The 143158-nt window shown below is 43.2% G+C and overlaps 2 protein-coding genes across 3 annotated transcripts; one reads left to right on the top strand and one right to left on the bottom strand.

Annotated features, from left to right (window-relative positions):
• Positions 1-1749: 1749 nt before the first annotated feature.
• Positions 1750-20486, bottom strand: LANCL1 (LanC like glutathione S-transferase 1). 2 transcript variants are annotated; one of them, XM_055812267.1, is made up of 9 exons: positions 20333-20486; positions 19978-20095; positions 12244-12451; positions 8300-8435; positions 7820-7966; positions 5702-5884; positions 5096-5272; positions 4743-4815; positions 1750-3870 (listed from the first exon to the last, which is right to left on the bottom strand). In XM_055812267.1, the coding sequence occupies exons 1-9, from the start codon at positions 20414-20416 to the stop codon at positions 3794-3796; spliced, it is 1203 nt and encodes a 400-aa protein (XP_055668242.1). In that variant the 5' UTR covers positions 20417-20486; the 3' UTR covers positions 1750-3793. The 2 variants fall into 2 exon arrangements, with proteins under 2 accessions (XP_055668242.1, XP_055668243.1); XM_055812268.1 differs by lacking the exons at positions 19978-20095; positions 20333-20486 and adding an exon at positions 13180-16412.
• Positions 20487-41684: 21198 nt separating this feature from the next.
• Positions 41685-141694, top strand: CPS1 (carbamoyl-phosphate synthase 1). The gene is made up of 38 exons (XM_005244438.3): positions 41685-41923; positions 50335-50444; positions 54816-54960; positions 56067-56156; positions 56865-56921; positions 59352-59444; positions 63632-63721; positions 64789-64917; positions 65510-65616; positions 66011-66152; positions 68634-68711; positions 70232-70330; positions 71023-71118; positions 74685-74874; positions 75441-75598; positions 76369-76497; positions 79940-80084; positions 80464-80674; positions 81762-81960; positions 84139-84315; positions 88999-89117; positions 99412-99553; positions 101421-101486; positions 102056-102119; positions 105600-105781; positions 113883-114077; positions 114623-114690; positions 116881-116956; positions 120283-120360; positions 121395-121502; positions 122724-122813; positions 124240-124410; positions 127059-127133; positions 130125-130223; positions 135589-135648; positions 136633-136745; positions 138024-138153; positions 139425-141694. Exons 1-38 carry the CDS (start codon positions 41801-41803, stop codon positions 139521-139523), a joined length of 4503 nt encoding a protein of 1500 aa, XP_005244495.2. The 5' UTR covers positions 41685-41800; the 3' UTR covers positions 139524-141694.
• Positions 141695-143158: the final 1464 nt, after the last annotated feature.

The raw sequence follows: 143158 nt of genomic DNA, 5'->3' as shown, positions 1-143158 counted from the left end.
GAGCAGGACTTGGCAGTCCCACTGGGACCAAGCCACATTCCTTTGGGTGTTACCATAAGAAAACTCCACTCAAATTTGGCCAAGGTGGTGGAAAAACATGAACAAAGAGGGGAAGGGGCAAAGGTGAGATAACAGCGCAGAGAGATGGAAGTCAGATGAGATGCTGGAGAGAAGCAAGGTCTGGCTGGATAACTTGTGCAAATGAAGCCTTTTGCCAGCAGCTTTGCGCCCCACAGGGTTGCTTCTCTCACAGCTGCTTTTGAGTCATTGCATGTGGGACATGCAACCTGAATTCTCCACCTCACCCAGCTCCAAGCCTGTCAGATGGAGCAACATCCCTGTTAGGGGCAGGAGGCCGAGGTGGGGTTTGTGGAGGCTTTTTCCCTGTCAATACAAGGAGGGCAACTGCCAGGCCGCAGCCAGCAGCCTACTCTGAAGCGGCTTCAAAGTGAAACCCATGTGCATTAAATGATGGCAGTGGTAGTTCGTGAACTGATTTCTCAGATGAGCTGTGTGCCTCGCTGCTAATGCTGTTGGGGCTGAGAACCACTCATGAGGGGGACTTGTTTGGCAACATAGTATTAGCCATGGATTTAGCATTAGTGCTGATTGTAGTTTGTGGGCATTTGAAAAGTTATATGCAAGAATGGGAAATTAAATAAATTGGGCAGAGGCAGCAATAACATATCTGTCCTCTCACACTGTCCCTGTGTCACCTCATTCATAGCTGAGGCTGCTGTCAGTTCTTGAGAGCTGAAACCACAGCAGGCTCTCGGGGGAGATGCACACCTACAGCTGGCGTTTGGTTAACAGCGTGACATTTTTCATCTTACTCATCACACTGGTATACACAGGAGGTGAACAAAAACCGAGCCACATGGCAATCCATTCAAAACACATTTTTTACTTATTTCTTGGGAGTATAAGGCACTTGATTTTTTAAAAATGGAACACTGTCATGGACAAACATAAACATCACCAAGAACTGTTAAATGTCTACATGTCTGATGAAGTCCCTCTTGTGTAGCTTGTTGAAGCAGTAGTGTTTATTCAGGCTTTGTCTTGCTCCCACTCCCTGCACTTGGCATAAAGATGCATGAAAGTGGGCAGCACCACACCCCCATATGAAAAAGGAAGGGCAACCAGAGACACTCTGCACCATGCTGCTTTCCCATCCCAATTGCTGGACCCCCCTCCCTGACAAACTTTACCACAAACCTCAATAGAAATGGAAATTGTAGAAAACCAAGCTGTACGGGACTCAAGCAGCTTAATTTATGCTTGTGCTGGAGCACAGGATCACCTTTACTCATACCATTCCTGACACTCTGGTCTTAAACACTCTGGTGCTGAACAGTCCCAGCCTGACAGGCAGCCTGTTCCTCCTGCCACTGGGCCAGAGGGATGCTTTTTTGGGAGGATTCACATCTTCTTTCTGGTGGGCAGCAGCGCACACAGGCACATTTTGGTGCAGTTAAGACTAACTTGCAGGACTGTCGTCTCCAATGGAAGCCACAGTGGGGAGGACATGGACTTGGATGGAAACAGCGTTGCCAAAGGATGTCCTGGGAGAAAAGCACGGCCTGCGATGGATTGGAGATGGGGAAAAATGTGAAATACTCTTTTGACACCCAGGGTTGGTGAGAAGTCAGTGAGACCCCAGGAGCCACCGGAGCAGCTGTTGTGGCATCTTGTTCTCTTCAGACATGAATCCTGGTCACAAAGTAGGGGGTAGAAATAACCCAAAGCTTGTTCATTTCAGCATTTTTATTAAACAGTGCTCCACTCTGCAGTTGTACACCAGGCCCTGACAATCCCCTGGGGTGTACGAACCCTGGGGTGTGATGGTGCTGTGACATCAGGCTGCACAAACCATCTCCTTTACAGAAGCAGTGCCCAGGAGAAGCCCAGGCTCAGAGCAACGTCCCTACGCTGCCATCACACCAGCCAAGTGAGGAGGTAAATTACAGCAGGCCTCACGTACTACAGGATCCCACCCCCAAACTGTTTTGATTAGCCAAATCACGCTCTTGGGGCTGTGCTTTCTCCTTTCCAGTCACCTCCCTGTGTTGTTTAGGCCCCATGAACAACAGGGGATGACCACTGCTGAGTCTGCACGAGCTTCTGATGGGGATGCTGGGCCCAAAGTTACTCTGCAATTCAGGCTGTCTTTTGATGAACTTCCAGAAAACATGTGATGGCAACAGGAGGCTGGGCTTTGAGGATCAGGCAGCCTTCCAGGAATGGTTTCTATTCTTTGCTGGAGCAGCCCATCCAGCAGGTTCTTGGAGGTCTGCCTATGCCACTGCGGCGAGGCTGCCTTGCATTCAGGCACCTGTGAGCTAGCTGCATTAGTATGCCAGGTCTGGTTCTCCTGCTTCACCTATCGCTGGTGCAGGAGCATGCTGGCTTGGAGCCTGCCGATACTGCCCTGCAGCTGCTTGCCTGCTCTTAAGCGGCCTGAGGCACTCAGCAACTGAGCCCTTAAAAGATGAGAACTCATGTCCACTGTTGTGCAGGCAGAGGAGCTGCCCTCAATCAGCAAAGTGGTACAGCTGCATCAGTAACTATCACTCTGCTCAGAGTTTAGCTCATGCTTAGTGCTAAGGAAGTGTTTTACAGGGTCATGTCCCTAATTGCTGCAAATTAGTATAGCATCAGCTAAGGATGGAAAAGTAGATTACCCCTTGCAAGTATCTGGTCTGCTTGACAGGTCAAAGCTATTTAACCTAGGGCAGATTTTCCAGTTGGGTTGATGTGTGGTTGCATATCAAACTACAACAAGCAGTAACAAGGCAAACAAGTGGCTCAAATTATCAGGTTCAGGAAAGCTTATAAAACAAAGCATGTAAACATCTATATAGGTAATAGGTTAAACACTGAAAAACTCAGTGGAATACATTTCATTTCCCATGCTGCTGCTGGTGGGCCTAGCATCAACTAACACCTATAGTATTCATACACAATTTTAAATAATGACTGCAGAATCAACTTTCAAAGGTAAACAGAAGAGACCACACCAGCAAGCGCGCTTAGCTCACTTCTAGACTGGGGTTTTCCATTAAATCATCAATGGACTTCTGCAAGGTTTAGCATAAGATGGGCAAATAAGCACAAAAGCTAGTGGATTATTTGTCTGTCACTGGAAAAAAAGCACAGAAGAGCTATACATAGCCTTTGTCTTTAAAAAAGACAGGTGAAAATTCAGGGCAAGCTTTGGTATGTCAGTTCCAGCTGTGCCACTTGCAATCTTGACATTAAAAAAACATATATAAAGACTCCACAGTCCATCACATTTGCTTTGCGTGGAGCAGCGCAGCTACTGAACTGCCTAGTCCCTGGCTGCTCAGAAAGAAAACACTTAAAAGCAACTTGCAGGGCAAGAGTCTCAGTTTTTCATTTTCCAAAGGCAACTAAATTCCTGCAACTATTTGTCAGCACACAAAAAAAAAAAAAAAAATGGCCAAAGTTACATTAAATAGAAAATTTCTTGCCAGGAAATGGGACACAGAAAACAGCAGAACTCTATAGCCAACAAAATACTGTGCATTTTATCCATGCTCCCACCTTCAGCTCTGTGTTTTTAAGAGACAACAGCAAAATGTGTATTCTGTCTTTTAAATTGAAACAATGCAATGAGATGACTAGAAATATTAGAAAACTCAGCATGCCCTCAGAAGGATGGATTTACATTGTCAGGTGAACAATGATGAGTTTGGAAGAAGGAGAAAACAGCTTCGAACTGTTTTTCCCAGTGCGGAAGGATTCAGGCAGGAAACTGCCAAACTCAGATTTAGAGTTCAAATGCAGGGAATTTCGCCTTGGTTGGCACCAGCAGGTCAGCAAGAAAGTAAATCGTTCCAGCCATTCCTGAGGATAAGAAAAAACACAACGTGCTTCAGAGAGATTCCTTTTGGGCACCTATTTTATCAGTTATCTAGGGGGTGAATGAGTCATGAAGACATAAGCAAGGAAAACGTTTTTCAGAAGCACCTAAATTTCCAAGGTCTGAACCCAGGTTTCCCGAGCAACTTAGGTACTTCAGTGCGGAAAACATTTCAAAGTTGTTCAAATGTTGCAAATCACCTGGGAAAACATGATGGGTCTTCCCCTCCTGCAGCTCCCTCCCTTCTGCTTTACCTGTCCACAGGTTTAATAATCTGAACATTTTTGCAAAACTTTGGACCCAGTGACATGCTGCCTCAGGTCCTCACTGATCTAACTCCCCTTGTTCCTGAAGCAAAGCTAGGGAGATCTATGTTAGCTGATGAAACGGCTCTTTCAGTAATACCTGCTGATGGCAGATTTTGGGGGAGAGCTTAGGAGGAGCCACAAAGTGCCAGAGGAGCCAACAAGGCCTACAAAAGCAGCCATTTGTTCCTCAGTCAACTTTGGAATGGAACTGGTTTTAATCCTTAAAAATGCACAGAAAAGAGACTGAGAAGCCAGGCTACAAATTACCGTAAGGTAGACTTTGGCCTGTACCCATTAAGAATTCCCCTTGAGACCTGTGTGCAGAATCTGTGTGGGAGGCCCAAGAGGACAAGATGCTCCAGCTAAGACATTAGTCTGTGCTACAAAAAGACTACTTATGGAAAAGGGTAAAAAAAGTAGATACAATTTCCTTCCCATCCTCTACACTAAGTTTTGCAAAGACTTCAGTGAAGCATTTATTTTGTTTTCCTTGGTGCTAGATTGGCTCAGATCGAGGAGAAAAACACAAGCCTAGAGATAGAGGTTACCTTCAAAGAGAGAGAATGGTGTGTCTGGAGTCCTGCACCCATGTTGGCCATAGCTTAAACACCACTCTGCAAACTGAGAGGAAAAAAAATGTTTACATTTTGTTGAGGACAGATCTTAAATAAAATACCACCCTCATACTCACATTATCTCTTGCAGAGCTAAGCTTCTGCAGGGATATTCCTTCTGTACAGGCTGTCAGAAAATGACTGCACTGCTGAAGGACTAGTCTAGTGGAGCTAGTCAGATCTAGCTGCATCTCTGCCACAGTAGAAATTGGGTTTCAAAGGCAAAGCCAGTGACATAAAAGGCAGAAGTGAACAATCCCCTCTCTCTTCCTCACACAGGTACTTACCTTGCAAGCCCTGTACAGGTATTTCATATTCTGCGTGAGGTTGTACAGTGTGAGGAAGCCATAAGCGTTGCCAGCTGTCCCATGGCACAGCCCATAGCCTTTCTTCAGTAACCCATGCTGCCAGATCACTTCTGCACACTGCAAGGCATCATTTAGATACTGCTGCTCCCCAAAGACCTACAGAGACAAGAAATATTCCCCCTTGCTGAGGCAATTTCCTCCACACCAAGGGCATCCCTGTGTGATGGGGAGGCTTGGGTTAATTAGTTTCTCTCCTATGGAAGTCTTAATGCTGTGACTTTGTTGTCTACTTTAAAGGAGAATGTTTTTGATATGATGAATGGGACTGTAGGACCATTACTTCACAGACAACTAGTTGTCACCATCAGTCACCTGCTACAGGACACCCCACACAGCTGATGGGTATTTTCAGAAACAATTTTTAAAAAGACTAATTTCCATACCAGTCAGTGGTCACTGTGGGTGATTTCACTGTAACAAGCCATCCTATTCTCAGGGAGAGAGGGACTCTATTAATAGAGTCTTCTCCATGATGACGTTCCACCTTTAGGGGTCCCCAAAGGGTCTTTGCAAGATTTCTGGTACCTTGTAGGCCTGGACAAGCATGTAGATAACACCTGGTGCCCCATGGCACCAGTGGACGAGTAGGTCTCTGGTGTCATTGATGCATGGAGGGTAATTTCCAGATGTGAACTTTAGTTGGCAGACGTAGTCCACGCTGGGTTTGACTGTGTTGTGCAGTTTTACTTGGCTCACTCCAAGGCCAGGCTAAGAGAGAGAAAGTGTTAAACTGGGGAGAATTACCATTCTGTCTGTCCCTAAGAGGCCCAAGATCTGCCTGAAGGACAGAAACAAACCCAGCTATGACCATGTTCCCTCTTACTCCTTGTCAATAAAGTTATTTCTTTGCTCCAGGCTTTCACACATCACAAACACTCACTTGGCCCCAGGCAGCTCTGTCCTTCAGCAATGACTTATTTCCAGTTATACCCTGGCATCCCCAGAAACAAAGACTGCCCCCAGCATGTCACCTGGCCCTTTAGCAAGAGGGCTTGCTGCTTCTTTTCCTGATAAGTAGGAATAGTTTCAGGTACCCAGAGCTGGAGTGAAGAGATAAACTGTCTAAAATCAGTATTAAGGATGAATACAGGCAATGAGCACCTAGAGCATCTCAGCTCTGACCTGCTGGGCCAGCCATGCTGGTGGGCTGTGATACTGCTTTTTCACAGATGTTTCTGGGTAATTGCAAGGGGGTCACTTCACCGCTGACCTCAGATGGAAAACAAGGGAGTGACTTGAGTCCTCTTCCAATGACACTACCTCACATGAAATCTGTGCAGTTCTGATTTCCCATGCCAGACTGCAGCGAGCACTCTCACCTAAGGGTCACACTGTTCCCAGGTTGATAACTTGAAAATTAAAAAGCAATGCTTGTGCTGTAAAACCATTAGAGGTAAGAGTCCAATGTTGTCCTCTCCATATCTCCCTTGTTTGCTTCTCCCAAAGCCTTTTGTGCATCATGCCTGGCTGATCCAGGCTCCTTGTACTTCATACTGCAGAGAAGCATGAAGCCCATGCAGTATTTTATGGGATACAACCTCAGCGACTCGGTGCAAATTCAGGCTCACTGCACACTGCTGCCTTCTCTGCTCCCAACTAGCTGTTCTGTATTCCTGGGCAATAATCACCTCACATCCTCCTCTTGCCAAATCTCCTCCCACTTACAAGATACCAACCACCCCTTCCTCTCTGAGTCAAGTAAGAGGGTTATATTCACAGGAACTATGCTTATCTTGTATATGGGATTGAACTTTGAGGGCCCTGAAGGAAAGCTCAAATACTTGAAACCTGGTGGGTTCTTTTCCCCTTGCTGTGACAGCTGGGTCTAATAAAAGATATCACCTTCTTCTATGCTAAAATAATTTGCGTTGCTCAGTGGGTGCCCTTAATGCTTTGAAAAGGCAATGTCATTTATTGCTGCTATTTTTCAGAGCTTAAGCACTGTACATTTATGCACAAAGTGACCCACATAGGGAAATCACCACCCTCATTTGAGCTGGGGAAGGGAATATTGCCAGAGTTCCAGCAAGTTGTGCAAAGCTGTGAGAAAGACAGCATCAAAGCAAAGCGGCACTGCAGCTCTCAACTTCTCGTCTTGCCATGCCTTCTTCAGGCACTGCAGAACTCAGCTGCTTTATCAAAGTAAAAAGTCCCACCTCTTTCACCTTTAGATACAGGCCCTGATTTGGAAACAAAGCATTTCCCGCCTTCCTACTATGAACAAAATCTCTTTCACTATGATTTTCTTACAAAGATTCTCAATTTGTAATGGTCTGGGATTGCTCCAAGTAACCACCTCAAAAAATGCAGGCAGCCCGCAGACACCATCAAATGGGAGTACTTCACAAGCAATTAATACAAGAGGGGGAAGCTCAAACCCAGCTGTCCTACAGGTCTCCATTATGTGAAACTGCTGGTATAATGCAGGTCACACTTCTCTACAGATCTCCATGGAGGTGGGAATTTCAATCTCGCACACTTGGAGAAAACCTTTAGAAGTGGAGGTGCATGATCACCCACAGAAGTCAATCAGACAAGGGACCTTACCAGCCTGTCATCACCAAGAGCCAACTCAAATGCTCCTCCTTGTTCAAAGAAATGTGAAACAGCTGCTAAAGGTCCATCCCCTCCAGTGCCTCTTACCTGCATGAGATAGTAGTAAATCCCAGCCAAACCATGGGCTGCCCCTACATAGTACTCCTGGTACCACTCATACATCAGCGGGCTCTTTGCTGTGAAGTTCCTCCTTTTGGCCAAGCTCTCTCCTGAGGCTACAACTGCTTCACAGACCTATGGATGGGAACAGATGTGGGTGAAGGAAATGCTGCTGTATTGGACATAGCACAGTGAGTATCCTGACACAGATCAGAAGAGTTGTTTTTCTGCCCAAGCATAGAGAAGAGTGTGGGTGAGGGAGTGAAATGTATGCCAGGTCAGTACTGCCTATGGATTTGTATGTGTGGTGGGTGGGCATGTGGTGCTTTGTCCATTTGGAAGAAGAGCAGCAGGCATACCATGATGCATTTTCTCCCTTCCAGAGTTCTCTACATCTTGCATTGATTTTTACCTGCAGATGAGCTGCATGGGAAGAGACAGTTAACAAATCAACAGAAGCCACAGTACCTGCTGAATGTGACTTTGAGGGATCTTTTCCTCTCCAAAGTGCTTGTTCACAAATATTAGCGCATAGAGATAGCCTATGCGCCCGTACAGCAGTTCATCTGGAACTCGTGGGTCAAGCTTGTGTAGATGGAGCAAACTACAAAGAAAAATTCACATGGGGAAGATTAGAGGACACTCAAAGCCATCTAACCAAGTAGTGAGACTGGAGCTCAGAAACATGGTTGGTCCCTTCATGCTGCCTGTGCCCTGGGAGATGTCAGGCCAGTCTGGTTCTCAGCCTTCCAGCTACACCAAGTGCAGAATTCCTCCTTCCCCTCTGCTTTTTTTTTTTTTTTTTTTTGGCTTATTGCTTTAGTCTGCTCAGCTCTTTACAATGCAGTCATACTATGTGCTTGTTCTTTAAAACATCAGCTCCAGGAAAGCTACTTGCAGGGAAACGTGGACTATAGGAAATGGTCAGCATAAAGTTGTTCAAGCAATGCTAGAAAGTCAAACTAGGGCTGATGGTATGTGGAAGAATCTCACCCCTTGTGCTTGGAAGTCCTGATAGAAAAGCCCCTTTCTCTCCATGCCTGAGAGGGGCACTCTGTCAGTGGAAAAAGAGGGGCCTCTATGAACTAAAAATCTAGGTAAGAGGTGGGGATAAGCAGCTGAAAATATTGTTTAACATCAAGCCTCTGTGGCACATACAAGACATCTTTTCTAGGGTTGAGCAGTAGTGAGAACAGCTCAGCAGTGTGTGCTGTGGGCTGGCTGTGGTGCGACCCCACACTGAGGACAGCTTGGCTGGCACTAGGCTTTAGCCCGTATGTGCAGAGCGAGAGGTCTGCTGGACTCAGATACTTTGCCATTTTTCTATTATCATGTTGCAAAGTTGGTGATATTCCTGTAGCGCTAACAGAGACTGACAGCTCTTCACACTGGTGTTTTGTAGCCCAGCTCACTCTTAATATGATTTTTCCTTTGTTTTGCCTCTCACCACACTTCCAGCAAGGCTGGATGTCCTTCCCTGTCAGAGCAGCAGGCAGGGATGCGACTAGTTTTGGGTTTATTTTTCTGTTCACCCCTGAGATGACAATCGGAAAAATGCCATCACTTTTAAAATACTAGCATAAGTGTCTTCACGGCTGTTCCCTCAGCCATTTCCTGCTGTGGCTGCAACAGGGGTAGGGCCGAGAAACTACCAGGAGAGCTGTGTGTGTGCGCAGGGCTTCCCTGTCACAGCAGTGTGAGGAGCAGAAAATGTGTCTTGGCAGCCTCTGCTCCTAGGCAGAACAATGTGTTGCACAGGAAAGAACCAAATGTCCACAGTACCCTCAGAGCAGAGAAAGGATGCTGGGCTGTTGACTCCCTTTGGCACTGGACTCAAAGTGAGCAGGGTTATTGAAGTAGAAAGGAAAGAGCAGTGTCTCAAGGTGGACTGGCCCCAGGCCTCATGTACCACTCCAGATGCGCATTGCTCCATGGGGGAGACTTCTCACAGATTAAACCCAAGAGACAGACTTTACATCCAAGACTAGGCATAAGTGCAGGTCCCTCTCAGTTGTGTGAGCTGAAAGCAAAGCCCTGCTGTCTCCTCATGTCCCCTGTCCCCAAGTCCAAGGAAGGCAGATAGAGAGGAGGGTTTCCAAGGAAGAAAACAGTGTTTTGACAGATGGACTGGCCAGCAGCACGCTGGCCAGAAGAGATGCTGGCTGGTGATGTTGTTTGGCTCTGAGATGTCAGGGAAATGTCAGGTGCAATAGAAGGAATGGGTGGGTGGATAAATAGTAATACCCATAGCAGGGATTTTCTGAGGTCTGGATGTGAAACCTTCTTTTCATGGGGAAATCCAGAGCAGCTGGAGCTACTGTTCTTGCTCCTTACACATTGTTGTGTCTACCTCTAGCTGCTTTCCCAGCCAGGATAATCAGGGGAGGAAGCCTGCCAGCAGTTTCTATTGTTTCTGAAATGTGGGGCAGGGCTGCATGGCGTGCATGCAGCAAGACATGCCGGGGATACTGCTGGACTGATTGCATGCAGAATGCATTTCTTGGGTGTAAGGGGGTAAATACAGGTCCCTGAAAGGAAGAGCCACTCCTGCTCACATATCAGCCTATTACCTCAACTCTCAAAAATCAGTAGTTTCTGGACAGAAGGGAAGTGAGACAGCTGTAGAGCAAGATGCGAGTTTTGTATGCTACTGGCTCTAAAAGCAAATCTTTGACCTTCTGAATTGGTGGGAGATGGCGGTGAAAAGAGGACTCCTGGAACACAGCTCAGATTTTCACAGGCTCTTGGAAAATGGGACGCCCTGAAACATTAGTCTCTCCAGAGCATAAAAGCACATTTGTTGGTCATTAACTCATTTAGGCAAGAGCAAGGAGGTAAGAAAACACAAGGTTCTGTCTCTTCCACTGCAGGTAAAAACTGGCTGATGGATTCCCTCCTCGGGCTCAGTAAAGATGAGGTGCTTTAAAAGACTGAGAACAAAATGGAGAGGCCCTCCTTCTCCACAGCTGCAACAGAAGTGCACTCTCTATGCACTTGCACTGCATAAATAAGCAACTGGTCTGTAACTAAACAGCATATGCAAAACCCACTTAGGAGTTTTATTAAGGGAACTATTTCTTAAAGAAATACTCTCTTTTTAAAGGTAGCATGGTCAGGCTAACTGCTCTGGGAATTAGTGGCAAAGTAAGGATGTAACTGTTTCTTCGAGAAAGCCACATTTTTCTTTTTTCCTCCTCTCAGATGTATGAAGAAACCAATTTCCACGGCTCTGCCTTTATTATGCCATTAGATGGCAGTGCAGAATTAATAATGAGTTCCCATTCTGCCACAAAACTGTAGGCAGAACAGAAGGGATACGGGGAGGAGAGATCTACAGCAAGAAAACATTAATTAGGGTTTTTTCACAACTTGGGGCTTATGCATTGACCACAACTGGCCTGTAATGTTTGATAGATTAGTTCCCTTTTTGTTAGCAAATACATTACTCGTAGTGAGATTCACCACTCTGATACAGTATTAAGCAAAACCTAAACGACAGATTATTTAAAAAATAAAGAAGAGAGTTCTGTCCTCAGACTGACTTTATCCACATAAACCAGAAGCTATTCTTAGTTACAGGAGTGGGAACTTGCTGTCCAAACCATACAGGCACCTCTGATTCCCACCCGTGGCTTTTTAAATTGAAATTATGCATCACTTGCTCGGCTGCTTAAAGGCACTTAGTGTTGTTTTGAAATGTGAGGGGTTTTGTCTTGCTTTTGTGCTGACCGTACGTAAATGGAAACTCTTTACAGGACTTTCTCACCTTCTCAAAACTGATTTCCCTTAAGCAACAAAAGCTTGCAACTGCATCTCCTCCTTCCTCTGCCACATGCTGATCTGACTGTAGGACTGCTTGTCTGTGCTTTTCTGAAGTACCCAACAAAAATACATTTGGAAACAGTTGAGGAAAGGCAGGAAATGGAACTAAATGAATCATAACCAGCTGCATTCAGCAGTTGAAAGGGATGCTTTCCATCTTAGGTTTAAGTCAAGGTCAACTAATAAATAGCAAGTGAAAGCAAGTTACAAAATTAATCTAATAATCCTACCACATTTCTCCTTTTCATCAAAATGGCTGTAAAGCTAAATTTAAGGGTTCCGAAAAAATACCAAACCTCACCTGGTTTGTTTGTCTTTTTTTTTTTTCTTCTTTCTGTGCTTACTGGAATTTTTAAGATGGCAATACCAGCTGAACAATATCCTTGCTCTGCAGGCTGACAGGCAAGTGTGTTTGTCTTTGAGCTAGCTCTTTCACCAAGTTTGTGCTGGCTCACTAAGTTACTGGCTTCTCTCTCAGATAAGACTGCAACAAAATGTATTCAGGCTTGGTGGAGAGTGCCCGCTACAAGCCCAAACCACCTTTATGAGCAAGAGGAACTTCAAGTCACAGGCATAACCAAGCGTTTTACCGAGTGATGCAGTCTTCTGATTGCTTCTGGTTCTGCAGTTTGTGGTAGACAACAGCAGCCACTGCCAGGGGCCCAGCATCTCCACACAAGAAAGTGATGGATCGTTTTGTCAGACAGCTCAGGCTTTTCTTCACGTACTCGTGGGCCACCTGAAGGTAGGCTGGGTCTCCATACACATCATGCAAGTGCAAATACAGCAAAGCAATGCCTGCAAAAGGAACATAAAGGTTGCACCCACCAGAAAAGTTTACCCATTCCACTATGTGCCCTGGCTATTTTAACAAACTTAAAAGCCTGTCCTTCAGCCTCATCTAGAGCATAAGCCTTCTAGACAGACTTCTTGGTCACATCCAGGAGCATAACCCACAGCCTCTTTTCCTGCTTTGTGACCTTGTTGTACCTGATGCTGCTCATGAGTGGACTGCAGATCAAGACAAACAGCATTGTCTGATCCAGGAGGTCCTGGAGGACAGCAGAGCTTCTGATACACAGGTTACATACAGTTTTAGTAGCAAGGAGCAAAAGATGAAACATAGGCAAACCCACCTAAATCTATCAGCTGTACCTGGGACTGTTGCTAAACAGTGGAAGAAAAAAGAAATCATCTTTGAGCAAGATGGTACTTGCAGCAGAGCAGCACTGAGTTGTTGCCCTATCTCAATTATTTTTTCTCATGCCAGGAAGTAAAGGGCTGGATCACTTAGCTTGGATTGGATATCTTAGAAAGTGACACATGATCAGCACTGAGAAGCAGCAACCTTAAGACATTCTACTTGGCTTCCCCCCAACCCCACCCGTGCCCCCAGGGGAAGCACCAGCAAGGTTCTTACAGCTCCCTGGACACCAGTGCATCCTAGAAAAGAAAAGGGCTGTCTTACTCTCCTCTGCAGCACATCATTCATGATATGAGCCCTTGTCCAAAACAGAAAGAGCTACCTTGCATGCTGAAAAAGGCTGCATGGTCTTCCCTGGAGATTTTCAATTGGCTGGCCAGCTACAGAAGCAACTCCACTACTGAGAAGTCACATCAATTGCTGTCCTTTGCCTCTGCCCTGTCTTCATCCAGGTCTTGGAAGCTTTTAGTAGGTAACTGAAGAGTCCTCAGTAAGGCTGTGTCTGAAAGATCTGCCACATTTGAACTGTCCTTCTGATCTGGAAGGCATCCTCAAACATGCACTGAAGAAAGGTACTGGCCTATATCACTTTGAGAAAAGCTTATTTCTCCCCTTAACAGTAACCATTTCTAAGAGGACTGAGGTCCTGCTTTTAAGCCTAAATTAATTAAGCCAATCTCTGCAGGTTTTGATGTGGTAAGGTGAAGGGAGACAAGCATGCTGCAAAATCCCTTTCCATGATACTGAGGACAATTTTAAATTTAGATCATTTTCTCATTTTGCATGGGTAAGCTCCAAAGCTTCGCACTACAGACAATTCTATTCTGTGTGTCTATTACGGGCAAATTTCCATTTCCTGCTGAAGCTAATAACCTTGTCCTCTCTCTAAGCAGTTCAGCGTTAGTATTTCCAGAGAAAGCTCAGATGTACGGTGTCATTGCTCAAGTCTATGAGGATGTGGAGATGAAGCCCTTCTTTAAAGGGGAACCCTCCTCTTCCAGCTAGCAAATGTCAAGTGATTCTCCTTGATTTATTCAGCAACTAACACAGCTTCTAGCCTTTAATAGGCCTGATAGCTGTTTGAGCACAACTTGCACTCTTGACTTACCTGCTTTAATACATAACTTTTTGCTTTGTAAGTAGCTTCTATTCCCACTGCCATCATACCACCCTAATTATGTATGTAACTACCTTGCTGAGACCACTGCTATAATTGAATTCTTAGAAAGTAAATGTTTCAGCATCATTTTCCTCTGACTTCTTTGCCTCTCCTCTTTTAAAACATTTCTTGCCCCCTTTCCTCCCAGGCCCAAGCATCTTTGGAAAAGACTTCAAAAAACCACTGACCTACATACACTGAAGGATGGAAGGGATAAGCTGCTTCCCCAAGTCATTCATTTCTCCTTTAAAACCCAAAGGCCTTAAAAAATGAATCTAAAGCCAGTTTTCTCAACTCATTCCTCAAGGAATTCATACACCCAAGCCGATCAGAAGGGCACACTGCAGTGCTGCCTTTAGCCCACTGCTTGCTCCGTTGCTACCTGTGAGCCTAAAAGGAAGGAAGGCCAGCAAAGGAGGCCATATCCATGCATAAAGAGGCAATGTTTACAGATGTATGCAGAGGGATACAAAACACAGTCACCAGGGTGGGGAATAGCCTATACTGACCTGTGTGCCTAGATGTAGGCAGCATATTTCAGAGGCAGTGCAGTTGGGAGACAAGAGAGTTCCATCTGAAGAACCTGGCTCAGCTACGCAGTGTTGCTCTCCAGAAGCTATTCCACAGCTCTGCCTTGCTCCCTTTCCAATAATACCTTCCCCACCCCAACTGACGAGGTAGGGTTTGCCAGCTGACTGGTTGTTTGTTTGGCATGCTTCAAGTGCTATACAAACACAGCATCATCAGTTAAATGGGTCTAGGTAAGCAGTGGATCTGCTCCATTTCTGTGTGCCCTGGAGGTCCGTGTTCAGTGTCCCAGTTGGAATTGTGACCTTTTTTTTGTGACCTCGGAGACTCCTGATTGTTTCCAGCAGAACTGCCATGCAGCAGCTGCCTGTGGCCTGCTATTGCCAAAGATGTATGGGCTTTATTCTGTTTACTGATTGCTACTGGACTTTCTTTGTTGTGGTTTCTTCGATTTTTTTTGCTTCTTGCACTGTTGAGACCTACTGCATAGCCACATGTGATGGAGGATGCATCAGATGTCATTTGGTGCAGAACAACAGTGAACACGTGCTACTGACAGCGTATCTTTTAGCAGGGCTCTGATGACTGAAACTGTAACCTCTAGTGCGTAGGAAGCCAATACGCTGGAGTGTTAATGCCTGAGATGCTTGCTCACTGCAGGAAACCAGGAGGCAAAAATAAATTCTGCTTGTCTCTCACAAAGCCTGTTAATTTCACATCTTCAGCAGGACACTAAACACCACCTCTCTTCTTGCTGTCTTTTATGAGCAGTATTGTAGATGCAGAGGGGTACTGTGCATTAGAGATTTCTTTTGAGTGGGGCAGAGGAGACTTAAATGTACATAGTAGAAAATGGAATTGTTTGCACCAGCTGTACCAGTTGGCTAGTGCTGATGGCCCTGATTTTAGCAACCATTGCTTTCAACAGAGCAGACATCACTGGAGATACCAAAGAAGGTCCTGCTCAAGAGCTAAAGCACTGCAGCAGGCTGAGGGAATCTCTCATCCATATGACCATTCTGTTGATCAAAGAGAAGTAAAGCTGTGCCTCACCTACCCTGCAAGTTTAACCTTGCTCTTTTATGTTGGATTGCACTACCACTGCAAACAATTCTGCTGGTGGGAGAACAGCAGTAGTGAGACAAAGCTTCCCCTTCACACTGAATAGAGTGGATAACATTGAGAGGAAGCGTGGCTTGGTGTCAGCTCCCTGCAGTCCCCTCGCTGCCAGCAGCAGCACGGATGTCCATCAGATTGTTCTGAACACACCTCCTTGTCCACCAGGGGCTGAGCTGAAACGTGGTCCTTTCACACGGGACACTAGGTTGCCACATGAGGAGATTTCTTGACCTAATTTGGACCAGTTCCAAACCTACCATCTACAGTAATAAACAGCTCAGAGTTCTTGTGCTGACCCAGGGAAGTCAGCCAGCACCCTCAAAGCAGAATGTCAACACAGAAGAAAGAAGTGGAAACTGGTCTCTGCACATAGTTATGAAGCCTGATGGTTTCTGCTGAGAAAACTGATGTCACTCGTAATGAGTCAGGCATAGGGTAAAAGTTACAGAGGGGGTGGCATAGCTCTACTGCCCAGCTCAAAGGATATAAGCATCTTTTCTGGTGCAGATGCATGGATGTTATCTTGTGCTCAGAAGTCATGCCAAAGCCATGCTGAATGGGACAGCGAGACACCGCCTCTGGAGGGCTGTATCATGCCACGTTCAGAATTGTCTGGGCAGCTGCAGGTGCATTTTACTACAGCTTACTGCTTGCCTTCCTAGCGCATTGTGGGACACTGGGCATTTCTCAGGATGCCTCAGCTTTTTCAGCCTTAAAACCTGGGTAACAACACTTCTTTTGTAAAACTTTTTACAGAAGAAGATTCCCTTGCACCCCCCACCCCCCCAAAAAAACCCCAACCCACCACCAGTCCAGTCCAAACTAAACCAACCCATTACCTACCGCATCACAGAACTGTGCAACAGACTAGGTTAGAAGAGATCTGTGGAAGTGATCTGATCCAAACATCTGAAAGTAAGGCCAGCTTCAATTTTACATCCCATCGCTCTCTGAACCTTGTCCAGTCAAATAGTGACTATCTCCGAGAATGGAGATTTCACACTACTCACCAAGCACTTGGCAGGAATGTGGTTTATGCGTGTGATACAAGGCACTCTATTCTCTCATCAAACGCAGCCTCACTGCCTCTTATTCTGTAGGGATTATTTTGTTTTTCTGAACCAAACTCTTAAGAGGATGCAAGTTCTCTGGGTTCTGAGGTTAAAACTAAGATACTGCGCTAAAGTGAATGAAAGGTGTTTTTCTAGAAGCCTTCCTGAACTGGTACGGTCAGAATTTCTATCCATTATTAAATGACTTTTCTTTCCTCTGGTGTATCTTTTGAAGAGTCCTTTCAAAAGGCAACTCAGCCCAGCTCCTCATCTCCACTTGCCAACAGGCCAGCCAAAAGCCACAGGTGGGGCAGGCCAGCTGGACTCACTGGTCTGTTTCAGAGGCCCTGAAGCTCTGAAAGCCATGACTATGACATGGCTAAAGAAGGGAATGCTTGCATGGGAAGCAAATTCCAGAGGCACTGCTGTAACATAGAAGAAGGGGAATCTCTTCCGTTTCAGGTGGCAGATCACCTCATTGTCTGGGAAGGACACAACAGTCCAGCACGCACCAGACACGGGAGCTTCCTAGCCTCTGCAGTCAGCTAAGAGGTTACAGGAGTGACATCAGTCTCCTTCCATTGGAACCTTCCATCCCCTTTCCATCATCTGTGCTCCCAGTCGTGGCAGTCATTGGAGCAAGGCCTCCTACGCTAAGAAATACCACCACACCTGTATATACTCTTCAGCACCCTCATGAAAATCTATTTGAAAACAGATGAGGCAGTTGTACTTCTGCCAGGATTTGAACTGCTACTGACTCAGAATTAGCTTACGGCAGTTTACATTCCCTCAGTCAACACTCAGATACCAGCGAAACCGATTAAGACCACAAAAGCTCTTACTGCACTCTAGCTATAAAAGACAAAACAGAATACCACAGCCAAGCCTGGTTTATACCCAGGCATGCACCAGGTGTTGCCTACAGGGCCCTGATCTCTATGGGGAACTTAATGAAACTGTAACAAACTGATTGAAATGTGTTTTGAGGGCGTTCAGCCATTCACTGGGTAATCTTGATCCAAAGTGTGTTTTCACTGCCTCTGAGCTGAAAACAGAAGTCCTTCCCTCCCTCTGCTCCAACTTCAAGTGCCAAGAAGCCATGGCTTCGCTGGCACACATGCAGGCTGAGGGAACAGGGCTCTGTCAAGTGTGTTGGGAAGGCAACAGGCACCGAAGTAAAATGCCAGCATATGCTGTGTATTACTGGGTGTAATGTAGTACACTCTAATATGTTACATTTCACGCAGAGTTTGTGCTAAGAGAGCCGTATTTCAAATCTCTCTCATTAGTGGCCACAAGAGTGTGGGTTCATTTCAGACTGCTGGGCAATGATTTACATGAGAAGATACTCAACAAGCCTTTCCTACATAAGCAATTACAGGAAAAAGCTGCTGTCTTGGCCCAATTAATTTCATCTCTGGAAACCAGTACTGAATAAATTAATATAGCTAGGATTAGAAAAGAAGGGAGGGTGACAAAGATACAGCGTAGTATCTGCAAACTTTACTTCACAGGCTGTGACCTGTGGGAAATCTGTCCATGGTTTTTTTGCTAATCCCATTAGCCAAGGCAACAAAGTTGTGTGCCCAATAAGGAATGATCTGTGGGCAGAAAAAAAGAAGAATCCCTCTTAAGAAACTCCCTTCCAAATAAAACTGAGCTGAAATCCTACCAGAGCTCTCAACCATTGTTGCACAACTGCAGTCACTTTCCAACATGATGCTCCTCAAGGCCACCCTAAGGAAAGGAATATGGCCTCTGGGGAAAGGTGTTTACGTTCTCCCCGCAGAATTTCAGAGTATTCCCAATATCAGCTAATTTTTATCTCCTGAATTATTCTGGCCAGAGGTTGACTGCCATCATGCCAAGTAGCACCCTCATGACTGAAGACCATCTTTATGTATGGAGTGCTTTTCATCTGAGGGGACCTCAGCAGGGTCACACAGGCTGGAAGACTAAACCTGTCTCCCAAGGTGAAATCAGCCAGCACTGAACCAAAATGCATAAATTCACAGGCAGGAGCAGCAGAGTGCTGCCAGGCAGCAACTGATAAAATCAATGCTCTCCCACGCTGGAATTTAATACTGGCATCCTACCATTTCACAGGAACTGCTCTAGAGCACTCTCAGTGCCTGTCTATGCCTGTCTACGTTACTAAAATTTTTAAGCAGGCATTTTTGGCATTGCTGTCATCAAGCTGCAACGTTAGTTCAGCACCAGTGCAAATGAACACCATTTTCCCAAGCAAGTTCCACAGCATCCAAGTGCAAGCCAGCCACACCCAGATTATAATGTAGAAAATTGCCATTTAGGATTGCAGTGTACTGTCCCCCCTCCCAAAACCCCGCGGAGCAATGAAACATCTTGCAGCAACCATGAGGTTAATCACAACTACCCCAGGGTCCCTCCCTAGAGCCTGGCACAGCGCAGAAGGCAGAAAAGCTGACAAAGCATGCAGCAGTAGCCAAGGATGAAGTGGCAGAGAAAGGTGTGTCCTCCCTGGCTCCAGTGGGAAAAAATAGGAGGCAGAAGGTCGGGCACACTCTCAAGGAAGGAAAACCAGGTTGAAAATGCAGCACAAGAGAAAGACAAGCTCCTGGAAGCTTTGCACACAAGAGTTAGTGTGAGGAAGGTTTTCATCCTTCGTAATACTCACATTTGCATTTCTGCTCCTTCCAGCAGATACGGGAGCAGAACTAGCCCTGGCTAAGTGGAGGGGCACTACCTGGGGCACAGGAATGGCGCAACCTGCCAATCAGACAATGTCGTAAGATAAAACTCGGCCCAAACAGAAAAGACAGACATTATCTCAGGCCATAAGCTCACCGCTGCCATATGCAAGGTCTTTTTGCGGGTAAATGACCTATCTCAAGTATCTGCCTACTTCACAAAGCACTGGTTTACTTGTCGCCATCCCCACTACAGCCAGATTTGGAGCCAGTCCCTTCGAAGGCTCCCGTGTTTGCTCTCAAGCAGGTGACGGCTTGGCATAAGTCTGGGACTGTCAACCAAGAGAAGCCCCAGCTGTGCCCTGCAACACTAAAGTCTTCCCTCTGCAGCTCGAAACCTCCAAAACCACAGTCCTGAGAAAGACAGCCCTTTAATGGATTAAAACAGCCAGAAGAAGCACTGTTCTTGACACAAGTCTAACATGATCGTTCAAACACCGCAACAAACCAACAGTCTGCCTCGGCCTGACCTAGAAGTGGGCTCCAGAGAGCTCCTGCCCCATCTGACGCAGCCCAAGCAGGTGCCCTACCTGCCCAGCCGGTGTACGCGGTGCAGTCGTGCGGGTCGGCAGACTTGAGGCCCCTCTCCATCTGCTGCAGCAGCTCTCTGATTTTGTTATTCAGCCGCTGTGTGAATTCAGGGGTCAGCTGTGGAGAAAAAAACCCCCACCACTAAAAGTGAAGGCCACACCGGCAGGCGGATGGGGTTTTGGTAAGCTGGAGCTACCTGGAGGGCGCGTAACTAGGGCACCGGGTGGTTTTAAACCTGGCAGGTCCCCGCTGGAAACCCTCGGGTACCTCAGGGCCGGGCTGGGCCCCTGCTGCCCAGCTGGGGCCGGGAAGGGCCCGCTCCCGCCCCGGCTGCCTCACCCCGGCCCCGCTCACCCTCCCGGCGGTGTCGAAGTAGCCGGTGGCCAAGGACTTGTCATAGTCCGCGTAGGGGTTAGGAAGGGCCCGCTGCGCCATCATGGTGCCGCCGTGCCCGCTCCGCCGCGCTCCGCTCCGCTGGGCCGCGGCCCGGCCCGCCCCGCCCCGGAAGGGAGCGGGCGCTGCTGTCGGTCCCGCCGTTCCCGGCGCTGAGGCGGCGCCTCGCGGCTCCGTGGGGAGTGCGGAGCCTCTCGGGGTTAAGGACCCCTTGCAGCTGCCTCTGGCGGGCTCCCCGGGGGTTAGAGGCTCTGTTCGGCTGGCCCTGGGGGATTTGGGGGGCGCTTCAGCGTTTAGGGGCCCCTTGCAGCTGGCCTTGTGGGGTTTAGGGATTGGTTTGGGTTTTTTTGCTGACTCTGTGGGGCTTAGGGAGCCCTGAAGTGTTTGGGGTCCCCCTGGCTGCTGACCCTGTGGGGCTTAGAGAACGGTGTGGGGTTCAGGGAGCCCTGCAGAGTTTGGGGTCCCCCTGGCAGCTGGCCCTGTGGGGTTTAGAGGACCCTGTGGTGTTTGGGGGCCCATTGCAGCTGACCCTGTGGGGTTTAGGGGCCCCATGTAGCTGCTCTGTGGGGTTTAGGGAGCCCTGTGCCATTTAGGGGCCCCTTACAGCTGGCCCTGTGGTGTTTAGGGGCAGTTGGGCTTGGCTGGCTGTGTGGGACTTGAAGGCCGTTGGGGGGCTGGGGCCCCTTGCAGCCGGCCCTGGGGATTTTGAGGTCTTGTGGGGATGGGTACCATGTGGTTGTGGTGGCAGAGGGTCAGTCCAAGGAGCATATATTGAGTTCTGCTCCCCTCCAGCAGCTCAGTTTAGGGCTGGGCCTGGATGAGGGACGGGGTCTCTTCCTTGCTGTCCCTTGCTGAGCTGCTGCATCTCACCTGTGCTGGCTAAGCCAGGTCTTCCTTGTGAATGTAGGGTAGGTCCCTATGACTCATAGGCCTGAGCAGTGCTTTCCACAGCTGCATAGCATTTGGGATGTTGTACTGGTGTTGGGGGTCTCCCTGCAGTCATCTTGTAGCCGTGTACCCCACGCAGCCAGCCGTGTACAGTGTACCTTTGGCAACAGGATAGCATTCATTGGATTAAGTTGTCCTCGTGCTGTATGTCTGAATCCAGGCCTTGTTGCCTTTCTGCCTGCTATAACACTGTGCTCGGCTCCCCTTTTCCTGACCCTGTAGGCCTGAGAAGGATTGTGACATCCCTGCCTGGAGTCTGGCTCACTGAAGTCCATGACAGGCACAGCTTTGGGGCTCCCCAGCACTTCTAGCTCTGCAGGCTTGCCCGTGTGTCTCTCGGGGAACTGCAAATGAATGTGTCTGAGCTTGAAGCTCTTGGTGGCTTGTAGAGGTCTAAATGCAGTGGCACTGCCCCTTGCAGGAGCTGAATCCATCTGGGTGGGTTTAGGGGAAACAGCAGATCATAAGAATTTACCTTTCGGTGGTGATCGAAAACACCCATGGGAATACATTAGGTCACTGTATTCATGCTTGGGACAGTCGTGTTATCTAAGGGATTCTGGTTTTCTGTCCATGTGTCCATTCTTTATTACAATCTGTAAAATCAGAGCTCAAAGAAAAGAAAAAAAAAAGTTATTGCAGGAGATGGGGAGCAACAAGCAGAAAAGAGGGAATCCCAATTATGTTCACTTTCAGTTCCTTTTCCACTCAGCTGTTTCTTGTTTAGTGAATTTCAATCATGTCAGCATTGCCTTGCATTCAAGGCAGGGAGATGGACTGTGCAGCTTTAGTATTCAGAGAGGCAGCTCAGCAAAAATAATGTGGGGTCTTCTGCTTATAGCCCTGTATTACGGTCTTCCCTTCCACCTGCAGGTCAAAACAATATTCTATGCCCTCCTTCCCCCAGGCACAGTTCAGTATTAACTTCCAGCATAAGGCACACAATTTCAGCTTTGGAATCTTTCTTTCATCTTTGATTCCTTCCATATTCTTTTTTTCCTCCCCCCGGATCACTTAAAGACAGAGACGCTTCTCCCAGATCATTCTGCCAGTTCTCTTCATGCACCCTGCCAGGGAGTTGTGTTTCAGTATGTTATTTTCTCAATTGTTGTGGTCACTTAGGCTTCAATGGACCTGTTGCTGCCCAGGATAAATCCAGAGTGTCTCACTGTGGCTGTCCCCCTGAGCCTGGGTAAGTGACTCATGATTCATCCTTAGTAACCAGCCCATGCAGAATAGGGAATGAAAGGAGGAAATGAGCCTGAGAGAGAAGCTGTTCCTGTGTTCTCATTCCATCCCAGTCATTTTGGGGTGATGGGGGGCGGGGGCGGCTTTTTTGTTTACTTTGTCTGAAAAGGGTCATGCTGAATTCACTGGGGGGAAAAAAGTGATTAAAGCAAATCTGTTCAGAACACATCTAGAGATGAATGTTGTGTGGAAGCAGCTATCGGAGTAGACAGAGGAAATGGTGAGAAAGCAGGCTCTGGTAGCCTTCCTGGCAGTCCCATCACAGTTAGCCCTAGAAAATTCTGTTTCTGAAGTGACTTGCAATCAGTGGTTGAAAAGACATCTCAACAACTTTCTACCTGTGAGAACAGTGTGTAATATTTTCTGCTCCACAACATTGTCCAAAAGACAAATCCTTACTGAATTCTAGCAGCATAAGGATTCTGGCTGTTGGTGGTCCCTACTGGACTGGTAGTATCTGTGGTTCCTGTAGTTACATGGGTAAAACTGTTGTTTCACAGTCCACCCTGAAGAAAATCCCGGGATGTCTGGGTATCTGCTCCCTCCTCATTACAGTGAGGATGTGAATCCCAAATCTCTGCCAGATGTTACACTTATCTACAGACTACTTGGCATCCTGCCTGAGGGCTTTTTGAAACACCTCCTACCTGAGAGTGTCCTGGGGTCACTGTCCTTCACTGGCTGTAGGCATCTGTCAATTCTGTAATCTCACCTACTGCTAATCTCGTCAGCAGGTGCCCAAACTGGGCAGTGTAGATGTGAATTTGCAAGTGGCTTTTCTAAAATGGTGGTTTGGCATCTACCCCTCTCCGTAGGCTCCTCTCAGGGTTGGATCAACCTCGCGCAGTGGCCTCCATGCTGTGGGCCAGATGGGCTTGGCATGGTAATCCTGTAATAATAAATATGAGGGTTGCTTGTTTTGCCTTTGCAATTGCATGCTGTATGTGAGGGAGTGCAGTGAGCAAGGATAAAGTGTCCTTCATAGCCTTGTCAGCCTGAAAAGGGGGTTTGGGAGGCTGTGTGTGGAAGTGCTCCACAGGGCACGGTCATCCTCACTCTGTGTGTGAATGTCCTGGAAAACAGTAGAGGCAAAGTGCTTGAGTGGTGGGAAAGCTTTCATCTGCTGAAAAATCGCCCCAGGGATGTCTTGGTGTATTTACAAAACTACTACCAATTTTTGTGGACAGTTAAGAGATGTAATCCAAGTTGTGTCATTTATCTCCCCATCTCTGCTTTATTTTGTTTCTTTTTTGTGTTGGTACCTTTGTGCTAAAGCTTCAGACAGTACAGAGTAAAAGTGAGAAGCTTCCCAGCTGTATTTATGAACCTCTTTTACACGTTATTTATTCAGCAGCAGCTTGGCTAAAGATACTACATGTTTAGGATTGATTTCCTAAGACATATGAAAAATCAAAGTCAAAGATGTCCTTTTCCTCTTTTAAAATAACAATTTTGGATATTGGATGTTTTTCAGCTGTAATGCTATGTATAACACAGTGATAATTCTAGAAACTTTGCTATTCTTTAATATTAGAGCCATGGCTCACTGTATTTGATTGCAATAAAAACTCAAGCCTGTATTAAGTCATTGAAGATCTTAGTGCCATTCCTGAAGATAAGTAGATGTGGCTTTGGAAGGTAAAGCAAGTGTTGTATCTTGGCATTATGATGGTAAACCTTTTCACTTTAGAAGGATATCCAGAAGAGGGAAAAAGCATCTTTTTTTATTGGATTATTTTTTTCCAATTCATAGTAAACATGATTGCAGATGGCACTGATTGTTTTTCTTTTAGCAGCTTCTATAAAGAGATCAAATTCTGAATACCAGTCACAGAAGCTGAACTAAGATAGTTGACTATATTGATAGTATATCTGAGGCACAGCTCACCTATATCCTGCCTGCATTCATTGTGGCCAGATGTTAAGCCCCTCTCTCTATAACTCTATATATACACACACAGTGGCGGGCTTTGAGCCAGCAATTCCCAATCAGATCTCAGAGATGCAGTGGGTGGTTCTGTGAAAACACCACCTTACTGCTCACTAGCAGGGAAAAGGAAGTCAGTGTTACTAGGAAGGGAAAAGAGCACAAAACCAAGAATGCAGTCACGTATGTCTGTGGCTCATATGCTTCTCAGGTGTTTAGTTTGTGTTTATTTCAGATCTCGTCTCAAACAGGATAGCAGAACTAGAAAGGGTGCAAGTTATAGAACTAATCAGGCCAAAAAAAAAAAAAAAAGGTTATCAGCTATGTGGAATGGCTTATGTGCAAGCACTAAATATGCAAGCACTAAATAGCTAGGCTGGGGCTATTCAGACTGGAAAAGAGACATCTGAAAAGGGCTGCAGTGTATGTCTGTAAAGCCTTGAACAGTGTCACAAATGTGAAGGTTGTCGGGTAACTGTGCTTGTGCACAAGAGGTGCCTGAGCTGCTGACTTCTGGGAGTTATGAGACTATGTTAGGGCATGTTGCCACATGTGTTTGCTAGTATACTGCCTGAGCATCAGAGATGAAAGGTGGTACTGGAGGATTTTGTCTGAGCTGGTGTGCCCGATACTGTGTGCTTATATTTTGCTTTATGACATGCTAGCCTGGGTAGAGCAGTTAATAGCCTAGCACTTTTGTAATGAATCTGTCTTCATGTCGGCAGCAGCTGCATCCCACTTAAGCTACCAACATACCCCTAATTGCAGTGTAGCTGCAAGTTGTGTTGCTGTGGCTTTACCTTGCTTTTATGGGGCTCAGCCACTAGATGCCTCTGTCCCACAAGCAAGAAGCTGGAGGAAACCTGCTCAGCCGGGAGCACGGGGAAAGCCGCTACACCCTGCTCAGTGCGGATGTGCGGCTGTTCTCTGTTGTGAGTAATGAGCAGAGATCAGTGGCTCTGTGCAGCAGGCCAAACTCTTTGGAGAAACGCACGTAGCAATCCTCTGTGATGTTTTGCCATTTTCTCCTCTTCGTGGACCATAAGATATTGATCTGCAATGCAATGGGAATCTGTCCTTTCTTAGCAAATGAAAGAGGGGCTGGAGAGCAGACCTGATTGAGAACGAGATCAGTAAGGGCTATGTGTGGGCAGGAGCAAGAGAAAAAACCAGACAGGGAACTGCTGAGAGCTGAAGTGCTCTGTTTCAGTAATGAGGTCATCTGGAAGACAGTAGGGTTTGTTGAGACTTTGATACACTTTGATTCCTGGACAGGACTGACATCAAGTCAGATTTCTTTTGCTTTGCTATAATGACTAAAGCAGCTCTGCATAGGGCACTTGCATCCTTAATGCTGTCTTTAAAGTTCAGCGTGAGGGTTGGACATGATTGCCAATGAAAACATGATGTGGGTACGGCTGATTGCTCACCCTGACTGTATTTGACATCTGTCTGCCCTGTGTTCACCTTTGCACATCTACAGGATGAGCAGCACACAAGCATGACTGTTGACTTTTTTGCTTAACTATGTGAACAAGTTGGAGTGGAAGTGATGAGTATATTTGTGACGCTGAGTGATAAAATTAGGCTTTACAGGTGATCTAAGGACTCTGAGGGGCACTGGAAGGACCCTGTTGTTTTGTTTGGTACCCTAGGAAGGTACCTTTTACCCCTTCCTTATAATGGGATCTACTCTTGCTCAGAGTGTGCAAAAGTTGTTTTTTGAGAAACTGTTGCATATCATGTTTTTAAAGGACCTTCAATGTCAAGTGTCTATACCATCAGTAATTGGGACACCCAGGCAGCATTGCAAGGTCTGTTTTGATCCAGCAGTGCTTTGGCACCTGTGCCAGTATCCTCATATTCACTCTCCACATCCACCTTTACGGTAATAGATTTGTCTAGATTTGGCCTGGTCAGTAAATATGTGCTGTCAGGTCCCAGGTTTGTTGTTCTGGGAGGTTTCAGGTATTTGCTGTTTCTCAGAGCATCCTTCACTCTCTGCAGCTCTCTGAAGATCACTCCTCCTGGATTCTCCATCAAGATCACTCACCTGTCCCCTGCCCCTGCGAGGCTTGTTGCTTACTGTTCTGTTTCTGTGACTCTTCTCACCACTGGAGAGGGTGGTGGTGGCTGGCACTGAGGAGGAACTTCAGAACTTCTTGTCTCCTTCAGGGAAGAGCTCATGAATCATGAATACGGGGATCAGCATTTTCAAACTCTAAATCCAAAAGGGAAGGCAGCTGGTGAGGAAGGAGAGATTCCCATTCCGATGCAAAGCAAGACAGAGCAAGCTCCTACTGCTTGGAGCCTGGCTGTAATAAAACCTGTGGCTCAATTTATGCCCAAGTGTCTCCTCACAACTGGTATCCTAGAAGTCTTTCTGTAGTTTACAGATCCTCTTACCGCCAGTCTTCTCTCCTGCAGGTAGAGTCAGTGAGTCACACACCTACAAGAGACAGGTATTCATTAGCATCACCTAACGCAGTCCCTGTGCTAGTTATAGCTGTAATTAATAGTCAGTACACAGAAGTCCTGAGACAGCTTCTAAATAAACTACTTTAAATCCTGCTCCCTGTAAATGTGTAATGCTACCTAATCAACGTAATTTCCTGTAGATTTCTGTCTCCTGTTGAGTACTGCAGGGACTAATAAGCTGTGAACTTCTGCTGAATTGTCTCATGGTTCAGATGCTTAGAATGGCTCTCTGCAAAGACTTCCAGTGTCTGGTATGCCCTGAATGCAGCTGGGTGCTTCTTGGACTGAAGCTGGGCTTGGAGTTACCTTGAACGTAGGGGATGGAAGTCAGATTGTCCTTTCTGACACGTTTAATTGTGTTGACAGTTTTATGACTGAAGAGAGACCGAAACTTTAATCAGTCATTAACATAAGCATGCTAGAAGAGGTGGTAAAGAATCTTTGTAGCTGGTGGGTATCTCAACAGGCAGGTGTGGTGAAGCTCCTCTTCCTCAGCTGTGGTGCTGGCTTTGTTGCTGCTGTGTGCGCCCCTGAGGCTTATGCATAGTACAAAAAGAAAATGGATCAGCAAGGCTTTTCCCAGGTGACCCTCATACAGCTCTGCTGAGACTAGACCTTGCTGTCCCCTGGGAAAGGGCTGCCTCTGACTAAAACACTGCAGAAATGCAGGCTTGGATGTGCAGCTGACCTCGGAGAATGCTATTTTGTACCTCGGATGTGTCCATAACTCTGCATGCTTTTTTTGTGGATTTTTTGTGTTTTGGTTGTGTCCCCCCTCCCCCTAAAAAAAGCAAGCTGCTGTACTGAGGCTTTTGGAGGGAGAGCTTATCCCGCTTGGCACAGGGCCAGCACAGCTGCCTGTCACTCAGCCACAAGCCATGCTAGCAGCGCCAGGAGACAGCCCCACGCTTTCTTCTCCAGAGAGTGACATCTCTTGATGGGTCACTGCCTGGAACACAGGAACAGAGCTCGCTGTGTGCTGGAGAGTTTCTTGCTCGCCTTGTCTTTTATATGTTTTGCCATGTTTTTGTTTTCAGAAGGGCTTTTTGAAGCTTAGCTGTAAAGGATTGAAAATATTTTGCCAACTCATAAAGTTACTCAAAGCAAAGGGGCAGTTTCCTTACTATATTATCAACCTTGTGGCTTCCCACCTTGCAAGAACGACGTTTCATCTCAGTGAGCTCTCTTGTGACTTCTTTTTATGATGTGGATAAAAGGAAAAGAAATGAATTGATCAGAGCATAGGTGTACGTGTTATACTGGAGATACTCCTCATCTAGGATTCTGTTCTGTAATGAACTCATTTCTAATTTCTCATTTTCTAATTTTCCCTTTCAAGGAGTCTTCAAAATGGTGTACAATGCTAATAAGAAGAAACCTGTTGCACAAGGAGAGCACCTTCCTATAGAAGGCCCTTGAATTTAGGGGGGTGCAGATGTTTGGTACTTAAAATGTTTGCCACTCTGCAGATTATGATGTGGTCAGTTGAGTAGATGAGTTGATGTTGTTTCCAGTTTGGATGACTGAAGATACATTGATGCAGCCCTTGCAGGCAGGCCTATCCAAGAGGCAGGAGAAAAAACAAGTGTGAAACCAGAAGTTTCTTCATTTAGTCAGCAGCAGTGCTGTGCTCAAGCCATAAAGTTCATGAGTTTCTATTTTGGGCTTGTCTTGTGCTGAAGGGGTTATGAAAGCAGGCAAAGTAACCACAGGTTTGTCTGTGAAGGACTGTGTAGACTTACGCTAAATGACACAGATGTGGCTTTAGTGCTTGTATATACTTCAGCCTTGCAGCAATATCATGGAAGCGTCCCATATGTATTATTTTAGGCATGTGAAGGCTGGGAAAAGGGCATGCATAACACCACAGCATTTCCAGTGTGGTGACTTTGAAAGCTGATTTCTGTCAAAACATAAAGATTTTCTCATTCCTTATTTTGCTTGGGTGATTTTTAGTTATTATTTATTTGCCCTCTGGAGAAGCCTAAAATGGGTTGCATTGTGACTTTTCCGGGGGGTGCAAGCAATGAAAGGATGAAATTCGTCTCAGTTCCCCTCGCGATCGTTTGCAAATTTGGAGTATATATTAGCTGGCTGGCAGGATGGATGGAAATGGTGTTAGGGACCTTTGCTAGAGAGCGCTGTGGCTAACGTTATCAAAATGGATGCCAACCCAATAGAAGGAACATAGTAGCTTGAAATGGAGATTTATCACATCTTTAGCTACATCTCATGGAACCCATTTCCCTGGAAAAAGGCAGAATTGGCAACAGAAGGCAGTCTGAATTGCCTTCACTGCAGCTGTATTCATAGGTGATCCTGGGCTGGTGCTTAAACACAGGTCTTCATATTTCTTCCAAAATCCTCTGGATTTTTCCCCCCCTCCAGGTTCTTGCTACCGAAGCAGCAGCCCTTCCTGCCTCTCCCACCCAGTTACTGAATCTTCTTGTGCCTATGAAATTACAGTCCATCTGTTTTAGGAGGCTGCTGATGAGAGGGTGGTGGTAAACAGGAAACTGGAAGCATTCAAAGTATACCAGCACTGCTGTTCTACCTGCTGGATTGCACAGGTAAATGTATTTGGGTCAGAGTTTTGATGAAAAGAGTGTATTTTGCCAGGATAAGGTGTTGTGGTAAGGGTCAGGAGAGGAGGACGGCTGGGGCAAAGCCAGAAATTTGTATGGGTAAAGGTTTTAAGCTTCATCTGAATCAGCAGAATAAAAAGTTTGAGTATTTTCCAAAGCCATGGCTTGAGACCAATTTCTTCTGCTGTTGATGCTAGAAATCAGACCCATGCTGCCCAAAATGAGCTTTCAAATCCTTCAAAGCACACTCCTGAGTGTGCTGCAGCTGCAGGGGGATTGCTAGAGGCAGAAGGGAAAGAGAGAGAGAATTAGGTTGTCTGGAAAGGTTAAATGTGATTGCAGGAGTGCATGACTGGCTGACTCCCTGACTGGAACAGGAACGAGGTAACACTTGCGTAAAAGCACGCTATTGCGGATGATGTCCCTAACATTTCCATCCACCCTGCCTACCAGCTGATACGCTTTTTCCACTGTATCATTCCTAAATACTGTGCACTTAGTTCAAACGGTGCTTTCTGTTTCTGTGACTTCTTGCCACTCAGAGGCAGCCTGTGTGAGGCTTAGACAGCAGCAAGTTGTATCCCAGTTACCCGTGGTCCTTCTGCATTGCTTGAAGCACTGCTGAATTATTCCTTTACAAAGTTCTCTCTTGACAAGCTTTCTCACCCCCAGGAGTCTGGTTTAGAGAACTTATTTGTTTTTTGTTTTCTGCACCAGACATGCTGTGACCCTTCAGATGCTAATGCTTCAAATAGTTCCCTCCTCCCTTGCTTCAGCTTTCCTGTATTAGCTTTGGTGGTCCTGTTCTGTAGTCTGAAGAGACTCCTGTGCAATAAGGGATGTGTGTGATTTCTGGACAGCTGTCTGAGGTGGAGATTATGCTTGTGTTGCAGGGCGTGGATGCAGTAATATGCAGTTGTTCAGACAAAGTAGCTCTTCAATGTATTTTTGTTCCATATTTGAACAACCCTGGGCTAGGCTTGAACCCGAGTCTCACAGATAACGTGTCAGCTCACCATGGATGATAACACACAGTGATCTTGGATACCTCACTATATAGTTACCTGCTATTTAAGTGGTCCCAATTCTGAGTGGTCTGTGCTTTTTTCAAGCCTTATTTCCTCCCTCAAGTCAGAAATGACAAATTGAAGCTCTTCTTGTCCATGTGGCCTATATAAGCCAACTCATCATTGCTGTGATCTCCAAAGCACATGCTGTGGTTGAGACCTCTGTGATCACAGTAGTGAAATAAAAACATTTCAGCTGCACTTAGCTCTTGTGGATTTTTATCAGACTAGTGCAATTTCATTGCACTGAGTGTGGTAGGTTATGATTGCTTTGGTTATAATGGATTGTACCGTGATGGATTCCATAGGAAGTGGAAATAAATTTATTTTTTTATTATTATTTATTTATTTTATTTTGGTTTATTTATGGCAATGGATAAAGATGGAAAACTGAGTACTTAAACTACCTTAATCAGTACAAGAAAGTGAACAAGCTACCTTTGTACTAATCTCCTTTACAATTTGGTTGCTCATTTGACTAAAATCTGATAATACTGTAACCACATATGCTCATGAAGTTAACTATCTTAACACTGAAGTCTGTGTTTAGAGCTCTTAGCTGAAGTAGGTGTAAAACCCCCCATGTATATTTGATATATTCAGGCCCTAGCTTTCACTCTTGTGAGGCTAAGCCAAGAAAATCTACAGATGTGGGTGTTGTGTTTTTTTCTGTTAGTACTTACCACGTTGACACTGTCCCAGCTGTGGCTGTGCCAGGAACTCGATACCAGCCAGTTCAGAGGGCTGTTGGAGGACCATGAACCAGATGAACCTTTTTGGTGTCTCCAGCTTTGTGGTTAGTTGCTATGCCCTCGTGGGGGGTAGGTCTGTATACTTACAGGGAGAAGGAAAACACCTTATGTTAGCTTGGCCTTATCTGTGTGAACTGGGCCTCCCTAGTTTTTCTCAGTGATCATCTGCTTTGTCTTTCCTGAAGCTGAACGAGACAAAATGGTTCAGTATTTGAGATCCTGCCTTCTTCAAATGAATGCAGAACTAGGACCCTGCTGCCTTTGGCTACACAATGATTTCTTCCCATGGGTTAGTTAATTTTAAACCCTGCTGAACACTGGTAGGTGTCAGACTGAAGTGAGTGATGGGGACATTGCAATACAGAATATCTTCAGGGAAAGGGCAGCCTAACTGCACCCAAAGCCTACAGTACTGGTCCTATTCACATGTCTGCCAGGGTTGTGGGCCCTCTTTTAAGGTTTGCAATAAAAGTACCCACTCAAATGCATAGACTCTCTTTAAGTTAACTAGTCTTTGTAGAGAGGAGCCTATTTCTGGAGGTTTTGTTAAGAAAAATGCTAGTATAAATGGCTGTATTTGTTGAAGTACAGTGGTGTGTATATCTGGGTATAAAACTTTATCAAGTGTCTCTAACCCCCGTGGAGCATGATACAGTCTTACAATTAACTCACTCATGAAGTTTCCATGCTATTATAAAAATACTAGCTGAACAGACAGTGTTGGAGTTCTGGGGTTAAAGTCCTGGACACTTACCTGACAGCATCAATTAGTTCTTCAAACTTCTTTGCTTTCCTCCTCCAAAAATGTTTTTCAGTCAAAATCATCTCACTTTTCCCCCTTCCCAGCTAAATAACATTACAGAACATATCAAGAATTTGTTGTGCTATTTATAGATCTCCATCCTTAGGCATGCATCTGCCTAATGCGTATCTATCTGTAAGTTAAAGCAAATGCTTCCATGCATAGCCCAGTGTACAACAGCCAAACCTTTTTTATCTTTGCGCACGCACACCACCCCCCGCCCCCACCCCAGGTAACCACAGGAAGGAAAAAATAATAGGACTGAGAGAAGATAAAAGGAAAAAAATATTTTGCAAATCCTTCCAATCTGGAGCGCTAAGCATGAAGCAATAAGGAAAATGCTGATTGATCAGGGATGCTGTACATATGGTGAGAGGCCAAGGCCATGTTAAGTAACTCCTATGAAATGTTAACTCCCCCTCCCACCAAACCCAGGAACATTTCATACTGCATAGACTGGAGCTAAAGGGTAAGAAGCTAGGTTGGAGAGAAACGTTATGTATTTCCTTTTCAAAGATTAAATATATTCATACCAAAGGGAAAACTGATTTCCTTTTATTGTCTCGAAGTTCCAGTGTTTGACTACTCCTGGTAAAAAAATGCTTCCCAATGTCAAGTCTGAACTTCTGATGCAGCTTTGAGCCATTCCCACATGTCCTACCACTGGATACGACACCTGCTGTAGTAAAAGAAATGTTGAATATATTGTTAATTAAGTATTTCTAGCTCAGGACAAGCTTGGTTGAATAAGGCTGGGAGATGATACTTTACCTAAATAGTTAAGGTACTGGCCCATAAGCTAATCATCAGGACTTGTCATGTGTTTCACCATTTCAGAGAGCTGCTTTTTTCCTCAAAATAAGCCTGTCTTTAGGCCTGACCCGGTAACATGCTGGGAACAATGACCCTGTTTTATTTGGGGTTTTGTGTAGACCAGAGAACAGGTGGCTGTCCTATCAGTGGCAGTTACCAGGAATCATATTTCAGAGTACCTAGCTGCGAGTACCTGTTGTTCTAGGAAATGCATATGCCTATAACGTGCTCTTCTGATCTGGTGCTTTTCTCTTCTGACAGATGCTTTCCCTCTCTACTCAGTTTCTTACTTCCCTTCTGGGTCTCTCTAGTCATAGATCTGAGATCACAGGCCACAGGGTGGTGTGTGATGGGTCTGGCCAAGATCATCTGTCAATGTCCACCAAGAAGGTTGGACCAAATGATCTGTCCACGGTGAAAATGTCCATGAAAACAATTTAGACATACAAGTTTTGTTTTTAATGTGGTTATATTTAAAAAGGACTATCAAGTCAAAGAAAAAATGACAAAACTGTCCAGCGAACACAGTATGTGCCTGTATGAATGCACATACACAGTTTTATAGTCATAAATTAGCAGCTCAGGGACAGTTTATGTTGTAACCTTCATTCTAGATAAAAGCCTATTTATTTACAGTCTGATCGAGGGCAAGTCAATTTTGTTTTCCTTTGCTACAACAAACACACTGGGGTAAGATAACCTATCAAATATTCACCCATGACAGGACTGCCACAGAAGGAAGCAAGCATAACATGAATCTTGAGCAAATGTAGTTAATCTTCCATTGTAAGGTCATGTTATTTTTAAACTGTGTAGAGGATGCGTAGCACAGGGGAGACAATGCTTGTGTAGCCCTTTTGATTTGTTTTTATTTTTGTAAAGCCAGTTTGGCCTTTTTAGTGATCCAGGGGAACAAGCCAGTGGAATGTATGAGCCTCTGGAATCACAAGGGAAAAGGGATGAATCCTAATCCTGGCCCCCATTTGTAAAAATGTCTTTTTATAAAATGTCAGGGGATGAGAAATCTTGCTGCTTCCAAGCATTTTCCAGTAAATAAAAGTTCAGCTCTGGACTGAAGTCAGACGTTGCAGACTCCTATCGCATAGCTCTAAGACTCCTGGGGCCAGTCTCCCTTGGTTGCATCAACATGAAAATAAGAGTTGTGTCTGAGGTGTGGTGCTCAGTCGTGGCACTGGGAGTAAACTGCACTTTGTATAGTCATTATTGCCCCTCAGGCAACACTCTTCTGCCGGCTCTCAGTTTTAGCTAACTAAGGGTTTTCTGAAATTGGCCTTTTGGAATAATGTCAGTGTCTTTCAGATACTGCAAGGGTTTTCTCTATTTCTTCCAAGTCAGCTGATCTAAGAGAGCTGCTAATCCCAGTGGCAATGGAATTTGACCCATTTTCAGGACATTGATTCTTTTTCTCTTGTTGAAGATAAGAGCCTTATCTTTGTCAAGTTTGGGTGAAGCATGGGCTCTGTATCCCAGACAGCAGATGAGTGTACCCTGGGCTGCTCAAGCCTTAAAAAAAAGTTTAATCTCCTTGAAAATGGGTTTTCTCTAACCTGGGAATAAATACATAACAGTCTTGTCAAGCATTCTAGAAACTTTACTGGTCAAAAGGCAGTCTTGATACACAAAATTTGGAAAAGAAGGGAGGCACGAAGGTCGGCAATTCAGAATTAACAAGAAATTGGCCTCTCTCTCTCTCTCTCTCTCTTTCTCTTTCTCTCTCTCTCTCTTTCTTTTAAAGCTGTCTTTCACATAGCCTTGGTTTGAAATTTTCAATTATTTTGTTACAGTATTTTTTCCTTCTACAAAATGAAATGCATTTATTAGCTTTTAAAACTATCATATAAGATGCTAACTGAAACTGTCACAGGGTCCGTTGATTGAGTGTTAACACTTCTGTATCCTGAATCCCTTTGGTATTTGCTACCACTGCTGGATACCTTGATTGTTTCGAGACACATTTCCTCCGTTTTATAAAACTGTGCATTGGGCATGAGGGTCTGTTTCTACAGCTAAGCATTTACCTTGCAGAACTAAATTGCTATTAGCTGTCAGCTAGACTGAACTAATATTTTTGAAGAAAAGTGAAACTGCATCTTGGTTTGAATCTGATGCTTTTTGACATTTCAATTAAAATATCAAAATGAAAGTCTTAATTTATTTTTTTTAACTGAAATTTTCTTTTTGGTTTGTGTTTTGAAAACAAAAAACCAGAAGGAAAAATATTAATTTAAAAGAGGAAAAATATGTTTATCTTAAAAAAAAAAGAAGAAAAAACAGTTCTGCAGTAGTTCAGATAACTACTTGTAGTATTTTATAAAATCAAGTTTTTAACAACTCTGTTTAAAACATTTCTTTATACTTTTTTGTTTGCTTGGACTTCCAAACAAAAAGTGACATTCAATGAATTAGAAAGAAGTTTCAGGTTATAGTTACTGTGTTTTCCATCCAAAAGTATGAATGTATCCATGTTTTCTTCAGACTGGGCCTTTGTCAGCCAAAGACCCATGAGGACAGCAGGCTGACTTTTGCACTGTATCCCAAGCCCTCACCAGCCTGAGGTTTGTGCATCTTATTCACAGCATATTGTTTTCTGTTAATTTACATTGGCTCAGATCTGTGAGTTCTCCTTCACTCAGACATGCATGTTTTCTGTGAGCAAGGACTGCATGTTTGGGACTTGGGAATACAAGTTCATTGTGCTGTTAAAAACAGATTTTGTACTGGTTTTCATATTTATTGTTCCCTTCTGAAGGAAATAGTTCAGGTTTGGTAGGATTCTTGCCATTTCTAGTGCAAGGTGCTAGTTAGCAGAGGTGGCAGTCAGAATCTGTCCTTGTAGAAAAAAGAATGAAGTAGAAAACTGCATGAAAACAAAGGGAAGAGGTATAAAGACAAGAATTAATTCTGCTTTTCAGGCTGACTTCTACAGTCCAATTACAGCTATCAATAAAACCTTTATAGCTTTGTCTTTGGAAGCAGATAAAACTGCCCTTGTATTCTCTCCATATTTAACTGAGTCTTTAGCTAGTAGATACAGGGAATGAAAAAAATAAATTAATGTGAAGTTATAAAAAGGCCAAAAAAAATTAAGCGTCTGATCATGTAACTAATCTGATATGAACTTGCCACCATTATGACGGATGTGAATTTTTTCCAGATGTTCCCCCCTAATTTTTACTCAACCATGTTATTCAGTAGGTGTTTGTTGTTTGGGTTTTTTTTTTTCAAGAGGAAGACTGTTCTCAGTGACACTTGGAACTGGAAAGAGATTTTCTGAAACTCTACAAAGTAAAATGGTCAGCATAAAGAAACAATGGAGTGCAGAGTATGCTACCCTGATACAGTTTTAATCTGGTATGTAAAACTGTGCATTTAAAATTTTATGATTGAATGCCACCATGCTTACAAATGTGCATGACTTCAGGGAATAGTTCCTGGTGAAGGCAGCAGGCCTATTTGTAAAGTAAGACATCGACTGCCCTGTCAGGCTGATGTGTTACTAGTTGACAAATCAGGAGGATCACAGAGATTTTTGAGGGAATTACAGAAGTGTCTGCCACTACCACACAGGCAAATTTTAAAAAAATAAAAATAAAAGATGCCACAATTGATTTCTTCATTCTTACTTCTTGTTGTGTTCCTGTAAGTAAGTAGTAGTGGGGGAAACAACTTCTGTAGACAGGGAGGATGACTTCTTTCCTATGAAGCACACTCAAGTTCTCAAAGGAAAGCAGCTTTCAGAACCCATGGAGTGTGGTGGGCAAGAAAGTCACATCAAGGAGATGTCACTCATGCAGAGAAACTGTGGATGGAAGCAGAAAGCAAAAAGCCAGGTCTTGGCGTAGAAAGGACTAGGGATGGAGAGGGCTGGGCAGTTTGCATCTCAGCTTGATGGGCACTTGAGCTGGATGGAAAACAAGCTGCAAGCAAGAGCACACCTATAAGGACACGGGGCAGCTAGGAGCCATCCATTTTTTGTTCCTGTTCTTCTTGCATTGTCACTTGGAATTGTTTCCATCTAAAAAAATAAATCATCTGAGTTTATTTTCAATCATTCCTGTTACAATCATGTGAGTTGGTAAGGGTGACTCAAAATGCAGCACCCGAATCTGAAGATCTGCTATGAACCTCTCCATTAAAATTTAAAATACCCTTTTCCCCAGACCTCCTCTAAAATAGAACAAACTACGTGGAAAAAACCCACTTTCTGGCTGTGGCTTAAGTAACAGAATTCAGGAAAGCCAAGGGGTAAGGCATGCACTTGATTCTTATTCCTTTCAGTTTCTCTCCATATACTCAGGTGAAGATCAGCCTTAGTTTTGCAGTTCTTGGCTTGTTGCTCTTTGCATCACAATTACTGCATTTTCTAAACATTGTGGGTTTTGCTTGAAATGCTTCATTTGATCTGAGATTGGCTCAAAGCAGCAGATCTGAAAGCGTAACTGAGCTTGCTTTCTCTCCTACAGCAATCCAAGAGGATCAGGTGACAGGGGATGCCTGGATGTTGTTAGTTCATTTGCGTGTGAACAAGATAACTTCAGTTTATTCAGTTTTTCCCCCCCCGCCCCTGCAACATACAGCAAAAAAAGTAAGTTATGGCCTCTGAGGTAATGGGGCTTGATAGGGTTGTTAGCAGCATGCTGTGAACAAAAATTGTTACTTAGATCAAACTTAATGCTGTATCCACTGTGGTGATCTTGCTTGATAACTAACACCCAATTAGAAAATGTATGGCAAATCTTAATATTTTTCAGGTGCTTTCAAAATTCTTCCCAAGTTTCTTGGGAAGCAAGTGGAACTTGCCTTGAAAATGGAAAACAGGGTTTCCAAACCACTTTGAAGGCTTTCATGCTAGCTGTAGGGTTGGAGGAGAGTATTCGTCTCGTTCCTTGTGGCAGCAGAAAATTTCAGTATTGCTGGCACCTTCAACTATTCTGCTTTTCCACTCTATTTTTGAAATGTGTTTTAGCTGAGGCAAGGCAAGGTGGTCAGAAATCAGAGACAACCTGACAGATGGCAGGAGAGATTTCCAAAAGCATTTGAAGAACACTTGGGGAGAAAAAAACCCTCCTCTCTGATCTCATCTACAAGCAAAGTCCAATCCATTCACATGGGCTGCTTGTTATACTGATTCCAGTCCAGGGGAGACTTCACTGGAGCTTCACTGAGCTGGAGGCAGTTACTTGGGACTTGCATTGACATGAATCTGGGCTGACACACCCACAAGTTGGCCCTGATCTTTTGTCTTTCAAGTAAGAATGGAAATATCTTGCAATTTTACAATGAACTTGAAAATGAAAAGTTCTACATAGCTTGGCTGCTTATAGCAGAGGTTCCCAGCTGTGATGAATGGCTTTGGGAGCTTTCATTTTGGGGTGCCAGTCCTGGGGCGCATAAGCAGAGCCTCAAGTGCTTTGAGCACTTCTCTTCTGAAAATCAAGCAGTTTGGTTTAAGCCTCTGAAAATGTAGGCACTTAGCTTACTTTCATTATCTTGGCCCTGGGGATTTACAAAGCCACAGACCACTGATTTTGTTTGATTTTTACGGTACAGTGGGACTGTGTGATGAATTTAATTTCTGGTCCCTTCACTTGTAAACAGTAAGAAAAAGCTGCTAATTTTAATGAGCACTTTGCTCTCCTTGTCCTACTCCCTATCTGTGTACGGTAGAGCATAGATGAATGTGAAACAAAAGGCAGCTTGTCTTTCTCTGAACAGCTATGCCAAGTCCAAGACCATGTTAAGGAAGCCCATGTTGTGAGTACTTCCCCCTTTCCCCCTCCAACATTTGAACTGTTCTTGTCTGAGTGAGTATTCCACCCTCATCGTTTTACATTACTGATTTCCCTGATATGTGTCCTTCCTCCAAGCTGCTGCCCAAACTTTCTTTCCTGAAGGGACAATATGATTGCAAGTCATGTACTGGCAGGCAAGTTTTAAGCTCAGGTAGTGTGGCTGCATCTCCAAAAAGACATTGGTTTCTGCTCTCCTTTTTCCAGTCTTCTATGGTTGATTTCTTTTTCCATATTGTTTCCCTGTTTCTCAGTGATTCTACCTCTTCTGGTCTTTATGTTAAGCTAAGTGCAAACTTAAGATATGTCCAAACCACAGAAGGCTTGTTTGTATGTTGACAGATTTTTCTGAACTGAGGCTTCTCTCAGGAATACCTGATATATTTTCTGGCCTTACAGTCAACAGTCCATCACCTCTTTTTAGCACATTGGTAGTGGGACAAACAGCTTGGATGTTTTTTACTGGTTTTGGCAGAGGGGAGTTCCTCTGTCATGGTGGAGGCTTTAAAAAGGAAGGTCGTTCTTACGCTGGAGGGATAACCTTCCTAATCTCAGGACGTCTGAGGTGAGCTTAATCAGTTTTGATAATATATGGTTGAAAAAAAGGGAAGACAGCAGGGTCGCATCTATAGCAGTGGTCAGAGGAGCATCCTTGCTGTGGAGGTGAGGAAGGAAGGTAGTTTTTTGCCTGTTGTTCCCCCATAGCATTTCATCCTTACTATACAGCTGCGACGTTAGATCTGTGTGTGTACCGCACATCCCTGACAAACTGAATCCAGTTCATGATGTGGTTATGCAGTTGTTTTTACCTGGGAAAAGATGCTGCTCTGCCAAAAGACATGGCCTTTTCCTGCTCGCTCATCCCCTGTGTTCATGAATGGCCTCCTGGTGAAAGAAAATTAGCTGGATCCATCTGCCTTATTGTGCAGCCACATTGAAACTTAGTGGGAGAAGGGGGTATTTAGGAATTAGCAGTTACGGTGCTGAAACTGCAAGCATGGATTGGTTCTGGTTCAGACACCTGTATAGCCAAAGTAACTTCCTGATGTTGGTAGAGAGTGAAATGGGGTGTCGAACTTGCCCTTCAGTATAGCTATAACAAAAGGTAGTGCTTGTAACCTTCCAAATGCAATATATGACATTTGTGGCAGTGTAAAGCTAACATAATATGAAATGCAACTTTGGAAGAAAGCTGGCTTCTGAATTGCATGTGTGAGTGCCCATGTATTTGTATATTAAGGTGACCTTTATAGTACAAGGTATAGTCTCTGCAATCCATTCACTTATAAGCATGCCTTTGCTTTCTGTATGTCTCCTTTTCTGTGTGTATCTCCAACCTGGATCATTACAGGCTAGAGCCAAGCAAATAGAGGAAAAGTTAACAAAAACATTTCTCAGCTCCCTGTATTTTTTTTGTCTGTTTGTTTGCAAAAAGTGAAATCTCTGTCTCTCAAGCTCCTATGAATCAGAATGATCATCAGGTATCTTCTTGTAGGAAAAATTGTTATGTCTTTCCTAAACCAAGTTACCAGGGAACACTGTTGGCTTCTCCTAGCTCTGCAAAGCTTGTGTTAAAGCAGTGAGCTCCTCTATACCTAGTCTGTCTTCCACCCTGTTTCTGTCTGCCTCTTTCTATCATCTGGATTCAGGCGCATTTCCCATGTGTTTCTCTTCCAAGTCTTCAATAAGCTTTCCACATCACAGAAGGTACCCAAACCCATTGCCCTCTCATCTCTGTCTTTTATTATGTGCATGGCGGTTCGACCTGGAGCTGTAAGAGCCGTGCAGGAAATATTTTTATGTGATACTGACATCAATTTAGACTAATCTCAAACCACTGTACACAAAAAAGTCTTGATTATTGCTGTCAGTGATTATAAAAGGTCATCTAAATTCTTTGCAACAATATGTTGCCAGCTGCAAAAAAAGTTTGTATACCTTTTTTTTTTCTTCTTTCTTTCTTGCTCTGAGCTAACTGAAGCTTTGATCCACTTGGGTTTGAAAAGATGCCTCACCATTTTAGCTCTTGAAGAATAATAAAGTGCATGTTTCTCCCACAGCTTTTGTCTTCATTAGGCATTTTCATGCCTGGCTAATGAGGAACATGATTCTGTTTGAGGACTATATGTAGGGTTATAGGAAATAAGTGATAGTCACAGAGGTGTGTAGTCAGGCGATAACATATGGAGCATTTCACCTTATTTCAGCTGCTGTCGATTGAAATTTTATCAAAAGATGTTTTTATTTTGCAGCCGTTTATTTTTGCTGGTGATATCCTTTTCATTTATTTGGGGAGGGGGAGCACTTTGGGACCTGTTCTAGGGCTTCTGGTGACTGTGTACTCTCCAAACACAGAATAAAAAGACTACAGCTTTCCACAGAAACTTGTCTTCCTGCTTACTTCTTCTAGTACAAGTATACAAGCTTGTAGCAGTCACAGGCTGTCTCACTAGCTGATGTGTGGACCCCAGATCACACATTGGAGAGCACTCAAAAGCATACTATGAAGAGACTTTTAATTTGCCTAGACCACGTGCCATTAGGAGAACAAGTGGTACTGTTCCTTGTCTCTTACTGAAATGTGAAGTGTTTGTTTCGGAGTGTGAGGACTACCTTCATTGCTGTGGGTGGGATTTCTCTGACAGGGTTTGCTGTCTTTCAGCAGGCAGAGCTAGTGTCTGGCCTGTGGTGCAACCCCTACAACAGTGCTCAGAGACCAACCTGAAGAAAAGTGTTGCAAGGGTGTCTAAGCAAGCACCCCTCTGAGGAGGGGCAGGAGGAGGTGGGGCTGCACCAGAGAGTTTTAGTGGCAGAATAAATGGGAAGGTGTAGGGCAGTGCTGTACAGTTAGTCCAGCACACCTGCTGTGTCTCTGTTCTCTTTCCCTGTGATCTGCAAGAGTATATTGTCTGCACCAAATTTCAAAGAAATACATACAAGCAGATTTTTGTTTTGTCTTGTTTTCTTTAAACTTCAGTGACTCAGCAGCAGCTTTCAAGATGACAAGAATTTTGACAGCTTGCAAAGTGCTGAAGACTTTGAAAGGCAGATTGGAGTTTTGCAATGCGTCTGCTGAAGATTGGAGTTTCTCAAGGACTGGTACCAGGTTGTTGAGCATCAAGGTAACAGTAACTGAGCTGTGGTGGTTTAACAGATATGTTTGGCATGCTGAGAGATAGCTTGCTGCAGATAACAGGGCTTACCTAGACAAATAAGATTGAACCAAAGATTTGTCTGAACTCTAAGCAAGGGGGTTGCTTGGCTAAATAGTTTTATTAGCTAAGCAAACACACTTTTTGTGTAGTCTGGAATGGAAATTATAGGATAAATTGCGCCAAAAAGTGGATGTTCGGGGTTTCAGTTAATTATTATATGGTATTTTCTTTAGAAACACCCCACTGTTCTATAGGGCTGATAGCTAACAGAGCAGATCTTTCAGTCCGTATGAGCATGAATCAGCTAGATATTTAAAAAAATGCATCACATGAAGCATGTGATTAATCCTACTGGATCCACAAAGGATCCATTTTCAATATGTTGGAAACCGTGATGACTCTGAGAGTAATTGGAGAGACAGACAAACTTTTGTGAATGCATCAGTGTACCAGCTCTTGATTTACTGGGGCTGGAACCCCTTAGCTCATTTCCCCAACTTTTGTCTGTTGTTACAAGAGCTGCATTTGACCAGCTTTGCTAGTGTAACTCATGTAGGTGTGGCAGAGTACAGTGGTGTAAATGGGACTTTCTGGGTGAATCCTGTAGCCCTGGCAGTGTTTTGTCACTATGCGCTTTGCATTGAAAAGGTGCTCTTGCATGTGTATCCTCTTGAATCAACGCTGTAATTGGCAACCAGAGGAGTGATGTTTCAACAGGTGGTGGGGAAGAGCTCTTAGACTTGGACACCCAGTGGATGCCACCTTACCTGGCAGGTTGGAGTAGAGTGCTGATCAGTATTATTTCTGTCCATGGAGGACTAGGATTTCTTTTACCTGTCCCACAGCTACTGATTTTTTCAGGAGTTCTCTCAGCTCCTGGCAACAGACCCATTAGTTTTTAAACAAAAATTGGCTGCAAAGAAAAACTGCATAAGAGTCATCCCTATTTTCATCCTTTCCTTCAGCATATGAGTTCTCAGTTCAGCATTATCTCACCTGCACTGAAAAGCAGAACCTGTGTTGTGACTAGTGTTCTTGCTAATGGACCTGTCTTCTCCTTCCTGAGAGTGCCCAGCAGGCATGAACCATTACTGTGTTCACGGTCTTAAAACACAGCACAGTAATCTTCCTCCCAGCAGATTGATCCTGACTGTGTAATCAGATCTGGTTTAGAAGGAAGTTATTCATCCTTGTGTTGACAACAGGAGTCCTACTTGTGAATTAGAAAGCCATTATGGTTACCACTTTCTGCAGCTGCACCATTTGAAGAGGAAGCAGGGGTCTGAACTGAGGAGCAAGTTCCTTGGTTGTTCCTCAGACTGGTGAAGCTATGTTGGTTTGGCACTGACTGCACGTGAAAACTATGTCAGAGCCCTCAAGTGGGGCCATGCTGTCTCACATCTTCCAGGGTGGGTGCCAGTTTTTACTGTTCCATTTTGAAATCTTGGGACTGTCTAGACACACCAAGTGTCTCTTGGTGTGACAAAACAAACTGTGACACAGTTTGAACAATCTTTTCTCTTTGGGATTTGTGCTTCAAGTTGAAATGGGATAGGAGAAAATGGAGATGATTTTACTGCCAGTATTGCTGGAGGAGTGGAACCTGTGAATGCACTAAGAGGTGCTGTTGACAAGTGTCACAGTGTCTAGGGGACAGGATTCATACTTGGCTACTTGGTTTATGGCTGGGGATGGCCTGTAGCATCAGTAAGCTGTTGCTATGTATTGTAGAACAGGAGTCTATGAAGGTACATTCAAGTTCACCAGGGTTTTAGAAACTGTCAAGCTGACTGAGCAGGACTGCTGGAATGGCATCCTTGCTTGTCTCTATTGCCTCTGATACCTCTCTTGCTTTTTGGAGCTGGTTCAGTTATATCTGCCATGCTCTAGAGTACAGCAGTTTAAACCTTGTGATGCTCAAAGTGAGTTAAAAGATGCTTCAGTCAGCAGTGATAAGTCTGCTGCAGTAAAAGGCATCTCCCACTGGTGAAGCTTTGTAGCCATGGTTAGGATTGCTGGTTCAGCTTTTGATGAGACATCATCTTTCTTTACACATCCCCGGATAATTCTCGTAGGCACCTGCAGTAGGCTGGATCCGTTGCATTCTTATGCTGATGGATTAGCATCTGAAGTTTGGATTTGGTATCTTAAATGACAGATTGATGGTGTTAGGTACATGTTTTGTCACTCATTCAAGGACTGCACGACGACAAACTTACAAAGTCATATCTCATAAGGTTGAGGCATCCAATTAGGAAGTTTCATGTTCATGGAAGACTGCTGTCCTACTCTGATGGAGTTACAATACCAGCTGTTCTAACATCTACCTAATTCTGTGCTTGTAAAGCTAAAAAGTGATTGCTTAAAACCAACGACACCAATGCTGAAGGCAAGGAGAATGGATACCTGTTAAGAAAGCAATGCCAAGAGAAACCATTGGGAGCTATTTTAACCTCAGTCCTAACAATTGCAAAGACACCCGAGGTGGGTCAGAATGAATTTATTTCTGTTTCAAGGTGTATGACAGGATCTATTGCAGGGCAGCCAAGAACTACTGTGCACCTGAATGCTGAGTCTGGCGGAGCATTTGTACCGGCACTGTGACTGGCTGGCTCACCACAAGGTGTGGGGCTAGCCAGCCAGCCCCAGAGAAGTGTCTTTCTGACATATATTACGTGACATCTTCTGCCTTGGCATTGACAATGTTTTTTTCCTTATTAGACTTGATTATTTGAGTTTTAGCTGTCAGAGTGGATACTTGAACTCATGGAGAGTAAGAAGGCTGATATATGGTGTATTTTAAGAGCCTGTGGTCCTGAGATCTCAGGTCAGATGTTTAATGCCACCTTTGCCAGAAGCCATGTGATTCTGTTTGAATTCAGAATCTGAGATACAAAAACTTGAACCTTTCCTGGCCTGGGGCTTTTACTTTAAGAAAGTGACAGGCTTATACACCTTTTTCCATGAGACATACAGAAGCAGAAGAGACTCTCTACTACGCATATGCAAGCAGTAAAGCAGCAGGCCTGAGGGAAAATTTAAGGATAAGTGGTCCTAAAAAAGCCAGCCTATTGCATACTTCATGTCAGCGTGTGGAAGTTAACTGTAGTTCTGGGACAAGTGACCAAGTAGTGACTTATGGCTGGGTTTGGTGTTCCAGCCATCATTAGAGGTAATAGATATTTGTAAGAAGTCCAGAGAAAGAGTGAAATGCAAAGTAATTAAGTTGTGTGGGCTAATGGCAGTATAGGTAATGATCCCATTCTCCCATTATTGCAGGCTTAAATGAGCATTTAGTTGCCTTTTATTGCTTTTTCTCAGTGGGCTATTTTAGGGACCATAACAAAATACAATGAAAACATGTTTCTAACCTATGTATAAGCTAAGTAAAGTATTAGAGAGCATGAGGGAGAGGTGGCAGTTTTAGTAGAGTGCCTAATAATTCTTCTGCCAGGTCTGCTTTGTGCTCAGTTAAACTCAGCCTGTGTCGGGAAACACCATTGTAGGTGAGCAGTGAGAAATGTGGGGACTCAGAGGTCCATATTTCCCTAGTGCATCCCTTCCATTCTGAAAGAGAGATGGAGCATCCGCGAGTGAAAGAGGGGCACGGAGACCAGATCAGAGACTCCTGTGGGGTCTCTGTAGGGGTGCTTAGCATCACTCTTTTTGAGGTAATCAAGCTTCTTTATAATTCAGGAATGGGCAGAGAGACTGCAGCTCAAAGCTCGTATCGTTTAGTGCTCATCTGAGGCCAATGTAGTTAAATGGGGATGTAAAGAGTAGTATGAGCAATAAATAGATGGCTTGTAACAGTATAGCTGGCTCAGTAAGGAGAGGATTGGGAGAGCTACAAAAACCACTAGGAGCAAGCTAAAAATATAGGTAGAAATGAGATGGAGAGAAGGAAAATTTTTGAGCACTGGCTTTAGAAACTATTTCAGATTACTGTTAAAAGGCTTTTCAAATATATTTTGAGGCAGGTGGAAAGTAACTGAGAAAATGACTGCATGAGAAGCAGAGGGATGGGTGCGGTGAAAGATCAGTCACAAGCTACTCCGCTTCTCTCCCTCTGGAGATGAAAGTGAAGGGGAGGTAAAACGGGGCCTGTTCCCTTAGAGACGAGGGGAACTTAATGAGCTTCTGCTGTAGGGGAGAGAAGGGCTGCTCATTTCCTTGGGTGCTCAGTGACTTCTACTAGGTGCCTCACCTGCCTCAGTTCCCCCATCCCCCTTTGATTTTTGTCCCAAACAAATATTTGTGGCATTGTCAACAGCCTTAAGAAGAGTTCAGGTTGTAGGAGCTGTGACTTTTCTACTATGGTACCTGTGTTGCGTTTCTGGCTTTGCTTTGTCTTTGGCTTGGATGGTAAAAGAACTAATCCAAAGCTTCTCCCTAAAGTTAGCCTGAGTGTGAATCTTTGGTGTATCCCAAGAGACTGACCTGGCTTCTGATTCATTCATTATTCTTGCCCTATCTTATCTTAATTTTAGCCAGAAGCAAATGTACCAAAATAGAATTATACATATATATATTTTATATATATATATATAGGGTTGGCAAAGAAAGTCTTGACTGTTAGCCACGTCCAATAGTTTTCCAGCCTGTGATGGCATAGTACTCACAAGAAGAGACATTTTTCTATCAAAGAGAAAACTCCTCTGTTGTTGCTGGTTATTTGGTCTTGACAGAATGGATGTAGCCCATTCCTTGCACCAGCTTTCTTCTGTAGAAGTCTGGTGGCTTTTGGTTTCTTCTGCACTTCTGGTATGTTGGCTGTTACTTAGCTAGCCAGATTTGTGTGCCAAGAAATGCGGCAGAGGCTGTTGTGCTGTGTGAAATCACGATGTGCCTTAGAAAAGAGATGTTTTATCATCATCTTACTGGACGGAAATGAACTGGTCTGCACTGAAATTAAGTCCCATCCGTGTCTCTGCCATACATCAGTGCCCGTCCTGGCTTCAGTATTTGGCATACTCATAGTCCTCCAGCAGCCCAGTGTTCAGAGTTCAGCTTGGCCTTGCCAAATAAACTGAGGCATTTCTTTGGAGGGAAAAAAATTGACTTCTTTGACTAATTACTCCGTGAAGCAAGTAGAAAAGAGGAAAAATTACCTGTTCACTTGCCAGTACAGGAGTTTATATCAGACCCACTGAAAAAAGCAAATTGTGCTGCAGATCTTTACTACTTTACTACTACTCCTACTACTACTACATCCTGTAGATGGGAAGGGCTGCTAAAGTAGGGAACTAGAGTGGAACTAAATTAATCTCGGTTTTTACCTTTTTTTTTTTTTTAACTGCTACAATGCTTTGTTTACTTCATGTGTGAAGTGCTTAGTGAAGTGGGACCTAACTAGTTAACTCTTCAAGTTGCTTTGACAAAATGCACAAAATCTAGCAGTACCACAGCAGCAGCATGACTCTTTCTGATAGCTATCTCGGTCCTCAAAGCTCTTCAAGAGCCCTGCAGCCTCTCTGGAACACAAGGAACTCTGCTAAAGGTAAAGCTACTGGCATGTAGGAGGGAGAAATCAGATTGCAAATGATGTGTTTCACATTGGAGGTGTGTTTCTAAGAAGCATTTTAGCTGAGACTACAACAGATGCTTATCCAAGACTACGTGGGGATGCTTCTGAGAGGAGTGGACACAAAAGGAGCTCATGGAAGCTCTGGGGTTTTTGTTTATTTCTTGCTTATTGTTTTTTTTTGAAAGTGAAAATCTCTCCTAACTAATCCCTGATTGAGCCAACTAGCCTTCTCTGTAGCCTGTAAATCACTTTTCACATTAAAAGCAAAACTGAAAGACAAGGTAGGCTGGCAGCTTAGGGATATGGCAACACCTCCGCTGGAAATGTAAGCAAGAATAATTGCTTCTAGAATGCTCAATAAACAAACCAACCACTTAATTAAGAATAATAAATCAAGTAGGGGAAGGAAACATTTTTACATCTATGCCTTGGTATAGCTGAACTTGCAGGCAGGTTATGATTGCTCAGGGACATTCTTCTGTGTTACCTGAACACTGTATAGGGGCTCTAATAGTACAACAGGGGCTTCTGTTCAACAGAAATTATTTCTGTGCTGTTCTGGTGTATAGAAGGGCAGGTGATCAGTGGTGGAGGAAGACATGCAGATTCCTGTCAGGTACTATAGTGAGGGTGAGGATCTAAAGGTCACAGTGATTACTCTGGATTTTGGCCCTCAGGAGTCAGATGGATCTTAACTTTTCTGGTCATTCCACTGTTGCGGACTTTGCTTCCTGAAGGTTTCTTCCAGGCTATGTTTGCAGTTGGGGCTGCAATTCAGGTGATTACCCCAACTTGTACCAACCGGTGGTAGGACTGTCTTGAACTGGAGTTGATATTTGGGTGGACTCAAATACATGGCCTGCTGGTGGAAGGGGATCTATCTCTTGAAACCAAAGCTGAGAGAAACCAGTTTTTACAGTCAGTCTCCCATGTCAGCAGTGTGGGCTGGGTTTTCAGCAGGCATCACAAAGGGCAGAGGTCCTGTCCAAGGCCCAGTCTGAGGCACCCAGGCGACCTCTGTGTTTTGTAATGCTTTGACTGTGTGGCAGCTATCTGTAATGAGAGGCTTAGTAAGATTAGGGAGCTGACCAAACTAATTTTTATTTGGGCTAAATTATGGTGTTTAGCCACAAAACCTGTATTTATATCTGGGGAAGGGGGGGGGGGGGGGGGGGGGGGCGGGATTTTGGTGTTGCTGACTATCCCACCCAATGGTGTAGGAAGGTTTCAGAAATGATGGCTAAACCTTTTGAGAATGACTGGATGTTTGACATTAATGAGGAAAAAATGCAAAGCTAAAAGCATCTGAGATGCACAGAATTCAATTACTTGGCAGTGCAGTTTGATTTTTAGTGTGTTTTGCAGTACATTAGTAATTGATCTGTGCAGTATTTGTAACTGCAGAGGAGCTCTAGATGAGTGTTTGCCATGATTGTTACAAAATGTTCAATGCTGGGAATAAAATTTCTCCTTGCTGTGATTGTTCATCTGATTTATGGCTAATGGAAAGTAGCTGTCTTGCTCCTTTCTACAGCAAATCGATCTTGATTCTTCTTTGAAAAAATCCCAGTAAGAAGAATTGTTCTGTAAAAAAAAAAACCCAATATGAAGTTAAATCATGGTGAGAGCTGCTGCCTGGTGGACACACTTGGCACACCTCCTGTGGCGCAGACCATTGGGGTTCTTGCACTGGTTGTCACTCTGACTGCAGCTCTGTGCCCAGGAGGCACTAGTGTTCCAGAAGTGGAGGATTCTCAGGGCCCAAAAGGTTCATTGTTCAAACTCTTTAAAGCCCAGAAATTCATTGGCAAATCTATTTCCAGCTCTACCTACACTGTCTTCCCCTGCGTGACATTAGAGATCCTGCTGTCTAAAGGAATCTCCCAACTCATTCTGTTATTTCTGTTGTGCTTATACTCCTTTTTTTTTGATAGAAGCTGGAGTTCCCAGGTGGTTTCCCATCCAATGCCCAGATAGGCTAAGAAAGGTTTAGTTTCCAAATGAGGCAAAAGAGGGTGGGTTTAGTCTGGTGTGTTCAATAACCCAGGCCACTGAATCTCTTAATGACTTTTGTAAAAGTCACTCTCTGTGTCCCATTTTCCTCAGCTGTAAAATAGTGATGAAGCCTGTAAGGGATCCCACAGTTAGTGTGGGACACAGTTCTGCTAAACACTCTCTGAAAAAGGTGCAGTTTTATGGGAAGTTTTCCTCTAGGCTGCTTATTCCTTATCTACCTCTTCCAGGACAATTTGTGCCTACCTCTGAGGTAACTGAGACTACAAGTGTGTCTGATCCAGAAGTTCCTCTCTTCTTGAGTACTAAAGCACAATGGACTAACATTTTGAATTTTGCTGCCTGACATCAGTCCAGCTAAGCATACATTTATTTTTAGCAGCTTAGCTGTACAGTTGCAACAGAAGTTAAGCACCTATCAAAGGTCACGGCTGGATGAGAGCCAGCATAGTCAGCAGCCAGCCTTGAGCAAACATTGAGGAGAGAGGTGATCCTTTCCCTACGGAGTTATGATATTGGTTAACTGCAAGATATAATGGGTGGAAGAAATGAACCAAGTGATATAGAAGGGTGATCCCACAGTAAGAGCAGCACATGCTCTGCTTGCGGTGGGTTTTGCCAGCTGCCTTGGCCTCATTAGGAGCACAGTGTTTCCTAACTGAAGGAAGAAGAGCATCAGGAGACTAGTAAAAGGGACAGTGTCTTGGCAGCTGGGAATGGGAGAGGAGTAGGAATACTTACGACGTGAGGCATGAAAGGCAGGTGTCCCAAGTGTTACTTGTATAAACATCAAACCTTTTCCTCCTGTGTCTGAGTTTCTTCATGTGCCTTTCTCTAGGCTCAGACAGCGAACTTGGTGCTGGAAGATGGGACGAAGATGAAGGGCTATTCTTTTGGCTATCCATCCTCCACAGCAGGGGAAGTCGTGTTCAACACTGGTCTTTCTGGGTAAGGCAAAAGCAAATGAGATATAAGCACCACAACTTCTATGGGACCCTGTTAAAGTGTGAAAGCTGCTTTTTGCAAGCTTGTAGGGGCCTGATCCAAGCATGCAGTGTTCTGTATAAGAAAACACTGTGGTCCAGGGGTACACAGAGCAAGATAGTTAATGAAGAGACTTCAGGCAGTCCTCTTGTGTCATAGCATTTGTGGTGATGAGCAGCTTTAAAGGCAGATATAAGTAACCACGGTAGTGAGGTATCCATGTAGGGACCTGATCGCTTCCCAGTGAAATGCAGCCACTGCTGAGTCAGAGCAGAGGAGCTGTCTTTGTGCTCCCTTCAGTGCCCTTATAAAATATAGAGGTTTGAAACATCTGCAGCCTTCTAGGTAATGGAACTTGGTTCCAAGTGCAAAATTTTAAAATCCCAAGGTTCACCTATATGACCCATCTCTTATGACATTTGTTGGCTCTTACCACACTTAAGGATTCATTTAAACTCTGTGCCCTTTCCAGCTAAAGGGTAGGATGAGATTTGTGCCTAACCTAGCATGACTTTCTGTCCTCTTGAGTGGTGGAAGCCAGTGGCTGACATAGGATAGCAGCCAAACACTGCTGGTGCTTTTGTTGAACTGCTTGAGCAGAGGAAATCTGCCCAGAAGAATGAGGCTTTTGGTCAGGAGAGTGACGTGCCCCTGGGGAGGTGAGACAGCTCTGAGGTCATTGGTATTTGAGCTTTTCCTGCAGTCATTCATAGCTGTCTTCACCCAGCTGCCTTGAATTCCCCAAATTCTGGTCTCCTTTGGAGAAACCAGTACTCACAGGATGAGTTTTCAAATGAACTCATTGGTGAGAATGTTAAATTGCTGCAGAGGGGAATCTGTTTGCAAAGTTTTGCATTAGGAGGCGATTATTTAAGTATTTTGACAGCACTAATTACTGGCTGTGTTAATATACCTGCCAACAAGCAACTGTTTAATATAGATCAGAATGATGGAGGGCACCAGAGTTCTCTTCTCAGTGATACATTATGGGCAATAAATCTTGTCACATCACAAAAGTCAAGGAGGACCTGATGGATTAATTTTCTCTCCACATGTTACTGTGGCAGCAGAAGCTGTGTTTGCTCATTTTCTAGTGATATGGAGAGAATGCCCCTGAAAGAGATCTCTTCTGTGCTGGAGAGCATATGGGCATGGAGGGAACATTGAAAATGTAAGCTTGTATCTTCAGAGCACTCCCCAGGAACATAACCTTGATTGATTTGGAGAAGAGGAAGTTAAGAGTTTGCAGCATTGTTGCAGATCATAAAAGTGACAGATCTGCTACTAGTCCAGGGATTGTTGTCCAGTGAAAGAAACCCTGTAGCTTTGCCTAGTGCTCCTGATCACAAAGATCAAGACCTTATGTATCTGTAGGAACCCAGCTACCTCTTTTGATTGATGCAGTAAGAAGCTAGGTGCCTGCATAAAGGAGGTGCCAAGATTTGGGGTCTTTTACAGACTGTCTGGGCACATGGCAGTTTGTCAGTACAGGGAGCAAGAGGCTAGTTCAGGGGTGATTTTGCTGTGGCCACTGTTAAGCCTCAGACCACTGCTTTATGTAAACTGGGTGTTTCTAGATGGTGAGCGAGGTCAGCATGGGCTCTGTACTGGGACGATTAATATGCCGTTCTGTAGAGGACTGAAGGCAGTGGGCTGATTAGCATTGATAACGTGCAGCTGTGGCCTTGCCTCAGCGGCAGCGGGTTGATTGACATGGATGATGTGCAGCTGTAGCTCGTTCCCACAAAGTGGTTAAATAGCCCTGAGGATGGTGGGAGAGGGGGTTGGATGGAAGAGGAGCAGTGTGGTCTGGCCTCTGGAGGAAGGAGATACAGCACAGACAGCAGAAGCTGACCAATGGTAAAGCCTTGTTGTAGCCTACTGGTTTGTTTGTACTTTGACACTGTTCTGCGCTTCATCTCCTCATCTGGACTCCCACCTGCTGACTCATGTCATAGAACTAGGAGGCAAATCAGTTTATGTGCATACAGCTTTCAGGCTTGAAGTAGCTAAAGCTGGTTGAAGTGTTGTCATATTACCCTGGAATAGAGGGCAGAGAGCACTCTTCTAGGGATGGAATGTTGCCTTTTCATTAGAAAAGCATAAGGATGAACTTTTCAGAAACATTCACTCAAAAAAATAAAAAGAAAAAAACTTCGTGTTGCAGCCATCTGTTTCGTGTAAGAACAAAAAGGAAGATAGATTTCCAATTAAGAAAGAAGAATTACAACCCATAAAAAGTTCCCAAGTTTGAAACAACTCAGTAAATGCATTTGCCTCTGATAAGTCTGTGTGTGTTTCCCATGATATTCCAGAAAGAGAACTGATTGACAGGAATTTACTGAAATCAGGCAGGTCTTTGAGCAGGCACAGCAAGGATTAGATCTTGCAGCATCTTTGGAACTCATGTTCCCATCTGCTCCTCTGTGCTTCATAAGGCATTGTGCCTGTTTAAAGGGCATTGAGTCTCAGTGCAGAGCTGTGCCTTCATACCCCAGCCAAACCCAATGGCTCTCTGTCCTTGTTTGCTGGTTACAAATAACATGCAAAGGTTAATTACGTTAGCTTTGTCATTAACAAAGAGTCTTTTGGAAGCATAAGTAATTGACTTGGAAGGAGACAGTAACGCCAAATGTGCACGTGCCATGCACTTACTGCAATTCTGTGATCACACTGCACTTTGTGTGGTTGTTTACCTGCAGCAGGAAGGATAGATTTGAACAACAGGGGAGGCTTACCTGAAAATATTTCATGGCCGTTGTTCATTTGACATGTCATTTCTCAGAGCTGGCTGGTGTGCTGCGTTGTCTGTATCTGCTTGCAACCATTCTAGGTCTATTGAAGGATTTCCCAATGCTTGACAATTAATCTTCTGGCAGTAAGTCCAATGTTCCATAAAAATGTCCCTTGTGACTTGCTGATATCTGGTAGATGGCTGGAGTTGCCAATTATGTATTGTTTAAACAATAATGACAATAATAAATTATATTTTTTATAGGGCAGATTCATCCTGAAGTGTCTTTATGCATTTGGCTAAACATTTTTGTGGATAACTTAATCTGCTTGTAAATTACAGCTGCTTTTGGGTTGAAAGACAGCAATTGTTTAATGGATTGCTGGAACAGTAAAAGGGAGAAAGTGAATGACTGTGTTAATTTGAAGCTGAAGAATAGGAGCATGGACATGTAGTACAGGTTTACCCTGTCCCCCTCTTCAGGGTTGAAAGTGAGACTGGATCTGCTGGATGCAGAGCTGATACTTTGCAAAATCCTAGGTTTGACCCTCCATTGCAGAAGAATACTCCACCACACTTTTAGATCTGTCCTTGCTGAGAAGGGTATTCAGGCTGGTGCTTGAACAAAATTGCTGTTTCTGGGGCTTCTGCCTTGGGTAAAGATATAAGGACAGGCTTTGGGGACTTGTAGCCAGGGTGGACTGCTGAATCCCAAAACACTACCTTCAACTTGCCTTCATCAGAGGTACACAAGCTAAATTCCAAGAACTTAGGAGTCTTCTCAGGTGAAATGTATGGTGTCCCGTGGGTGGGAACCTGGAGATTGCCTAGAAGAGAGGCCAGGCCTCCGCTGGAAGAAGCTGCAGAAGTGGTACCATGGCAGGGTTTGTTGACAGAGCAAGTATGAGGGAAGAACCTGGCCAGAGTAGTTGTGAGGAATCACAAGGGTGATTCATAGCTGCTTCCCTGATCCCCAGACAAAAAGGTAGGCATAGATTTGTCTGCCTGCTCCCCCACAGAAAGAGCAGTTACAGCCTTTAACATCTCAAGACCTGCAAGCTCCAGACTGGGGAAGGGACCAAGTCTGGGCACACAGCTCTGTTGTCTGTTGGCTCTTCAGTTTGAGCTGTTGCCTCTGGTAAGGGCAAGTTCTCACGCTGCATGGAGGGAAGGACACAGTGATGACAAAGTAATGCCTGCATGGTGTGCCCAAAGAATGACCAAGCCCAAGCTGTTATCTGTGGGTCAAGTGATATGCCATGCACTTACTGCAGTTCTGTGGTCACTCTGCGCTTCATGTAGTTGTTTACCTTATGTGAAATCTCAAGGAATATGAGTTTGTTAATAGCTCCTGTGCTTTTCTTAAATGAAACATGAGAAGCCAAAGACTTTCCTTGTTCTCAGTGTCAAATGTTTAATCACAGATGGCAAAGTCAGGGCAGATTCACAGATGTGTTTGCTTTTATACTGAGAATGCTTTCACATGAATACCATTTCTGTCAGTCATATGGGCATTCAGACCTGACTTGTTTTCACTGGCTGTTTTGTTTCTCTTTCAACTCCAGCCTAACATACTTTGCTTCTATTGCTTCATCATCTAGATATCCTGAGGCCTTGACAGATCCCAGCTACAAAGGACAGATTCTTACACTGGCTAACCCCATAGTTGGGAATGGTGGAGTACCTGACACGGCTGCTTTGGACAAAATGGGCCTCAGGAGGTTTCTGGAGTCTGATGGGATCAAGGTAACAGGGTGATGCAGAGCTGATCAAAGGGTAGTGCTAATAGCCTGAGAATGTGTGTCTGTGTGTGTTTGTGTGTGCACAAGAGTTTAATGGTACCCTCATAGAAGTTGGAAGGAATCAATAATACTCAGCCTTTCTTTTTCTTCTTCTGGATATTGTCCTTTGGAGGAATGGTGGCAAAAGATTATCCATCCTGCTTTCTGTACCAGGCCATGTGTTGTCTGAAAGTGGTGTATTTCCCATCAGTGATAGACATGCTGCATTTTTTTGTGAACTGCTGTCCTGGATGACTTTTTTCCCCACATTTCCTTCATTCCTTTCTGCCTCATATGGATCTGTGTTTGCCCAGGACTGGTTGCCACAGAGAGATCAAATGCCAGGAAGAATGAGAAGTTTCTATATGCTGAGACTTTTCTCTATATGCTTGTACTACCGCAAACAGGGAGGTGACAGTTATGTGGAGAGGGCCTTATGTACTAGTGCAGGAACCAGTATTTACACTGTGGTGACAGGGGATATTGGCTAGGAGCAGGGCTGTGTCTATGCAGTGGTGGCAGTACTGAAAAATGAAACAAAACCACGTACTTGCAGAACCAGTGAAATATTTATCTGTCCTGAGGTGAAATGTCTTCTTTATAAGCTATCTAACTGCACTGGAAAATGGAGCTGACTTCTGAAATGAAATGTCACTTAAAAGGGAAAAGCTTTCTTAAACAAAAAATGAATCAAGACAAAACATTTTGTCTTGTCTTAAATTTCCATTTTCTTTCTAATGAGAAGTGTTTTTTTCAGTTCAATGCAATTTGCAGCTTTGGTTACCTGGAAGTCACATTATTTTATGAATTTCCTAAATAAAAAGGCCCTGGTACAATCATGACAGTGCATGGAGTCTTTACCCCTTTGCCAAGTACCTGTTTTGTGCACTGCCCCTGTGAAAACTCAGATTTGCTATCTTTTTGTTATGTAAGAGCAGCCATATCATGTCTACCTAGCCTCGTGTCTTGTCCATGCAATGGTTTGCAGCAGATGAATAGTGAAAGCTTGGAAAGTGCAGGGCAAGTACAGAGTGATCTTTCAGTGCAAAATGCCATTTCTTCTCTCTGCAGGTTTCAGGTTTGCTGGTGCTGGATTACAGCAATGAGTACAGTCACCGGCAGGCTGCTAGGAGCCTGGGAGAGTGGTTGCAAGAAGAACAGGTGAGCGATCATTATGAGAACAGACCTGTATGTATGGGACAGGAGAAAGAGCTGGTGGCTTGAGCTGGTAACCACTTTTCTCCTCGGATGTCTTCACCAGTCTGTACTGGGCTCATTCAGTGTTCCATAGTTCTCTGATTCTTTATCCATTTCTCTTTTTCAGGGTGGAATGGTATTTCCAAGATTTCCAAGGTCCAGAAGGAATGTTAATTAAATGGGAATGTTTTGTTCTCCATAGATATGATACAGATTATATTCTATTCCCTCATCAAATGTTTCTCTAGTGCTGCTCCTAGAGGTTGCCATGGTTGTAATCTCAAGAGATGTTAGCTGCCAGAACCCTACTGATTTGAAGCTGTGGGAGTGAAGGATGTGTCAGTAGATTGCCACTGACTTGTGACAGCTGGGAAGATTGGGTGCTCATAAGTAAGGCAAAATGGGGCTCAGAAATGAGACAGATATTTGCCATGTGAGCTTTTTAATTTGTGCTTTTTAGTGCAGAAGCCAGATTTCAAGAACTAAGCTATTTATGAGTACGAATAGGGAGGAGAAGTGAAGAACTAGAAGTGAGGCAACTTTGTAGTAGTGCTGCTAAAAACCAGAGCTCCTTAAAGCAGGACATGTTCTTATCACCAAAGTGATCTGGCTGCTGTCTTCCTCTGTCTGAGCGCTTGTTCTCTAACTTTTCCTTTTCTTGTGTTTTCTTAGGTGCCTGCACTTTATGGGATTGACACTAGAGCGCTGTCCAAATTAATTTGTGACAAGGTATGATCTGCTTCCCTTGATCCAGTTGCATTAATCTTGCTGTTGCTGGGCCCTTTCTCTAACAGTGCAGCAAACTTGGGGTAGCAATGCTACTGCTGGGCTGCCTTTACATCAGATGCTGCTCAGATCCCTGTGCTTTTCCAAAGGCTCTGTGTCTTCTGTACAGCTGAGGCAATGCTCTGATCCAAGGGAGTCCCCTCTCCTTGGCTCTGCTCTGGTTCCTCTTCTACATAATTGAACCAGCACAAGCTGATGTAAATGAAAGGCCTCAGTTAGCTGTGTCAGACACAACAGGTAGTAGTGTCAACTACATGTTGCCTCAGAGAGTAACAGTCAGGCAGAGCAACAACTCTGTCAGATACTGTGGATATTAGTTCACAGGCAGCACCCCCTTTGGTCAGTCGAAGTTGTCCTGCTCCTGAGAGACAAAAGAATGCCTACAATAACCTAAACTGGATTTCTAATTCAGGCTGGTTTTCTTTGGCTGAAGCCTGTTATTATTTTTAGTAGTCATTACTTTGCTCTGCTCTCCAAGAGCTGACAATTGAAGGACATGAGTAGGTTTATTTTACCAAGTGGAGGTTAATGTTAAGGTACACTTCATGCTGGCTAAATATGTGATCAAAGCCAGTCTGAATGTAAACGTGCCTTGGAGGCTATTCCTTTGTAGTGGATTATTTGAAGCTGCTCTTTTCTTTAGGTGATCAATTTGCAGTCTGCAATCCCAGCCCACGCCCCCTTTCATTCCACAGAGCAAAATATGAACGACCCAGCTTGAATAGAAGATATTTGTAGAAATGAATTCTTATGGGAAGATAGGACATTGTCCTGTTCTTATAGATAGCAGATAACTGCAGTTTAATACAGTAGAAAATGGCAAAATGTCTTCTACTTTCTGAGATGTACTGTTTAATGGATCAGCATCCCTCTTATCCAAAGTAAATATACTTTCAATGTTTATCCTGTAACTTATCAGGGTATGGTAGTAATGCCCATTATACTGGGACTCTGAGTGGTATTGGTTTATGGCTTTTAAAATAGTGCATAATGTCACCTTTTCTCCCAGTCCTCTCAGGCTGAAACAAACAGCTTAGTATTTCACTCCATGTCTGTTTATAAATCAGGGGTGAGAACAGGGCTTCACTGTGATGAATGCAGAAATGAGCAGTGACTTGTTGAATTGTACTCAAAAAGTAAATGCAGGGACCGTTTGGCTGAATAGTCTGGGGGCAAGGTAAGACACAGGGTTCCTGTTTGAGAGCGAGGGCTTTAGAGCTTTGTCATCAGCGTTTATGGGACTTACTGCATGGTGGCACTCAGCAGTTTCTGTGGTTCCCAAGAAACTGACTTCTTTAAGATGATGCTGACCTTTCCAGCTCTGCTCCGTGCAAAGCAGCCCAGAGCAGCTTTTGGTGTAAGGTGCTACTCGAGATAGGATGTCAGCCACTGTTAAGAGCAAAATTCTGTCTTTAAAACTTACCCTTAGTAGTATGCATGGCAGTGCAAGATGCTGGCTCTTTCTTACCCCAGGAAAATGGCAAGGATACTTCAGGTATGGACAACCATGGAAGTATCTCATGGAAGCATCACTAAACCCAATGAGCTATTCTGGTGTGCATGCTAGAGTTTAACATGTTTTATTATGAAAGTGTTATGCATTAAAAGTTACAACAAAACATTTTACTTCCTCTGTTTTACGTCTGTCTTTGAAAAGTTCTGTGTTGCACACTCTGTCCCCATGCTGAGAAGAGGTTAACCCTAGCTTAATCCCACTTATTCCAGGAGTGGGCCAAAGCCAAACCAGGGATTTTTTAACCAAAAACTTTAATGAGTAGAAGGTGGAGAAGGATATGCTGCTGGCAGAGCAAGAGTGTCCTAGCTTCTGCAATGTGGTAACAGCAATAAAGAGTAGAGCTTTCTGGAGGTGATTTTTTTTTTTTTTTTTTTAACAGCTTATTCAGAAAACAGCTGTACTGACCTGCCTCCTACACAGCTTTGCCTTGCACCAGCTCTGCTGCCTTGTGGCTATCCACAGGAGGTGGCTGAAGACCTCACAGTGGGTTTCCAAAACCAAGAAGCTTCCCACTGCTTTGTGGATTACTCCCACATCTATGTAACAGTTATTCTGGGATCTGAATTCTGATCCTCTTGGAAGGCAACCCATTTTACTGTCACTAGACACCTTGCCAAAAAACTGCCTATTGACAAATTTTATTGCTGACAATGCCTCTCCCTTGAATGAAGGATTTTAAACAGATTTTTGATACCAAGGAAAGCTCATAAACTTCTGAAGATGCTAGAAATGGTTATAACTCACCAAGAAACTATCTGTAAACATCTGTTCCAGTTGCTGTGCCTGTCAGCACCTTGTCCCAGTGTTCACAGCTTCTCCTTTGCTCATGGTTTTTGTTTACTGGTGTATTTCCACAGGGCACGGTACTTGGGAAGATTGAATTTGAAGGTCAACCCATGGAGTTTACAGACCCAAATAAGCAAAACTTAATTGCAGAAGTTTCAACAAAGGTGAGAAGTTCTTCTGTACTCCCAGGGCTGTATACTCCAGGTTGTAACTGCTCCCCGTTTGCTTTGGGGATCATCCAGTCTTTCTAAACAAACAATCTGGGGACTTTTCCATACTTTTGCAGGACTGTCCTCTCAACATCATCCTTGTAGAGTCCCCATGGCTTCTCAGGTGCAGTGCTGAAGATGTAAAATGAGCTGTGTTGAACTGAATGTGGCCTGAACAGTGCTTTGTTCAGAGGATTATGTGTTAAAAGACAGGATTGAGAAGTATTGAGAATACAGTTAGACCTATTATATGGTGGACATTTTCAAACACAAGAAGAATTAATAACAAGAATGGTTGCTTTCCTTGTATAAATTTCAGGAAAGGTCACAATAATATTTGATAATCTGTGTTCAGGCATAATTTTGTTGAGGTGATTCCAGAAGATATTTCTAAAAGAGACCAAGTTAAGAATCCCCTGAATCTGGTATTACTAGTATTAGCTGCTTTGTCTATAGACATGTACAAAACAGCAGTTAATTTTGTACTTTGTTAGCTGGGCATGCAAACTTGCTCAACCACAAGCTGAGAAAAACATTATAAATCATGAGGTTGTAGGAAACCAGACCCATACTAAGAACAGTAACTGTTCTTGTACCAACACAGGGGCTAATGTCTTAAACTGTGGACCCTATGGGGATTTAGTTGTGGGATTAAGAATGCCTTGGGTACTCAATCCCACTGGTTGAAGTGAGAACTGAGAGAATGAGTCCCTTTTACAAATTCCGTGCTTACTGTGGTGTTTGCAGCTCCAAGATCAGTGAGGCTCTGGAATAGTTCTGCAAATAGTTCTACACATAAGCTGGTGTGCTAGTGGTGTGAGTGAGAAGCAGTCCAGAACTAACTGGTCAGTGAACAGCTGGGAATTTGAAGTGCGGTCTCCATCCAGGTGTGGATTTACCTGGGATGCCATTGAAATATATAGGCTGTCTTGCAAATCTCACCTTTGGTGACCTCACCAATTCATGCCAATACCTCCACTGTATTTTGAGTCAGGGCCTTGTTGCTACACAGAAGGATGGCAGTTGCTTATTGAGGTTGTGATCTATGATTGCAAGACGCAGGTGGAGCCACTTCGAGCAATAACTCAGAAATAGGTAAGGTTGCTGATGCTAAGCTCTGCAATTACTAAGACAGAATTACTGTAAAGAGGCTGAAAATAGCTTCTAAAAGGGAGATATAATAAGATTAACGGAGCTTTGGTGGTCTCATTATGTTTATAACTTCATTTTATAGGCTTAAAAAGCAACATCGCAAATAAAGCTGAAAATGAAGTAAGCTGTTCAGTGTTGGTAATTGCTGGACATGATAGTCTATCTGTTGCCAAACAGCTATTTTCATGTAAATAGAGATATAGTATGATCCGAAATCTACTTATCAATTGTACATTAGGACTGATTGATTTTTTTTTTATTATTATTTTTTACCCCACATCTTTTAGATGCTAGTGGTATAGACTTCATTTGCTAACATTGCCTATACAGGGCAGGGAATATAGAAAAGTGCCAGTATTTTGCAGAAACTTTTGTTGTTTTCTTTTGATGCATGTGATGGTCAGGGTCCCCGAGCAGAGAGGTATTTCACCACTTGAAGCTAAAAGTAGTTTCTAGTCGCACATACAGCCCCACGTACTCGTTTTGTTCTCAGCACTATTGCCAGCAGGAGTTTGACTTTTCCTGACTGCTGGCTCACAGCCTTTCCACATCATCCTTTCAGACCGGGACAGTTTCTTATAGGCTGTGCAGTGAACAGATAAGGGAAATCCTCTGACTTTAGAAGCGATATATTTTAACAGTTCCCTGATCCAGTTCCCAGTTTGGTTTCTGTCTAGACATACTTTCGGCCAGATGCAAGGGTCAGTGCTCTGCAGTACAGAGGAACTGGAAGTGTGAGAAGTGGGGGAGAAGGATGTGAAGACAGCAACACCTAAAATTAGTCTCTCTGCTGAAGGACAGGTTGTAACAAATCATAGCCTAATTAACTGGACAGGGAAGAGTTTTGAGAGTGAGGTAATTAAGTTACCTCAGAGCAGTTTTGCCCCACAACTCCCTCTGACCATTAGAACAGCCAAGGAGAAAATTTGAGGGAGATGTTTGCTTCATAATGTTTTACAGCTTTTTAAGGATGGATGTTATCAAAAACTGATGGGTGTCCAAAAACCTTTTTAAAAAGGAGGGTGAATTTTTCTGAAGGGACTCTGGCACATGACACTAAGTTAGCTTCTGTGAGAACTGAACGCCTTGATTTTCTTGAGATTTTTGAAATCCATCTCCCAGAAGCCAGAAGGACAGCCAGTAGAAGACCCATACAATTCCTGTGCAGTAATACAGTTCTACCATGGACTCTGGAAGTAGAATCCACTTGCGTATTGGTGACTGTGAAGATATTGTTGTATTTGATGTCAGGCACAGATTCATATCAGAAACCTTAGGTGATCTAACAAGACCCAGTTTCAATGTGATTTCCGTTCTATTAATTATCAAAAAGGGATTGTGAGGTACTTTGCCATCTGATTATGTAGCTTGAACTACAAAGTACGTTCTGATACAAAAAATCTGCATTATACAGCAGGAGTCGCTACATCAGTGGTGACACTACTGGCTCTGTGTTATGTCCTCAGAGGTGGATTATTGGTGGTTCACATGTTGCAGCTTGAAGCCTTGTAGTGAAGGGAGGTGGCTCCTTGCACCCCATCTCTTCCATCCTTGTGCCTGACATGGCAGTAAGTCACTCCCAGTGATAATCAGAGCTGTCCTCACATAGGAAGTGCTCTTGCATCCCCAAAATCTCTTCATCACAATCTTTGGAAAGATAACATTTCAAACAAGGACAGAGTTAGGCTAACACAGAGGCAGGAGTTGTAATATTCTGCTAATAAACTTAATCTGGAGTTCCCTGTAGAGAGGATATCTTTCCTTCTGGCTGGTCATAATCTGCCTATGAAAAGATTCAGTTTGTCACCCCACACCAGGCATATTGAGCATGGATTTCAGCATGTTTTCATAAAGAGGACCAGCTGTGGAATATGAATGCCAGGGAAGCTGATTAAAAGGGAGTTACTTTGTTTAAAAAACAAACAACCCAAACCAAAAAAAAAAAGACCTTTTTTTCCCAGTGGTGTGTTGCACAAGAGAAAAGCCACTTTGGGTCAAGTGCACCTATCAGTATCAGCTTTCAGAAGCTGAGCATAAATGAAGGTAGGAATAGTTTGATTTTAGAAGAAAGAAGGCTGCCTTATGCACTTATTGATGAATAACATCCCAGCCTGGTGCTAACTGCGGTCATGTAACAAGCAAAAAACTATCCAGCAAGCTTCAGAAAGAAGCTGTCCACAAACAGCCTTCCATCAGTGCTACAGCTGTCTGTCAGCATGTCTGCATGTTGCAGTGTCAAGGCCCATACAGCTTATGGTGGTTTGACTTCATTCTCGTCCATGCTGGTTGTGGCCAGTGGACAAGTGGGTGCACAAAGCATAATAGTCCAGATTTGGGACTGGTGACAATTTACTTTGTGGGATGGGTGAAGGAACAGCAGCTGGAAAAAAAAAGTGTTGTCTGATATGTAAAACTGTCAGGTCCACATGAACACAGGTCATGCTCAGTGACATGCTTGGCCTGGTCTATACTGTTGTGATGCATTGGAGGTCACTCATAGGGTATCTCCAGCTGTGCTATGCTTTGGTCTTACTGTGACTGAAGGGTCAGTCATGTTAATGTGATGGATCTGTAGCTGGTGTGAAGTAGCCTTGCACCACTGGCATCAGCAGGATGACTTAACTTCAGCTGAAAATCTCTCACCGTGTATCTCATGTTTCTCTTGGACTCAATAATCTGTGAGAACTGGCTTGCTGCTTCACTGCCAGTGAGGTGAAACACAGAAAGAAAGCTTATTAGCTATGGAAACAAGTGATTTCTTAGGAATTGCTATTACTGCTGTAATCAAAAGTATATAAAAGAGCATTATAACTTCTACTTTCACAGAAAAATGAAGGAAGCGCTAATGTCTGAAGTACTTCTGGAGATTTCCATGTAAACTGATTGTTAAGTACCGGTTGCTACATGTTGGTGAAAAGTTTTTCTGCTACCCATCTTCCCTGTGTTTTGAGGACAGAAAGTAATTTACAGCATGGTCTGCCTTCTTATAGGAAGTCAAGGTTTATGGAAGAGGGAATCCAATTAAAGTTGTAGCTGTTGACTGTGGGTTGAAGCACAACGTTATCCGTCTGCTAGTAAAGGTAGGTCAGTGCTTTATGTCCTTCACCTCTTGTTTTGCTTTGGTAAGAGCCTCGTCTGTACTCACTAGCCTTCCTTCTGCCTGGACACATCCATTCTAGTAGCAGTTGCCCTCCTAAAATGAGGTAGAATTTTTAGGATGATTCTGTATGGATGGGGAGGTGTTTTCTGAACTTGGTACACTGTATTGAGGGGATAAGGAAGACGATCTGTGCAGCAGCAGCCTCTCAGCCATGAGAAGAATTCCTAGAAGGCAAGTTTTAAAAAGGCAAGACACAGCTTCTGTAAAGGACAATGAAGGAAGGTCAACCCGACATTGTAAAAAAAAAAATAAATTGGGTGGAAAATTTTGCAGTGAGGATGGTGAATGGATGAAACAGGCCCAAAGAAATTGTGGAATGTCTGCCCTGGAAGATATTAAAAATTCAACTGATCAATGCCTTCAGCAACCTGCCCTAAAGTTGAAATTACCCCTGCTTTGAGCAGGGATTAGACCAGATGACCTCCTGAGTTATTCTTTAACATTATGATTCTGTGAAAAATTTTTCCTGTTGTTAGTGCAGTGATGTAGCAGTCCTCACTTCTTTAGCCATGCAGGAGGAATGAAGGCGGTGTCCTCTCATTCTTTAGATGTACAGGGTTTCCCTGTTTCCCTTTTTTAGTTTATGTGGATGTTTGTGCCATTTTTGATGTGCAGGACTATTTCTGGCATGTTACAGAATGAAACTGTGAAGCTCTAATTTAGCAGTTAGGATGAATGCACCGTGTAAACGTGAACATATTTTACATGTGTGCATACACACTTATTTTACATTCCATTAGTAAGTTTTGATCTCCCTAGCAAATTTCAAACTTGAACAACACTGAGGTGACTCAAAGATACTAACTCTACCAGTTTTGTGAAAATAATCTGGTCAGATAGTGGAGAGAAGCCCCATTATTTTCCTGACAAAGTGATGACTGAAATCCAAACTCAATCTCTGAGACAGAGCATATGTACAGCCTCTTGACACAAATTCATTTTTTCCCCTCCTCCCCTCATTTCTTGTTCCCTTGGTTTTTTTCCTAGCGAGGTGCAGAAGTGCATTTGGTTCCATGGGATCATGATTTCACCAGCATGGAGTATGATGGTCTCATAATTTCTGGAGGTCCAGGGGATCCTATGAAGGCCCAGGAGGTGATTCAGAATGTCAGAAAGGTACAGTGTAATAGCCGTAGGCCGATTTATTTTTGTTTATTTGCCTTTTTTTTTTTTTTTTTTTTTTTTAAAGTGCTTGGAATCTAAACAGTTGGTTGTACTAACATGTTATGGAATAAATGTCATTCCGTCATTTCAGCTGCCTGGATATTCCTCATTTTAGCCCACTGGGAGCCCTCTCCAGACTAGTAGTTACAATGAAGCTGTACAGACCTTGGTGAATGATGCATAGTAAACATGATTACCATGATTGCCTTAACAGTGTCTTGGAAGTACCCTGTGCTCTTTCAGGACCTCTGTGACCTTACAAAAGAACTGATTTCACAGTGCTCTGATTTGAAATAGTGTTGCACGCTAAATGGCTGTGTGCAGAGTATCATTGCTTGTTCCCCTTGAGTGGACAGAGACATCAAGTGGTGCTCTAAGCCTTGCCTGTGAAGCAAAGGAGAGGAGGAAACTTCCCTTTATAGGCTGATGCTGCCCTTGTATTCAGCTTTTTTCTACATCTGTGTGGCTGCTGTGAGTGAACTAGCATGATTTATGGTGGAATTGCTGAACACCTCAGTATCTCTTGAATACCTATTCATTTTAGGTCCTGGAGAGCAATCGGCCAGAGCCCTTGTTTGGAATTAGCATGGGGAATCTAATCACTGGAATAGCAGCTGGAGCTACTTCCTACAAGATGCAGATGGCCAACAGGTGCGGTAGCTCTTCAGCTTCCCAGGGCCCATATAGACCAGCTCAGCATTGCCGAGCAGCAGTGCTTTGCTTCTGAACTGCCTTAATGGGAGCTAGCATGTCAGTAGCATTACTTCTTCATTTCAGCCATCCTTCTTGCCTTTAATTTAAATTGTCATGTCATGCATTACTTTTTTTGAGGGTGTTTTAAAAGTATTTGATGTAATTGAACCCATTCAAACTGAAAGATAGCAGAATTTCTCCTAGGATTTATCATTTTGAGGTTGGCTGCCAGGATTGAACAGCTACTATTGAACTGCTGTGTATAGTCCCCCAGTTATCAGCTCTTCCTAATTGTGGCATTTGGACGCATCTGGCGCTTCCATCCTCTGTTCTCTGATCCTTTCTCTTTCAGAGGACAGAACCAGCCTGTCCTGAATGCAGTGAATGGACAGGCTGTCATCACTGCTCAGAACCATGGTTATGCCATTGACAGCTCTACCCTCCCAGCTGGCTGGAAACCTCTCTTTGTGAATGCCAACGATCAAACAAATGAGGTGAGCTCGCGCTTTCCAGATACCTGCATGTAGCAGCTGCTAGTGAGTGAAGACTTTCTCACTTTATTTCACCTCCTTGAAGCTTGCTATCAGATTACAATTAGTTATCAGAACTAAACTTGATGATCTGACCATGTGCTTTACTTGAGGTCCTGCCTTACGGGCCAAAAAGGGGTGAGCCACTACCATGATTTCCATACTAGCCCAGAGTGTAGGATTGCAACAGTGACATGATTTCCCTTGAACAGCTGTCTGTCTTCTGTGATTTCCCTACCATTAGTGGTGCTCACTCAGTTACTGTTGTCTTAGGGCTTGTGCCACAGGTGTGCTACCCTGTGTCACTGTTTTGTTGTGTTGGTTCAGCGTTGCCCAGCACAGAAAAGGAATATTATTAATTTGGTATGTTACTGTAAATAGAATTCCAGGAACTAAAGTCATGAGGGAAAGAGTCAGTTGCCTCAGGAGAGCAACTTGCAGGATCTAGGGTAGAAGTCCAATGTCAAGTGATGTCCATGTAGGGGAAAAAAAAATCAATAATGCCTGACTTGTGAAGATTCACAGCTGAACAGGGAGAAGCGTAGGAAGGAAAACAATACCCCACAGCTCGGTTTTGACAAAGTCAGGCAAATATTGAGACAGATAGCAGGCTTTGTAATTGCCTATTTCAAATCTTGTCCATTAGGCCCAGTGTTGTGCAAGTCAGTAAAGTCTTGTTATTTATTAGAAAATCATTGAAAAAAAGGTATTTTCAAATGAAATTTACTCCACGGAAATATGCTTCTCTGTTGTTTTGTATAAACGCCCCACATCAAGTCTGGCAAATTGAATAGTCCTGTTCTGGCATATCCTGACTATACTTCACGGGATCAAGGAACAATACTTTCCAGCTAATGATTTTAGAATAAGTTTTCTTTGTCAGTTGCTGTTTTCTTTATCTTTGCACACATACCTAAAAAGAGACAAATATTACCAAAGAAAATATTAATGCAAAAAAATTACAGCTGTTTTGTTCAATTTTTGAAATGAGTTTGTGTTAGCTGTGTTGACAAACAGAACCCTCTTATCCCCAGGCCTTTCATGTTTGCTTTAGCTAAAGATTGGAGGCAAGAGTGATGGTGCTTTTGCATAAAGTAGGTGATAATTCTGGACACGAGCCTTCTGGATCTAGAAGCATGACATTCTTCTATGTGAGCTAAAGGATCATTTCTGTGAGGCTGAAAGCAGCATCAGTCTCCTAAACCTTCACAGGCAGAGAGACAAGGAGACATGTTGTTCTAGCATGGTACGCACAAACAGGAACAGGGCTGGATGGGCTCTTGTGCAGTCTATTGCATTCCTCTGTTTGAAAAAGAAAAAACAATTTCTTTTGGCTGACCTGAGCCATCACAGCTGGACAGAGCCAACACAGGTTTCCAAATACTGACGAGCCATGGAGTGAATATTTTTAGAAGATATATGTATGTAACTAGAAGTAACATGAGCATTCAGGGAAAATGTGACAAACTGATGACATTCTTTACTGTGAGGGGAGAAACTCATGCCATAATGGATCAACTGTGGCCAGTAGCTCATCTCTCATCCCTGTCTTATCCCAGCATCCTACGCTGGGCACTGGCAGAGATGGCACTTTTGCTCTATGTTAGCTGTTGGGACTCCTTTGTCCATTCCTAAGGGAAGCAGGTTGTATCAGAACCAGTTTTTCCTGGATTCCCTCTTGATGGAGTTCTCTACCTCCATCTGGAATTGGGGGCTGTGAGCAATGACAGCTATAGGGTAGTCTTCCATTGGACCACGCTGCTTGGTGCTATTAGGCCATGCAAATGAGAAGTCTGTTTTTCCTGGCTCCAACTGAAACTACAAGCACTGTCTCCAAACTCAGTTTAGGTCCTTCGTAGCTATTGTTTGTCCAGAGCAGTGGTCCCACTTCATCACAGCCCTGAAAACAATCCACCCAGGGCAGAGATTGTGTGCAAAGCCCTGTGTCAGTATTTGAAGCAAGTTATGGAAATCAAGAGCACAACCAAAATCCATTTTTCCTGTGACAGAACCAACCAGATCAGGATGGTAAAACTATTCATGCTGTAACAGCCTTGTCCAAGGTGATCTGTTCTTGCTATGCATGTTTTTCTTCTCTGCCTGGTCCCTCCTCGGGAGGGAGACTAGCATATCTGCTCTGTGAAGTGCTTACAACTTGGTAGTGTTTGCTGTTGTAGTGAAGGTGATATCTCCACTATGCTTCTCATCCATGCACAGCTCAGTGGGTTACACAAGCGCTGGAGCATTAGCAGAAGAGGAAGAGGCTCAGTGAGTCTTTGGATAAGACATTGTTTGAAGACTGGGAATGAAATGGATGTCAGTTTGGTTGCCCAAAGAAACGTGCCAGTTCTTTGGCCTTCAGTGCTTACAGGGATAAGGCGTGGCTTTCTATTCGCTTGCTTGCTTGCAAGGAGGTGTCTAAGAAAATAATTTTCATTCCTGCAGGGAATTATGCATGAGACCAGACCGATTTTCACAGCGCAGTTCTACCCAGAGGCAAATCCTGGGCCAAGGGACACAGAGGTATTGTATGAGAGCTGATCTGGGCTTGCTTTCAAGTGGCCTAGGGAGTGTAGATACGTACCAGCTACAGTGGCAAGTCTTTATGTTGAAGATGGTCCTACGTCTTGGGTTTGGAAATGTCGGGATCCTAACAGAGGGCCCAGTCATGCGTAGGCTTGTGTCTGCTTAGCTTGATCCGCAGCTAATTACAATCAGCAGCAAGGTGTCTATTGACTTCTGTATGCTCTGGATCAATGATTCCATTCATATGATGTGTATGCTTTGAGTCCTGGTGGGATTATCTGTGTGTTGGCAGTTACTGAAGTGTGTAAGCCTTTGCAGGATCAGGCTCAAATCTCTTGTACCTGGGGTGATTGCAAAAGGAAAAGGATTTATTTTAACAGAAAAAATACTAGCCAGATGCTTTGTAATAAAATAATTAACTTTCTAATACATTTTAGTTCCACTTTCAAATTTTATAATTACTGTAGAGTTATGTAAATGAATTCACACTTTCTCACTCTGGTTCTCCTAAGTGAAATGAAATTTTAATCCCCCATCTGTGACTTCGCACAAATTCTGTAACAACTGGTTGCGTAGTCACAGAGTATGACTAAGCAGCAACAGGGGATATGGAAGGCAGAGGAGGCATGTCTGAACATAAATAAACTATTTAGCATTTCTTGAGAGAGGAAGATGGAAGAATACGTAGAAGTGTTTATTTAATCTTAATTTGGTGATGTTGATTAAACCTGCAAGTAAATCTCTTGATATCAAGAAGTTTCATAGCAATCTGATTGACTAGTGAATCTTGGAGAACTCAAAACATCCCTCAGCTGTGTCTTTTCCATGTCTGTGTACTCCCACTGCTGGGATGGGTTTGATAACGCGGTGCCTATCTTGATAGGCTTGCAGGACCTGTCCGTACTCCTTCTGTAGGTAATTTCCAGCAGCCAGCTTCAGGGGCTGTGTGGGCAGAAGCTCTGCAATTGTGGTGTCAGGTGGGAAGCCTGTCCCGCTGCATGTATCTGCCTGCATGCCGATGATGGTCATGCTGCCTCCCCTGCCTGGCCTGGCTGGAGAACACTTTTCTCAAAGCTGCTCTGGCATTTCCACTGGAAGGATGACGCTGATTTAACACAACTCATATTTAGATATACCTGTTCATATCCCAGCTCTGTAGCAGGCTCTATTCCGGATGGTTCCCTTGAGCTAGTTAAGTGTATGCTCTTCTGTATTTTAGTATTTAATGCATCTTTATTAATTACACTGCCAGCTATACACAAGCAGAGCATACAGACATGATCGATATGTGTTTTCTTCCTGATATGACCTCACTTTCTTGAACGTAGCTTTGTCAGATATGTCAAAATTGTTAAATAAATTTCAAACAATAATAATCTCTTCCCTGAGTCTACCTTCTGAAGGCAGCAGAGCAGAGTTGATAGCTTGAGCCCACAAATTACCTGTTTTTCCCTTCTTTGCTTGGTATTTATTTAGTTCCAATTTGGTGATTCAATACATGTGGTTATTTTTCCTAGTTCCTGTTTGATTCATTTATTTCACTGGTTAAGAAAGGGAAAGGTGCTACCATTTCCTCAGTCCTGCCCAAGACTGGAGAGACAACTTGCAGAGTGCAGGTCAGTGTACAAGATACTAATTATTCATGCCTGTCAGTGAGGCTGGGATTGTGTTAACTCCTACTGAACCCATGGTTCAAAATGGCACAAAAAGCAACCATGGAAGTCAAAGGAGGCTTCCCTTTTACAAAAGGCCTGTCAGCTGCCTGTCTCAGTCATCAGGCATCTCTTGTGTTATTAACTCCCTTTTCTTTGAGAAAGTTTTAAGATCAGATGTTTCATGTATTTTTCTTTGTAGTTCTTCCAAGAAAGGTATTCTCATAGCAGTATATGAAGTGCCCTGGGATAATCTGACCATGAGATTTTGTGCCAGCAGCATAATGTTGATGCTCTGTTGCTTAGCAAATAACCGAAATTCCTAGTGTGAGCTGAATTTCATACAGTTTTGCTATCTTAGAAGGCAGCTGGCCTTTGCAGGCAGCCAAAGTGAACCATGGTTGTCTGTAAGCACATGATATAATTAGCACATTTGTTGTATGCCCTTTGCACGTCATGTGTTTCTCTAACCAGAGATACGTAGAAGTCCAGTAGAAACTTTCTTAGAAGTAAACCAGTGGTTTTGGAGGTGAATTTTCTTCTCTTTTTAGAACATATATTTTGTAATTTGAGACTTCAGTGATGCATAGTCTCTGTTCATTTCAACATCCACTACAATAGGACTGACTTTTTTTCCTGCTCTTTGACACTTCTAGGTCTCCAAAGTACTCATTCTAGGATCCGGGGGCCTGTCGATCGGTCAGGCAGGGGAATTTGATTACTCTGGATCCCAGGCTGTGAAAGCCATGAAGGTGAGAGGATACTCTGAAAATATTAACTTAATGTAATTTACTTTCCCTTCTCACAGATCCTCCAGTTGTGGTATCACTGGGGCAAGGAAGCTGGTGAGAACAGATGACTGTAAGGAAACTTAGCCATTTTCTGTTTATGAACTTGTTTGTTGGGTGATGTGAGTTAACCACTCAGAATTATCTTCCAGAGACATTCTTGAGGTTTCCATTGCAGTCTTCAAGCAGTTTGTTATTTGTGATGTGTGACAGGTCACTCCAGGCTTGTCAAACTGAATGGAAATGAAGGAGAGGAATGGTCAGCTACACCTAAATTGAAATTACTGAAACTTTTGTGGTATGCCAACATACTGCAAAGTAGATAAACAACAACAGCTGAATGGTTGGTTGCTGTCAAGGCTGTTATGCAAAAGATTTTTGAACCTTTTATCAAGGCAGACTTTCTAAATGGTATTTATTTTAAATGAGATGAACTTTTTAAAGGTCACGTATGCCAAGTTTTGTTTCCAGAATAGATTCGTAGTCTTGAAAGGAATGAATGAAGTCCTTCCTTTGGATGAATTTTGTCTAGCAAACTTACTAGCTGGTTTCTGGTGTTCCCTTTCTGAAGATCGGAGAGCTGTATTATTCTGCAGCAAACAAAAATGCATGTGTACTTCTGTATATGCCTGAGAAATGCTTGCGTTTGAAATGGTGCTTGTGCCTGTTTCCCTGAAGCATCCTGCATAGTCCACTCACATGGTCAGTTTTGAGATTTTATTTGCTCTGGCTGTTTTATGCTGCAAAAGTGCAAAGCATGTAGAAGGGTGCTAGGAGAAAAGCTCACGCTAGAAGATGTAGAAGGGTAGCAGTATTTGTGTGATGGGGTTATTGCTGGTACCCCTAGTTCATGTCTAACCTCATGTGAAGGAGGAGAGCTCATAGAGGTCGGTCTGACAGATTCAGAGCAGATGTAGCAGCTGCCTTCAGATGAGGTGATGAGTGATTCTGAGGCTGCTCTGACGTCAGGGCCATTCTATTCCTGTGCTAACCCTGGAGTCAAGGAAGGAAAAAAATCAATTATAGTAATCCTAAATATAGTCAGGGGCTGCTTTGGGTTGATCTCATTTTTACAACACATCTTGTATTGTACATGCTTTGTTTGTATCCTGTGTTGCTATTGCTGGCTACTAGTTCAAAGTGGCTGCGTCATCAAGAGAACAAGAACAAGTTAGGAGTGGAGGATCCCAGAGTTGATGAGTGCAGACCTGAATTGGAAAGGAGGCATCTCTCTCCTTTTCTTTTCTTTTCTTTTTTTTTTTTTTTTTTCTTCTTCCCTTCTCTTTTGTCCTTCACTCTCAGCTCTGGTTTGTGGGAGTGGTTTTTTTTTAAATGATAAATCTCCCTAGCTTGACCTCCCACAGTGCCCTGTCCATTCCTGTAGCCACCAGCCAGCTGCTCTGATCTCCAGGCTAACCAGCCATTCCAGCGGCAGTGCTTGCACCTCCTCACCTTGCCTCTGGCAGTGATTTACAGTTGCATGTGAGAGAGAAGACAGCTGGTCAGTGGCTGCCAGGGGACAGCTGTAGAGCATGGGTGGGAGAGAACAGGAGATGAGAGATTTCTTTCCCCTTAGACTTTTCTGTTGTTGTTGTTAACCAACATTCATTCTCACTTCTGGATGTTCTGATTCATTCTGCTATGTACTGCTGTTCTTCCTAGTCTCTTGGATGTCGGATCATTTTAAGAAGGTGCTGTTAATATCCAGTCCTATACAGTTAAATGGGTGCCTCTTTTAAAGAGTAAAATTCTGTGGAGCTGGGACATCCATCCCCAGTCAGTGAACTTGTATTTGCAAGAATGTTCATCGAAGGCAGGAACATCCTCTGAAAAAAAGGCTTGGTAGCATCTGTGAAGAACAGAGACTGGCTTGTGGTCACCTGAAAAACCTTCTGGATTACTTGCTGTAGGGATTCTCCCAGCTGGTCTGAGCATATTACACATACACAAAAAGAGGAATGGAGCCCTTATGGAGTATTATTAATTCACAATTTTAATTAAGTTGTAATAAAGGTCTCTGATCAGGGTGGGTGGCCATTGTGCAGAGTACTACATGCTTACAAAAAATTAAAAAGGCAGAAGATGAAGAAAAGGGTTCCAAGGGCAAACAGCAAGTGGATTAAAATCCAGCATCCTGAACAACTGGGACAGAGGATGTGATATTAGTAAAATGTGTCTCTCTCAGCACAGTGAGCATTAATTGTCTCAATTAATTATCTTCCTCATCACTGCTAGCTGGTCCTTAAGACACCTTGCCCCAGATAAGTAGGGAAGAAAGGGCTGAGATGTACACATACTCCAGCTTGTTGGAAAGTGATATACCTCTCCCTCCTCCATTCATTACAACAGAATTATAGCCATGAATTTCTGAATACATTTATTAGAGAAGAATGTTTTGGTCAGAGATCTACCCTTTTCCCTCAGCACCACCATGAAAACTACCCAGTCTGGGGTTGTTTGTCTAAATCTGAAATATTTTCCATTAGGATTTTATCTCTTCTTTCCCTTCCCTGTTTCACATATTTCTAAGGAAAGTGTTCTTCAGTGAAAAAAAATCTAACTTTTCATGGGGGTAGAAGGTCAGCAGAAATTTACAGCCAGTCTTTAAGGCAGTATTTTAAGTTACCAAAGGAAAGAGAAGAAATGTTATCCAATACCCGAACTGAGAAGTCTGAGCTCTGATCGAGAATCCCAGCGCTCCAGGTGAGCTATGTATTTGTTCCCCAAAACCAGTGGGTCAAGCAATCACAAATTTTAAACAAACACAGGAAAACCTTATGGCATTTTCATGCTTATTGTGAACAGGGGAATAATGTCAATTTCTATACTGGTCTGTTGTGAAAGGAGTGGTTAGGTCAGGTTGCTTTGAGAATTACTACCAAAGAGTTTAAGTGACTACACAAGAATTGATGGCAAGGTTCACTCTATTACTTATTACATGGAGTAAATTCACAGAGATAAATCACGTTGAAATCAAGTCAGAACAGAACTGGAAACAGTTTTTAAAGATCAAAGGTATAAAAGGGGTAAAGGAGATTCTACTGTTGAGTCATGAGGTTCAGAGTAGACCCCCTTGCTTTCTAAACTCTCGCAGAGTTTGGTGCGACTGGATCTATTCTGAGCCTCAGACTTGGACAATAGATTAGCTCTAAAAGGCAGAGAGAGAGAAAAAGAGAAAGTTTATTCACAGATCATAAGATTTTAACAGCAAATCAATTTGGTTTAAATCACAAAATTACATGACTCCCCCGTGTAACTCTTAAATGTGTTAAATAATTTCAACTAATTTTCTGAATCAGGTGGGAATCTCCATTCCCACAGACAGACAGAGGCCCAAAAGTAGAGAACTGGCTTTAGCTCAGCCTGGTACAAGATACCAGAAATCCCTTATGGGAGTGTACGTAAGGAACCAGGCTTTTTAAATTCTGCTGTTGGTAAATTGCTGGTTGAACCTCATCTCTCTTTGCTGCTGCTGCTGTTAGCTCTTTTCCCACATATGCCTAGTTTTGATGCAGATTTTAATTTTTCAGGAGGAAAATGTGAAAACTGTCCTCATGAATCCCAATATTGCTTCAGTGCAGACCAATGAGACCGGGTTAAAGCAGGCTGATGCTGTCTACTTCCTCCCCATCACTCCACAGTTTGTCCTAGAGGTCATCAAGGCAGAACGTCCCGATGGACTAATTCTGGGCATGGGTGGCCAGACGGCTCTCAACTGTGGTAAGTACGATACAGGTGCCTTGGCACTCCTTGCAGGCAAACCTGGTTTTTACCATGTGTTCAGCAGATTTTATTTGTGCAGACGTGCAAGACCCATGTGCCTGGTACATTGCCCAGGTTACTAAGGGATATAGGCAGAGATACAGACTGTTGGGGATTAATTGCTAAGCTGTGAACATAAGATCTAATTGCAGGGTTTAATACTTAAAAGTAATTAATATATCCTGCTTTTCAGTGTAAGTCTTAGTTACCGTAGTTGGATATTCAGACCACCTTGAGGCAAAGATCAAAAGCAAAAGTTAGCTTCATTTAGCTTCCTGCAACAGGATCCAACCGCACTGCTTTGTTTTGTATTGGAGGTGATGGCCAAGCAGTAACTTTACTAATATTTCAGTTTTCATACATTTCAGGACAGAAAGTGCCAAGTTATGGTTCTGAGTCCTAATACTGCCAAAGGATAATAAAATTAGCTGTTGATCAGGCCAGACAAGTTGTCAGATATCTTTTGAATACTTTTTTCTTCATACACCATCACCCTCAAAACTGTGGCTTTGTTTACTCTGCAGGAGTGGAACTCTTCAAGCAAGGAGTCCTGCAGGAGTATGGTGTGAAGGTCCTAGGTACATCAGTTGAATCCATCATGGCTACAGAGGATAGAAAACTTTTTTCCGATAAACTGACTGAGCTAAATGAAAAGATTGCTCCTAGCTTTGCAGTGGAATCGGTAAATCAGATAATTTTGAAGATGTGATTACTTTTACTGTTGCCCATTTGAGTTACTAAAAAAAATATATCTAGTTTTCTTGAGTAAAAGCTGAATACAACTGTGGATATTGTAGTTTGTACGCTTTCATCAGTGCTCCACAGTGATTGATGCTGTTTCCCCATGATTTAAAATGAGTGAAAATGCAATTAAGCACTTGGAAGGCCTAAACTAATTTACCCACTGACAAAAAAGGTAAATTAGGTTGGGGTGACTTCTGTGCTGCAGCACAAAAATATGACCTGTCAGTGGCTACTTTTTTTTTTGTTTTAAATCATTTAGACCTTAAGATTTCAGGTCCTTAAAATCAGCAATACTGAAATCCTTCTTGAGGACAGGGGTGTGAAAACAAATAATTGGTTTAGTGGGAAGGCCTGTTTGAGTCTGGAGGAAACCAAAGAGGTCTTAAACTAGGATGTCTGTTGGAGGGGTTATTTCATGCTAAAATCAGTCAAGACAGGCCAGGTAAGGACATTGTCCGTGGGAAGTTAGCAAGGAAGTCCACACATAACTAAGGACAGAAGTCACCTCCTTGAGTCCACGTTCCAGTGTTCTGCTGTTTGGAACAACAAGGCAATGTTACAAAACCAACTTTTATTCTTTTCCTTTTATCTTCAGACAGCTTACTGTCTTACTGATGGGATTTCCAGTTAACTGTGTAACCAGAGTTGAAGACTTTGTTCATCTTAATTGTTATCATATCTCTGAAATGTATTCCGCTCTCCTTTAAGATTGAAGAAGCTCTGAAGGCAGCTGAAAAGATTAGCTATCCAGTCATGATCCGCTCTGCTTATGCCCTTGGTGGTCTGGGGTCAGGCATATGTCCTGATAAGGAGACTTTGCTGGACCTTGGTACAAAGGTACGTCTGCAAAATAGCAAGCTCTGGGAATAGAGCTGAACATCTAATTTTCTTGGATATTCTTCTAATAGTCACAGACACTGGAACTGTACATACCCTACCTTTCATCTTATCTGTAAAATGTTACCCTGATTCCTTCTAATGCCCTCTTTTTATAATTCCTACTGACTTGGATAATGAAAATGGTTAGATGACAGATCTATTAAATTCATGAGGAACAAGTCATATTCTGAGCAAGTGGTTCAGCAATTTTGGTCTGAAAAGAAACATAGTGGGCTATATTCACCTACTTTTAGGAGTAAATGACACATGAAAGATGTCAAAGAGGTTGAAATATTTTAAGTGCTGACTGATAATGTAGTATAAGGGACAAAAAGCAAAAGAGCTGGGAAGCTTGGGCCTCTGCTGTTTTTCTGTTTAAAGACAGTGGTTTTGCTAGGTCAAAACTCATGTAGAGATTTAATTGGATGTCACTTCATAATTCGACATCCATCAGCTGTCTCTGGCTATGAAGGGGCAGCTCTTTTTCTGTAGGAAATCTGGGATTTTTTTTTATAAATTTGCATTGAAAAGTAAACAGGTAATTGGGGAAAACAAAGCAAAAGTTTTTTCCTTGGCAAAAATGCAGAATTTTAGGAAATAAATCTCTATCAGTTGGCCTCTAAAATTCTTGATTCTGTCTTTTCCTGATCCTCTTAATCTTTCCCGTACCTCTAGAAAGAAACACTACTGATGCCAATAAGCGCTGTATGTGAAAATGGCATTTTTGTATTCCTCCACACTGCTGTCATGTAAATAGACTTTGGGTGTAGTGTGCTTAGTGCGGAACAAACGTCTGCTCAGGCAGTGCCATCTGCAGGGAGGCTCAGTGGACAGGACTGACAGACGCAGGACGAGGCAGTGGGTGAAGTAACCCCATCTTACAGATGGATGGCTGAGGTTGGAAACACTTCACTTGCCTAAGCTCATGCATGGTCTGTGTATAGAGAAAACAGAAATTCACCCAGAAACCCTGGTAGTGCAGCTGTATGAAAGGTTTATAGGAAAACATTATTCAGTAGGAAAATCTGGCTTTCATCAGCATTTCTTGGTGTTTTTTTAAAAAAGTGGTTTTGAATATCTCAGTTTTCCTCTGAAATCAGTAAAACAGCTGCTTTTTATAAATATCATCTGTAACATTAGGAGTGGGACAGTTCATATTTTTAGTAAATTTTTCATGTTTCTGAAACTTTTATTTTTTTAATACCAAAAGTCTGATTCTGTTTTACTTTCCAAGTATAAATGTTTTCATTTTCTCAAAAATTACACTAGAAGAGCTTCAGCTTTCTGAATGAATATAGTAAAATAGAACAGACTGTTTCAGTTGGAAGGGACCTACAATGATCATCCAGTCCAACTGCCTAACCACTTTAGGGCCGACCAAAACATAAAGCTCAGTCTTAAGTGCATTGTCCAAATATCTCTTAAACACTGACAGGCATGGGGCATCGACCATGTCTCTAGGAAGCCTGTTCCAGCGTTTGACCACCCTCCTGAAAAAGAAATGCTTCCTAATGTCCAGTCTAAACCTCCCCTGGTGCAGCTTTGAACCATTCCCATGCATCCTATCACTGGATACCGGGTAGAAGAGATCAGCACCTCCCTCTCTGCTTTCCCTCCTCAGGAAGCTGTAGAGAGCAATGAGGTCGCCTTTCAGCCTCCTCTTCTCCAAATGAGACAAGCCCAAAGTCCTTAGCCACTCCTCACAGAATGTTCCTTCCAGCCCTTTCACCAGCTTTGTAGCCCTCCTCTGGACGCATTTAAGGACCTTCGCACTCTTCTCAAATTGAGGGTCCCAGCACTGAGCACAGTACTAAAGGTGAGGCTGCACCGACGCTGAATACAGCAGGATAATCACCTCTATTGACCGGCTGGTTATGCTCTCGTGGATCCTGGCTGCATCTAACAGGATTTGCCCTCGTGGCTGCCAGGGCACCCTGCTGACTCATGCTGAGGGTGCTGTCAACCAGCACCCCGGATCCCTTTTCACAGGGCTGCTTTCCAGGCACTACTCTCCTAGCTCTTATACTTGTGCCTGGCACTATTCCATCCTTGGTGCAGGATCCAGTATTTTGACTTGTTAAATTTCATCCCATTAATTGTAGCCCAATGGTCCAATCCGTCTATATCCCACTGCAAGGTCTCCTGTCCCACGAGAGTCAACAGTGTTTCCCAGTTTGATATCAATGTTGCAAAATTTACAGTGAAACCCAATTTGGGTCTTGTTGAATTAGCTCAGCTTTGGACACTCATTTCCACAGCCCAGCAGAAACTCCATTCTTTTCAGTGACAAAGATGATCACAGTAATTCCGTGAACTGGATTTTCAGACACTGGACTCTGAATTGTATGTAATTCAGATAAGTGAACACCTACGGAGGTTTCATAGCACAGCTAGTTCAAGTCATCTGGCCTTGGGTTCACGTCTCTTGGGTCTGCTCATTTTGAGTAAGAGAAGGCGATACAGGAGCAAGTTTTACAAGTGTGGTTAGGTGTTCCTACTACATCACCACAAATTCAATGCCTCAGTGCCTGCTTAGGCCAGGTGTGAAGTATCACTCATCAAACTATATATATCTCTCTATATATTTACTATTTTTTGTGAGCGTGTGCAAGTCTGGCAACAGAGCTAAGGGCGCTATTTGAATAACAGCTTGAGCTAACTACAGAGAGAACCAGGCTGAAGACTGATTCATGGGCAGCATTAAAACAAGAAGCTTTGCTAAAGGATGCATTGATAATGTGCCCATTACTTTCTAGGATTTTAAGCTGGAATTGATGAATGTTTTTTTTATCTGCTAATATTAAGGCCATTTATTTAGTTAGATTATGCTCATTTACCAACAAACTATATTTCTCATTTTTGTCTCTTGCACTGAGGAATGCTTTCAAGATTAGTTTAAGAATAAATCATGAATCTTGCTTCAGGTTGGTGTGGCATTGATAAGCAGTGTTATTAGTACTATTAATTATGTAGTGTTTGCTGGCACCCCCACTCCCCTTCACTTAGTCATGTAGCTTTCTGCAGAGTTCTCATACATGCACAAACAAAAGCTGCCCACATACACAACCAAAAGCATGTGTCTGTTGCATGATTGAAGTTGTAGATGCTTTTATATTTCTATTTGTTATTTATATGTCATTGCAAGCTCACATGCCTTGCCTTTTTTTCCTGTCAGATCACATAAATATTTTCTGTGCCTTTCAAATGAAGCTAATGCAAATTTTTTTTTGAAAAAAGAGAAATATAAAGTGCTTGTCATCAGTGCTATGAAATTTGCTTCATCTTTCAATTTTCGTGTTGGTCTGGGATGTCTGGAGATAAGCCACAGAAGTCTTAAATATGGGCCATGTTGTAATAAAGTTTTCTTTTTTACTATTCATTTTCCCTAACGTATTCCCAGGCATTTGCAATGACTAACCAAATCCTGGTGGAAAAGTCAGTTGTTGGCTGGAAGGAGATAGAGTATGAAGTTGTGAGAGATGCTGCTGATAACTGTATTGCTGTCTGCAATATGGAAAACATTGATGCTATGGGAGTCCACACAGGTAGGCTTGGGCACAGGGTAGCTCACTGGAAATGGCTTGTTAACTTTTTTTATGCAGTGCCCTTCTCCCTGCTGTTATTGACATAGTTTTGCTCTAGAAATACTCCTTAGGTCTTGGATACAGCCAGCTAGGGTGTGAAACAGATACTGTTACACTAAACCTACCCCTATGATCCCGTTTTCTGTAAGATTGCCTGGCCTTTCCAACTCTCAGCTTCTAGCTATCTGTTTTTTTCATCAACTGTGCACCCACAGGTTTGAATCTCTGTGGTAACTTCATTACTAGCAATGGGTTAGCAAGGAAAGTGACCTATGTGGCTAGAATTTACTGCCACTGAGCTGCTTCTCATTTTCCTTCTCTGCTACCTTGTGACAAACAGGAGATTCTGTTGTGGTGGCTCCAAGCCAGACACTCACTAATGAGGAGTTTCAGATGCTGAGGGATCGTGCGATCAAAGTTGTCCGACATTTGGGCATCGTGGGAGAGTGCAATATCCAGTTTGCTCTGCATCCAACTTCCCTGGAGTACTATGTCATTGAAGTTAATGCCAGACTCTCGAGGAGTTCAGCCTTGGCCTCCAAGGCGACAGGGTAAGAGTATTTAAAAAACTCAAAATACTAAAGAACAAACAAATGAATAAACAAAAACGGAGGGGAGAAGAACAGAAAGAGAATTACCAACAGGGACTTGGATCAGGGTATTATTTAAATACGTAAGTGACAGCTGCAAGGAAAAAGAGTTCTTGCACCTGCTTTCCATGCAGTTAAGACAAGGAAGCACAAGCTTAATTTGCAGCAAGGAAGGCTGAAATTGGCTGTTAGGGAGAACTCTGGAGCGATCAGGTCAGTAGAGGTGCAGGTTTCTGCACGGGATGCTTCTAAGAACAGTTCTTGTCAGCATCAGCTAGGATTGACCCTTGGAGAGTCTGTTCTGCTGGGAGACAGAGGAATAGGTTAGTGAGCCCTCCAGGTCCATTCCAGCCTGCTGATGCTGTTACTACAAATGAAAAATCCCCCAGGAGGTGTGTGTGTGGGAGCCTAATAGCTGTCCTTACAAAGCATATCCACTGTATCCATATGTTGGCTGCAAATCATCTCTGGGACCCAGAGGACACAGTTATTAATGAGCTGTCTGTCAGATTGATGCAAATAGTATTGCTAGCTGCCTTTGTTTTGTTGGCTAATCATAAACTAATCAAGATAAGGATGGTCAGAGCAGGCCGTTTAAAAATTGGCTTCTTAATTGCACTTTGCAGATGCTGTTGAGAGGCACAAATTAATCTCTAGCTTGCAGTTCTCAACAGCTCTTGTGGTTGTTGCAGTGCCATAGCAGACTGGAGATAAGCCATGATGTTGGACAGTGGGCGTTTGATTGTTTTCTTTTTGGATGACAGACCTGCAACAAAACGTATCTGTTTGTGATCTCACTGTGGGTGTGAGGCATACTTACAATGGCGGCTTTGCAGATCATAAAGCAAGTCTCAGATCTAGGTAGGTAGCTCTACAACATGTAAGAGTAGGAAGCTGGATGGGTCCTGCTGTGCTTGAGCATGGTAACATTCTGTTGTGTTGAGGAGGGGAAAAATCACCTCACATCTGTTTAATTTGATCCACTCCTGGAATTTGTAAAAGCGAAGTACTTCCCACTCTACTCTTCTCCGCGTCTCCTCTATGGCAGGTATCCATTAGCATTCATTGCTGCCAAAATTGCCCTGGGGATCCCCTTGCCAGAAATCAAGAACGTGGTGACAGGAAAAACCTCTGCCTGCTTTGAGCCCAGCCTGGATTATATTGTTACCAAAATACCCCGCTGGGATTTGGACCGTTTTCAGCATACATCCAGCCGGATTGGAAGCTCCATGAAGAGTGTGGGAGAGGTGAGGGCAAGACTCTCCCCTTCCCTTCCACCACTTGGGAAAGTAATTTCTCTTTCTTGGAAGCCCTCAAAGTATCTATCTGAAGGGACCTAATGGCTTTTGAAGATATTTATTCATCTCGAATAATCTTTATCCAGTACTATAATTAATTGAAAAGAGTTAGGACTGTGCAATCTTGGATATCACAGTCTGGATCCATAAATAGCTTGACTGCTAAGTGAAAAGACCACTTTGGATCACCTGAGGCTGATTTCATTCTTAAAACTCACTATAGGATTCTCAGTTCTTTTTTGTTTAGGGTTCTGTAGTGGAGTTAATTAGAGTATAACTTCAAAAGTTGTAGTCTGTTTTCAATAGATTTTTCAGGGATGCCAATGAGCCACAGATCTCAGTTGTTCCCATATTTATTTGTCCTCTCTCTTAAAACCACCTGCCAAATCTCAGCCTACTTCTGCTCTTGAAATCCAAAGACAGCCTGTAATCTCGGTATGAAGTTTTGACTTCTCTTAGTGATTAAGTCTCTTATATCTGCAACATGACATGTGACTCTTAAACCCTGATTTTAAGGTGTCTGGGACAATAACAGCATTTTCAGACCATGTTTTAAGAGGAGATAAATGAAGCAAAATGCGTAAATTACCCACTTAATTTGTTAATTACATATCAACTACCAAAGCAAAATAATTAATTGTGTATATTTTCAGCCTTTTTTTCCTAATGCTTTTCAAGTAGCTGTTTTATTAAATTATTTTGACACATGAGGCCTTCCTAACATCAATTCTACCTTGCTCAGACAACAAACCTTCATCACAGCCAGAAGGATTAATTAGAACTTGATTTTCCAATAGCAGATTTGGCTTTTAATGGCAATGAGTTTTCTGGGTTGTGGTTTTTTTCAGTGAGTTGGTGCTTACTCATATTAACCCTCCCTGCTTAGGGGTTTTTAGACTGTTCTGTAGAGCTGGGGCTCATAAATACAGTTGCCTTGTGCACCATCAGCTGTAAACACTTCCTGGCCACACACATTTGCAGGAGGGAGTATTGAGTCCTTCCAGTGGTCATATATTACAAAAGTAGAACTGCATGAACCTTTTTAAGGCAGGATGTTGGGTAAAGGGAGGGGGGAGATATAGGAAAGGTCAGTGCTCCAATTGTGCAGGTCTGTAACTGCGGGGGGGGGTGAACTGAAACAGGGATGGAGAGGGTTAAGAGATGCAGTTTGCAGCTGGTGGATGTACTCTGGGAAAAGGTTAGTCTCCAGAACCTGTGAGTAGGAGAGGGTGTCTTTGAAGCAAAAAGCTTCTTCCGTCACTGTGTCTCTATTAGTATGGCACAGTTGCCTCACTAGGCCTGAACTTCAAGCCAGATTGCAGCACCTACTGCATTTTTATTAATTGAACTGCCTGGCCTGTTTTTTCCTGATCTCTGTTGTGCTGGGCAGTGCGCCTGGAGCTGTGAGAAAAAACAATGTTATTTTTTTCTTTTGACATTTTTCAACATTGTGTTTGAGAAGATTTTTATGCTGTTAGGGTTTTCACTGCACTGGGAAATAAAAATGTAGAAATTTGAGAAAGAGTTCTGTTCCCTCGCAGATTTCCACAGAGAAAGGCTTGTTTTCCTATTAGATGATATGTCAGGATTGAACGAGGGAAACCCCAGTGCTGCTACGCCAAGGAGTAGTAATCCTTTAAGAGAGGCCTCACAGGGGACAGTCACTGTTAAATGTAATTTAAAGGAAGAAGAGCAGATTTCTTCTGAACCTTAAAATTCCCACTGTGAATTTCTATCTCTAACAAGTTGTTGAACAGAAATATCCTTCTATATTACTACATCCATACTGCTGCATAATGCTTCCCTCTACTGAAGTGCTTCCAAGCAGTTTACAGAGGAGACCAGCAGCTTCCTATATTCTACAGATAGGGAGATGAAAGCAGAAGGGAGTCACTTGTCTGAAACTCCCTGTTGATAATATTGGCAGTCAGGCCTGGAAGTGGGACTCCAAGGCTCAGTCAGCTGCACCTGTCTTAAAGTCAGCAGGACCATCTTAGAGAGGAGGTCCAAAGGCTGTGATCTTTCTGCATGTCTATGTTCATGGTTTAAATTTGCACTCCTCTGTTATTCAGGGGATAGCTTGGCAGCAGCTCACCATAGCTAATATGGAAGTGCTCTCTGTTACAGGTCATGGCTATTGGACGCACTTTTGAAGAGAGCTTCCAAAAGGCCTTGAGAATGTGCCATCCTTCTGTAGATGGCTTCACTTCACATCTGCCTATGAATAAAGCCTGGCCAGCTGTTGTAGATCTCCAGAAGGAACTCTCTGAACCATCCAGCACTCGTGTATATGCAATAGCCAAGGTAACAGAAGTGAGAAAGCCCTTGACCTATGTGCCTTGAATTATAGCTACCAGATTGGGTCAACTGAGGTGACAGAGGTTGAGTATTCTTCACCCCCTTGCTTCCATCTGTGAAGCGCACTGGGACCACCATGTATAGCATCTTTGCTGTTGAAGTGCAGATACTCTCTATCACATGTAATTTCCTCTGCAGAATATAATAGCTGGGTGAGTATATCACTTTAGTTTTTCTTGCTGACATCTGTATTTTCCTGCATCTTCTATATTCAGGTCATGTGTTTGCCTTTTGGTACAATCTTAGCCAATGTTCATTGCGTTCAGCAGCAGGTGCATTCCTGTGTCCTGGCACTTCTGTTTGGAGCTGAGCATTGGTGGAGACCTGGATCACTTACCTTTGCTTGTTCCTAAAATATGATTGTTTGCTAATGTTCAGCCCTGTTTTATGCTAGTGTAAATGTCAAAGTTGGCCAGTTTTGCAATTATCATTAATTTATAGGAAGGGAGGAAAGAAAAAATGAAGATCCTTTAGAGAACTGAAACAAAGGATGATAAACAATGCAAGCTGCAGTCTGTGGGAGTACTGTCTTTTAGCAATTGTTTCACTGGTACGAGCTTGAAACTAAAAACATTTTAAACTCTATGTTAAATTTAGCATATGGGAAATCCCCTGTTCTTTGAAAAGGGCTCAACTTTCCTTAGCTTTCTTGTAACACCTCTCTTGTCACTGGGCAAACCACTTCCATCTTTCGAGGTGTCTGGGTAACAGGGGGTGTTATTCTAAGGGGAGGCAGCATGTGAAATCATTTATTTCTTCAGGTCCACAGGGTTTGCCTGTGTATATCGCATGGTAAATGTCGGATTAGTTACTTTAGAAGGCAGGTGCAATTTCATGTTTTGGTTTTACTGCAGCTAACTTGCCCATCTGTCCGTAGCCTCTGTGAAGAGGAGAGGACAGATGTCATTTATAGCTCATACTTAACTGTTGCTCTGTTGCTTGCTTTTTTTTTTTTTTTTTTTTTTTTTAAGATTGCAAACCTTCCTGGCAGGGAATGCCCAGTTACTATTTTTTGTGCCCCTAACTTTGTGTGGTGGAGTCTTTAAGCCCTTTGTGCTTATGTGTAGATTCATCTCATTACGTCCTCCACATGAGGTTGTGCTGTATTTGTTAAAAGGTTTTCACGTAGCTGTTTCTCTTATAAATGGCCTGAAAGAAAATCACAAGATGCTCTATAGGTGTGTGGCTTGTCCAGCTGTTAACTCTTACTTTTCAAGCTGGGGAAATGCATGTCTTTCTAAGTGTAGAACACCCTTCAGCAGCTGTGATTGGTCTTTATTATAGCTTTTTCTTGTGACTGAGAGAAAAATGTTGTTTCTTGTCCAAGTGGCTCAGAGAGCTTTTATGAAAGGTTAATCTTAGCCCCATGTTAACACAGGGGATCTGGGGAGATGAATGTGAGTTTGTGTCCCACTGAACACTCTGGGTGTTCCCAGCTGGTGGCATTTTCACTGGGAGTAGTCGAAAAAACCAAGATCAAAGTCTTAATCCCTCCCTATAAAGAGCTGCCTCTGCCTGACACAGTGCACTAATTCTACCCATTAATAACTGATGCAAGCAATATCAGTAAGAGGTGCTTCTGGCAGCTGGGACTGCCTGCCTGGAAATCTCTTTCCAGATTGTTGACATTTTAAAGCCAACAGTTAGTCCCCATTAGCTGTCAGCTTCGTTTGGAACAGCACGGAGCTTTTGTTGTATGTCTTCTCCTCCCCTTGAAGCCCCACCAGTCAGCTCTCCAAGGCTTTTTGCTTTTTCTTTTTCCTTTGTGTGTTGGATCATGAAAACAGTAACTGTTCAGGTGAAAGGGAAGGGAGTTCAGCTGCCATTCAGAGCTATTGTTGTAATGGAACTCCCCGTGGTAATGTCAAAAAAGGCACTAGGAGAGAGGCTGAAATAGATAAGACTTGTTCCTTGGCCAGAGTGGCCACGTGCTGCAAGGATGTAACTGCCTGATCAGCAGGGCGGCTCAGGTTATATCAGATCTTTCCCAGGCCCTTTTAAGGCTGTAGACAAAGTGGCCTCAGGAGACTTAGGATTTGATCCACTCTGTATTTCATTACCAGAGCCTTAGTTTCCTAGTTGTCCATGCTACAAACTTGTTAGTTTGTACTTGTACTCCTGCCTACAGGCAGCTAAGTACTTCCTTTGGTGAGGAGCAAGGATGGGACTGAAGGAACAAGTGTGGAGCCCTAGAGACAGCATTGGTAGCAAAGCTACCCTCCACTGCTTGGCATGGAGACCAGGCTTGCTCCCTGACTCACAGTGTAAAGGCAGTCCTATAAACCCTTTGGCTTCCCAGTGTGGGGCCACAGTGTCTACTGGATGGGATGCTCTTGAAGGTGAGCAGGGCTCTGAAGTCATGCTGTCCTGGTGTGGCTCCCTCCCCCTTCTTCCACAGTTGGGTTTAGGCTGTACTCCTTCATATAGGTTTGAGTAAAGTCATTGGAGTGTAGTCCAGGGCCCCTGACCAAATCCTACAGGGATTTTCTGCCTGGAAACCTGATTTGCCTGTGTAGTGTGGTGATTTAGAAACACCAACTGTCTGCAAACTCGTTTTTCTCTCCCAGTCTCCAGATTTATGCCACAGGGTGAAGATGGTTTATTTCTTCAGCCCCTTCTATGATTAAGGAGAGGAAGGCATTTGTGTGGTGGGGTTTTTTTGTTTGTTTGTGGGGTTTTTTGGTGTGTGTTTGTTTTTTTGTGGTTTTTTTTTTTTATTATTATTATTTTATTTTTTATTTCCCTTGAAGATCCCTAGGACTTTTAAATAAAGTGCCCTAAACACAGATTAAGTGTATGGGGTCATGCTACCTGTGTGTGTATGTGTGGCTCAGAGACCATTGACTGACGGTTGGAGATCCTCAAGACAAGCAAGTCTGCCCATGTTTTGTGAAATAAATGGGCAGAAGAAAGACCTGCTGGTGTCTCCCATGCAGTGTGACATCACCCTCCAAGCACTAAGGAATCAGGATGGGAGGGACACCTTACCAGTTGCTTCATATCACTATTGTACCCAGAAATGTGTGAGAAGCACAGCCTTGTTATTGCTGGTGCTCAGGAACTGCTGTGATGGCCCCAGGCTTCTTTTCACAGGAAGAGCAGTGGCTGTTGGGTGCCAAGTGCTAGCTGAAGGTTCAGTGTGTGACTGGTTACTCTAAAAGAGGAAAATGTGCATTAGAGATTTGTACAGCTGCTTGTGAGCAAGCAGGATATTCAAATCAGCAGCTTATTACCTCTCAGGACAAGAGAATAATTGTGAGAGGGAGACCCAGGCAAGCTGCCTGGAAATCCTTTAGAAAAGGTAAAAGGTGGTGTTAGTGTTTTGCAGTGCCTGACGAGAGCTGTCACCCATTCCTTGTCCTGGACCCTGTCTCAGGGTGGTGCCTTCTTGGAGCACAGCACTGAGGTGACCTGCGCATTTCTTTCAGCTGGCATAAAATCTCCACGTCCCAGTGCTGAAGCATGCAGTGACAGTAGACTGTTGTGTGCACAGCTTGATAACTTGGAGGGATAATGCTGGGGTGCAGCAAGCTAAGCTCATTCCCGATTAATGCTAGAGTCTTCTTCAGTGGCATTGCTCTGGCTTTGTTCCAGGGATGCTGCCCTGCAAGAAAACAATTAAGCATGGTAACAAATTAATGAGCCTGATTACTTCAGCTTAGCAAAGCTACTGTGCTGGTATTATCATTATGGTTGATTATAGTTGTTCTGTCAGGAGAGTTGTAACTGTACACCACTGGTGAGACCCAGGAGATATCACTGATAGAAGATACATTTTTGGGGGGTTTCTAGCTTATTCCTCTGAGATCATATTTTTGTCAAACTACCATGTCTTGTAATCCATTGTTTTGTGAATTACATTATGAATACCTCTGTGGGGTTCCTTTTTACCCCATGGTTGCAAATAGTTTGCTTAAAAAAAAATAAAAATAGACCCAGCAAGAGAATGCAGGGGAATTTGAATCATCCTGACGTTAACTTGAGATACAGCAAGAGAAGCTAAAGTTATGCTGTAGCTGCAAAGTATCACCCAGGACTGGACTTTCCCTTGCTTCAGACGTCTTTTGAGGCCACGTGCTTTGATTCAGCCTTGTATTTCAAGGGTAAATCAAGATTTATGCTCCAGAGGAAAGAGTTCCTTCACAGCTGAGAATCTGGACCATCCTGTTTAATGTTTGCAGCTAGGAGGGTAGGCAGTAGGTCCGAGATTTAGGCAACCTGAGTGATAAGAGGTGCAGATGGAGGAGCTGGCACTGCAGGCTGTGTGTGCCTCCCTCTAGTAAGCTAAGGCACATACTCAGCTGCTGTCGAGACTTGTTGCCGTTAGTTTACGTTTGGCTGCTGGCTCAGTAAAAAGCAAATTACCTCTCGCTTAAACAGAAGCCAGCTTTTAGTACCAAAGCATGTACAGAAGTAGCTGGTGCCTCCCTACACTGCTTGAGGGGCACATTTTCTGTTCCTGCAGGAGACAGGATCCTGGGATAGATGAACCTTTGATTTGTCCAGCTTAGCCTACAGTACTTTTTATGTCTTTATGCTATGTAGTTGCTGCTACCTATTTGCAGACTAAATCTGTATTTGTGAAGCAGGTATTCAAGGGGCTGTTTTGTGCTGTCCTCTTTTTGACAGGCCTTGGATAACGAAGTCCCTGTGGATGTTATTCACAAACTCACAGCCATTGATAAGTGGTTCCTGTACAAGATGCGCAGCATTGTGAACATGGAGAAGATCCTGAATGAGGTGAACAGGTAAGAAAAAACCCAACAGCCCTGTCCAAGGATACAACAGTCCTCCTGATGATCCTTCTACTGGGAACATGTGGCCCTTAGCCCAGGTGCAGTAAGTGCTGAGAAGTTTATTTTAGTGCTTGGAGTAAGCAGTGTTTTCTTAAAACCCAGGTCACTGCCTCACCCAGACAGAGGAAATTTCTGAGAACACTTTTTTTTTTTTTTAAATAGTTTCTTTGAGTACTTAGGCATCTTGGCTGTTCTCAGGGGTTATGGAAGTTCTGGTTTATTTCAGAAAATCCCCACTGTATCTCTGAGGCTAAGGCTGAGAATGAAGATGGCCTGCAATGGATAACAGCAGTCTGCACTCATGTACCTAGGACAGAGACAGCCTTCAAACACAGGACTTGTCCTGACTTACTACACTTGAGGGTCAAATACACTGCATTTTTTTCTGGCCTGGCCATTTGATTTTTAAGCTTTTTTGCCTTGCTGTGGTCATGCAGTATGTGTTGCTTTTGTACTGCACTTTCAAACATCTATAATTCCGGACATATTTAAATATAAATCTTCTTCTTTCTTCAAGAAAAATGACCATATAAAACTAAGCAGAAAAGATAGCAGTAAATTAAAGTCCTGGGCTGTATTTCAGTTCCAGCCTCTTGCTGACTTGAGCTTTCCCTTCATGGTTTACGAGGTTGGGAGAACCTCCTTGCTGAGTTATTGGCAGTATGTTGGCTGGCTTTTCTTTGGGTACCCGTTGTGTTAGCCACATTTCACCACATGATGGCACTGGGAGCGCACCGTAGCCAGTACATCACTCGGATGCTAGCTAGTTCATCTGTTGTTGATTTCTGCTGCTTTGACCAGCTGCAAGGTTTTAATTGAGCAGCTCTTGCTCTCCCTTGTCCCCTAGAACAAGCTGGATCTGGAGCTAAACAAAAATAAATACGGAGGGAGACGCTGAAGAAAAGGAGTAGCTTGATTATTTACAGAAATCTATTGTTTGGCTGCACAAGTTTTTGCCCTCTAACATCTGTGTCATGTTGTATTTGTCTCAAGTGCCTTAAATATATGTATCTGTGCAGCTCCTGAGGAAGAAAAACAATATATCCAGAATCAGTTTGATTTCCTCGCTGTTGGAGTTGCATGCTCTGAAGGATGCACTTGGGACCCCAGAGGTTGGTCCCATTCTCAGCTGGTATAAATCCAGCATCAATCCACAGAGGCTAATCATGTTGAACTGTCCTGTATCACTGAGGTGCCTTTCCCTTTCTCTGAGGTCAGGTGCAGGTGATACTACTACTGGTAATGTGATCAGTAGCTGGTACCGTCCCACATAGTTTTTCATCTTTCTAATGACTAGGCAGCAGACTCTGTAGGTGGCCTGCTACAGAAAGCCCGTTTGCAGTATCCAACCCTGCATTTGTGTCATACACAACCAGTGACTGTTGTGTCCCTTGTAAGTGGATTCATGCGACTCAGATTGCTGGTGGTATAAATTAACGTGGACTTATTCACATATCAGTGCAGATTTTCACTCCCCTATCCTTATTCAGACCTTCCCAAGGAAACTGTTTTACCTCACAACCTGCGTTGGAAGGAGGGGATGGACTGTCCGGCTGTGTTATGTTGAATGCATGTTGGCGCAAACACAAAGAGCTAAGGAAAAAAAACCTTCTGACCTGAACTAAGAGACTAGTCCAGTGAGCCATGTCAGGAAACACATCTCTCTGATAGCTGAGGGAAAGCTAATTGAGTGATGCAAATGAGACTTGGCACACATGTGCTCTTCTTGCAGCCAGCTGTTTCCAGTCCCTGGCATGCCTGGTATGAGTTTTACCTGTGCTACAGGATTATTTCCAATTGAAAAGAATGAGCTGTGACGCTGTCATTGCTTTAAATGTTTCTGTTGTTGAAACGCAGCTACCAGAACCAGAAGCAGTTGCCCTGTTCCCAGGCAGTGCTGCTGGTTACAAGCTCGCTTGCTCTGTTCAGTCAAATCCAGCTCTTCCTTTCTGCCCTGGATTGGTTTGGGGGTCCTTTGCAGTGAGGTTTTGCATGCAGTTGGAGTAGCATCTCTGCCAAGAGCCTTGATTTGGGTCCTGCAGAGCTGTTGTAGAGACTGGTAACAAGGAGATGGTCTCTGCCAAGAGGAAATTTAGAGCTAGAGCAAGTGGATATGACAGAGATGGGGAAGAGGAGGGTCAGAGGCAGGTGGAGGCTTTTGTGAGCAGTTCAGCAAGCAGCATTCACACTGCCTTGCATCCTCACCATGTGGAGCAATTCAGAGTTGAGAAGAAGGCCTCACCAATTTACGCAGGGAATCTGTTTCCCTATGTGAAAGGTTGTATGGGATAATGTTATGGGGAAAAAAAATCTTTCTAACCTATAAGTGTTTGTCCATTCTCAGTGGTGTATAGGCAAGGAAAGGCCAGCAATTTGCAGAGACAGCAGAGACTGGGAAGGGTGCCCTCTGCCCCTTTTATGTTTGCCCCAATGAACTTATTTCCCAAGAAAATTGGACCTGCTGCTGGTGAGACTGTATAGCTTTTGTCATGCACCAATGTTTCCATTTGACTCTGCCTCTAGGCCTTCTAAGATGGAGAAACCGTTGTTTCAGGTTAGGTGATTTGGCTGCAGGAAAGCGAATGGCCTGAGTTGAATTGGGAAAAGAAAGCCATATTGAGAGTATGTGCAAGAATATCCAGTAATATCACACATGTCAAACATGTGCCTCTCCTGTCTCTCTTGTGACCTACATATTTTTATTTTAAGTGGAAAATTACATTGTGCTTTTTTGTTGTTTTTTGACTGATTACCTTCATACTTTCTGTAATGTATTTAACTATAACCTTCCCACCATGCACACACACGCAAACAAAACACATACAGAAGGAGCAAGCACCATCCCATGCTGTCAGTCCATGAACAGGTGATGGTGTATGAAGCAGTGGCAGTGCAACAGGATGTGCTGTTATCAGGAAATTCTTTCCCTAGATTTGGCCTCACCTGTCCCATAAAAGAAAGTGGAAGAGAAGAGCCCTGGAGTGACCCCACTGGCTGTTCATCAGACTGACAGCTTGTGAAGGAGATGGAAATTTGAACAGACCATGTCTAGCGGTCTGAGGCAGAGAGGAGTGAGATGTGACTTTAAAGCCACGATTACGGGACCCAGTCCAGAGTGAGTCAGATTTGCAGTAGGGTCCAGTAACACCATCATCCCCAAGAGCACAGCCAAAGCCCAGTCTCGGAAGTAAGATCTGGGATGTGTTCCACTCAAAACACTGGTGTCCTGGGTGCAAGGCAAAGCCTCTTCTGGTATTTGCTTCTATTCTTTGACTGTCTGCAATGGGGATTTGCTTGTGCATGGTCATGTTTATTTTTATCTGGTTTTGTGATCCCTGAAAACTGTGGCTATATGCAAGGAGAATGTATGATAAATACCACTAAAACAAGTAAAGAGGTAGGCAGCTGTAGTGAAATCATCACTTATGCGCAAGTGATGCGGGGACAAAAGCCTTGTTGAAAATCAGTAGGACTTGTGCTCCGAAGTCACTTAGGCATCTCTGTAGAAATTGGACCTGCAAGTGATTGTATTTGCCATTACTTGGGAGCTCATTAGGATGGGGGAAAAGGAGAGGTAATGGGGTCAAGTTCACTGCTGGGGAAAATCTGAGTAAGACCCAGGGAAGATTGGCCAGCTTGCAACAGACAGAAGTGTGAGTATATTGCCCAAAAAGGAACACTTCAATATTGATAAAAGGCTGTAAAGTCGAATTCAAGTGAGAAAAGAGGAGAGTGATAAACCCCAATTTTGCAGTTGAGGAGCAAAGTGTAGAGATGGTAAACTTGCCTGAAGTCTCAAAAACAGTCTCGCAGAGCAGTGACCTGAACTCTGCTTTCTTAAACCTCAACTTTTAAAATTAACCTTAATGAAAATAGCAGATTTTCCTTTTGGTGGATACCCAACTAGCCAGCCTACTAGCAGCGGGCAATGATGGCATCAATCACATTTTGATAGCTTTATACTTTGGAGCTTTGTTTTGGAGGAGAACGTGTCCTTGCTCTGTGGACATTGAGTGAAAACACCTCCTGGCATGTGGTTTGCTTGAAAGGGGTAAGAGCAGTCCTAAGTATCATTCTTGTCGTTCCTAAAGAGATATAGGTTAATAGAGGGGAAAGCAGAAAAAAGTGGGAAGGCGCAGACCCACCTCAGCCCAGCATTTGTTGCCAGGTGCTGTGCTTAGTGGCCCATGGAAGAAATTGTTTATTGGAAATTCCTTTTTGAAGCTCATGTCCTTGGGTCTGTGAATGGTGTGCTTTGAAAGCTGCTTGCTGGAAGCATGACTGGATTTTGAAACATGGTTGTGGTGTAGTAGCCCAGAAATACAGGTGCTGGAATTAAAACCCAGTTCCAGCAGGTGACCTGGGAAACAATGCAGGGAGGAAAGATCAGACAGACCATCAATAACCTGTGCTCTTTCACAGTTGCTCTTGCACACCCGCTCTTCTCAAAAGCAGTGTTTCCGCTGACTTGCGTGCTTTTCAGACAGGTCAGAGAGCATAAGTCAGATCTTGTGTGGGTATAAAGCAGAGCAGGTCTAGTGACACTAAATGAGGCTGCATTGATTTATACTGTTTGAGAAGCTGTCACCGACATATTTGTAGTACTCACTTTTGACTAACTGGGGAGGTTACTTTTGTCATCTTTGTGAACTGTGGGGCAGGGAAGACTCGGGAACAAGTTAGGAGTTCAGTGCATGAGAGGAATATGATATAAGCAGCTATTCAGCACTGCTGTTTGTGCTTTGCATGGATCTGACATACAATGCTATTTGTCTTACAGAGCCACCAGTAATAAGCTCATGGATGCATTTTCTTTCAAAGCATCTGTACGATTGTAAAAACAATATGCATTTTTTCCTAGATACAGAGGATACACAGACATTGCCCCTTAAAAACCATTGAGGAATCTCTGTAGCCGGTGTATGCGCTACCAGAAGCAGGGGGGTCTGTGCCATGGTATCCCAGCAAAGACAGGAAAGCTGTCTTCTAAGAAAATATGCTTTGAGGAAGCATCTATGACTCATTTTTTGTCTGTGTTTTGGTGTGAGCTGCTGCTTCAGTGTGTCACTTCATCCTAGGTGTGAGTCATTTAGATCTTAGGGCACAGCGTGGGGTTCATGTTACTTAAATCAAGATGTCCACAATGAGATTTATTAGCCCAGGGACCTGAATGTTGAAGATGCAGAGTGCTGGAATGATGGTTGTTGAGTGAACGAGATTTGTTGGTTTACAGCTCCTGTTTCCCTAAACACTCCTTTGACAGCTTTTTGTCAGTCATCACATGAGTTTCTCAGGAGTGGAAAAATGGTAACAATCTGTCTCCTTGAAAAGAGAAGCAGGGAGGGAATTTATACCCCAATCTCATTATTTTAATTGTAGCATGTTCAAAATCTTGTAAAACAATAGGAGCATCAAGGAAGCCTTGGAGTAGAGCAGGACAATGAGGAAAAGAGGAAGAATATGTCTTTGTACATAATCCAGCCTAAAATCAAGTAAGCTTTTGAAACCCTCCAGGTCTATGAGTACTGAGAAGGGATGAGCTCTCTTAGAACTGGGCATTAGGCTTATCGGTCCCAGTGCCTCTTGCTTTTGGTCCACTTTGCTTGCCATAGCGAAACTGTAGTCTGGGCTTAAATCCACCCCTTCCAGATTTAGGAGGAGCTGAGTTCAAGACTGATGGGCTGAGACTGAATGTGCTCATCTTTGCAGCTCCTATGTGCATGTCCAAGCCACATGAATAGCTACTGAGGTACACCAGAGGTGACCTACAGGGGTGAGCCTGTGGGCTTACAGGGCAGAAGTTAAATGAAGACTCAGTATCTTGTCCCAAATGCTCCCAGCCACAGCTTTGGCCCTCAGTTCACAAAATATTTCTGATCTTTTTGATCAAGACCCATTAACATGTCCCTAAGTTATATGTGGATGGGCATAAACTTGACAACATACCTAAAATGAAGCAGAGCCTGATTTGGGAGACAAGAAAAAGAGTGCTTCTTCCCATATTGAGCTGGGACTTTCTACTGGCATGTTTATTTAGCGTTACTCCTAAACTGGTGGATCAGATGAAAGCCAGTCAAGTGGAAGAGAGGGCCGTGCTGAAGTGAGCAGGCTCTCCTGATAATTGCAATGCTGCTAGCGTTCCTCCAGTCAGTTAATAGATTTCCCCAGGTCCTCTGTGCCAGGTTAAAATTTCCTCATTAAGGGGAATTTATTCCATTTCCTTTTATCATTTATTATTGAAGAAGTGAGTGGATGGAGTTCCAAAGATGACAGGGTGGAATTTTAAACAAAAAGCAACAACAAATCAACACTGGAAGCTGAAACAGAGGCACAAGCAAGGTTTAGGAAAGGCTTGTATTGTTTATGAACTGCAAAATGTGCAGGGAACTTTAGTTTTCCAAGGAAGTGAACAGCCACTTAATGATTATGACAGTGTGCAAAAGTCTAATCATCTGGCTTTGAAGCTCTAAAACTTCTGTCATTTTGCAAAGGTGAAGGTTAAGGAAAAGGAGCATTATAGAAGTCTGGAATCATGGCCACTTCATCTTCCCTTGGTTTTGAATTGATTATAAACCAGTGAGGGAGTTTAATCTTTGGAAGACTTTTTGCTCTGTGTTTGAAAAGTAAGCAATGCTCCAGGGGAAAGCGGGAGGCAGTGATGTAGGACTGGGTCATGTGGTTGGGAATAGCCAGAACTGAGAATTTTTTTCTTCTCTTTTTAGTGCTGGATTTCTGGCGAGCTCTTGGAAGATTATTTGCACTCAAGTGTTCAAAGGGATCAGTCTGATTCTGCGTTGCTAGCTTTAGTGTCTCCAGCAAGTCTAAAGGGCTGTCTTTGAGCAAAGGCGGTGGGAATGCTGGATCTTAAAAGCCGTCACCCTTTAACCTCTTCGTGCCTCAGTTTAGCTATCTGTAAGATAAGCGTCACCCTACCATGCTGTTTGATTCTTTCTTTATATTATTTCCATGAAAGTTGAGACATGGATGCTAAAAATTACACTTAGTAGTAAATGGAAATTATTCAGGTATGAAGATCTATGTCCTGTACATGCAGCAGCAGCCTGATTTCCATACCAGTGCTGAGGATTTGAAGTCTTACTTTGCCTGCCCCTTCTTCTGGTTGTGCCTCCAAATCCCTGGAGCTGCCTCAGAGGCTTTTGGCAATTTCTCGTCTCGCGACATTTTCTGGTTTCAAGTGCTTTGAAAGCAGCACTTCTGGGTGTTTGACTGTTGCCAATTTTCTGTTACAATATTAAATAGCAAAATGGTTAGATCCCCAGGGTTGGGTTGTCAGTTCTAACTTCTCCTGCTTCATGGTGAGCTGGGTGCATTTCCTCCATGTTATGCTGCTTCCACAGCAGAGAGAAACGAGAAAACCCTTCCTGTCTCAGTGCTGCTTGAATAGAAGTTCCCACCACATCTTTCTTATTAGCCACATTGAAAACTACATCTCTTATCTTTTCTTTATCATGCGTTGGGAGTAGCAGAGGAAAAATTGCACCGTTTCATTTCCCCTTTAGGTACTCAGCTTTCTCTTGCACACTGGCTGTCCAGTACAAAACTGGTTACCTTTTTGCATGGATTAGTAAGTGTCCTAACCTAATTTAAGCTGCTAGCCCAAGGCAAATGAATCATGTCTCCAAATAATCACTGCTTCTATTCTACCCACCCTGCTGGGGGGGGGCGTGGTGTTGGAAATGACAATGAATGATACTGTTATAATAAGATACAAAAAACTCTACTGAAACAAGCTGCAAATGAAGGCAATTTTCTTTCCCTGTCAGTAATCAAATGACAGCTAGCTGTGTGTGTTTCTGAGGCAGAAGGGAGGGAGAGCAAGGGAGTAAACTGCGCTGAAACAGGCTCATTTTCTTGGGGTCATCAGGTCTGCTCACTTGTACTTAAGAAATGCTGAAATCTAGGAGAGAAATCTAATGTGGCTGTGTTCTTCTTAATAGCTGGCATGGCTAGCATCTGTTTTGCCAGGGAATTGGCAGATTTTGCTTTGTTTCCTCCGGTAAAACACCCATCCATGCCTTCAGTTCTGGCATTCATGGTTTATGCAAGAGGTCCTGCTTCTGAGTTGCTATCAGCAAGCAGAAAGGGTTGAGGAGAAGCAGAGGAGTTTTGTGGTGGAGGCGTTGGTGCTTGGGAACCGCAGGGTTTAACATACTGCAGTGCTGCAAAATAGGGAAGTCTTGCTGCACCCAGAACTAAATCCAAAACCGGGGAGGCTCAACCTGCTGGATTAGGCAGAACTGTCTCCTTCTGACCCTAGCAAAGAGCAGGATCTGCTGGAGTAAGAAGGGTGATGTGGTGGAGGTTTGTGGAGATGAAGGGTGGACTCCTGCCTGGAGTCCCTGAGGGCAGAGCAGGCTGGCTGTGGGAGCCGGGCTGGGACACAGAGCACCGGACAGCAGTTGCAGTGTTTCCCTTCTGCAAATCCTCGCTAGCTGGCTGCTATGCTATTGTAGGCAGGTGGAGCACTCTGTTCTCATATTGCAGAGGAAGGAGACGGGGCATTGAGGAATACATAGAGGAAAACCCATCTACCCAGGGATCTGAACCCAAAAGTTTCTGGTCCCCAGTTCTGCTCTCAGAACAGCTGGTTTGGCACTTGTGTGACTCTCACCTGTTTTACGCTAGCCTGACTTCACAGAGGGCAGCAGAGCTGCTTTGTGCCTAAACCAGGGCGGAAAATCCAACCCAATGACTCTCTTTCATGCTTCAGCTTCCTGACACATTCCAATAAAGTGGCCTTACCCCTCTCCTCACACTCAAATAACATAATGCTATTTATTTAAAAATACCATCAAGCAAAGGACATCATTCAAAAGCTCTGATTTAGGAAAATTGCTTGTTTGTTAATCATTTCCTTTTTCCTGATTCAGAGCTTGCTTGCTCATAAAATATTGATTTATTGGGCAGGCAAGGATGCTCTTGGCAATGAAGATGAAAAGCAGAAGTGCTGATAAAAATACATAGGCCTTTATATGTTTTTGCAAAAGCTAAGCTTAGGAAAGGTAGCTTAGAAACAGAGACAGGCAGAAACTATAAGGGCTATAGGTGGAGTCAAAAGAAACTGGAACAAAGATAATGTGGGACAGAAGAAAGTAGAGGGAATAAAGGAGGAATGGAGAAGATTTAAAAAATCAAAAGCAAAATGGGCAAGAAAACTGCTGATCTTCAGAGATGGCTGGGTAAAGAAATGCATTTGAAATAAACAGCAAAAACTAGGAGTACTGAAAAGCAAAACCAGGAGAACAAGAACACAGGGAAGCATTGACAGACCCTAACTGCAAATATGAAATCAAAAACGGTGCCTTTGCTTTACCCTGTCTATCCCTGCCCCCTCATTTTCATAATGCAAGAAGTAGCACAAATTATAGGGAATAAAGTATACTTTATACTTGAGACTGTCAGAAGGAAAAAAACTACCTTGCCTATGAGCATCTAAAGGTCATGTCTGCTATGTACCTCTGAGGTCAGATGCTTTTTCAAAAGACTGGCCATTTTTGAAGGTAGACAGAGTATCCTTGTCAACAGAAAGAAGGGCTTGTCTGGGACAAATTGTGGTGTTTTGAGGCAAGTTTTTCCCCAGTTCAGCAGGGTCAGGGGACAGTTATGCCTCTGAATGTCTTGTCCCAGAGCTTCAGGAATTTCATGCCTTTGTGTGGAGTGGGGCAGCTGCAATGAGAGACAGGAGATGTGAGTACATACATAATTATTGATCCAGCCCAGTCTGGTGAGGAATACATTTTGAAATTTAGACTGGGAGGAAGTATGTAAGGGAGAGACTGAGTTAAAGCTTGGACATGGAGATGTCGGAATACTGAACCCAAGAAAGGAGTCACTTCAGGTCCTCTGTGGAGGCTGTAGTGGTAAACAACCATACAGTTGTTGTGGCTACAGTGACCTTATACTAGCGTGGTGGAGAATGCTGCCTGGGAATTGATGGACCTTATCATGAGTCACTCAGTCCTATCTCAAAAATGTAAGGAAAGAAAGTGTTTCACATCTTAGCATCAAGCAGTCTGCCTTTAGACTTGACTTATAGGTGTTTGTGTGGGGCATCCAGTACAATAAAGATCTTTTGTGTGTGAGGACTGCATAGCTTAGCTATGTCTTAGCTTAGTCTTCTTCCTTTTCTTGCCTTCATGTGCAGTATGGAAGACACAAGCACTGGTGTGCCTTCTGAGTATTCCTTAAAGCTTCATGCAGATGTGTTTTTTGTATTTAATCCTAGTGAAACAGTTCCAGAAGAGACACTGAGGAGAGCCAAACAGATTGGGTTCTCCGACAAACAGATTGGGAAGTGCCTGAAGCTGACTGAAGTCCAGTGCCGTCAGCTGAGACTGAGGAAGAATATCGTACCCTGGGTGAAACAGGTATGTGAGAAACCTCGTTGCTCATGGTGGGGGCTTCCGAGAGTGCAAGGAGCAGGAGACTTCCATGTCTTTGGAAACAGCTGAGGTAAACAAAGTGGAACGTCTGGCTCTGTTAACATAACTCCATGGGAGTTCTGACACTGACATTAGAGGAGAACAAATTTCACCCATGTAGCTGTTACTTCTGCACTGCAGGCTTCCATGTAATGACATGAATATCCCCAAAGCAAGACTCAGAATATTCTTGTTCCTATTCTGTGTGGCTGAGGGAGAAACACAGCTATCTGGCTTCAGGAAAAGGCAGAGAATGCTGGCCCACTGTGGTGTGTCTATGAAAAGTGTAATATGTCTTTTCTCTTGGTAGTAACTTTTTACGGGCTAATACTTTATTTGAAGTATGCTATTGTTATGGGTTCATTTGCTATTCATTGTGATAGCAGGAGCATAATGAGCTCATCTAGTATTCATGGCAGTGTCACTAGTGCTTTGCTAGGTGTTCTGCTGCTGCATTTAAGGTATGTTGGTATTAAACTGCCACCAGCTGGTTTTTTTGCCCTTAAAGGGGGGGGGGGGGGGGGGGGAGGGGGAAACAACCAACCCAAGCTACTGAATGTTTCTGAAAGAGCCCATCTGTATCCTCAGGCCCAATTCCAGGTGCCAAATCTCCGTCTGTTCCCCAGCTGCTGTTTTCCTTCTATGTCCTCACCTGGCCCACAGAAATGTGCCTGGTCTTGCACTGTGTTCTTTCAGCTGCATATGGCACTGCAGTGCCAGATTGATTTGTGTGCCAAGGTACCCTTAATAAGGTCATTCTACTTACGCCTGCATTTGTGGCTTCAAAGCATATGTTTCTTCTTGAGCCATGAAGTGTAAGTCACAGTATTAGCAACAGTAATGAGCAGCAGACGCTTACATAGTGCTAATGACGTAAGGTGACATTCTTCGTTATTCACAAGGATTTGGACATCCAGTGGGGATTCCCGAAAATACTTGAAGAAAGGACAGATTTTTAAATGGCATAGCATGTAAAACTTCATGTCAGAACTGCTTTAATATTGTTCCCTGGTCAGTAGAATACACAGAATGTGTAGAAAATGTTTCAGCTGTTCATTCAGGGAACTTCAGCAATTGCTGGTGACCTAGAAGGACTAGTTACCATGTATGACATGCAATAAGTAGTTGACACAAATAGTTTGTGAACAGCCTAGTAGGCAAATTATTCTTCTTGGCTCTCTGGTGACTAGTTACATAAGAAATTGTTGAAAACTACATATAGGGGGTGGTTGAAAATCACTCTTGCTTTGTATACCATTTAATTATCAAAGCATGAGTTATATTGTAACATAAATATGTAGTACTTACACTATTGGCTGCTACTTGGCATGACCTCAAAGCGGTATTCTGTGCATGTTTGTATTCAGTGTGGGAGGAAGATGGGGTCAAGAGTATAGTGTGAAGATCCCAGAGAGCGCAGCTAAAGAAGACAGGAGACCTGGCGGAATGGAGATCTGTGTAACTAATTCTGCCAAACTAATTGAAGAATGAGGGCCTCTGCAAGAAGGGATGAATGGGGAAAGTTCCTGGGCTGTAAAGGTGTTTGACCAAAGAGGTGTAGGCTAAAACTGTAACTTAGAAAGGGATGGTACACTGTCCCACTGAGTGAACTGTAAGGCCTGGGGGGAAGGCCAGGCACGTGCTGTGTTGCCAGTTCACATCACCTCCTTTTGAGGAAAGACATGATGGGAAATAATAGGACAGAAATATAGGTAGAAAAGGAAAGAGGGAAAAGAAAACCCCCCAAACACCTGCATCTAATAAAGATCTAGCACTGGCCAAGTCACAATGCCTCCTCTTCTTCCCTGTACAGATTGACACGCTGGCAGCAGAATACCCAGCAGTAACTAATTACCTATACATCACGTACAACGGGCAGGTAGGCACATTTGGAAACAACAGTCTCATTGCTGTCTAGTTTGATCTCTTTCCCCTGTGCTGCATTATTTCTGGAGATCTTGCAGACGTCTCAGTCTCTAGCAATTATTTTGGATAGTGTTACATGTAATCCCCTTACAGCAGGCCTGGAACTTTTTCTTGCTGAAATACTGATCCAATGCACTTAGTGCTAATGCCCCTGTGCTGTTATGATCCTGTCCTATGTCACCTGTACTTGCACCCTCTGTGCACAGGTCAAGTGCTGGGAATGCAGAACTCATGCCTTACTCATCTCATCCTAGCATTTATTTTCACGTGAAACTTAGCAGCTCCTTAGGCTGCTTGAATAGCCAAATCAGAGATGCTGTGTCTCCTTTGGTTTGGGTGCAGCACTGCTAATTCTAGTAGAGTTGCACTTGATTTACACTGCAATAAACGAAATCAGACTTGAGCCCTGAAGGATGAGGCTGTTGGATATGGGCTGAGCACCAGAAACTGTTTATTCTGAAAAGCATGGAGTTAGATGCTGTGGAGTGCAGATCCTAATGACTTTTCTCCCTCCCTTCTCAGGAACATGATGTAAAATTTGATGACTGTGGAGTGATGGTGTTGGGCTGTGGACCGTATCACATCGGTAAATCTTTCTTACAACTCCCCTGTTCTCCTTGCACCCTTGAGCCTTCTTTGGATATTCTTGTGGTTCATTTGTTCACCTTCTCATATGGTGACAAAACCCTCCAGAGCACAGTGCACAGGACATCAATTCCTAACACAAGATTTGCCTTTTACACTTCCTTGGAGACTTCATTTCACGCCCTGGAAAAAACAGGAGAACTTTATTACTTTTCACTTTTCACTTAGTTGTGATTTCCACAAAGTTTTAGGGAATTTTTAAAAATCTTACTTTTTGCATATTTTAAGGTCTTGAGAACCTGATACCTTGTATAGAAGTTTGTTGCTCCCACACCTATCTTATATGTTTACTGCCAGCTTATGACTGTGTTGTTATATACAATGTACTTTATACGTTTTATTGCAGTAGGTATAGGTGACTATGAAAATATTTTGGTATCTTCAGCTGCTTTTGTATAAGCAATTCTCTGTATGCTGTTTTTTCAGCTGACTCAGATGATTATGCAGTGTAAGAGTTTCCTCATGTCTATGAGGAATGGGTAGACAGACTGCTAAATTCTGTATATGATGACTTTCACTTTTTCTTTTCATGGATCCTTCCAAATAGCTTGCAATTATTCCCAAGGAAAAAAATTGCTTGTTATTCAGAAATATTTTTGCTCTGCATCTCACAAGTAGTGGTGACGGGTTTTGAAAGCTGAGATTTAAAACTGCATCCATTTGTTGTGCTTGGATGGATAGGTCACGTGCTACACTCCTGTTGCTGTTTGTCTTTTTGAACTCAGTTTCCAGTATGAATATTAGGATGAGTGAAATCAGGAGGAACACTCCATGATTATGCTTATTTTTTGCGAATGCTTCTGCCAGTCAACATGCTTTGTAATGTGGTTACAAAAATGAACATAAAAAGGATGGCAGTGTTGTTTAATAATTTGATTGAATGTATGTGAATACATTTTACACTGTTCATCCAAAACTCCTGATTGCTTAGATTAGCCGTATAGGTTTGATATTAGTCTTACCTGTTCTGTAGCTTTGATTAGATCAAGACAACCTCTGGAAGAGGTTGCAACTAAATAGAAGCTGCTAAAAGAAACCGTTACTTGCAACTCTAAAAGATTTTTTTTCTAGGTGCAATAGACTGGTTGATAATTTTTTCTTTTGTTATCCTTGGAAGGCAAGTAACGAGTGTTCTTTTCCTCTGTGCTTTTAGAATTGTAATCATAATACAGTAGGATCAACTTGGTGTTCCCTGTGGATTTACATTTACAAAACATGAACAGGTCAGAAAGGGCTAAAAGATTTAGATTTGGATAGAATTTAAACATGTGACGCTACTTTTTTAAAAAACAAGATTCTCATTTCCTTTGTGAAAACTGAGGTTTAGATTAAAAAAAGACCCCACCTTTGAATTTTATTTGAAAATATTTTGAAATATATTACAGGAAAATCTTGAATATGTTGACACTTTTGAGAAGAAATTAAATTATTTGGGGGAAGTGTGAGGTCATTTCAAAAGTCAGGCTATATTCTGTATTTAAAAAGAAAAATATCCAAAGAGAAGAGTCTCGTTTTGAAGTTTTCTTGTTATTGTGAACTAGTATGTACCGATTCACATCACAGTTCTATTTGGCAGCTGCACACTCTTGAACTTCAGAGCTTGCTTTGACGCACCTTGCATGCACACGTAAAGGCTCGCTGAGGGCCTGAGGTGTAGTGTGTGACCTGTGCTCTGTGGGGGTATTGCTCAGATATTCAAGGTGGCGGTTGTTCTTCGCTTGCTGCTAGGAGCGTATCTCCTATCCTGGCAGGGGGCTTTGTTTGTGTGAAAGTCGGCCCTGAAAGCAGTATAAATAAGCTATCCCACCAACTGTGTGGACCAACGGAATGCTCTGTGAATTTTAAGGTGTGCACGTAGATTTAACGTGATTGAAACCTGAAAGTGAGTTCAAAAACATGACTGTATTAAGGTATTAATTATCTTCTGAGGAGCAGTGTCTGGTTATCTTACAAAAGCCATTACTAGTATTACTAATCATTTGCTGTCTTGCCTTTTCCCACTGTTTGGACATGGCTGTTACTGGAAGTGGCTTGAATATACTTACAAGTGGTCAGGTTGTATCTAAAGCAGCCAGATGGGGACTCCAGGTGACCACTGTGTCCCGAGGCTGAGGTTTTGTATTGTGTAAGAATATCTGAATAACAGAAGTGGAATACAAAAAGTGAACGGACATCTGGTGATTCTTCTGGGAAACATCCAGTTTAAGATTTGATTTCCCTCTCTTTTCTGTGGGGTTTTAGCTGAGGCCTAGGCATGTTTTGAGGTTCCTGTTTGACAGAAGTAGAGAAATAAATTGTGTGCCTGTCAGTGAGTAACCTGTGACAGCCATCTGTTTGTGACTAGGTGGTGGAGGCAGCAATTAAGCATAGCCTGAATTTCCAATGTATCTTGTCACACAATTATATACAAAAATAATGATATCAGTGGTTAATTATCATGTAATGACTGTGAATGCGTCATGATGAGGCCAAGGTTTTCTTGTAGACTGTAAGCATGACCATTTAATGATGGTTTTTAATCTGCATAATTCTCTGTTTATGGTACCCCACTTAGATGTTTGAGCATAAAAAATTATAGGACAGTAGCTGTTAGCGCGGGTCTGGACTCCAGCATCACCCGAAGCCTGCAGTGCTACCCAAGTCCCAAATCTTGTAGGTTGCCCAACACTGAGCATCAAGTCCTGGTGCTCACTGAGGCACCAAGTGACTTCCTCCGTGCCTCTTTCCTTTAGAGGTGGCCCCAGTGCTTACTCAGGGTTCAGGACGTTAGGATGTGCTTGCATCACAGTGCTGCCATAGTCACTGTGGCCTTTAAACTGAGGTAAAAGCATCACAGCGTGGCTCTAAAAGTGTTGTTCTACCTATTTGCCTTATCTGGAGTCAATGCACAGGAAAGTCAAACCCACAGAGCTGTAATTTTTCTGTTGTTAGGTTAGCCATACTCTGCTCTTCCGGAAAGTAAAATACCACTTCAGTCTTCTGTATTTTAAACCCATCTGTACAAATGCTTCATGTTTCCTGGAGTAAACAATGCTGTCTTATAATAATGGGCACTCAATTTGGTCACCTGTAAGCTTCTGTCTCTTAAGTTTATCTCAAAGCATGTTGGTTGGCAGGCAGTAGTAACTGGATGGGCAGCAAAAGCAGACACGAGTGTTTATGAGTGCAGGATGACAGACGTGTTACGGAGGCCTGTCACTCCTGAGCAGCTGAGCCAACTTACCTGTTGTGCTTGGAGGCTTACGTTTGTGGATGATTAGTTTCCGTGGGAGGACAATTAGATTTCTTGCTCTGAGCTGACAGGAGGCAATGCTGGTGGGTTTTTTGTTTTTCCTTTTTTAAGCTTGAGTGCTGGAACGTCTGTTTATGTTTTCTTCTCTGCATCCCTCCTTTCCTTGCCCACTTTTCTGTCTCCTGGCAGGCAGCAGTGTGGAGTTTGATTGGTGTGCTGTCTCCAGTATCCGCACGCTGCGTCAGCTTGGCAACAAGAGCGTCGTAGTGAATTGCAACCCAGAGACGGTGAGCACAGATTTTGATGAGTGTGACAGATTGTACTTTGAGGAGCTGTCATTGGAAAGGATCCTGGACATCTACCAGTATGAGGTAAAGAAAAGCAGAAGCACAATAAAAAGCCATGAAGCAAATGAAACTTTTCAAAATTCATGTCACTAGCTTGCTTTGGCGGAGCAGCTGGGGGTGAGGGGGGAGAGCTTGCTAGCAAAAGCTGTTTGGTTTGGATCCCGATGTTGCATTTTACACATCGTTGATGTTCCTAGCAGACTGCTCAATAATGAATGCCAAATAAATATTAAATTATTTTGCAAGATGCCATATTGTGCAATATTTACAAGCCGATTTAATTTGCTGCACAGTCATTTATCGCACAAATTGTTCTGCCCTTGTGGTGCTGAGCTTTAGCATAAGCATATCCTTGGCTTTAAGCACAAGCATTCCCTCTGAAGCAGTAAAACAACTTATGTGCATAACGGTAACGTGTGCTCAAGAACAGGTTGCAGTCATGGCCTTGTTGGCCATGCAGTGGCAAGACAGTGGCAACGTGAAGAATGTGGTCCAGCACGCAGTCAGGAAGATCGGGAAGGGGCACTGGAATGGCCATCAGACCAAAACGTGTTCCAGCTCCCGATCCAGACATTGCAGTTGTTTGTTAGGAGGTTTCAAGTGGTCAGAAGTGCTGATACTAAGAGATGGAGATGGGTCCCAGTCAGATTTGGTGATGGGTGATACATAATCTAATCAATCGGTCCCACAATGGAAAATGTTGCTTTCTAAGTGGTGACACACTCATCTTGGATTTGTGGCTGAAGCTTTCGAAGGTGCTTACCGGAGCTTCATCTCCCTTGAAATTCAGTGCAAGCTGGATGTGTAACTTGCTGAAGCGACTTTGCAGAACCCGGGCCATGTTAAACATATGATTCCTCTAGGCTCTTTTTCCCAGTACATGACAATTTCATCTCATCTCCTTTGTGATTGGGTGCCAGTTTCTAAAATGGCTTTATAACCTGGCCACACTTTGATCATTCCCAAATTTGGAGCCAAACCAAAGCACATCAGAACTCAAGTCCTAGTCTCTAGGCTCTGTTCTTAAACCATTTGTAAAATACTGTCTAGGACCATTTTTAGATTGCATGTTGATACTTTCCTATTCGTTCATGTTGGTTTACCTCTTCAAATTTTCATAAAAACAGGGACTGTTACTGGAAAGCATAGATTTAGGATGGACCAAAAGACTGGTGGCTCTCTGGAGTCTTAAAGGCTAGTCTTTGACTGCTTTATAATTATCCATAAGACTAAGCTCTATAAGCATTGAACTCTTGTTTACTTAAGCAAAACTGAACTTCTGAACTTGGGTTGTGAAGGAAACTGGTGTGACAGTTTGTCAGATAAATAACACTAATGAAACACAGCATCTAATTACTGCAGGATCAAAGAGAAGGTAGAGATAGGTGATGAGGGAGCAACTACTCATTAAAACACGTAGTGCTAGTAATTAGCAAGTTGGGTAAGAAAAACATGTGAAAGGAATAATGCATACATACTGAAACTTGCATTATCGGGCTTGTCACAGCAGGGGTCGGTGAGTTTGATGGGAGGCATTGCAGATCTTAAGGTCTAATAGCAGCACCCTGTGGTACCCAGAGGTGAAGGGGAGGGCCGCTGTTGGCAGTTCTCTAGCTCAGCCAGCTATGCTCATCAGGTGGGCTATGCTTATGCTTCCGGGCATGTTTTTAGCCTGTCCTGCCTGTGAAGTAAACAAAAAAATGATTGTTAGAGGAGAGAGGGTAGGCAGGGGACAGCAGGAGCTGAGGTGGTGGGAATAAAAAGGGGGAGAAGAGAGTTGGGAGTCTGCAGAAAATTCTGCTACTCCGACTTGGATATGAAAACAACCAATTTGGTGTTTGCTCTGGAGCTGTTAGAGACATCAGGGCCTGAGCCTAAGCATCCAAAGCTAAGGTTGTGCAGTCTAATGAATCCCAAGATGAGTTATAAATACTCAGATGTTTTACAACACTTTTCTTAAGTGGTGACAAAAGGGAATGGTATCATTATGCCCCATTTACAAGTAGGGAAACTGAGTCTCTGAGGGGTAAAAAGACTACAGAGTCATGCAAAAAGATATAGGCAGACCTGGGGACAACCTCCAGATCTCCAGCAGAGTGTAGTCTGAAACATAGTATTTGCTATATTTCCTTCTTTCTTTTTTTTTTTAAAAAAAAAAGAGTGAGCCAAATGCTAATAACCCGTTAACAGAATACTTCCTCAGGCAAATGCAGTTGGAAGTTGGTCCCTAAGGAAACAATCAAGTTAAAAATTCAGGATCTGATTCTGAGATCTCTCACCAAGCTTGCAGATAACTCTCTCTCCCAACTTCACATACAAACCATGAATAATGCCATGATTTCAGATTGATCTTTTAAACTCTTTAGCTCATTAACCTCCTCTAGTGTTCCAATGTACAATGAACAGTGGCAAATACTCGGAAGTCCTAAATGGTTGGCAAACCACAGGGAAAACTATCAGCAAACAATGGACACAACCCTTTGCCCTCATTAGAGATGATACATCAACTCCCTAAATGTTGTTAGGATTAGTAGAAAACCTTGGGTAACTATTAAGCTTAAATCAGTAGGTGCACTGATTGTCCCAGTTTTTCTGATTAGAAAAATTAGGCTGCATGGAGGAGCAAGATTACCAACAAGACTGGGGGGGCTGGAACTTGCCTACCAAGAGCTGCTCACAGCTTTGCACAGTCCTATCCCAGGGTCATACTCAGCTGTCCCTCCTCAGAAAAAGAAGCTCTCCCACGTGTCCCCTTTTACTTCTTCCCCTCCAGCCGACATTCACAGCTGCTCTGACTCACCGGAGACTGAGGTCTGCACATCAGTGCTGTGCTTTGGAGGGAAGTTTAATTTACTGTGAATATGTAAAGTTAGCTGGTAGTCTATGAGGACAATAATTTTTAAAAAAGTAAAATTCCTTCCCTCAGATTTATTGCCTTTTTGTTTCCAGAGAAGATGTTCCCTTTTTATTTTAATATCTATCTGCTTGAGGGCCTCTTCTGATTCTTCTTCCGTTTCTAGGATCATTCTGAACCAATTCATAAAACTAAAGGAGGCTCTTAGGTACAATTTTAATGGTCTAATTTGTTTTCAAACTCGGGTAAAAAGAAAACCCAACTCTATTACTAATGACATAAAAGCAAGATAGTAATAAAAGGAATGATTTTTGTTATAAAGGGAGGAATAATTCTCTCTATGCTTTTTCACTAGATTTTTTGTAGCATATCTTTTAAAGATATGTAATGGAAGGATGTTATTAATTTTCTTTAGAATTAAAATATGGGTGATGACAAAGTGATAGGCAGTGGAGTCCGTTTCTGTCTGCCCGCATTTCTCAGTGGAGCAGTCCTATTCACTAGCAGGTCAGTGGGCTGCTCTTTGGGCAAGAGTATGCTTTGGGAATTAAGAGCAGGATTTTAAAGGAAGAAGTGTGCAGCAGCTGAGTCTCAATTTATCATAGAATCATAGGATGGTTTGGGTTAGAAGGCACCTTACAAACATCTAGTTCCAATCCCCCTGCCATGAAGGGACCTTAAGAATCATCTACCATGGGCAGGTATGCCTTCCACTAGACCAGGTTGCTCAAAGCTCTATCCAGCCTGGCCTTGAACAATTCCAGGGACTTGGCAACCCATTCCAGTGTCTTGCCACCCTCACAGTAAAGAATTTATTCCTTATATCTAAGCCTAACCTCTTTCAGTCTAAAACCATTACCTCTTGTCCTGTCACTACATGCCCTTGTATAGAGTCCCTCTCCAGCTTTCTTGTAGGCCCCCTTTGGGTACCAGAAGGCCGTGACAAGGTGTCCCTGGAGCCTTCTCTTCTCCACGCTGAACAACCCCAACTGTCTCAGCCTGTCTTCATAGGAGAGGTGCTCCAGCCCTCTGAGCATCTTCCTGGCCCTCCTCTGGACCCGCTCCAACAGGTCCATGTCCTTCTTCTGTTGGGGGCCCCAGGGCTGAACGCAGTGCTCCAGGTGGGGTCTGATGAGGGTGGAGTAGAGGGGGAGAATCACCTCCCTTGGCCGGCTGGCCACGGTTCTTTTGATGCAACCCAGGATTTTGTTGGCTTTCTGGGCTACAAGCACACATTGCTTGGCCATGTTGAGCTTCTCATGCACCAGCACCCCCAAATCTTTCTCCTCATGGCTGCTCAAAATCCATTCTCTGCCCAACTTGTATTTGTGCTTGGGATTGCCCTGACCCATGTGCAGGACCTTGCGCTTGGCCTTGTTGAACTTCATGAGGTTCACATGGGCCCACCTTTCAAGCCTGTCAAGGTCCCTCTGGATGACATCCCTTCCCTCCAGCATGTCAACTGCACCACACAGCTTGGTGTCACCAGCAAACTTGCTGAGGGTGCACCCAATTCTAGTGTCCATGTCACTGACAAAGATATTTAACAGCACTGGTCCCAGTAATGATCCCTGAGGAATGGCACTCATAACTGGTCTCCACCTGGACACTGAGCCATTGAATGCAACTCTTTGACTGCAAACATCCAGGCAGTTCCTTACCCACCGAGTAGTCTGTCCATCAAATCCATGTCTCTCCAGTTTAGAAACAAGGTTGTCATGTGGGACAATGTCAGATGCTTTGCACGAGTCCAGATAGATGACATCAGTTGTTCTTTCCTCATCCATCAACACTGTAACCTCATTGTAGAGGGCCACCAAATCAGTCAGGCACAATTTGCTCTTAGTGAAACCAGGCTGGCTGTCACCAATCATACCCTTTATTTTCATGTGCCTTAGCATAGCTTCCAGGAGGATCTGCTTGATGATCTTCCCAGGCACAGAGGTGAGACTGGCCAGCCTGTAGTTGTCTGCATCTTCCTTATTCCCTTTTTAAAAATGGGGGTTAAATTTCGCCTTTTCTAGTCAGCAGGAGCTTCACTGGATTACCACAGCTTCTCAAATATGATGGACGGTGCCTTAGCCACTTCATCCACCAGTTCTCTCAGGACCTGTGGATGCATCTCATCAGGTCCCATTGACTTATGCACCTTCGGGTTCCTTAGATGGTCTCAGACCTGATCTTCTCCTACAGCAGGTGGTTCTTCATTCTCCCAGTCCCTGCCTTTGCCTCCTGCGACTTGGGCTGTACGGCTGGAGCACTTGGTGAAGACTGAGGCAAAAAAGCCATTGAGTACCTCAGCCTCTTCCATGTTCCAGGTAGTCAGGTCTCCCGTTTCCTTCTGGAAAGTGCCCATCTTTTTTTCTAGCTTGCCTTTTAGCACTGAGATACCTGTAGGTTTTCTTGTTGCCCTTCGCATCCTTGGCCAGCTTTAACTTTATCAGGGCTTTTGTTTTCCTAACGTAGTTCCTGGCTGCTCAGGCAATTTCTGTATTCCTCCTGGGCTGCCTGTCCTTGCTTCTGCCCTCTGTAGGCTTCCTTTTTGTGTTTGGGTTTGTCCAGGAGCCCCTTGTTCATCCAAGGAGCCTCCTGGCGTTTTTGCTCAACTTCCTCTTTGTTGGGATGCATTGCTTCCTCTGTGTTGGGACACATTGCTTCTGAGCTTGGAGGAGGCGATCCTTGAATATTAACCAGCTTTCTTGGGTGCCTCTTCCCTCTGGGGTTTTATTCTATGGTACCCTATCAAGCAGATCCTTGAAGATGCCAAAGTCAGCTCTCCTGAAGTCCAGGGTAGTGTTCTTGCTACTGCATGCTCCTCACTGATCTAAGGGTCTTGAACTCCACACTTTCATGGTCACTGCAGCCATGGCTGCCCTTGAGCTTCACATTCACCACCAGCTCCTCCTTGTTGGCGCAAACAATGCCCAGCATAGCCCCTCTCCTCATCGGCTTCCCCTATCACTTGGAGAAGGAAGTTATTTTCAACACATTCCAGGAACCTCCTGGATTGCTTGTGCCCTGTTGTGTTTTCCTTCCAACAGATATCAGGATGGTTGAAGTCCCCCATGAGGACCAGGGCTTCTGAATGTAAGGTTGCTTCTGCCTGTCTATAAAGGGCCTCATCCACTTGGTCTTCCTGATTTGGCAGCCTGCAGCAGACCCCCACTGTAATGTCATCTGTCCCTGTCTTCCCTTTAATCCTGACCCATAAGCTCTTGGTCGGCTCCTCCTTCTTCCCCAGGCAGAGCTCCCTGCACTCCAGCTGGTCACTGACATAGACAGTGACACCCCCTCCGTGTCTTCCCTGCCTATTCTTCCTAAAGAGCCTGGTGAAAAGGGAAAAAAAATTATCTCCTGAACTGTATATTAGCATGTTCAGCAAATAATAATCTTGAAGACCTTGGGATAATAAATGCTGCTTAAATGTCATACGTTTTAGTGGATTTTTATTATGGTAGGAAATTAACCATATTATTGTTGAGCAGGGTTTGCAGTAGCATTTATCATCTGTTTTTTCTCGGTCACTTCTAGCCCATCCTGCCCTCAGCTTACAAATTGTCCACTCTAAATCCCTTTAAATCCCTCATTAAGAAGTCCCTCTTCCAGAAGGCCAGTGGGGCTAACTTTCTTCAGGAAAAACACACTTGTTAATTAAAAGAACATTGATAGTCTAAAAGTTAGATCCAAACTGTGGATCTCTTTATTTATGTTTCTCGTTTGTTAGGGATGGGTAAAAGTGTGTAAACCATATTTGTTTCAAAAGAGCTCTTCACTGCAGCTGTACTGTGGGCCTGATTCTCCTTTGGGCAAAGTTTCACCAGCTTTAATTTGGAAGTAAAGTACCCTTAATTTAATTACCCTCAATTATTACATAATCTAAAAGTAACTCATATCCTCATAATTGTTGTGGATCCTCTAAGGCCTTTTTTTACTATTGAAAATTTTCAAACCAGACTACATTGTACTTGAAAGCATTAGGCATTCTTATGTAAAAAAAATGCCCATATTTGCACCTGAAGAAGGATGTGTATTTGCAAGCAAGCTCACCTGTCTCTTGTTATTTGCCATTTATTATTTCCTCACTTAAAATGTTGTTGTTGCCCAGTGAAAGACATGAAATTTGCCATTGTGGCTGGGGGATGCTGTGCCACCTGTCCTGCCTCATCCATGTCTGGAATTGAAGTGCTTGCAAATAGCCTGTGAAGAAATGAGCATATATAACAGTTTGGCTGAAATACTTGTTACTATTTTGTGCACTACCAGAAATGAGGAGCTAGTCAGGAATAATGAGGATGAATTAAAATAAAGGGCTAAGTGTATCCAGAGTAATTGACTATCACAGGCTGTCTGATAGATTTGGCTCTGTTGAACAAAGACTCTGCTTTGCTTTGTAGAGGCCAACAAGGGGTCAGCAGTGGGCACTCCTCGAAGATAGGCTTCTGAGGCTAGGAAAGGTTATTTGCTTAGCAAATAACAGTGCTGGCAGGAAAAAAAAATCCAGTTGTTTCCCATTGCCTTTCTGCTGGAGGTTACTGCCTTGCAACTCTAGTAAAAAAGAATTTGCATGAATGTCTGCTACTCTGGAAGTCTCTGACCATGAGCATGGGAAAGGGTGTTTTCTCAGAAGAGCTAGACTGAGAAAGGGGTCTTCTTTTCCCTTACTGGGGAAAAGGGGGATTGAAACATCTTGTTTGTTCATGCTACCAAAGGCTGCAGCAGAGGACAGGAGTGGGCTCAGTTGAAGTGGTGGTCCCGTGTTCACACGTGTAGGAGAACAGGGGAGGGAGACCTGACCATGCCGAGTAGAGTTTTGAATTTCACTGCGAGGCATCGCATTTTCATAGCACAGTGCCCTTCCTCTGCAAAGCAAGGGAGCCTGTGTCAGCTCAGTGCTTATCCTCACTGGGAAAGCAGAAGCACCTAAACATGACATGCAAACAAAGCAACAGTCTGTGGTTCTAGCAGAATTTATGAAATCTTGGCTTGATGTCAAAAGGCATGTGAATGCTGCAAATTTCTTTGGTTTCCTGGGGAATTTAGCCTCAGGTTACTGGTGGGTTTTGAGTGGCATCAATAAGGATATCATTGCTTGGGAGGCTACACATAATCACAGTGCGCAGCCTGGATGCCTCTAGATCAGCACAATTATGATCTATCTTTGCTCGTAGCAACCTGAAAAATTATATAATCTAAATACTGGATTCCTAGTTTTAACAGCCCTTAACGTTAAGCTAACTGGACATGACTGTGCTCCTTTCTGTCTGCCAACAGGGATGCAGTGGTTGCATTATTTCTGTCGGTGGGCAGATTCCCAACAACTTGGCAGTGCCACTGCACCAGAGTGGAGTAAATATCCTTGGCACAAATGCTCTGCAGATTAACCAGGCAGAAGATCGCTCCATATTCTCAGCTGTTCTGGATAAGTTGCATGTGGCTCAGGCTCCCTGGAAGGCAGTCAGTACACTGGTAAGCTGGGATATGCATCTGGGAAATGATGAAGTAGATACTGGTTGTTGGGAGCATCTGCTCAGAGGGACCAACTTAGTGACACATTTCAAGGTTCCAAAAAGATTTGACAGCTTTTTACTGCTGATGTTGAGGAACACTCTGATCCCTGTAAAGTGATGCTATAGGATCACTAGGAGTGGGATCGAAAATGGAAGGGAAGTAGCTTTAAATCACCTTTACATAACATGGGGTATATGCCCAGCAGAAGTTAGCATCACTGTCAGGCTACCCTAGTTTATCCTTCTGGCCTTGGAAACTATTCTAGCAGGTGACGTGTTGCCACTGCTCTTTCTTTCCTGGTGAAGCTCTATGGACAGGGAAGGTCTGAAGATGGCAACTCTGGAACCAAGGAGTCATGTATTGCATTCAGCCCAGGCTGTAGTCCCCAACTTCTCTCCATAGTCCTAATGGCTAGTGAAGTGCAAATGCTGTTAAAGCTGAAATTTTGGTATGACTTTAAAATATTTCCCTGTTCACAGCATGTTTTTCCTCCCTTTCTTTAGAGAGATGCAGTTGAATTTGCAGGCTCTGTGAGTTACCCATGTTTGCTGAGGCCTTCCTATGTTCTGAGGTAAGGCTCAGCCATCAGAGCTCGAGTCGTGGGTATGAACTGCAAAAACCTCTTGGAGACAAGGGAGAGTAATTTCATGGGACGTGTGGAAAACGCTGTGCTAGGTGCATGTGGCATAAAGCTGCCCATCTTAACAGGTGGGACAACTGCTCAAACCAATAAAGGAAGCCAATGGATCCCTTATGTCCATCAGGCACAGATCAAAGGTGGAACATAATCATAAGAATTCTGTTTAGCTGCATTACCTTTTTCATATCTCAAGGCCAAAACTACAAACCATCTGGGATATTCTTTAAGGTTTGTGAGACTACTACCTGTGCAATTAAGCCAGAAAATTGTTTGCCACCAGGAAAAACAGAAGGAAACATGCTGAAGCCATTTATTGGGGTTGGCATCTGTTTTCAGAAAATGACAGTGCATCTTTTGAATTCAGCTTCTTATTTGCTAAGCTTCTCTGCTTACAGGCATGGTTTATGTTCCTGCACTGTGGCAGCTGCTTCTCTTCAAATAGACATTGTACAGGGCCACACGTTTCCAACAGCTAGAATTTTTGAAGAAGTTACACCAGTGAGTACACACAGCAAACTCACACGTTCTGAATGATCACTCTGCGAGGAGTTTCTTCATAGCCGGATGACTAGGCAGAGAGAGACAGCTTGCTGGTGAAAATAAATCAGAGACAGGATGCTTTTCGTATGAGAGAGAGACACATATCAAAATGATGAGGCACAATATATCTTTTCAGGGGAGAAAAAAACCCAAAACATTTTATTTGAAAAGAAGAAAAGTATGTTCAGCCCTCAAGGAAATATCCTTTAGAAGAGACTGCTGAATGACTTTTCTATCCAGTTTCTGAAGCTTGCAGTGGGGTTGAGAAGCAAAGTTAAAAAACAGCACTTGGATCAGGAGGATAAGCTAGAAACTGCTCCTGATGTAATTCCCCAGATTTTTAGGGAACACTTCTTTTAGCCTGTTGTTTCCATCCATATTAAATTTAGTATAGGCCCTTTCCGTGTAAGTATTTGCTAAAGGGTATTTGTGCAGGTTAGGGGGACTTCAGGGAGAAAGATGAAACTGGAGGATGTAAAACTTGAGGAAACAGAAAGCAAAAAGCCCTAGCACAGCATGCTCTCTGGCCTCTATTTGCAGAACAGCAGCAAGTCCGCAGCTAGACTTCTTTGTCCTTTGAACAAATACGGCCAGTTGCCTTAGAAAACTAAATGCGTTTCCCCACCAATTACATACTGGATGCACCAGCTCACATCCTCAGTGGTGCTACTGACATAGGTCCATGGATTTAATTGAACTCTATTGATTTACATCAGCTGAAGAGGTAGTTGGATAAGTATAATTACCTAGGTACTTGTGTCTATTTATCTGAGGCTAAAGTGACTGATTTTGTGGGATAGATCCTTTCTCCACTTTTTCCCACTGCCTCTGTGAGCTTGCCCATTGAAGCAAAGGGCACACTGAGCATCAGTAGTAGAAGTGATCAATGTAACATCCTTTTTAAAAGATGCTTGTCCTTAAAAGGGACCTGAATCACTCTCAACCTCCGTTCTCCCAGATCCCTCTCTCTGGTATTACTGACAGCTCAGTTTCAAAGTAGTTTTCAGATAGAATATCTGTATCTGCTGTGCCTCTCCCTTATAGGCTAAGACTTTAGGGGAGGAACGTAGTGAAGTGACCAGGGAGCAGCTCATTTTCATCTGCATTTACATTGTCACAACCATCACCAGTGGCCTGTGCATTCCTGGCTTCATCTGTCACTGATGAGCAATTGGGCTAAAGTGAGCAAAGCATCTGTTCTGTCCTAGGCTGGCAGCTAACCTGCCCTTATGGTGAAGGTCTGGGTCCTCAGTGGGGCCATCTGGCTGACGAGCCATCTCCTCCGGCTTAGGGGGAGCTTTAAAGACTTGGGTCAGAAAGGGGATTTGGCAGCAGTGCTAACGCTACATAACCGCAGGTCTTTATTTGATTCTTTGTTACGGTTCTGGAGGTCACCCGTCTTCCCTGGGAAGTGTAATGGAAGCATTAGGTACCATCTGCCTTTCTTTCAGTCAAGAGTCGAACAAGTGGCTGGAGTCAGGAGCTTGCTTGGCTAGTCTGTGGTGTGGTGTCTAACAGTGCTGTCTCCCTTGAAGTCAAGAGGGAAGCTGACCTGTCTTCTTTTCTTTGCCATTCTCACAGTGGGGCTGCAATGAATGTAGTCTTCAGTGAAGAGGAAATGAAGAAGTTCTTAGCAGAAGCCACCAGAGTCTCTCAGGTACCAGTCTTCGTGCTGCTACTGCTTTTTCTTCTTGTTTTTGCTGTATTTGTTTCACTGCTACTGTGTTTTCCATCTCTTTGTTTCTGCATTGTGTTTTGCTCACTCTCTCCCTTCCTTGTTTGGGGAGGACCCAGTGAAATTAGAGTTTGGACCAACATAGAACTGATAGCATCTTTCACTCATTTCTGACCTGTTTTGCCCAGCTTCTTTGAACTCAAAATTTTGTCATGGTATCTTCTCTCTTAGCAATTACATTTATGTATTTATTTAATTAATTTACTCATTTAAATGCAGGAAAAATTGCATGGTTTTTCTATGACATGTAACTCTCCAAACCATGTATCGAGTTCTATTTTCCTCTGTCACAAAAGCAGGACTGCTGCCTGCTTACTGTTAATCCAGTGAGATTATTGATCTGCAGAGTATGTAATGCAGAAGATTAAAGCTCTGATTTCTGTTCTAAATTTTTTTCAAAAGTTAAGTTTGGTGGTGTTTTTAAGTGTCTTTTTTTCTAGCAAAGAGAAAGGGATTTGGTCTAGTATGTTGAAATGTAGGGCAATTTCCCAAATATATGAATGTTTCAGAACACAGAAAACAACTCAGCGCCTGAATTTCTTCTATTGTTACCGTCAGTGTTATTGTACAAGGGATGTCTGAAGAGATGAAAATATGGAAGGAAGAAAAAATTAAATGATCGAGGCTGAATAAAGAACATAAAGAATTCACAGTCTAACCTTTCAACAGTCTCTGAATTTGGACTCACCTTCTGGTCTGTTTTCTTCTGAGGTTTTTTTCCCCTGTTTTTCTGGTGGATTTGGTTTATTTTTTTTTTTTGAATGGTCGCTATTCAGAACAGTACTATAGCACCATAAACACTACAGTCACAGGGATCTTGGAGGTAAAAATAAGTAAGTCAAAGAGGAGCTCTCTGAAAACACAACTGGCTGTGGAAGCCAGACACGTTACTGCTTACTTGGATTTCTTAGGTGGTTAAAGCTTGAACGAGACCAAAACCATGTGGTTTTCAGGTATATGAGGCAAATGATGGAAGTTTAGCATTTTAGGAAGAAAAGGTGGAATGGAAGGGAGATGTCTTACAAAGTAATAATATTGTGAAGGATAGGTTAGTGTGGAAGCAATCAGACCACTTATTATCATCTTTGAACAACTTCAAAGGCATTTTTGAAAGCAGGAGAGTACCACTGTTAGTTCCATCAAAAAGAATTACGTAACTAATTCTCAAAAGACTACAGAGGCAACCTGTGGTAGAAACCAGACTCAGCAGTGCTAGGCCTCCCAAAACACTTAGCTTCTCTCTGTATTTTATTTTAAGTACTCTGCTTAGTGTTTCCCCACACACTCAGAGAAGCAGACCAGGCAGCATCTTTAAGCCACATTCAGTGGGACAGGTTACTTTCGCATGCTGGTGGATGACTTTGGATGACTTTGTGATGGCAGTGGGTACCCTACAGGAGGCTGAAGCCCAGGAAAGTGCTCCTTGGTCAGCTTAACTTGTCACAGCTTGATTGACTCGAATTGGGCAGTGTTGCTCTTTGTTGCTGAGAGGTCTTGTTTCTGGTACAGGAGGTCCTGCTGGGAGTTGAAGTTGTAGAGTCTTGGCAACACATGATGTATTCCTAGGGGAAAAAGTGGGTTTTCCGTAGGATCCTTATGATGTCCAATTCTGTACACAAACAAGGCACTTACTTTTGCTGCAAATGTGACCAGTTGTGTACCATGAGTCTTTTCCTCTCTTAGTGCACCAGATCAGGGTGCTCTGGCCCTGATCCTGCAGAGACTTAGACTAATTTACATGCTAATTTTTTGCTAGTGTGGTCAGACTACTGAAGGAAGGAAGACTTCTTTCTTCCATCCGGTATTTTATATTGACAAAACCTATAGCATAGATGAAGCTAAGCTAGCAAAAATCAAACCTGAACAAAAGTACTGTATTCTGCTTTTAAGTTAGGGAGGGTTTTTTTTCAGTCTTGCCAAGGCTTTGTAGCCTGTGAGTGGTTCCTCAGAAGCTAGCAGTATTAGTTCAGAGCATACAATGAATGTGAGCATCTTTGTGGGACACAAGCTTTAGTTTTCTGGTTACAAAGCCTTACCTAGTTCTGCTTCATCCAAAAGAATGGCTCCAGATAAAGTGCCTGACCAGTGTCGTTCTGTTGTTCAACTAGTTTGCTGTTACGATGTTGTGTCATTATGGCATTTATGTTGTCAACAATGTTCAAAACTTCTCGTGCGAGTTGAGACAGATTAGAGTAAACAAGGTTCTGTGCACGTATAAAATCTTCTGGTGAAAAACTGCAGCAAGACAAAGTTATAGGACACAAGCCACTAAATTTATGAAACAGTGTAGGCTGTGGCATTGTCCTTGCCTGTGAATTTACCCTTGCACTGATAAATGTAAGGAATTGTGTCTTGTAACTTTCGGAGTCGCTTTATATTTTTTCAAGAGGAGCCTTGTGAGCATGCACTGACTGTCATTTATTCCATTTTATTCTCTAATAAATAACAGGCAGTTAATAGTGGATGGGACAAGTAAAATGTTGAGACATAAAGCTGGCCAGAAAGAATGTGGATTAGATTTTTAACTGTCTGTTGGAGCCGGCAGCTGGAAGGAGAAAGCACTAAAGGAGAAGGAAGTGTGTGCTGGCATCCCAGAGATAGGCAGGAGAGGAGAAAGGAAAACAATGTATACCAGGGAACTAATTGAGAGTCAAGGACAGGTCATTCCTGGCCAGCTATAATTGGTGGCAACCTCTTCTTGGGACACTTAGGAAACCAAGCAGAGAAATGAGAAAGGAATGATCAGTTGCCTAAAATATATGACTCTAAACCAGCAAACGGCCACTATACAAAGTCATTAAGTATGCCAAGAATCAATTACTTTGTGAAGCAGTATGTCCAGTGAGATGGCTGGGAGGCTCAGAGGGAGGAGGAATTGAAGATCTTGGAGGTACGGACTGTTTTTGGGAGACAGGATCAGAGGTCACTGGATCCATGCACATGTCCCACTGTCATCTTTTTGCTGCGATCTCACTTAAAAGCTCTTTGTGGCTTTGCCACAGATTTCCCTGTCATGGTGACATGGAGGGCTCAAATTTACGTATCAGAGACTTCGGGGAAATCATGCCAAGTTTCACCCCATTATGTCTTTGTAAAGGTCACTTATCTGTGCAAATAAGAATATTAATAGATTGGTCTTGTGAGATTCTGCTTCCAAAGGTTTTTCAGTGATGAATAGCAGAGCACTTGGATGGTCCCCAAATACTCTCAAATAAAAACTTTCTTCTTTTATCTTATCTTGATGACAGGATCATCCTGTGGTACTCACTAAATTTATTGAAGGTGCCCGTGAGGTGGAAATGGATGCTGTAGCCAAGGCAGGAAGTGTAAGAAATTTGCCTTTTTTTTTTTTTTTTTTTTTTTGTATTAAACTTGTTTTTCAGGATTGGAGATTTGCAAAAATGTGTGGTTTGAACGACTTGCTATACAGCCATGGATTTGTGCAGAGAACAGTAAAGAAGAAAACATGAATTCATGTTGGGTTCAAAAACATCATGCTTGAAAAGCTCAGCGTGCCTTATTGTATACATCTAAATATTTATTTTTTTAAGCATTGCTTAACCATGTTAATGAATCCTTTAGAATATAATTTTTGCTGGATTTACAGATTACTGGCTTCACAAATTACTTTCATTAGAATTGTATCAGCATGTGTTATGGTATTACCAAAGTTGTTACACCTTCACCTTGCAATTCATTACTAATCAAAGACTTCTCACAAAAAAAAAAATCACAAACTTTTCATTTAACAGACATATTCTGGTTTCAGTCTTCATTTTTAACCAGCAGACAAGATCAATTTTTTTGGTACTGAGGTAGTGCACCCTGATGCAATTCATTCAACTTGATACCTTAGGCCTGAATTTCCTCTGCTTGTTTTTCCTCATGAGTAAAACACCACAAAAGATTGTGTGTGTGTGGGAAAGCATAAAAATTGTGTTAGTTCGTACTTGTTTCTATTGGGGAATGACAACTTTTTTGTGTTCATGGCAAACAGAACTTAAAGAGCTGGTTTAAAGCCTAATTAGCTTTTACCTTCTGACCTTCTGTCAGAACGTGTGTTAGAGGAAGAAAGCCTTAGGATGACCAGACTGTGGTAGGCTTTATCATGTGTGCAGTTTGCTTAACCATGGTATGAAAGACACTAACATGATCCTCTTGTTTGTATGCCTTGTGTCTGCCTCAGTCCTATTCTCCCCAAAACCTTGGGAAATTCACTTCCCCGCCCCCCCCCCCCATCCCCCATCTGTATCCTTGTTTGGATACAGCTCTGTTCAGGAGACTGTGCTGGGCTGGAAATGGGGGAACAGTTCATGAGAGAGGGTGAGGTGACTAACTGCTCTGGTGTTACTGTGTGCAGGTTATTTCACATGCTATTTCAGAGCATGTGGAAGATGCAGGCGTTCACTCTGGAGATGCCACCCTCATGTTACCCACACAGACTATTAGCCAGGGAGCCTTGGAGAAGGTAGGTGTTGCACTAGCAAAGAAAAGAGAAAAGAAAGGAAGAGTTTGAATCTGCTTTCCCCCTCTGCTTAGAAGAACTCAGTCACCAATGGAGAAACCAAATCACCAATGTTTTTTTTTTTAAAGGCCAGTGTGATATGTGCAAGTGTAGGATGTCAGTGTGCACTCTGTGATTGGCTGTCCTGTACATAGGATCATCTGAACTGTATCCCATTGATTTAAGTAGTAGATGTGTACACTTTCAGGCCCATTGGACTTTTTTTGTTTCATTGGTTTAGAACCAGCTTCCATAGCAGTAGAAGATTGCCTAATCCATACATATATGCCATGGTTCACTTTCTGCTTTCTTTTCTTCCACAATCCTTAAATGATCAGATCAGGTGTATGACTTTCTAGCTGCCTGCTTTTCCAGAAAGGATATCAGGATGAATTAACCTCACCTAACCTTGACTTTTCCCACTTTTGAGAATAAAACTGGTAATAGAGTTAGTTGTTAAAATGCATTTTCTCAGTAAAATGTGCCATCCCTCACGATGTCATCCTTTTAAGGGTCTGCTTGGAAGCTAGCAAGAGCTGTAATGCAGTGGTCTGTGCTACAACTCTGTTTACAAGAATGTCGAAAGCCTTGTTTATGAAATAGTCATCTCCTGAAGCAGAGCCATTCAAATGGTTTTACTGAAATGGCATGTGATTTCTTGACAAACCTAGAAAATCAGACCATAGTGTTTTATCCATTTGTTCCAGAGTATATCTGGTGAGATGCATCCCACTGATTTGTGATGGGACAGGCATGTCGGTGAAATACTTTTTGGACACTTGTAAAGCGAAGTAGTTAATCTCAAAGGGCAAAACATCATTATTTATTATTTAACCAAGAAAGGTATAAAGGCTCCAGTATGCAGTGTAGGAATTGCTACAGACAGGGCAGGCTTTTATTCTCTCTCTTTCTCCTCCTTTCTCACACACACACAGATGAAGCTGATTTTTACTTCTGCCTTCAAATGGCTCTTTGAGCTCTAGGTTACCAGGCAAATTAAACATGTTTGCTTCTGAAAGATAATGCTATTATACCAAAATGAAGGTATAGAGAAAAAATATGCTAGGGCAGAGAGATACATTTCAAGGAATCCACATGTGAGGTGATTTATTACCATGACACTGTTTTGTGGGATTTATTTATTTGTTATACATACGCACATTTTTACTTTATTTATTTTTATAGGTAAAAGCTGCTACAAAAAAGATTGCAAATGCCTTTGCCATCTCTGGTCCATTCAACATTCAGTTCTTGGTGCAAGGCAACAATGTGCTGGTAAGAGCTCTTGTGACTGTTGAAGGAAACCAGGCTCTGCTATGGATAGTTAGGTGCATGTTTCCTGCACTCCCTGCCATAGCAACTCCGTAGCAATAACAGCTGTGGGTTTCTAACCTGCATTGTCTGACGATGTGAGGCTCACCTGTGCCACCCCTAGTCACACAGCTCTCCCTGTCTGTGTGGGAGAGAGCGTCCTTCCCTGCCTTCACACCGAGGGTGAAGCGAGTCTGGCTGCGTTATCTGCCAGCACTAGCTATCTTTCACTGTGGGCTGCTGTCCTTCCCAAAATGTTCAGTTTTGAATATGATGGACGGCACTGGGACCTGTGCCTCATCCTATGAACTGAATGTCATTGCTTTTAGATGTTAGATGTCCTCTCTCATCTTTAGCTATTTTGATCATTAAAATAAGCCTTCCAAGGCACTGGAAAGAAAGCAAGACAATTTAAGTGTTTAAGCCTTTAATATAAGCCATTAAGGTGGCTATCTAAATAGCGTGGTCTTAGTAGCTAAGGGTAACAGAAGTACAGCAGATGTCTGACCCTTTACGGGTAGCGGCTGGCTTTCTGTGGCTAATGGAAGAAGGTCAGAGCAATGTGAGCAGAGTATGACTGAGGAAGCAGTGAATGGAAAGAAAAGCCCGGTGTGGTATAGAAGAGATACATTATTGGTGAAAGATCCTGTTTGGGCTATTAGTTGAGGAAAATGTACTTACCATTCTTCACTTTTCTTATATTTCACACATCGTTATTTAGCATCTCCACAGAGGGTCAGAATGGAGTTTTTCCTTTCTTGCTTTCCCTCAGCTGTGCTTGCCTTTTTTTCTGGCTAAATTCCCCTTTTCCATTCTGTCTTAATTTACCTATTTTCACCCTCCTTCACTCCCCCCTCATTCTTACTTACAGCAATTCCTCTGTTGCTAATGAACTCCACGGTGCACTTCTCAGAAGGATGCAGCACTTTTTTCTTGCTTGGGTCACTGAATGACTTCTGCATGTGGATGAGGAAAGTTGGTAAGGGTAGCCCAGTCATTCATGAAGTGCCATTACCATGGGAAAAGAACAAGGTGGGCTTCTAAAGGTTGTACCTAATGCCTGTGTGTAAGTTTCCATGCCTCTTGCACATTAACTTAGGGTATGGTACAAGACGTTTTCCAAAGTGAACTCTGGATAACACCCAGTTCTAATTTTCAGACGGTAGAGATGAAACTCATTTGCAGGACATCAGGCTCCTTGTAACTCAAGCTGGCCACTACCCTCCCTCCTTGCTGTTTGTAATATTGAACACAATTTCTGTGCCTTGTATTTGGTGATCTGAAGAGCGTCTCTTCCAAGAGGAATAAGGAGTGATTTCCAGAAATGTGAATGAATCTATTTCTTCACTGCACAGTCCCTGACCCTGGTACTTCTTTTTAATCCCATCAGGTGATAGAGTGCAACTTGCGAGCTTCACGCTCCTTCCCTTTTGTATCAAAGACTCTGGGTGTGGACTTCATCGATGTGGCCACAAAAGTGATGATTGGAAAAGAGGTTAATGAGTCATGCCTCCCCACACTGGAACATCCCATTATTCCATCCAGATATGTTGGGATTAAGGTATGGTTTCCAAAAGAACACCAAAATCCCCCCCAACAGAGCCAGCACCTAACACATTAATAGGCAATTAGTACTTTAATGTACAGAGAGAATAATTTACTCATTGGCCAAAGGTCAAATTGACCTTTTGTAGTTTCTGTCAAGATAATGTATCTTGGGAATTTCAGAGAAAAATCAAAGGAAAATTATCTAGTGATTGTTAATAAAATCAATCTTCTTTTATTTCGTCTAACCTACTCTGAATCATGTTTATGGGCAGCATAATAAATATGCATTTGCAGAATTGAACACTGAGGTTCAGACTATTTCATAATACTATCTAGTATATGTGTGGACATGTACAAATTTTGTGTTCTGAGTGCCCCCTAGATTTCACTTTCAGGATTTAGGACATGGGCTGTGAATGCATGGAATCCCCTTTATATGCACCACCAGTTAAAATGGGAGTGAAAGTCTTGGATCCTTTGATTTCAGCGGGGCCAAGATTTTACTTTTCATAGTTACTAAGCTTATGTACCACCCAAGATAGCAAAGTGTACTGTAGGTATTTCTGAATGCTTAGTGGAATAAAAAAAAATAATTTAAGTTCCTAATCATAAAACTCCAGAACAGCAGTGCAGAAAATACAATGCATAATGAGAATTGTTTACACAGAAACGTTCAAGCTTTAATAGCTTCCATATCAAGTGAAAACTGAGGAAACAGAAAACACCTAACATGTTTCTACTAATAAAATGTTCAGACCTATTAAAATACAAATAAAAAGCCAAATCTGCGGCCCAAGCGAGCTCAGCTTATTGTCAAGCCAGCCAGTCTAGAAGTAGCGTCATATTTTGTTTTGATGCTACAGGTAGGCATTATCTGAAATTCTAATCTAAGAATATTTTTCTGAGTGTTATTTATTTTTATTAATTTCAGTTATTTAGACCTGGGTCTTCTACTCTGTTGTTAGCTAAACCACCAAGTTTTCTCTCTTTCCCAGGAATGCTGGCTACAGAGCGGAAAACCCAACTACATTCTTGAAAACTTGGCTACAAAGCCTTTTATACTGGTTGTGTTCTGTGTGGATTTGTCAAATATAAAAATCTGCTAATATCTTTAGAAAGGCTAGACTGAAAAATATTCCAGTTAAATCTGGTTCTTGTTATTCATGCATCATATTTTCTGTCCTCTCACATTTTTATGATAGGAACATTTGCGTCGAAATGGGATTGTGTTTCTCCAGCAGTTCTTAAATGCTCTAAAAAGAGAATACGAAACTCTTTTCTTCTTTCTCAACATAGCTGCTCCTTTGTGGATTTGAAGTTCCACTGTTTTAGCCTTAGTGACTGGAATATTCTCTTGCCATGTTTGCTTGCAGTGTGATGCAAGTATCATGGCCTGGCCAAGATTAAATCCTGGATAAAGCATGACTGAATAAGTTTTAAATAGGATTTATTTGCAGTACCACAGCCTGCTTCTGCTGATGCATTTTCATGCTCACAGCAGACAAAAGTTAGGGAGCTGGAGGAAAGCTTTGTTGCTTGTTACCTTTCAAGACAATATATGCATAAAAAATAATCCACCTTTACTACCATATTTCAGCTTGAGACTGTAGAGTTGGCCACTGTAAATTTTTTTTCTTTATGTGTAGAAGAAGCAAAACCGATCTAAAAGTCTGGAAGACACATGATATTTTTTTAAGAAACCTTTCGCAATGAATTTCTGCTGTCACATTTTAGTTGATAATTGTTAGGTGTCATGAAACAGCAGCTGACTTGTCTGCAGTGTTACCTTCAGAGACTTCCAAGAACAGAATTATGTCTTTGAATGTAAAGCTAGATTCTTGGTTAATCAGCAATGATGGTGTCTTTATGCAAATGCCATTAGTAGTTCAAGGTGTAGAGAAGCCCTATAGAAAATTATTCCTTAGTAGAAAATTTACTCTGTTAGCCACATGTAGTCATTGGCTCTTTAACAGAGTGTTTCTTTCTCTCTCTCTTTTTTTTTTAAGGTCAAATTAGACAAGAGAACTCACAGACTGTAGTGACCTAAGCCCTCAGATAATGATAATGATCAGGGATTTTAATATTTTCAATCAAAAGATTAAAAAAAAATATACAGGTCTGTATTTTGGGGAGGGAGAGGGAAAATACAAAAATCATAGTGTGTTCTTGTGGAATCGTTTGATTCCTGTGAGTGAAAAATTTCTGTTGGAGAACAGTTTTCTAAGAAAAACAGAGGGCCCTCAGATAGTGTATCTCCTTGTGTCATGAATTAGATGCTTCACAGCTTTTCTGTTTTAAAATGTGTCCTAAAGATGATAGTCATAGTGGACTACCACAGATTAGAAATCTGCCATCAGAATATGAGCAGAACTGCAAGAGTTAGAAGGATGATTTACTGGTGAGATACAAGTTTATTTGTTCCAGTCCATCATCAGGATGCTGGGGGAGCTCACTTGCCAAGTAGTCCTTTGTTTATCAGCCTTGACCAGTGCTTTTTTTTGATTCATTCATGTCTGTCTCTTTCTGTCACTTCCAAGTGTAGCTGGATGGCTTTTGTTTTGTTTTTGTTTTGGTTTTGTGGTTGTTGTGGTTTGTTTGGTTTTTTAAACTATGCATTAGATTTTCATTCTCTTACTATCTCCTACCTCTTTCTTTCACCAGGCCCCAATGTTTTCTTGGTCCCGGCTGAGAGATGCTGACCCTGTTCTCCGATGTGAAATGGCCTCTACTGGGGAGGTATCTTCTAGATTTGCCTTTTTTCTTTGTTGTTGTTGTTGAAACCAAGTTGACTTTAAACATCATGAATCTTTGAAACTGATCTTGTTACTGCCTGTATCGTGATGGCATCTGTAGCTTCTTCAGAAGATTTATAACATCTTTTTTAGCTGTAAAAACACACTGTCCTGGAAATCCCAGTTTATTCAGCCACTGGATGTCCCTCTTTACCTGCATGTCAGCTCCCTGAGTTGGACCTGGTTGGTGTGACAGCCTGAAATGAGTTTATCTGAGAGCTGTTGGGTTCTGGGAGGTTCTTGATGTGTCAGTCTGTTTTATGAATCACCTGCTTCTAGACAGACAAGTGCTTACAGCTTTCAACCCCCCCCCACTTGACACATACCAGAATAGCAATATTGAGTCTCCAGGTCATGAGCGTTTGGTCTTGGAACATGCTGGTTTCTTGAAAGCAACAAATATGTGTGGTGATATTTTTCTTGTTGCCAGGTAACATTGAGGCATGTCCCAAGGTGTGAAAGGAAAGAAAGGGTGAATAAAATGCGATGGCTGTAGTATGGACTGTCAGTATGATGAGGGGGAAGCTGAGCTACTTCACCTACTCTTTCTACTGTGAAGTGCTTCCAAAATGTCTGTGGTGTATGCATGGCACACTCTAAAGGCAGAAAGCTGTTTCTCTTCCTTTGTAGGCTCAGCACTGACGGGAGCCCTCACTCCTCAAGGTGTACAGGTTTCTGTCAACATCATTTGAAGGGATATTAATTCATCTAGAACAAAGAGTTTTGTTTAAGAGTTATTGCTGAGCTGTCAACAGCTTCTGTAGATATACCTAAACCATCTTTAAACTTGCTTGCTCTGTTGCTTCTAGGAAAGTTGTGGTAGCAATAAACTTATTCTGGGCTAGAAAGCCCACTTGGGAAGTGATTAAATACTGAAGGTAATTAGACTGGCCTAACTCTGTTCTACCATAGCTAGGCAGGTGGCAGAGCCTGGGCTGCTCCATTTGATATGAGCTTGGGTATGTCTACATGAGCTTTTTTCATTAAGAAAGCCTTATATTTTAGTATGAAAAAGCACTATACCCAGATACAAGGTAAGAACAGCCTTAGGTCTCCTACATCTCTCCAGAATTACTTTATTTTGCTCTTCATAATGTGAGGGAAATCAATATTGCAGAAGATTTCCTTTCAGTGTAGTTAATGGGCAGAAAAAAGCCAAGTGACTTCCTTATTTTCAGAACAAAATTGATTACACAGACACCCACCCCCCACAAACACCCCCCAATGAAAAAAAGGAATAAAAATGTAACTAAGGGCAAGAATTATTTTTCTGCTCTTTATATGGAGTTAGAGATTACCTTGGTCATAAAGGAGGGATTATTAACTTTTATGAGTTGGAAAGATCCATATTCACAAATGCCATAAAATGTGACAGTTATGAAAGTCTTTCTTATGAGTGAAGTAAGGATAATAACTTGCTTTGGGTAAAATGCTCAATTATTCCTCAAAGACATTTTTCACACACATGGCTTGATTTGGGCTTGAATTTGTTGCATCTATCTGGCAGAGATGTATTTTGTGGAAGCTGTGGTTCCCACAACAGTAGAAGACACAGTGCTGGGGGATCCCTTTGAGTTCTGTGGCTATTCTGACCACGCCACAATGATAAACCTCTCCTGCAGGCTGGAAACCCCCGGTCCGAGCGTGCCTGGCAGGGAGCTGGCTGCCACCCTAGAAAGCCCAGGACATACGTAACCCCTCAGCCACTTACGCTGAAGAACAGACTGAACACTCAAGGATGAGTGTTTAGAGAAAAGCTGAGTTATTAGTTGTCATGATTTTTTTTTTTATCCCTTCCCTTGTGGGATTTTTTTGTTGTTGTTGTTTGTTCTTTTTTTTACTTCAGAAGATCTGGCAAATCATCATTTGTTCTTCTTACATAGGAAATATTGGCACCATGGTAACGGTGGGACCATGAATATGAGGGCTCCCTCTGTGATGGGAGGGACCATAGCAGGAAAATGGGAGAGCAATTCTCAATCAGCCCCTTTATCCCATCTGTGTATGTGTGCAGATTTGTTATTTCAAAGAGAAAAATCTGTGACAGTTTCTGCTTCTCACTGTTTTTCAACAAGTGTGGAGTTAGCCAGAAAAAAAAGCGAAAAGGTGAGGGGTTTGTTGTGGTTTTTTGTTTGGTTTTGTTTTTTAAAAAAAACTTTCACAAAAGCTCGTGTGTTCCTCCTTTCATCATCAGAATTCCAAATTTTGGTAAGGAACATAGTTTAGTTCTTTCAGAAGATCATTACCGCATGACAGTCTGTGAACATCTGAGCTCCACAGGCAGTTCTGAATGATGGAGAACTGCTGAATGATTTTTATTGATTTCTTTATCAAGTCTTTGTTTACATAAAATAAATTATTATGAATTGTCATGATTTTTTTGTTCTTTTCCTAAGTGCATACTTGAATTTTGTACATCTATGGACTTTTAATGGAAAAACAACTTTATAGTCCATGGTTTATCTTCAGAGGAAATGCCAGAAATACATGACGGCGCAAGTGCTGTCTTACCCTAGTTGGCAGCATACATGCAGAGAAACATGCCTGCATACAGAATACTCACTAATATTTAAGCATTATATAATGTTAAAACAATTCGCAGTGCACTCACAAACATTGGAGCAGAGGCTGTATACAGCATTCCCATAACTCAGCAGAATCAATTGTTGTTACTCCTTGGTGTGCTGTTTGAAACTAAAGCGTTGCTTATTCCTTTGTTATTGCTTCATTAAAATGATGAGATTTGTCTGCAATGATTTTCTGATTTATTTTTTTCTACCCCTGCCTGCAGGCTCCATGCAAAAACACTCTGATTCTGCGCAAAAAAGTCAAAAGAGCCTAATTAAAAATTTAATTCCTGTTTCTTTTTAAAACAATGATTAGGGGTTGTTTTTGGTTTTTCTCCTCATGCTTCCTTCTCTGTGCCTTTTCCCAGGTCGCATGCTTCGGGGAGGATGTATACTCTGCCTTCCAGAAGGCTATGCTTGCCACAGGGTTTAGGTTTCCTAAGGAAGGAATTTTGATTGGAATCCAGGTGAGTCCTAAGAATCAAAGCTGAGAAAGGACTGACACAGAGGAACTCAGTAACTGTTGCTTTGGTTTCATTCATGTGTCTTTTTGGCTTAAATGTGTGTCTCTGTGATGCAGCTTGAAGTGCAGTAAGACAATGAGGAATAAACACCATGGAGAGGTCTTTACTGAATTCTTTGGGGTTGGCCTATTGTTGGGTTTTTTTTCCCTCTGGCTCCTGATGGTTTCTACTGGGAGCTGCAGAATTTTGCTGGGAGCCAACCCCCGGGATTGCTGAAAGCAGAGGTCTGGGATCAGAGTTAGAAGCCACCTTCCTGTGGGGAGCAAAGCCTATAGACAACTGGTTCAGAGAAGTGTCCCAGCTAGAACTCAGAGCCTGCTCCTTGCTCCCTCCCAGATGGGAGCCCTGGGGATGCTACTTTCCAATCCTGACATATGAACTCCATCTGTACATTGCCTCTTGCCTTTTTGCAACTAGTTCCCCTCCACCCCCTCAAAACAGTGAGAGAGTTTCCATACTGCAAAGCTGGACCTGCTAATCTTTCCCCATAGGTGCATGTATTTCATTCCAGGTAGAGCTGTCACATCATCCAACAGTGTAGGAAACATGATGTTGTTAGGTTGTTGTGGGGCTAGTTATTGGTGTAACCGTGTCAGGCAATGAGACCTCTACCAGGTCTGGCACTGTCACATTCCTCTCCTCATTGGAGTCACGATGGGAATGTACTTGAGTACAGTCTGGCAAGGGATTAAAGGACAACAGTCTTCACCCTGCTGCATGCTTTCCTGGCTGCCTTGAGGCATAGCTGCCATTATTTCTTTCCCTGTTTGATGACAGTGTGTGGCCAGTATTGTTCCCTACCATGCATCTCCTATCAGCCAGCAGTAAGTAGCTCAAAAAGGAAGAACCAACACTATATTTCTGTAGCAATGTTTTTTCTTCCTGTATCTTGTCAGAGCTCTCTCTTCTTAGGGACTGCCTCTCAGACACGTATTCTGCAGGTCCCATGATTCCACGCTAGACTGGAGCTTGGACTTTAGTTTCATCTTTTGCTGTCAGCAACCCTCAATGTTGCTGTATGTGTCAAAAAGTTTAAACAGTGTCATCATGGGAATGTCCTCCAGTGCAATGGCTTCTGCAAACAGCCTTTATGTGGAGAAGTTCCTGATGTTTTTTTCTTAGAAAGAGCCCTGCACCTCCTTTTGTAAGGAGGATGTGCATTTCAGCATGAAAAGGTTGCTAGGCAGAAAAGCAAAAAGTGTTTGTTCTTTGTCACAGAATGGTTACCAACTGCAGGAGGTGCTGAAGTCAGAAACACTTGCAAACTTTGAGACCTGTGTATGTTCTTCAAAAATATTCAGATGTTTCCACTGCAACTAGAACATTCCTGGGCCCCATAAAGACAACTGATTGCCTCCTGCCATTTCCCCATTGTGCTTGTAATAACCTTATGCCCTACATTATTGCATAAAGCCAATAAAAAACCAAAATAGAATAGATGAATTTTCCTGTCAGACAACTGGGGTGTGAAAAATATGTTGGGCTGTCTCTGCCAGCAGAGGATGTGAAGGAAGTGTGTGAAAAATGGCCAGAAAGGAACATGACTTCTGCTAACACAGATTACTGCTTAGTCCTTAAATATACACATATATACACACGTCTATGGATTGAAACTGTTGCTCTAAGTTACCTCAAATTAGCAGAAAAGTCTTTGCTTGCTACCTAGATAAAATGTAAAAGTTCAGTATGAAACTTAGTTAGGGCAGTTAGTAGTGTGCCTACTGTATACCTAATCACTGCAGATTTTGAAACAGCATCTAAAAAAGGGGGGAAAAAAGCAGAAGAAAAAATGGGAGCCCAGTGTTTAAAATTTAAGCCCATTTTCCTGATAGCAGCTGAAGGGTAACAGGCAGCAAAGAGTAATTTTAGCTATAGAAAGCATTTATGTAGGTTCTGTGTCAATATCTGTTAAACTGAGCCAAATGTTTTATGTACGCAGGTCTTAAGAAAAAAAAGGTGAAAAAAAAATAACACAACCCCAAAAGCTCAGCCCCCCCAACCTTTTAAAAGTAACAAGATTCTGTCCTTTTTAATGAGTAATTTACAGTTTATTTTCTTGCCAAAGAAACTTGAAGACAACCAATCAATCGTTTAAAGGTCTCTCTTCATCTCAGCATATTTTGATTTATAATTAAACTGCAAAAGAAGAAGTATAATGTTAATGCTGGGAACGACGTATTGCTCCCTCACCACTCTGGAATTTGTCACCTACCTACTTTTCAATGGTCCATTTTGAAACAGGGGAGATGAAGCCTTGTAGGAAGGGGAGGCTGAAATGCTGACCTAGACCTGATGTGCAGACTGTGAGTGGTCTTCCCTGAGTATTCCAGGCTGGAGGGGAGGGGAGCCCCTCACTGCAGAAACAAGAGGCACAAGGAACGAGGCATAAAGCAGGCTGTGAACACCAGTAGTGGTGCTCTCATTTGAATCACAAACATGAGGTCATCTGCCTCAAACTGGCAGAAGCTGCCAGTATATCCTCAGAGGGGGAAATACAGGCTCAGAAGGACAGGTATCAGGTTGCCCCTCTCCACCGTCACTTCATGTTTAAATGTCATTGCTGTGAGGGGGTGATGGGCTGGAGGTCCCTCCCTGGGCAGAGGCCCCTGGCTTTCAAACTGCAGAGTGGTTTCTGCAAGCTGTTCTGCTGCACTCAGGGCTGATTCTTGTCAGGAGCACGTAAGTCAGCCCACTTGGGTTTCTCTGAGGAAGGTGCCGTGCTTCACCTGTAGAGGATGCTGAGTGCAAAACATATCCCGCTTTCAGAGGCTTCGTTGCTTCATGACTAATGGCTTGCTCTGATTTTTAGACTGGACTTTTAGCTCTTGCAGAGACCAAGAGGCCAAATGGTCTTGAATTCAGCTTCCCTCAAAAGTATCTAGGCTCAACATATTTAGGTTATTCAGTATACTGAATAGGTTATACAGTATACCTTTATGCCATTGCTATTAGTTATGTTGAGGTGGGAGGAGGCTGCCTTCTGGAAGGTGAAGTCAAATAGATGTAGTTAACAACAGCAGGCAGGGAGATCTTAGTTTCCTTGCATATGTTTCATTCTGGGGTATTTTGCAAATCGGGAGTCAAATGGCTGTGCTGCGACCTGCAGTCCAAACAGGTCCCCATACACCCAGGTAACGAACTCAGCCTGGCTGAGGGGCGTCCATGGTGGTGTGCTTACGGGTTGCAGTTCCAGTAGTAACCCTGCTAGGGCCATATGGAAATGCTGGTAACAAAGGAATCGTTCTCCAGATCCAACAGGCAAGCACTCCTTGACATCTGTGGGACAGCATCAGGCAGGCTGGGCAGCCAGCCGGGGCCGCAAGCCCCCTGGGTGGTCCCTGAGTTGTGAGCACGCTCTGACATTGCACTGGGCGAGGTTGCCCGGCATCTTAGGGGCCCGATGCTTTTTCAGGGTAAACGGAGTATGACTTTCTTGTTAGACAAATGAATTTCTACTACTTTATGCAAACTGATAATCTGACCTGTTTTCCTTTCACCATTTGGAGAAATCTATGATGCTGAAACCCTGAGTCTGCAATTAAATAATTTATATTTTATGCAAGCGGAGTTGAAAAGCTCATTTTATTTTCTTTCCTGATTGGGCTATTCAGTGATATCTCTGGGATGGAGTGCATCTGTCTTACATCTGTGCTGGTGACCATGAGATGCGGAAAGCATTGATGGAGTATTTTATTTTTAAATCCCAGCACTCCAAGTCTGTTGTTTCAAGGTAACCTTCTGCCTTGGTTCCTTACAAACCAGAATTTTTGCATGCTCCACAATGGGTTTTGATAGAGAATTCAAGATTAGCACAGGAGATGAGCTGGCTCCATTTTGAGCTGGATCTTAGGGAGAACTTGTGTAGCTGTATTGAATTAACTGAGGATATAGCCCTTTACAAATGGCAATGCATGCTAGCAAACATGAGAGAGAGGTTATGAGAAATAGAACTTTTCCGATAAAGGAAAAAGAATACAATTCTCCTACAATAAATATCTTCCACTAAATAAATCTTGTAACTTCTCACCTTTAGTAACTAATGGTTTCTTACACAGGTTCTTTCAGCCAGCTTGTAAATCTGAGGCTGCTCCGATGCAAGCTGACAGCTGTAATTTCTTTTCATGGAGAGGCTGTTTTATGTGTCACAAGTGTTCAGTACATGTTTGATAGAAGTTTATAATACTGTTTGAAAGCCAAACCCCCTGACCAGAAGGCAGAACGATTCTCTCTGACTGGGAAGCTGCCAGCCCTGTCACACTGTATATTTATATTTTCCAGTTAGTGTACAGAATGAGATGGCTTTCAGAATGAGGTTCTTTCCAGTGTGCTTGAAAAAAACCTGTTGATTCCTTTGCTTCATAGGAAATTGTTCACCCTTCAGAATGTTGCACTCTCACCTGTATAGGTTAACCTATTAGTAGCTCCAGCAAGGACAAGGGAGCTAGCAATAATCTCACTTGCAAATGGTCAGACCAGGCTAAAGTTAAAAGCAAGGTCTGGCCTGCCTTGGCAGTGAGAAGGGCATGTGTTGCATCTGAGCTTTGCATTGCTGTACCTTCAGCGTCCTGAAGAAAGTTATGCTGGGATCAAATTTTTACTCACCTGTTGTAAAATGGCTTGTTCAAGTGCAGATGTCTACAGAAGGTCATCTTATCTGTACTTCTATATTCTGTTGGATCTGGGTATGCATTATGAGAGTTTCTTTCAAAAACGCCCTAAGTACTTGGTCATTCAGGTCCTCCTGGGAATAGGGTGTCCCAATTTCCTGAGTGGTTTTCTATTTCCATAGACCCATGGGAGTTAGAAATGAACTCATGTGTATGCAGGCTCTTCTTCACGTGAATTTGCAAACAGAGCATCCAAAGGGAGCCCAAAGCCTGTCCATACATTATCTGCCAGATTAAAAGGCCGAATGTTTGAGCAGTGATTGAAAAGATACTCAGTTAAGAGCAGAGGAGACTTTAGTTGGTGTATTTGAGAAGACAGTTGCCCAGATATTTAACATGCAGTAGTAAATCTGTGGTTGCAGTCAAATTTGGAGTGGGAACGCTTACCCTGGTGTTGTAACAAAATACGTCTCAGCTGGGGGTGACTTGGGCTTCAGGATCCAGACAGGTTTATTGGAATGACACCGTACACACAAATTCAGGCATTTCTGTATGTGTGCATGCACGCACACACACACACACACTTAGCACAGAAAGGTGTGTTTGCCTCAGCACAGTCTGGAGGAGCTTTGTGTTGCTCAACAAAACACTGTTTCTAAATCCTAGCTTTGATGCTGTATCTAACAAATTTCCTTCTTCAGAAGTCCTTCCGCTCCAGATTCCTCAGCGTAGCAGAACTACTGCATGAAGAAGGTTTTAAGGTAGGTGGTTTCAGTTATTTAAAGCTAGTGTGTTCAAAATCTGAAACGTACTCACCCCTCTACAGGAATGTAAAACGTCAGAGTTTATTTGGAGGTAGAGGAAAAAAAGGACATTTTTGATGTAAAACAGTGGTTTTTAGCTGAGGGACCCATAAAGTCAGCAGGTATCACCCAAATGAAAGTTTTTGTGATTGTTTAATTGAATATGTGGGACTGTTATAAGGCTAAAACCAACCCTGGCTCTGCTATCAGCCTGCAGCCAGGATGTCACGTTATAACTCATCTGAGTTCTCCAAGAAACAAAAATGCCAACAAGATGCCATGTATGACAGAAGGGGAGGAAGGAGAAGCCTTTTTTATGGAAAAGGTCTTTACAGTGCTTCATCTTCAGTGATGTTCACAAGCTGCAGACATGAAATCTGTGGTGTTTACATCCCTCTTGTAATTCTTCTGCATGATTTTGCATCCATATCCCTACTGAAAGGTAACTAACAACATAGCCACAGAAGATGGGCGAGAGCTTTTTAGTGTTAAGTATTATTTTCCTCAGTGGCATTAGTGTAACTACTTGATTTACAGTTCTGCCCTTCAAAACATAATGCTAGGCAAAAAGAAAAGGGGAGTGGGGGTGGGTGGGTGGGCTGCAAAAAAATTTTTTAAGTGATTGAACTTAACCCCATTGAAAGTCAGAGGGATTTAGGTTTTCCTAAGACACCTAACTCTTTCTGGATGTGTTACCACCATTCATTGACAGTCATGCATCAGCACATCACAGATAACAGAAAGTTGGGAAAGTCATGCTGTTCTCTGTGTGCCTCTCTCTGTATGGAGAAACACCTTTGTGATGAAAAATGCCCTCCAAAATCCGCTCTGACAACCAAGCTGTGTGTTGGGTCTGACCCTTGTGAGTTAAATGAAAAGTTTCGGTATTATGAAGCACATAATAAGTAACCTTTTTTTTTTTTTTTTTTTTTCTCTTAACAGCTTTATGCCACAGAAGGAACTTCAGACTGGCTCAATGCTAATGGCATCCCAGCAAATCCTGTGGCATGGCCATCCCAGGAAGGCCAGAATCTGATCCTCCCCTCAGTCAGGAGGTAAGAGTAATACCTTGTCAAATTTGTGTTAACATAGAATCATAGAATGGGTTGGGTTAGAAAGGACCTTACAAACATCTAGTTCCAACACCTCTGCCAAGAGCAGGGACACCTTCCACTAGACCAAAGCCCCATCCAGCCTGGCCTTGAACACTTCCAGGGACGGGGCATCCACAGATTCTCTAGGCAGCCTGTGCCAGTGCCTCACCACTCTCGTAGTAAAGAATTTCTTCATTATATCTAATCTAAGTCCACTCTTTTTCAGCTTAAAGCCATTCCCCTTGTCCTATCACTACATGCCCTTGTATAGAGTCCCTCTCCAGCTTTCTTGTAGGCCTCCTTTGGGTACCAGAAGGCCGTGACAAGGTGTCCTTGGAGCCTTCTCTTCTCCACGCTGAACAACCCCAACTGTCTCAGCCTGTCTTCATAGGAGAGGTGCTCCAGCCCTCTGAGCATCTTCCTGGCCCTCCTCTGGACCCGCTCCAACAGGTCCATGTCCTTCTTCTGTTGGGGGCCCCAGGGCTGAACGCAGTGCTCCAGGTGGGGTCTGATGAGGGTGGAGTAGAGGGGGAGAATCACCTCCCTTGGCCGGCTGGCCACAGTTCTTTTGATGCAACCCAGGATTTTGTTGGCTTTCTGGGCTACAAGCACACATTGCTTGGCCATGTTGAGCTTCTCATGCACCAGCACCCCCAAATCTTCCTCCTCATGGCTGCTTTCAGTGCATTCTCTGGCCAGTCTGTATTTGTGCTTGGGATTGCATCCCAAGCATCAAACATTGAGGACAGCAAATACAAGGGGCAAACTGCTGACCCTGTTCAGATAGATGATAGTGATTTAATGGGACTTCGGATTCAATCCAAAGGTTTTGTTTTATCTGATTCTGCCTGGAATTGCCACAGCAGGTTTTGGGTTAATTAATGAACATCTCATTGAACAGTCCTATCTAAATGGCTTGGATGTATTGCTCCATGTGACATATTCATGCAAGGCTATGTGGGATCTGAATATTTAGTTTTTAATAACAGTCAGTCATGCCTTTAACAGAGCTGTATGAACACTGAATATTGCTTTGCATCACTGAATAAAACAGAAATAAAGCCCAAACTCCTGAGCTGCAACTTAGTGCCTTAACCCTTTAACCCTTCTTTCTTGGCGTGTACAACTAAACTCAAATTAAAATCTTCAGTGTTGCTTACCTGCATGCCTCTGCTATTCATCATAGATTTTCATTAATCAAGACACACTGTGATACTGTCTTGTGCATTGTCTCTTTAGGCTGATAAGGGATGGGAAAATAGATCTGGTGATTAACCTGCCTAACAGCAACAGCAAGTTTGTTCATGATAATTACGTGATCCGGAGGATGGCTATCGACAGCGGGATTGCTCTGCTCACTAATTTCCAGGTACTTCCCATGTTGTTCTTTCTCCTCTTAGCCGTAAGAGCCTTCTAAGCTTTCAAGCACTTTTGACCTTAGATTCTACTGCGTTTGGACCCTTGTTATGTCTGACACATAATAATGTGCCAGAAAATCTTGGCAACACAATTGTTTGAATGTATTTTCTTTTTGCTACTATAGAAAATAACAATGCTCAAGGTAAAACAAAAAAAAAAAAAAAAGAACGAAGAAAATTTTGAGTCTTGCACTGCAGCTGAAGTTGTTGCTGTTTCGTTTTCACTTCAGAGCAAACTTCTTGCACAAGATTGCCTGTAACATGTTTAAATTACACATGGGAACAGTTTTTTTAGTGGGATGTTTTTCCAGTACAGTCCTTAAACCTTAAAGCAGGATATAGCTGGGCTTTCTTGAATGATGCTTGGGGTAATCCCGTTTCAAAGTGCCATCCAAGTGGAATTGCTGCCTGTCCTGTTGTGGTCCCCAGTTGCAGGTCATTATGTGTTTGTAGCTAATGACAAACCCTTTTCACACACTGATAGGGGAAGAGGTATTTGGTAATGCAAAGTGGACTCCTGCTGCCAGCAGTACCTTGACTTCCTTTGCAAGTGGCTTCAACTGTCACAAAAGAGCCTCATCTGGCTCTCATTAAGCACAGCAACCAAATTCCTGTTGATTTCAGTGGGCACTGACACGGAACCCAGTGACTTACACTGGTGTCCAGCTGTGCAAAATCTTCTGCTGTGATTGGAGTGACTGGAGAGCAGGGAGAATGCCAAACTGTAAGTTCATAGACAGGATAATGCCAAACATGATTAGTAGGAATGGGAAATTGCAGACGCATCTTTTGCCTACTAACTAAACACACACTGATGACCAGAGCAGGAGTCCCCATCCAAAATTTATTACCACACCCGCTGATACATTTCATTGAACTCTTTTGATTGCAGTGTTTTAATCTTTGAGTTTGAGAGAGGAAAAGACCCCTGCGTTCTCATAAAGGTTTGGGCTATAGGAGGAGACGGCTGTTCTCCTGGGACAGAGCTGTTTTGCCAAAGAAGCCTCTAGTGTCTCCAGCTAAATAGGCAGGCTCCAGGGGGCTGGAGCCAACCCCCATGCACAGTCACCTTGAAATTGGTATTGATTTGGATGGACTCAAGGACTGGAACTGTACAGGGTAGTTTCAGGGTGACAGTGTAGGAGTGTGGAGCCTGCTCTATTACTCAGCCTTCTCCAGAAGGCTTTGCAATGCTCAGTCCTCCTCTGCTTTATATTGACAGGTGACAAAGCTTTTTGCTGAAGCTGTCAAATACTCTGGGAAATTGGACTCCAGGAGTCTCTTCCACTACAAACAGTTTGACAACGGAAACACTGCATAGAAGACCTATCTCCAACCTGCAATGCTTCTGGCACCACAAAAGAGAGGGGGCCTCAGATCATACACCTAACCATCTTTCCATGGATTTTATAGCATCTGCACTGATTGTTTTACCAACTCCAACTAATTCCTAGCCAATACTTTCAATGGCTCATTGGAAAGCTGTCCTCTTCCCAGCCTCTACCCTCTCCCCATTTCCACAAAGGATCAAATATTAGTTACTTATTAGATAGGTAGATCCTGACACCACCATAGCAGAGGAGATGATAGGAGATACAAGTGATTATACATGGGGCTGGTTCTTTTCATAACCAAGCCTGCTCCTCCTTCGAAATGCCTTCCTTGCGTCCATATTCCCAGCTATTCTCATGCTGGATTACACAAATTCCCATAGAAAGCCATGTAGCTTTCTCTTTCCATTGCTGATTATTGAGGATTTTACAACTTTACGTAACAATTGAACATCCTCCTTCTTGATTCACCCAAAGATACCATGGATACCTGCCAAGGTGATGAGTGTAATAGGAACTCTTTAAAGACATATGAACACGAATTCCTCATGGTTTCCTGCAGCAGCTGACAGGAATGATGCAGCTACTTTTTGTCGTGTTTTTAACCTTGGCCAAGAATCTTCTTCAGCCTGTAGATTTGATGGGAGAGGAAGGCTGTATGTGTGTGTCCTGGAATTGCTTCCAAATCCTTCTCAGTCCTTCAAGCTATTATTTTTAAAATTCTGGCTCAACATTCTGAATTCAGGCTGCTGTCCCTGTGTCATAAAGGCTTTCTCTCAGCTTTGTGTCTGGCTTCAAAAGTGGAGGACTCCCCAAAGACTTCTGTGTGTTGCTGTCCAATGTTTTGTGCCATGATTGTGGGCATTAAAATTGAATCCTTTCAAAATGAGGTGGAAGTGTTGCAGTGCTTTACCCCTCCAAATTAAGTAACCCCTTCACTTTCGCTCCAGTCTTCTCTGCTGCTTTTTCATCTCTGGCAACACCCGCAAATGCTGTCCATGGAGCACACCCACTGTGCCACATGATGTGTGTTAGCACTTTCTGTCTTCACGGCTAAAGATTTCAGCAGCTCTATGGGCAATAGCACTGCATCCTACAGTATATACAGTACCTGTCTCTAAACATATAGCAGCTAAGGAACTTATGCGTCTGTCTTTTTTCCCCCCATGTTGCAGTATATACAGAGCACACCCTGGAGTCAGGATGATTCAAGATGATTCAAAGTTGGATGACTTCTCTGATGCTTGCTAATCTAAAGTGGAGCATTGTCCTCCAGCCACACTCTTGTCTGCCTGAGACACCAGCTCCAGGGCACTGCTAGTTTGTAGTGACTTACCTCTTGTGTATCTCCAATACCTGCAGACCCTGGCAAGAAATACTGCTGCCAGCTAGTGCTAGATATGTGGTGGTGGAGCTGTGTACCACCCTTTCTCGAAGCTATCAACACTGAAAGTAGTGCACTTTGGACTGTGTTGTGGAGATGAACAAACCTAGGCTGCTGCTTACATGTGCTCTCAAGTTCCCTTGGGTCCCAAAAATCTTTGAATGTAGAAAGAGAATAAGGGTGGATAAGCAGTCTGGGTTTTTTTAAATTAATACTAAAACACTTCAGGAAGAATATAAAATCTGAGGAGAGCTGTTATTGACAAGTGCAAAGGAGCGATGCCTTTGAGTACCATGGGACTCTCTGACCAGTTGGTACTAAGCACCAAGACCAAATTTTGGACCAAATGTGGACTTTATTTCTCATCTGGTTGGCATCTTAAGTTCTCTTGTAATGGACATTTCTTCAGTACTGCTGTGATAAACGCAACCCTGCCTGCTGTGCATAGGGAGAGCTTTGCACTTTTAGAGTACAGATGTTATTAAAAGAAACAACAAAACCCCACCAAAATTCCAGAAGAGCCCAAAGTCATTGAGAGCTCACCCATTTAGTTGTGAAATGGATGACTAATGGTGGTTAATGAAGTAGCAGTCTATATGCATCCTGCACTTTTGTTTTCCACTGCAAAAATCTCATTAACAACTGGTGTCATCTCACATCCTCCCACCCTGCTTTTACTTCTAGTAGTGAACAAAGCAACATCTTAAAACATCTGTATTCTCTTGTTCTTTCTCTTCTATTTTGCCACTTCTCTCATGAGCTGAAAATGAAATAAATGCCCCGTATTATGATAGCTATCCATTCTTAAATTGTGTGGCCTGGATTCTGCCCTCCTTTATTTCAAATTTATTTGGTTCAGGGGTTTTGTTTGTGTTTTTTAAAACATTGATGAGCAGTAGTCCATTATGAAGTCATCATTCTTATTGATGATGAATGCATCATTTAATGTGGAGCTGCTGTATGACTCAGAGTTGAGGAGGTGGTAGGAAAAGGGCAGCAGGACACAGCAAAAACTCTTGTCTTCAGCTGCACATATACAAGAAAAAGGAGATGCCGTGATCCCCCAGGAGGGTTGTGTGAAATGTAAATGAGGAGCCAGATGATAGGGCAGCAGGCTCAGAAACATCAAAGAGATGGGAACTTTAAAACAGGTTGTCAGTTTTGGAAAATAGGGAAAACTTTATTGCTTTTAATTCAACTTTCTTAAACAATGCTCCTGCTAATTAGCTAACAGTGTGAGTGTATATGTATCTACGTCTACATGTGTCTACACATTCCTGGTGTACTTGTTGCAGCAGCTGCAGGTACTTAAACCACAGCTTCTTTTGTGTCCACAGACTCTCATATAATTAGAGTAGAATTTAGCAGAAAAATATACCCAAGATTAATATATTCTGAGTACTCTATAATTATTCAGTAGCGTTAAAGTTTTGCTGCTGGTACTGAACACTGGTCCCTTCCCCACTCCTCTGAAGCAGGTGACACTAATGTCCTTCCACACTTAACCAGACCCATCTATACATACACACCATCCCCTGAGCTGTCTCTTCCTCCATCTCCTTTTGTTGTCTCCTCCCCTTCCCCTGTCAGAGGAAAAAAATATATTCTTTTTGTTCTGATGGATGCAAGATGAAACAATAACTCTTATCATGGTCAGAAGGACCCAAGAAATCATCCCCCGGTTTACCTTGTGCAAACACTGAATGCTGGCTGAATTTGTTTCTTGATATGCTTTTCTTCTTTGTGTAATGAAGGTGCAGACACTATAGGAAAAGATTTTTAAGTATCTGCAGCTGTTGGGATCAATGCAGATCTAAAAAGAAAAAGTTACAGTTAGTATCCTTTGTAACAAGCTCATCTCTGCTTTCAATAGATTCTGCCTTATAAAGTCTTTTTCTTATTAATCTTGGGGAGGATGACAATGACAGATGAAAGGGGATGCCGTTCAGAGCAAGAAATTTGCTGATCTATGAACAGTCAATTTTATTCTTTTTTACTGTCTTAAAAGGAGGTTGATAAAGAGACACATGAAGGTGTAAGAGACGGTACAAAGCACAACTTTTGAGATAAGCACAAGAAAAGGTGGCAAGAGCCATGATGAAATATGATGAAGGCACTTAATTTTTAGTAACAGAGATGTTTTTTTTCTCAGCGGTCAGTCTGCTGAGCTGCTCTCTGGAGCCATAGCTGTCCAAGTGTGCCAAGAGCTGGGAAGCTCTGGCACCGCTGAACGTTAAGGTC

Source organism: Falco peregrinus, chromosome 8, assembly GCF_023634155.1.
Source record: "Falco peregrinus isolate bFalPer1 chromosome 8, bFalPer1.pri, whole genome shotgun sequence".
NCBI lineage: Eukaryota > Metazoa > Chordata > Aves > Falconiformes > Falconidae > Falco > Falco peregrinus.
The sequence above is the reverse complement of the archived record's forward strand: the minus strand, read 5'-3'. Positions and strand labels throughout refer to the sequence as shown.

Coding starts and splice junctions, on each gene's coding strand:
- LANCL1 (XM_055812267.1), bottom strand. CDS start 20,416: ATGATGGCGCAGCGGGCCCTTCCTAACCCCTACGCGGACTATGACAAG. Junction 12,452..19,977: donor CGCGTACACCGGCTGGGCAG/GTAGGGCACCTG, acceptor TTCCTTTTGCAG/GCATTGCTTTGCTGTATTTG. Junction 3,871..4,742: donor ACCATTCTCTCTCTTTGAAG/GTAACCTCTATC, acceptor TCTTATCCTCAG/GAATGGCTGGAACGATTTAC.
- CPS1 (XM_005244438.3), top strand. CDS start 41,801: ATGACAAGAATTTTGACAGCTTGCAAAGTGCTGAAGACTTTGAAAGGC. Junction 50,445..54,815: donor TTCAACACTGGTCTTTCTGG/GTAAGGCAAAAG, acceptor TTCATCATCTAG/ATATCCTGAGGCCTTGACAG. Junction 102,120..105,599: donor CTGTGGACCGTATCACATCG/GTAAATCTTTCT, acceptor GTCTCCTGGCAG/GCAGCAGTGTGGAGTTTGAT.